Consider the following 144179-nt stretch of genomic DNA (forward strand, 5'->3'; position numbering starts at 1 on the left):
ACTGGACCTTGTTGCCTGTTACGAGTGTCGTGGCCGGTCGGGAGCAAAATACTGACCTCTGCTCCAGTATCGACGAGGAAATGCCGCCCGGACTGCTTGTCCCGAACGAATAGGAGGCTTTGTCGGTGGCCAGCCACCGTAGCTGTTAGCGGCAGCTGGAGCTGGCGTTTCCCTGACTTGCGGGGTGGGCGGCATTGATGGGCCTCCACGCCCCACCTCTGATGGTAGAAACACGGTTGGCTGGCAGTGTCGTTGTCTGTGTTTCCGGGGTGTGGTCACCCGGTTGCTAGGACTGGTTCAGGCGGGCGTTGGGCTCACGGCCTGGCGATTTGGCCGACGGACGAACCGCGCTCACGTTTGACCTTCCACAGGACATCTGCCCGGACAGCCACCTCACGAGGGTTGCTGAAATCAGCGTCGGCCAACAGCAGGTGAATGTCATTGGGTAGCCATTCGAGGAAGGCCTGTTCGAACATTAGGCAGGCCTTGTGCCCCTCGGCCAATGCCAGCATCTCATTCATTAGCGCAGATGGGGATCTGTCCCCCAGGCCATCGAGATGAAGCAGGCGGGTGGCGCGCTCATGACGGGAGAGGCCGAAGGTCCGAATCAGAAGGTCTTTGAAAGCCGGGTCCTTATGTTCCTCCTGAGGGGACTGGATGAAATCACTGACCTGGGTGGCTGTCTCCTGGTCCAGAGAGCTGACCACATGGTAGTACTTTGTGGAGTCGGAGGTGATCCGCCGAAGGTGGAATTGTGCTTCGGCCTGGTCAAACCAGACGCTGGGACGAAGCATCCAAAAGGTGGGCAGATTGAGTGCCACTGCGTTGGATGCTGCGTTGCCATCCATTGTGCAGGTCCAAAATCTGTTTGAACCGTCGGGGTCACCAATGTAGCGGCTGCTACCACGGAATGAACACAAGACGTGAGTCGCAGAGTTTCAGAACAGAACTGTTTTATTTTCCCGCCTTGCGCGGGTCTTTTAAGGGAAACTGTTCCCGCCCAACGCAACCGGCAATGCCGTATATGCTACGTCATTAAGTCTTTCCCGCGCGCGGGTTCTCCCTGTCGCCCGGGGAAGATGAAGGCCCGCCGCCATCTTGGGCCTCGCCGCTCCGACGCCGTGCGACCCGACTGCCGAGCCGGTTCGCTTACCCGGACAGTGAGTCACTACACTGTGATGTATACTTTTGGGCCATTACTTTGCTAGGATGCAAATACTAGGTAATACATGCTCACACTCTGATGTTTGGTCTTCATGAATTCTTGTAGGGAAGTGCAAATTGAAGAGATTTTCCAGAACTTACAGTGCGAATCCATTTTAACAACCTGCTGCAGAATAGATCGAGCACAGGAGTGTTCCTCCATCAGTTTCAATGGAGGAGAACAGCAGTGAGGGAATAAGTATTGGTATGTTTAGATCTTTAATTGGTTGAGGTAATCGAAATGTTTGTTATTTTTTTATATATTTGAATTCAATAATTAAAAAATTATTAGTACACACAATTAAAAAATAGCCTTAAATGTTTTTGAATGTGAAAATCATTTAAGGTTTTTGACAGCCAGCTTAGCTGGGAGCAGGGCATAGTTAGGGGGCTGGGCTTAACTAGCCATTAAAGCATTTCAGCAGTTTTGTGGTCTAGGCATGTTTCACCCCAGCCCCACCGTATCACGCACAGCCTCGCTGTTGTGGATCAGGCCAGCTTCATTCAGTGAGTTTGCACTGAGGGTGTTACACTACGTGGCTACACTTGACGTCCTCTTGTGAAATGAGGCTGGGCAAGTGGCTGAAGTGTCAATGGGGGAGCACCTTGAGATCAGTGATCATAATTGCATTAGTTTTAAAATAGTTATGAAAAAAAGGTAAGACTGGTCCACAAGTTAAAGACCTACATTATGAGGGGCATCGATGGGGTCAATGGTCACAGTCCTTTTCCCCAGGTTTGGAGAGACTAAAACTAGAGGGCATAAGTTTAAGGTGAGAGGGGAAAGATCTAAAGTGGACGAGGAGAAAGTTTTTCACACTGGGTGGCGGGGGGGTGGTATATCGAAGGAGCTGCCAGAGAAAGTGGTAGATTTGGGCACAATTGCAAATTTTAAAAATCATTTGGACAGGTTCATGATTAGGTAAGGTTTAGAGGGATGTGGGCCAAGCACAGGCAAATAGACACCTTGGTCAACGAGATGGGCCTGTTTCTATGCTGCCTAACTCTGTGTTGCTATGACTATATCTTTTCTCATACATTAATGGTGAGCACGGATGTCTAACTGGTGATCACAATTTCTGGGTGATCACATTCATTTCCAGAGCTTGTGGATTCAGCCAAATCCTTTTGCTTAGCCCAAATGCTGTGCAAAATTCTTTCAGCCTACAGCCTAATGTATTAAGAATTTGTTCAGCGTTTGCTCTGACTTACATTTTCCAGTGGATGCCAGATTCTGCAAACTATGAATTTTCTGATTTCAGGTAACCCAAACCCCTAATGTTCCTTTCCCACTTCTACTGGTCCCACCAAGGTCCTTTCTTCCTTTGTTCACTGTTTCCATTCCCTTTGTCCCCAACACCCTTGTTGTTACCTAGAGTTGTTAACCTCCTCCATCTGCCAACACCCACACACCTATCCACCTGGGTTCCTACTCTCTTTCCCTACCTTTCCTATACTCTCCACCATTTGCCCATCATCCCTCCCTCGTCTGGTTACACTGATCACCCTCCAGCATCTGTCTCTCCCCACCCCACCCCTATCCATCTGCCCATTTTCTTTCCTTATTTGTTTCCATCAATCATCTACCAGCTTCTGTCTCAAAATTTCCCCCTCCCCCTCCTAGCTTCACCTGCCCAATATCCCCCACCTCACCTGGTTCCACCTTTCACCTGCCAGCTCCCATCTCATCCCTGCCTCTCACCTCTTTATACTGCCTATCTCCCTCTAAGTCCTGATGCAGAGTCTTGACTTGAAATGTCTACTATCCCTTTGCCTCCACAGATACTGCTTGGCCTGGTGATTTCCTCCAGCAGTTTGCTTTTTGCTCCTGATTCCAGTATCTGCAGTCTCTTCTGTCTCTATAAACTAACCACTTTACTATTGCTATGTGATAGAGACCCAATGAATGGCTCAGAATCAGAATCAGGTTTATTATCATTAACACATGTCATGAAATTTGTTTTGTGGCAGCAGTACAGTACAAAGACATAAAAATTACTATAAGTTACAAAAATAAATAAGTAGTGCAAAAGAGGAATAACAAAGTAGTGTTCATGGACCGTTCAGAAATCTGATGGCAGAGGGGAAGAAGCTGTTCCCGAAACATTGAGTGTGAGTCTTCAGGCTCCTGTGCCTCCTCCCCAATGGTAGTAACGGGAAGAGGGCATGTCCCAAATGGTGAGGGTCCTTAATGCTGGACTCTGCCATCTTGAGGCACCCTCTCTTGAAGATGTCCTCGATGGAGAGGAGGGTCGTGCCCGTGATGGAGCTGGCTGAACCTACGACCCTCTGCAGCCTCTTTCAATCCTGCACATCGGAGGCTCCACATCAGGCGGTGATGCAACCAGTAAGAATGCTCTCCACTGTACATATGTAGAAATTTGCAAGAGCCTTTGGTGACATACCAAATCTCCTCAAACTCCTAATGAAGTAGAACTGTTGGCGTGCCTTCTTCATGATTGCATCAATGTGTTGGGCCCAGGATAGATCCTGACGACCAGGAACTTGAAGCTGCTTACCCTTTCCACCGCTGACCCCTCAATGAGGACTTGTGCGTGTTCTCCCGACTTCTCCTTCCTGAAGTCCACAATCGATTCCTTGGTCTTGCTAATGTTGAGTTTGAGGTTGTTGTTAGGACACCACTCAACCAGCTGATCTATCTCACTCCTGTACACCACCTCATTGCCATCTGAGGTTCTGCCAACAACAGATTCACATGACCTGCTGTCTCTCTGCCCTACTTGGCAATTCTGGGGGCATTTAACTTTTGCAATGGTCTTGATCCGTGTGCTTTTTCCTGTAATGTCACAGATGCTCTGAAGAACCAAATAAGTTTTGGAGCTGCATGCATTGTGAGAAACTGTAGGTCCTGCAAGGCCACATAGAGAAGAATCGAGTATGTTCTCTTGTATGTACAGTGCTGTCTGCTTAAATAGCACAATTTTATTTTCATTTGGCAGCATAAAAGTAAGCCTAGTCTTTCATGTGTGCCAACTGCTACACTGCACTAAAGGACTGGTGCCAAAAGGTGATATTTATCTCCGAGTGAATTCCCACTGCATTGAAAGGCTAACACAAGAACAACAGCCCTGAATATTCTTTGTTTATTATATAACAAAGGCTCTCTAACAATGTAGCTGTGACCCAGAATACACGCATTGTCCTCCTCCATGTTAGGTTGACAAATGAATATATTGAAGAGTTTTGAATCTGTTCACCTGCTGATGGTGAAAACCGTTATTTAAACAGTCAGTGTCCTTTAAAATAAAATGGAGAACAAACTTAGATAATGCATTTAAAATAAATTTTAATATTTTTCAATCCAGTCTACTGTCTTGTGGGATTATTTTTGTTTGAACTGAAAGTGAATTCAAGTGTCATCACAGGCAAGGTCAAGGAGCTGATTCCCACTCCCCAACCCCTGCCATTTTCAAATATTTTCTCTGTACCTTTGCAGAACGCCTTGACTCTGGTTGCAAGTGTACAGGTATCTCACCCAAGGGACAATTGCAGAAGTGTAAATTTGTACAATGAATGTTTGCATGATTTTCAGTGGGAGAAGTGGCATAATCCAAGTCCCATTCTCACCTGACTTTCACCCACATCAATTTTCCACAGAGTCACTGAAAAGTCATCAGAAACAAATACCTTGAGCTCAATTACCTTTTCTTCAGCCAGGGGCATTGTCAACAGCTATAGTACCATTATTGCTTCTTGCTTTGGAGCAGCTAACTCAAAGATCAGGTTTTTTTTGTTTAAAGTTACTTTATCTCCCTTTGTCAATCAGATTTATGCATTATCATATGTGGGAAGGACAAACGGAATAACAAATATTCAACACCTCGTCCAGAGCCAGTCTAAAACTAATTGCATGGGCTGTTAAACTGAAACTAAAGAGAAGCAAGGATTTACTCTCTTTCAAGCAGCAATAGATTTTCCTTTCATCTAAATTGGATATATCACTGAACTCTGGTTTCCTCCCACATTCTAAAGATGTACGGGTTAGGAGTTGTGGGCATACCATGTTGGTGCCAGAGAGTGGTGACATTTGTGGGCTGCCCCCAGCTCATTCTCAGTAATGCAAAAAAGACGCATTTCACAGTGTGTTTTGATGTACATGTGACTAATAAATATCTTATCTTTTCAGCTCTGGATCACCTTGACAATAAGAATACATATGTCAAGATGCTATTCATTGATTTCAGCTCAGCCTTCAACACCATAACACCTAATAAGCTCATCTGTAAACTCTTGGACTTTGACCTTGGGGCCTCCATCTGCAACTGGCTTCTAGACTTCTTGACCAGCAAACCTGAGTTAGTTAGAATTGGTCATAACATTTCATCAACCCTGACCCTCAACAGTGGTGCTCCTGGGGCTGCATGCTCAATCCTCTGCTCTACTCCCTGTATACCCATGACTGTGTATCCTGATACAGCACCAACTCGATCTTTAAGTTTGCTGATGACACCACTGTTACAATGAGAACGGAGTACAGGAAAGAGATTGCGAGCCTTGTATCATGGTGTTAGAACAACAACTTAGCCCGTTACATCAGCAAGACGAAAGAGTTGGTTGTTGACCTAAGGAAGCAGGGAGTGGATGAGCACAGGAACACAGCCCTATCCTCATCAATGAAGCTGGTATAGAGATGGTTGACCACTTCAAGTTTCTAGGCAACCATATCTACAGCAACCTCTCCTGGTCCCTCCATACCAACACAATGATCAAGAAAGTGCATCAGCATATGTACTTCCTTAGGCCCCTGAGAAGATTCAGCTTGCCCATGAGGATTCTCTCACACTTGTACAGATGCATGATAGAAAGTATCCTGATGGATTGTATCTCAGCTTGGTATGGCAACTACTCTGCTCTGGACTGATGGAACCTGCAGAGAGTGGTAAACACTGCCTAATCCATCACAGGTTCATCAATTGCTTCCATCCAGTCCATCCTGACAGCACGTTTCTTCAGGAAGGTTAATAGTATCGTCAAGGATGCCTGTCACCCTGGCCATTCCCTTTTCTTTCTTCTATCTTCTGGGAGAACGAGCTTGAAAGCGCAGATGACCAGAGTCAAGAACAGCTTCTTCCCCACTGCTATTAGACTTCTGAACCAATCACTTTTCACAACCCCTTCCTGGTGGTGCCACCATGTTCTCAGACTCTTGATTCTGCCTCTCTCTGTTATTGTCACCTTAGCATTTCAGATTGCACTACTATCTTTGCATCATTCTGTTGATTTGTGCTTGATGTATTTATTGTTATAACCATGTATACTGTGTTACTCTGTGAGCTTCATGGGAGCAAGGAATATCATTGCACCCTGGTATAGATGACAATAAATTAATCTGAATCTCAGAGCCCCTACCCAGAGTTGAGTATCAGCCAGTGAATTATATTTTTGACTTGAATATAAAAAATGACTGAAACGTTTTGAGAGTTGAGAGGCAAGGCATAAAGTATTGAGGCTCTGTGCTGTTCTTGTTGGGAATGGACCAATGTAGCTGGACCAATATATCCTCTGGTTGAAGGTCATCTACCTGCCCCTCCCCAAATCCATCACGGCAAAGATTTGGGTAAGGTAGCTGTATATTTTCTTGAGATAGTCATTTCCTGGAATTTAAGTGATGTCAATTTTACCTGTAACATGTCACTCTGTCCTTTCTGAATCATGGTGGGGGTACTTCAGATTGCCTGCTGCAAATTCAACAGATCTACCATGCTAAACCAAAAAGTGAGTTTGTGCCTGCACACTGTTGCTAAATTACATGAAGTGAATGTTAATAAACTGTCCAATGGATATATCACAATAAGCCTCAACCAACCTCAGCATTTTTTCCACTTTAACAATAAAAATTTGCATTTATATAACACCGTTACAAACTAAAGCTTCCCAAGATCTTTCACAGGAGCAATGCTCAAACATAATCTCACAGCAGCTCAGATAAAGAAACAATAAGCAGTACCTTAAGTGAAGCACTTAAGTAGTGAATCAGATAGTTTTTGGGAGGGACTTGCAGAGCAGGGATATACAAGAAGCCAGAATTACATAAACTCAAAAATCTTGGACACAGTTAGGCAGACATGAACAGAAGTGGCAAAGGTCTTGAATGGAATTTAAAGAATGAGAATTTTAAGAAAGAATGCCTTGCATATTTGCAGTGCTCCACCAAATCTTCCTGAAGATTTCAACTGCTCTACTTTTCTTTCCTCCTTAAAAGCTACCTCATTGGCCAACCTTTTGGTCAGCTCCACTTTATATGTTATGTCAAATTTTGTTTAATAAAACACAAGGTGTACCCTGAGGCTTTTTTGCATGTTCAAGCCTCCTCATAAATGCAAGTTGTTATTATTGAGAAATTGGTAAACAGGACATAAATACACAACATAAAACTTTGGGCACAAACAAGTTATAGAGGTAATAACAATATGCCAAGATGTCCTCAGTTCTTTATATCCCTCTATCAATTCCTCCCCCCAAGCACATCTTGGTTTGTTTATAAAGATTCTCTCCTGCCAACTAAACCAGGCTAAGGAGCATTTACTCAAATTACTGCGATGCCCCTGTGTCCTAAGTTAAACCATTTTCCATTGTTTCAACAATGACTTTCCTTCCATGAGATCAGAAATGGGAACATTTGCTGATGATCGTACAATGTTTAAATCCATCCAGAACTCCTCAGGAGAAATAAGATGCTCGTACCTCCATATGGCAAGATCTATACAACATTCAGGCTGATAAATGACAAGAAACATTCATGCTACATAAATGTCAGGCAATGACCATCTTCAACAAGAAGAAATCTAACTATTTACCCTTGATATTCAATCATGTTACCATTGCCAATTCTCCCATCATTATGATCCCAGAGGACATCATTGACCAGAGCTAAATGCAGCAACTGACTCATGTCCTGACAGTCCAAAACCTTTCAGCCATCTACAAGTTGGAGTATGATGTAAGATTCTCCACTTCTGGAGATTCGTTCAGATCCAACCTCACACAGGAAGCTTGACAACATCCAGAACAAGGCAGTCCTCTTGATTAGCCCACCATCTACCATCCTTAACACATTGTCTCTCCACCATCAGCACTCATGCACGGTGTACAGGCGACTACTGCGTAATGGCCATTCAGGTAACGGAAATTTGCCCTAACAGAGTTCACAAATCACTATCCAAAACCTTGTGATACAGAATAAAATTTGCTCTCACAGAATTTGTGAAAAAATAGTAAATAAATAAATGCTAAGTTTATTTTTTTCAACTCATGTTTCTTGGCACATGTGCAGATGATGCAGCTTCGTGTTACAAAAGATCACAATACAGACTGTTTCCTAGGAATGAGAATGCCCAGAATGTGAGGGTCGCCTGTACTATCTACAAAATGAACTGCAGCATCTCACCAAAGCTTCTCCAACTCTCCCCATACCTGGAACCTACTACAAAGAAGGACAAGAACAACAGATGCAAGAGAACATCACAACTGCAGGTTCGCCTTCAAATCCACACCTGACTTGGAAATACATTGCTGTTACCTTATCATCTCCCTGTACCCATAGCCCTGCACTTCTCATTTCTTCACAAGTCCTCATCCAGTTCCCTTCTCAATGCCACAATTAAATCTGCTTCCACTACTCTCCAGCAGGACATTCAAGATCCTAACCACTCACCGCAGAGAAGTTTTTCCTCGTGTCACTTTTTGGTTCCTCTGGCAATCACCTTCCATCTAAGTCCCCTGGTTGTGAACCAATTGAGAAGAGGTTCTTTCCTTTTACTCTGTCTCGCCCCTTCAGGATTTTAAGAGCCTCCGTCAGATCCCATCTCAACCTTCTCTGTTCTCTCTACACCAGAATTAATTCCAGAATCTTCTGCACCCTCCCAAAGTCTTTCACATGTTTCCTAGTATGGTGCCCACAATTGGACACAATACTCCTGTTTCAGTCAAACTAGTGTCTTGGAGAGTCTTCATGATTTCTTTACTCCTGTACTGTCCATCTCCATCTATAAAGACCAGAATCCTATATACTTTTTTTTAAAACATCTTCTCAGCCTGCACTGTCACTTTCAATGATTTGTGCAGATATACCCCTGGATCATATACCCTGTATACAGGCACATTCTCCTCCTCTCCCCCCCCCCCCCCCCCCCCCCCCATAACCATCAGTGGTATCTACAGGAGGAGCAGCCTCAAGAAGATCCCCACCATCCGTGCCACGCCATCTTTTTGCAGCTACCATCGGGTAGGAGATACAGAAGCCTGAAGTCCCACACCACCAGGTTCAAGAACAGCTACTTCTCTTCAACCATTTGGTTCTTGAACCAACCGGCAAAACCCTTCACCACTACAATTTAGCAACACTATGACCACTCTGATCACTTTGCATTAAATGGACTTTTTGTTCTAATTGTGTTTTTTTCTTGTAAAAATTGTGTATAATTTATGTTTTTCTAGTGAATGCAGCTTATATGATGCTATGTGCCCATGATGCTGCTGCAAGTGTTTTTCATTGCACCTGTGCACACATGTACTTGTGCATATGACAATAAACTTGACTTTGACCTCTGTATTCATGTATTTATTTTAAAATTGTGGCCTTTGTTATTTCTTGCCTCTCCACGTTCTGCCCACTGAAATGTCACTTCACAGTTTTCTGCATTAAATTAAATTTGCCATGTGTCTGCCGATTTCCCCAAGCCTGTCTATATCTGCCTGAATTCTATTTACTATCTTCTTCACAGTTCACTATGTTTCACACTTGTTTTACAAACAATCTTTGAAAATGTATTTTCAGAGGTTTGAATGATCTTATTTATTTGAAAGTTTCATATGGTATCAGTTTAGCAAAATGAATAATTGAAAAGAGCCTCCACAATCGTAATTTTGCTCTGAGTTGGGCTGAATTTGTACAAGAGGGATAGGTAGCTTCCATTTCTCAAACCTACAGAAGAAATAGAAGTTCCACATTACCTTCGGGCTTTGAACTTTGGCATGGTTTTCAGTTACAGATTTTTACATTGCTGATACGCTAATTAGTTTGGCAAGAAATATCTATGTATACTGCTGTTGGCAAAATGCGTGTTAAGAACAGAAATAGATTATGGTAGGGGAAAATCCTGTACTTACAATCTGAAATGAGAGAGAGCCACAGCCACTTGTATGGCGTTGGTAATTGATGGCGGTCTGGTTTGTTTGCTGGAAACATTGCCTCCTAATTTCAGCTGAGGAATACCTGCAATAAAACAAGTGTTGCCATGTCATAATTTAGGAGTAGAGTACCATACCATAAACACTGTTATTTGTTATGACAGATACTGTGGAATTTATATTGAACTAAGAATCTCTCCTCAACCAGTTCAGAAAACAACTCTTATTCATCCATAAATTATTTGCTAGTGTGGTGACTGGCAAAGAAACCCAACTATTTTCATTTTCATTATTCACAGCCAACTCATACTGGTCTGCAAAGGTTTTGATTTTGGCTTCACTATCACTCAGCTAATTGGAGTGTTAAATGACTCCTGATTTTAACTCCATGGGGAAACGAGTTACAAATTCACCAGTTGCTCCAGAAATGAGGCTATTGTAACCCAGAAGCCTCATTTTAAAAAACTGCTACGTGACATCCCACCCATTTCAACTGGAAGGGATGGAAGGCTAGAATATAAACACAGGAAATTTTCATTAGGAACAGAGGCCAGAAGACACTAAACAAGTGTCATCTTCATTAAAATTGTGAATATTGCAGTAGAGAAAAGAGGAATTGAGATACTAGATAAAAATGCAGACAATGCTGGTCTTATCTTTAAATAGGTTGGGGGCCACTCAAAGTTAATGAATCACCTGGTCCAAATTGGATGCATCATGCATTACAGAAGAGGATGGAGAAAGGGAAACACTGACAACAATCTTAGAATTCTTATCATTGAAGGACTGCAGATATTATACCCCTATTTCAAAAGGGGAGAGATAAAACAGGTGACCACAAGCCAATCAGTCCAATATCAGTGGTTGGAAAACCACAAGATACCATTGTAAAGGCAAAATTAATTATCACTTGAAGAAGTATAAATTACAACCAACACAAAATTGCTTTGGGCTAAGATTGATATAGCAATGGAGAGGGTTGATGAAGGATGCATACATGGAATTTTCAAAGACATCTGACAAAAATACAGGCGACCCTGCATTATGGCCACTCTAGTTATGGAAATGTGCTCTTACAGAATTCAAAAATCATGTTGCACAAATCAGTTTTTTTTAAATTGGGGAAAATTATGGAATGGGGTCCACTAGATTATTCAGATCATTTTTGTTATATTTTAATAATCTCCATTTAGGTCCAGGGAATTGAGTTTTGGAAACTGTCCAAATGGTACAATTTTAGATTATACGTTAAGGGTGGTAAAGGTGCAGAGTTACAAATTGTTGAATGTGGCAGAAGAAATTGGTAAGATGGTTAAAGTATAATGGGATACATAGCTTTGTACAGAGGACCATTGAATAGAGTAAATATAAAGTACTTCACACTTAACCTCTATAAAAATCATGGATTGTACCTCAGCTGAAGTATCATGTATGATTTGGGCAGATGTCCTGTGGAGGGCCAAGCACGAGAGCGGCTCGTCCGTCAGTCAAATCACCAGGCCGCTGGCAACCCTTGGCATTTTTCAGCAAGCACCTTAGACCGCCCGAACTGAAGTACAGCGCTTTTGATCGGGAACTTCTAGCGCTGTATCTGGCGGTCCGGCATTTCCGATACTTTCTAGAAGGCAGGCCTTTCACCGCTTTCACCGATCATAAGCCTCTGTCCTTTGCCTTCTCCAAAGTCTCCGATCCCTGGTCAGCTTGACAGCAGAGACATTTATCCTACATTTCCGAGTTCACAACTGACATCCAACATGTCTCCGGAAAGGATAATGTCATTGCTGATGCACTTTCCAGACCAACCATCCACAACCTATCCTTGGGTGTCGACTACACGGCCCTAGCTGACGCACAGCAGGCCGATGACGAACTGCCCAGCTACAGAACCGCAATCTCAGGTCTGCAGCTCCGAGATTTCTTGGTTGGTCCAGGTCAGCGGACCCTACTTTGCGATGTTGCGGCTGGTCAGCCCCGCCCTATAGTCCCTGCAGCCTGGTGGAGACGCATTTTTGACTCGGTACATGGGTTGGCGCACCCGTCCATCAGATCTACTGTCCGACTGGTCGCCAGCAAGTTTGTCTGGCATGGCCTGCGCAAACAGGTCAGTGAGTGGGCCAGGACTTGTCCGCACTGCCAGACGTCAAAAATCCAGCGACACATCAAGGTCCCACCACAGCAGTTCGAGCCTACCCGTAGGAGGTTCGACCACATACACGTCGACCTCGTGGGCCCTCTGCCGGTTTCAAGAGGAGCCCAGTACCTCCTTACCATCGTGGACCGGTTCACGAGGTGGCCTGAGGCAACCCCCCTGACTGACATCACCACTGATTCCTGCGCCCAGGCGCTGCTCACAACTTGGGTCTCACGTTTTGGCGTTCCGGCCCACATCACTTCAGACAGAGGCACCCAATTCACTTCCAATCTCTGGGCTGCATTAGCGAACCTGCTAGGGACGCAGCTGCACACCACCACGGCCTACCATCCTCAATCAAACGGGTTGGTGGAACGTTTTCACTGCCAGCTGAAATCGGCCTTGATGGCCCGCCTGAAGGGTCCTAACTGGGTTGACGAGCTGCCTTGAGTCCTGCTCGGCATACGCACTGCCCCCAAAGAAGACCTCCGCACTTCGTCAGCTGAGCTTGTATACGGGGCACCACTAGTTGTCCCCGGGGATTTCATACCTGCCCTTCGGGACCAAGGGGAACAACCCCCAGCAGTCCTACAAAGACTGCGCGAGAAGCTTGGCGACTTGGCCCCGATTCCCACCTCACGGCACGGTCAAGCCCCATCCTGCCAGCCCAAGGAACTACGGGACTGTAAGTTTGTTTTCGTTCGCAGGGGCACACCTCCGGCGCCATTGCAACGACCATATGAGGGACCGTTCCAAGTCATACGCAATAACGGATCCACTTTTATTTTGGACATTGGAGGCAGGGAACAGGTTTACACGGCGGACCGCCTCAAACCGGCCTATTTGGATCTGCAACAGCCTGTCGAGGTTGCCACGCCGCGACACAGAGGCCGCCCCCCTAAGCGGCAGCTGGCACAGCCCACGGACCTTGGGGACTGTATCGCCGGTTCTGGGGGGGGTTGTGTGGCGACTCACCGTCTAGTCAGGCGAACCGGCTCGGCAGTCGGGTCGCGCAGCGTCGGAGTGACGAGGCCCAAGATGGTGGCGGGCCTCGTCTTTCCGAGCGACGGGGAGGACCCGCGCGTGGGAAAGTCCTGACGACGTAGGATGACGTCATTACCGGTTGTTTTGGGCGGGAACATTCTCCCTTAAAGGGCCCGTGCAAGGCGGGAAAATAAACCAGCTCTGTTTGGCAATCCTCCGAGTAGAGTCTTGTTTTATTCCGCGGTAGCAACCGCTAAAAGAGAATTATTTTAGTACTTGTGGCTCACATTGAAGTCAGTGCACTTTCAACATTTTATTTTCATAAAATTATTAGCCAGTATAGACGCTGAAATACTGTGCACTATAACAATCTGTCCAAATAAACACCCTCATGGGAAATGCAAATGTAGTAAGAAGATCAAATTATTCGTTCAGAATTATTTCATCAAGTCACTCTATGATCAGAAAAGACATTGACATTAAGTGATCTAAACATAATTTGCACTTAAATCGTGCCTTAACATAGAACATTACAGCACATTATAGGCCCTACAGCCCACGATGTTGTGCCGACATTTTCTCCTGCTCCAATATCTATCTAACCCTTCCCTCCCATTTCTCTATCATTCATGTGCGTAGTAAAATATCTTCAGGTATCACACAGGACCATTAATGAAAAATATTTGACAGTCACATGAGGAAATATTAGGGCAGATTAAAGATCTCGGTCAGAAATTTAAGAAATTCAGAGGCAAAATACAAATGGGGAGGGGAAGGAAAAAAATTCAAGAGCAGATTAGTGATTGGAAGCTTCTCCTACTGGCAAATAAGATCAAGTCTGTTTGGTTTAGTGTCAGGCTATCTTCAAAGAAAATGATGGATCCCATGGCTGCGGGACAGCATTTGTGAAGCACTTCTGACTCCCCAATATTTTGCTTTAAGAATATTACCAATTTCTTCTGCCACATTCAAAAGTTTGTAACTCCGCACCTCCAGTACCCTCAACATATAATCTCAAATTGTACCATTTGGACAGTTTCCAAAACTCAATTCCCTGGACCTAAATGGAGATGATTAAAAAAAATAATATTCAGTATTAGATTGTCACCTGGGAGTGTGACAAATTATAGGGTTGTTGATAAGGCAGGTCTGGATATTGCTACCGTTAAGAGGGAACATGATGTTCTTTTACACAATTCACTGAAGAGAGATGGGATTGGGTGGGGGAAGATAGCAGATGTAATGATGAGGGAATAGGAATAAAGGTAAACTCGTTTTGGAGGGAAGGTATGTCAGAAGCTCATCTCAGGGGAATACCAAGGCTCTGGTCTTCCTATTATTTAATTGGAGGAAATTTCTAATCATACATAACAGAATGTGGAACAATGCAATGACCTACACAGTGAGAGACAAACAGAGGGGAAGTTACCACGTCAGGTGGATTTACCCAACAAACATTTTAAGAATCATAACTGATCAGGATTTTTTTTAAACAAGCCCAGAGAGGGGAAAAAAAACACTAAAAAAGCCAATTGCTGTTGGTTTATGAGCTCTGCTTTGCAGACTGCTTTATATTTGGCAAAGCTGTTCTGCAGAGCTGTGTAGTTCTGCACCTGTGGGTTGATTGTTGGTTAATTAAGTATTGTAACATTTCATTGTAATGTTCCAGTGCCGACTATGAAATAAAATATTTCACTTGATCCATCTGATACAAGACATATACCACAAAAAGGTACAAGGTCCTATTTACAGCCAAGCCCCACTGTTCTAATCCCTGCATGCAAGACGCCTGCTGAATATGATGAAACAGTAATTGGTTTTTGTTTTGTTAACAAAAAACAATTTTGCATAAATACCATTACAAATTTTCTAAAGGTAATTATGACATGCAAAGTTAATCGTTCACAGATCATGACAAGCACAGGTCTAGGCCAGTATCACATTAGACATTATAAAAAATAGATGACATAACATTGTACAAACTGGATTATACTCCCAGGCCTTGTTTAGCTTTTCACTTTACACCCTCTCACTCTCCTGATCTGCTTAACCATCATTCATTGAATATTAACCTCAGTGCTTTTTCTTCCAATGTGAAATCTTTCACTTACTCTGCACTGAATCTCACTGTTGTTGCTGCTATGTGTAAATATCAACTTTCCCACCTTCAGGGATTTTCTTTTGCTCCTATTTAAAAATTACATGCTAGTTTGATACATTTCAGTTTGCTAAATCTAAATGACAAATATCTTAAAATAATTTTTACACTTGTCACAGCGACAAGGAAACAATCAGTCCATCACTCAAATCAGTTTGTACAGATTTAAAAGATGCTGCTCAAGGGGCTGAAGCTCCTGAGTATTTTCTGCCCTCAGCATACATCGAAGATTGATCCCTAGAACAGTAGCTTCAGGGGAAGAGCCACAGTTTAGCTATTGCACACCAATGAGTTGAAATCTGTGCCAAAACTCCATTAACAATTTTCTCAAGGATTATATATAAACGATAGCATTAATAGGAATAAAATGGCACAATGAAAATGTTGATTTGAATGCTCTGTATTACATATACCTTATTCACAAAAATTTTAATCGATGTTGAAATTTTCTTTAACAGCAGCTGTAGCTGAGCAAGGACTCAGTACTGTTCTGGTTTCTGTCCATAAGTAAGGCACTGGGTAAAAGTACGACTTCGGTGAAACCAGAGTGTACAGTATAGAATCAGCTGCCCAGAGAGTACCCAGCCTGATTCTGCTTTCTATTGAGCACATGGAGGTGATTGCAAACATGTCTGGAGAGCACAAATAGCTCCCTCCAGACAAGCAGGAAATTTATTCCCATTCCCAATCTGTGGGACTCAGACCAAATAACTGGACCAGCGACTATTAGAGAGGATGGTACCCTCTCCTTATGCAACATTGTTGCACCCTTCAGAATAGATCGTCACACTTTTTGCAGCTGAGAGAAGAGTGAAGGTGCAGGTCCTTCTCAGGTTACGAACACCCAATTTATGGACAGCCTGTATGTAGGAATGAGCGCTTGGGAGACCAGTGGGATGGATTTGCCGGCTGATGTGAGTCTACAGGCATCTTCTGCCATGTGGGAACTTAGTTTGCGGCAATATCATTGGATCTTGCAGAGAAATCTGAATGATTGAGTTAAATGCCCTGGTTTAACTACACGTTGTCCTCATTTTGTCTGTGTTATATATTGCCAGGTTGCTGCATTTCCAACTTGTGAACAGTTCGGGTTACAAACACTTCTCAGGAACAGAACCCTGTCGTAAACTGGGCAGACATCTGCAACTAACAGTGTTGTCAAAGTTGTTGGGAATGACAGTGTCAGGGCATTAGAGCTTCCATCATTTAAAATTGCTTGTGTCTTAAGCAGTTTGACCTTTTTTTAAAAAAACGTACAATTATATATCTTAATGAATTGACTACGTAAATTTTTGTCTCCCTCCAAGAATTTTGTTGTAGACCAGTCTTGGAGTGAGCTTATCAAAGAAAAATTTCTAATAGTAGAGTCAATCATACCTGAACTTTAATTTATGATGTCATTTTTTTGAGATTTTTGTGAGTCATGTAGGAGCTAACAAGATCAACACATCCCTTGTCTATAGATAAGAGACAAAAGAGGACCATTTTGACTTTGGCCCACCTTAATTTGCTCTGAAAATTTGTTCTTTTAATTATAGCCCTAGTCAAGCACTATGAGTACCATATTTTCATTCCTTAAAATTCTTTTAATACATTGAAGGTTAACAGAATTTGTTACCAGATCCAATACCATCTTCTGTGCGTGCATTAGAGGCCTGAGCATGGACTCAAGAATAAATATCAGAGAAGATAGAAACTAAATTGGAGGTGAGGATTGAGGAGATGTATGTGGGAGGAGAAGCATGGACAAGTTGGGATGAAGGGCCTGTTTCCATGCTGTATAACGTTATGACTCTATGACCTGTAGTTTCAGTGGAGAGGTTGATATGGAGAAGGCAGAGGAGGAGAAACTAAGAAAGAGAGATAAGTAACTCAGCAGGAGGCTTTTTGCCATTGACAAGGGCATTAGTGTTGAGATGTCGCAAGTAGTGTGTGGTGGAGGCACAGGAAGAATGGAGGAGACAAGAGGACTTGAAATTTAGGTCAATGCACTAAGCAGTATGACAAAAGAGTTATTTTAGAGAGCTCTTGTTATTCAAACTGATGTAGCATTGAATTGATACAGTTCAGTACCAATCAGTCCGGAACTCCAAACAATGCATTTCATTGTTCTTTCACACCTTCCACAATAAATTGAAGGGGCATAACCAGTGAATTACAAACAGTTTAGCTGCCTGTGAACAGCGATTTACACAGTAAATCTCAATTTATGCTTTATTTACACATTAAATAACCTGAATATGTGGTCATTTGGCCAATGACAAGTGATCCTGCAGCTTTGTGTACTGTTGAATAACTTAGCTCTTTGCTTGCTGCAACTTTGAAAAGTGTAGGCAGAGTAAAATTTAAAATTCCTGGTGGTGTACTAAAGGGGCAGAAAATTTAATTCTCATTTAACCTTATGCACAAAATGAGTTGTCAAAACGAGGTATTTGCTTAATTTACTTAATTTACTAGAATTACAAACTTATTTTTCTATGATCAATAAAATAATCATAAATCCATCAAGGATTTAAAGTCTGCTTTACCATTCAATGAGTTCATGGCTGAGCCATTCTTAGCTGCAACTCCATTTTCCTATCTGATCCTCAATTCCCTTATAATCCAGCCTTGAATATATTTAATGACTGTCTCACCAGCTCTCTGGGGTAAAGAAATCCAAAGGTCCACAAACTTGAGAAGAAATTCCTTCTCGATAAGGAGGAATTCCTTAAGTAGGCAATCCCCCATCCTGAGTCAATTCCCCTCGTTCTGGATTCCTCCACAAGAGAAAACATTCTTTCAGCATCAACTCTATCAAGCCCCCTCAGAAACGATGTTCATTGGGAACAAGAAACTTGTTTAGCTTTTTACATATTTAATGCTAACGAGTAATAACTGAAAACTGTAAAAGTTTTAAATAATCAGAGCTCATAGTTTTCTAATCTTAAAGGACGGTATGGAGGAGTGGGTACAAAGTTGGGCTCATTTTGAGAAATTAGGCACAATGACTTTTGGTCTGACAGTCCAGCTCTGTTGCGTTGATAGCCTACTGGGCAGGCTCATCATCCCTTTGTTCCCCTAAAGGTGCTACAACATTCATTTCAACTGACCCCTCTCCAGTGATCAAGACCAGATCATGACCCAGAGCAAAAAAAAACCGCACAGGACATGTTATACTAAGTTTTGCATTAGCCCAGCATCTGCGTACAGAATACAGTGTTGGGCCTTCTTCCTCATATGTTAGCCATCAGGCCAATCACATCCCCTGAAATATGAGCGAATGTTGCAGTTCCTCACCATGAGGGGGCAGCAAGTTAACCCAGTCTGCATGATTTTCATTTGCATACTTCCCAGGTAGGTATCTCACACTACCTCAACATTAAGGAAATGGAAATTTGGTGCAGCAACCGCAAAGTCTCTGTGGGGAAGGACTGCAGCCTAGAGTCTTGCACCACTGGACGCTGAAAGGTTGGGTCCTGTGCAACAACTCTCAAATGCTTCATGGATACATTGATGAGGAAACATGAATGGCATTAACATATTGTAAGAGAATGTATTGAATTGATGTCACAATGAATATAGAAAATGGGTCCAATTATATTTAATGTATAATGAATATTTATATTGTTTGGGGGGGAAAAAAGTAGAATCCCTTCCTCCCAGTTGTTGCGCTAGCCTTTATTGTAGACTTGCAACGCCAAACAAGTGCTTGTGGAAGTCAGCTATGTTGCAAATCTTAAATGAGTTGTGCTTATGCTCTGCGTGTATCAATTTCAATTCACTGAAGTTATTCACCCTGCAAAACAGGGAGCTATCACTTTGGCCTACATTACCTCACATTGGATCTGGCAGAGTTACTCAGTTTACACTAGGAACAAGCAAAAACACGACAAATTTAAAGGAGTTACATTCATTGTAATGCCATGCTGAATGAAGATAGAGGCATAAGAGTATGAAATGCTGGAAACACTCAACAGGACAGGCAGCATCTGTGGGAAGAGCAACAGTGTTAACATTGCAAGCTGAAGACCTTTCCCTTTCCACAGATGCTGCCTGACATGCCAAGTGTTTCCAGCATCTTCTGGGTTTATTTCATGCCAAATGTTTCCAGCACCTGCATTCTTTTGATTTTCAATTATTACAGATTGAGACTTCAGCTCTTTCCTCACTAAGTCACAGAGCTGGCTACTGACAGCCTTGGTGAAGCACGTATAGTGCACAACCCATTCCACTGACAGGATAACCCACACAAGGCCTGTATAATCAAATTGAGTGAATGCTCCTCCTCTGTACTCTCACTCATTGACCCTCAAGAACTAGTCTCTCTCCTGTACTCTTCCTTCTCCTCCTACGTTACAAAACAGAGTGGGATAACCAGTTAGAGATAAAGAATTAACGTAAAACTCTGTTTTAACTCAAAAAAATGTTCGAAGAACAAATACCGAGCATCGCAATGGATTTATGCAATCACATCTCCAATATAGCTGCACCATTTCCAGACATGTACCTTGTTGAAATGATCCTTGGGCACTGCAACAAGCCGGGGATCACATTCTCTCCATGCCTGTACCCCATAAATACTTGAACAGTTCTGACCTGAGGCATGGCCAGCTTCAGGCACAGTGATTTCTCAAATCCTTGTAAAAAGTCAACAGAAAATGAAGAATTTAGGGGCATTACTCACATAATCTTTTTCACTGGTTTGGCAATTGCGTGATAAAGCTTGGAGAAACCCCGGGCCATCTTATTTTTATACAAGGAAATGCCCTCAAAGAAATAAGTAACACTTTTTCTTACTATTTCAGGGAAATACTGAAACATGACAAGTTTGGAAAGTCCCACCCACAAACACTTACTCAGATGTGCCCCTAAGTTTATTTTTTTTTAAAACGGCACAGGCCTGATTTATTGTATTGAAAAGGTGCTCATGTCATTTCAGATGATTTTCTTTTCTATGATTAGGCCACTAACACCACGGAAGACATACTTCACCTTTAAAAATGTTACTTTTAGCACAACGCTGAAGAAATATTGGATTAGCTGCCAGATTTTCAGTCCCTTGAAATGTGTTGGTATGCAAATTTGGAAGCTGATCTGTCACTCCCTAGTGGTAAAATGGAGAGTTCAACCATTCCAAACAAAAATTGCAACCACTTTTCTTAAAAAAGTAAAGCTGAGCACCTCACTAATGCCCTAAAAAAATTAGGTACATTGAAATGGCAGTACAGACGAGAATCAATTCCGCACAGTCCTCTGCCTGCGTTTCAACTGAACAAAAATGGAAAAATCAGCAGCAATGTTGACCTGTAGCAGTTTCCTGCAGATTTCACTGACCAGAATGATAAATTAGCAATTTACGAGCATCAACTGAAAGGAGAAAACAAAAATCACCATTAACTAGTAAGCACAATAAAAACCATAGACCAGCTTTAAATTTCAACACAGCTATGCATGGAAGTTTGGATAATTTGTTTCATCTCATGCCAGTATGAGTCAGCTTTCAAGTTATTTACCAGTAAGGGATTTCTGTCAAGTTATTCCTCAGGCCATTTGCATGACCCTCATGGATACTCATCTGGATGAATGTTTGCACTGTGTGTCACTTCAAGTTCAGACAAGATTTATCTCACTGTTGTGATATTTGATAGATAAATAAATATCAACCATGACAACTTAAGAAGAAATTCAGAAAAGGCCATAAAATGAGTCATTTGTCTTGAACCAAGAACATTTAAAAACTATGCAAAACTCAGCACATTTCTGTGTTTAGGTTATGTAAAAAACAGCTGAAAAGATGACATTTCTTTTTGTGAAATGAGTAACCTAAATCTAAATTTAACATTCCAGTCACCAGTGGTTCACTGATAAATGAGAGAAGGTATGAAATCATGTTTCCTGTCCAAACATTGAACTATTTTTGTATCCTTAGAAAAAGTATGCTTTTGAAATAAAATGTTGGTCTCGTACAAGAATCATTTTTGTAACTTCACACGTCAAACATGAACATTTTATTCTGCAAATTGAAACTGAGCATTTTGGTCCTTCAGTTATTAATCCTATTTCCAGTTCTGATTTATTTAATATCATTCTGATCAAAACCTACTTTCACAAAATGTTGGAATATTTATTTTTAAATACCAATCCTGTGTGCTAATATAGTTGTTTGAATATTTATAATCTATTCAAAATTTCAAGCTGGATAGAGATGTAGTTTGATCAACCCACCAACCTCCTCCACCACCATAAATGGATACCCTAGGAAGTTCAGTGGCTGAATTAACACATGGCACCCACTTCTTTTCTTATCTGCTGGAGCTATTGAAACTGTTCTTTGCAGGAACTTATCTGTGCCTTTCCCATGCACAAAGAGACTGTAGCATTTGCATGAATTAGAAAATATGCAATGCAGTGACAAGGATGGAAATATAATAAATCCACGTCTGGATGCATGTTTTCTGAATCTATGTTTTAAATGAGAGAATACCCTACCATTTTCCCTCCATCTTCTGAAATTATATTTTTCTTAAATAGTAGTGTACTTGCCCAGCTCTTACAGCTTGCCTTCAGAGAAACAAAACTCCAAACTGTTATTGTGAAAAGGTAATTGCAACAGAGGTCTGCTTGGGTATAAAAATAAAACTCAAAGCAAACCTGACCTGACCTGACCTGACCACAGCGAATCTGAACTGAGCTAGTGCACTTATCATTCTTTTCATTTTTGGCCAGTGCTGTAAAGTTAACAAATCTCAAACATGCATTTGATCTATTTGATGATGAAACACCAATTACTAATCAACATATGCAGTAATGTTAAGCAAATCACCCTGACCCAGATAAAGTACTGCCAGACATTCGACCCAAGTCAAACCTGAATGTTTTAATCAAAATATACATCCAATCTGAACTACTAACTTTCAGTACTAATTTCAGCCACCATTTCCTTCTGCTGCTTTGACTACAAGAGCAATTCTGAACATTTTCTGGCTCATTAATCTTCTCAGCAACCTGCAAGGCACAGATATTGATTTTCACATTTTCCCCATAGAAACAGCTGCTTACAGCATACAAGCAAAAAAGCCTTCTGAATGCAAACTAAAGGCTCTTCACAGGAAGTCAAATAAAGTATTATGGTATCCCTTAAAGCCACCTACATTTTTAACCCCATTTGTTTAGAGTTTGTGTGCATACTGCAAGAAGAAAAAAAGTTGCAAAAAGTAAAGTACATGCCAATAGGTAAAAGTTTATGAAGCCATTTTTCAGGTAATGATTCTCCATTTTCAGTGGTGAGGAGGGAGCAAGTGCTTTATGGAGCCAAAGAATATTTCATTTAGTAATATCAAGCTCAAACAGAAAATAGTTTAAAATTATGAATGAGTGCTTATCAAATACAAATAGAATTGGATGCACCACAAGCACAAGTCATCTAAAATAAATTAAGTGGAATTTTATTTAGTTTGATACTGCAATGATTCATACCTTGCATAAAACTGTTTGTGCTATTTAAAACCATTAATGTGTGTAGATTAAGTGGATTGTTTAGTAATTGCTTTAAACATTGGATAAAGCAACAAGCACATTCAAACTTGATATCCTGGTAGAAATTAAGGTTCTCTAGAGTAAGTGGGTGACTTAACAAAACAGAAATGCTGCATCATTCAATTAGCAGGACAAATTATTTAAATCATGGAAAAGAATCATTAGGCAATTTTAGAATATGATAGAACAATTTTTTGCTTTTTCTATATCAAAAGATCACCTAAAACTGTTCATCAGAGAAAAAAACTTAAGCTTTGAAGCAAACAGCTGGATTGTTTACAGGAAACAACTTAAAGGAAAATATCCCCATCAACCCACACATTCTAAAGTCATTGAGATAACTAATTGCTTCCGTCATTGCAAGTCCCTGAACAAATATTGCATCCTTGCCTTTTGAACTATGGTCACATCGTGCATTTTGTTTTTATTGTTGATACAAACAGTATGTGTTTTCTGCATAGCCAACATTGTTTCATTTTGGATAGAGAATTATTTTGAAATTAGCTTGTAAATTACATGAAATGCACTTTTTGGCCAGTCATATTCAGGTAAACCTAAGATGATATGAACACTGTACTTCTGCCTGACCAGAATTCCTACATAACAATTTATTTCTAATGCTCAAGGTCAAGACTGAAATGTCAAGCCATTTTCCAGGCTGGAATTTTGTTCCGACAGGAGCAAAAATTAGCACTTGGAGACTTAATTCAAATTCAAGTCCTCTTGGCAGAATTATCTTCCAGTTGAAGAATGCAACATGGCATCATCATCGACTACCTTTCTCATGTCAGGCAAGCTGAATCTCTTAGAGACACAAGAGACTGCAAATGCAGGCAATAGGAGGATCCAGGTGAGGGGGGTGATAGGCAGAAGGAGAGGGGAGAGTGGGACTGGCATGAGAAGCTGGGAGGTGATAGGTGGAAGTGACAAAGGGCTGAAAATGGTGGAATCTGATTGGAGAGGAGGGTGGAGCATGGAATAGAGGGAGGGAAGTGGGGAGGGGAACCAGTGGGAAGGGTATGTGGGTGATGGGCAGATGCAGAGTGTGGGGGAGGGGAAGAGACATTGTGATGGGGGCCAGGTGTATCAGGAGGAAAGAGGAGAGAGAAAAGGGACAGACGCAGAGCAGTTACCAGCAGTTGGAGAATTCAATGTTCATGCTGCCAGACTGCAGACTACCTAGACAGAATACGAGCTGCTGTTCCTCTGATTTACATTTAGCCTCAACATGGCAGTAGAGGAGATCGTGGACAGAGATGTTGGCGTGGGAATGGGGAGGAGAATTAAAATGGCTGGCCACCAGGAGATCCGGACAACCACAGTGGATGGAGCGAATGTGCTCGGCAAGGTGGTCAACCAATCTGCATCTAATCTCTTCTGAAAATCTGTGGGTATCAAGCTCCTGTTTGAATGGGATATATACTCTAGGACTGACCAGTGTGGTGCAAGGGAGCGCAGCATTGTCAGAAAAATGAAGCCAAAATTTGGCCAAAATTATGCCAAATATGAACTAAGTGGGAAGTAAGTGCACCCATGCCTTACCTTAAACCATGCTTTAAATTCTTGATGGTTATTTGCATCCTTTGATGGGCTTCCATTGCCTGTAAGGCCCTGTTGATAGTGTTTACGCTACTGGTGTGCTTTAAAAGTGTAACAGCACCTTGCTTCTCCTAAATAAATCCCCCCGGAATCCTAATCATTTGACTTAAAAGGGTTCAAAAAGATCAATTATCTTTCACAGTGTAAAAGAAGGCAAGCTCAAGATAGTTTCTGTGGAACCCATAACTTGACTGGTGGTGTACTGTGTGAAATTCCCAAGATAGCCTGGGAACTTCCCCAGACAAATTCTGTTCACATGGAGTTAGATAAGTGGAAAATCCACCTTCAGACCCACAATCCCATTCCACCACGCCCCCCCCCACAGGACAGAATCCAGAAGGAACAGAGCATTGCTCCATTTTCTGGCTGTTCATGTGCATGAAGTTACATTTTAGATTTATAGAGCCTAAGGGAAATTTAATGAGTTTTGCCTATTTGCCTATGGAAAAAAGGTGTTAGAACAAGTTTCCATCTATCTTCTTAGATTGAAATTTTAAAAAATCCCATGGTATTATTTGAAATAAAGCAGGGAATTCCTTGGGTGTCTTGGTCAAATTCCACTTTCAGATAACACCATTGAAACAGAAGGATTGTGTGGTTAATTATCCATTTTAATTCTGAATTTCCTCAGGGTCAGTCAGGGCTGCAGTAAAGGAAAAGCGATTGGCCAACACCAGAGAGAAAAAAAATATCAGAACTCAAATATGTGTTAAAAACAAAACAAAACTCTGCAATGTTGGAAATCTGAAAAAAAAACACATAAGACATTGGCAATTCACAGCAGATCAAGCAGCTTCTGTGGAGAGAGAATGTCAATTCCTGTTTCTCCTTCCACAGATGCCACCTGATCTGCTGAGTACTTGCAGTATTTTCGGTTCTTATTACCTGGGAGATTAAATTTGATAGTGCCTGAAAACAGACACAGGATTGCAATGGACAATAAACCCTCATCCGTTTAGTACAATGTAAGCAACATACCAACTCCAGTGCTGCCTGCTTGTTTGACTAATTGCATCATCCAGCAAGCACTACCATACTGACCCTTGGCCGGATACAAGGCCAGTGTACGACTAGTGATTAGTGCCCATCAAAACATAGACTGTACCTCTTAAAGAAGTGGGTATGCTCGCTGCTGCCATCATGACAAAGCAGTCTAAAGCCTGGCCTTATGGGCTTGGGAATAATGTCCTCCAGGGCCATCTGTAGATCACCACCCCAATAAAAATGAATTCCAAATCAAAATATGGATTCATAAATGTATCCCTGTTTGCTGTTTGTTCAGGAGGTCAAAGCATGCAAATTTAATAGCTGAAGGTAAACTCCGTGTAGCTGAAAAGAAGACTGGTCCTTTATTTTTGTGTTAAATGTGAGGAACTTTGGTGCAGGAAGAGAATTTGCTCACCTTGGCCAGTGCCAACACTAAAAACTCTCAGGTCATGTTCACTATGGGAGGTCACACTAACCTGTCCAATCAGGAACAATATTCTGTTTCATCAGTCATGGTGCACTTGCGGGGGAAGCGCTGACTGGAGCAATACCACCCAGAAAACAGCACAAAAATATGTGGTTGACAACATGACATGGTTATTTTATCAATTTGGTTTGTAAATCTTTATTTTGTGGCAGCTCTTACTTCTGCACTATGACCAAGTGGATGATGATGCTCAGTGGCAGAACGAGCAAGGTGCAAAATTGTTCCTGAATGGAAATTGGGCTTGTTACTGGAATCACAGAAGGATGGTTTCATCACAGCACCCTGGCTGTCTTAGTTGCCTCCTTTCCCTTGCTCCAGCTGTTCGGCATGCAGCTGGTTACAAGGGCCGTGCCCACATTGTTGTGGGATTCAGGTCACATAGTTTGCAGCAGATGAACATAGATCTGTCACCAGCTCTGTTGATTACTGCTGGGATCTACCAGAGTAATTCCAGCAGCAGAAGCAATGCTTCAGCATGCCAACGGTCAGTGCTATCACACTTCACATAGAAGTTGGCATTCACTGTATGCATATTGCTGCCTTTGATGACACATTGCATACAGTTTAGGAACTGGGATTCCTTGTGGCACTGTTATGGGATAGGGTTAACATGTGGCATCCATGAAACTACGTGCATGTAGTCGACGGCACCTGAACCAAAAGGAAGTCTGTAATCATTGCAAAAATCACTTGCTTGCTCCATATATTGAACTCTGGCAAATTCAGTCAAGCCACTAGGTGAACTCCATGTCTTTTTTTTTACATAATGCTAAGGGATCATTTATATCAATCTAACAGACAGATGAAATGGCTTGCTTTAAACAAAAAGAGTAAACTACCATTATTCGGCAAGTTACAAGATATTGCAAATAACTCCAGCTCCAGCCTTAGAGGAGAAAAGGTTTGTAGAATTGCAATAATACCAAGTAGTAAATAAATTGTCCATAATCCACTTAAGTGGAGGTGGGGGCAGGGAAGGTAGGGCCTTTGTGCTGTTCAGTGTGTTCAAGAACAAGACACAAATTTGGCTATTAAGATCCAAAGTGGGAGTGCCAGAGTCCAATCACAGTTGCATAATCATGGCATGATCTGCCCTCTTTGCATACATCAAGTTGGTTTTCAAAGCACGATATCCAGTTCCTTCATCAGCATGACATTTGATGAATATTCCTCAGATGCCATATAGGACAACTTAAGGGTATCAATAGCACCCAAAAAGCAAGCATAATAAATGATAATTTTAACTCCTGGTCTCAATCAGAGAAAACAAAAGGGATAATTGATAATATAGTCCCATAATGGATGCACTCCAACTGCACTATAGAGAGTGGAAGGCATCGCAAGAAGTAAGGCTGGCCTCTATCATCTTTGCCCCATTGATCTGAATATTGGAAAGAGTGGAATTCATGTCCTTGCATGGGTGAAAGTGAAGCCCAGCAGGATGTCTAGACCTTGCCCTTGGCTTCTATTTGCCAGAAATCTGCCAGAATATCGTGGGAAGATAACTCTCCTGTAATGAGAGCAAATTTTCAAAGGTAATAAAAACATGGAGCTGATGGCTTAGCTTGCCTCTTGAGCAGTTGTGAGGCACCACATCTTTCTCCTTCCATTTGGAGCAGATTCACAACTTGTTGCTGTCCTGTTACAAGAAGAGAACAATGCACATCCCTTTTATACTCTTAACCAATAATGTTTGATATTAGCATTAAAGTGAAAGAGTTCTCTCCCAATGCCAAAATTCCTTGCCTTTAACACACAAAAAGGTCCCCTTTTCAGCCATGTTGTTGCCTTTTATTAATTTTTCAGTATTTGATCATCAGTAGATATGCTGGCATTAATTCTGATTCCTGATTGCTCCTGAACAGAATAGCTTTAAAAGATATTTAAGTGTCAACTATACTTCTATGGCTCTGGAGTCACGCATCAGCCAGACCAGTTGAGTATGGAAAATTTCCTTCTCTGAACTACATCATTGAATCAGACGTGTTTTCATAACAATCCAATAGTTTTTTTTTTGTTTTTATATTTCTGAGACTAATTCCAGATTACAAACTGGTTTTAAATTCCATAGCTGGATTTGAACTTGGGGATCTAAATTGTTAATCCTGGCCTCAGGGTACTAGTCCAGTAACAATCACTGCAACATTACCTTAAGAGGGGCAATTCTATGAAGGTCTGCTATAAACTTCATCTTAATAGGCTCCTGTTTAGAACCTTGATGCAGGTGCCACACTATTTCTATCAATTACTTTGATCACGAGTTGGACAGGAAGGCTATGCTGTTAAATGAATTCCAAATCAAATTATGGATTCATAAATGTATCCCTGTTTGCTGTTGGGTCAGGAGGTCAAGCCATGCAAATTTAGTAGGCGAAAGTAAGCTTCATGTAGCTAAATAGAAGACTGGTCCTTTACTTGTGTGTTAAAGGCAGGATGAAAACTTGCTCACTCTGACACCCAGTGCCAACATCAAAAACTCTCAGGTTACATCCAGTAGAGGACGTCACACTAACCTGTCGAACCAGGAACAATCTTGTTTCACACAGCCTGATACGACTCACACAGTCATCCCTACTGTTTGACACCCAGATGCTGAACAAAGTCAAAGTAACAGTTGGACAACAGAGCTGGGGAAAACATTAAAACACAGAAACATTCTTTCCTCTTCAGCAGGTTAAGGCTTTCTGTGCCATTTTTTATTAAAGGCCAATTGATGTAAATAATTATGATGCAATGAAACACTGATATAAAACAAAACTTGTTTAAATAAATCAAAGTCCCAGTTAGATGGGGTGCAGAGTACCCATGAAGTAGGAAAACCATTGCTTCAGTAAAATGGTTGTTAAGGATGACTTAAGATTGTAAAAAGAGCATGCAAATTGTGAATTCACAGCAACTGACAGTGCAAAACCACTGGAGACTTGATTACTAGAGAGGTGCCAATGGACTAAAGGAACAAAAACAAACTTAGGTCAATCAAAGACTAAATTTATTTCACTTCCATCTGAAAAGTAATGGTATTGGCGATCAGGTATAAACTTGATTAGCTGCACAACATCAGGCTAGAAAACAACACTACACATAGATTTGAATGGGAAAGATCCAACCCTACCAACCATTGAATTCTTGAAGGAAATAACACCCAATTTAGAGTTGCAGCTCTAAAACCCTGGCTAGACCACACTTGGAGTATTGTGTTCAGTACTGGTTGCCCCATTATAGGAAGGATGTAGAAGCTTTAGAGGGGATGCAGAGGAGATTTACCAGGATGCTGCCTGGATTAGTGAACATGCCTTTTGAGGAAAGATTGAGCAAGCTAGGGCTTTTCTCTTTGGAGCGACGCAGGACGAGCAGTGACTTGATACAAGTGTACAAGATTATGAGAGGCATAGATAGAGTGGACAGCCAGCACCTTTTTCCCAGGGCGGCAATGGACAATACCAGAGGACATCCATTTAAGGTGAGTGGAGGAAAGTTTAGGGGAGATGTCAGAGGCAGTTTTTTTTATATATATATATATATATATACACACACACACAGATTGGTGGGTGCCTGGAATGCACTGCCGGAGGTGGTAGCAGAGACTGATACAATAGGAACCATTGAAAGACTCTTAGATAGGAACATGGATGCAAGAAAAATGGAGGGTTATGGGCAGTATAAGAGGGAAGGGTTAGGTTGATCATGAAGTAGGTATTTATATAGGTCAGCACAACATCGTGGGCTGAAGGGCCCACACTGTGCTGTAGTGTTCTATGTTAACTCTTGAAAATATGTCCCAAGGGTATTTGACATGAAAGACTCATAGTTAAATACTTCATGTCAAAAAAAAGCTCATCTCCAGTAGACTATTTTCCTCACTTCACCCATCCTGTTGGGAGCTCCTCAAGGCATGTTTTTGGCCCATTTATCTACATCCCACCCCTTGGAGACATCATTCAAGACACCCCTTGGAGGGATCAGTTTCTACTGTCAAGAAGGAGATGGCTGGATTTCGTGATCCTTCACATCCATTGCGCTTGCCTGACACCGGGTCTTGGGAGTGCCGGTTTCCTCCAGTTAAAGTTTTATCATGATAGGAGACAATCTCCATCCGCTACATTTCCACACTTTCACCCACTTACTCAATCGCCTCCCCCCAGCCCCTGTCCTTTTCAGACTGAACCACATTGCTTAAACCTCATCATCCTACTCAGCTCCTAGTTTGGCATCCAACTCCACAATCTGTCAATATACACCTAATTCCATCTATGCAAAAGCACAAGCCTCTGCTTTTAACCACCTGCTACTGAATCATCCCTCATTCGTGGCTTGGCTATCTGTACACCTGACTATTTTGATCAAAGTCAAAAGACTGCCGATGGTGGCGATCTGAAATAAACAGAAAATACTGTAAGTACTCAGCAGGTCAGGCAGCGTCCGTGGAAAGAGAAGCAGAGGTAAATTTCAGCTCAAACACCTTTTATCATAACAGGGAAAAAGAGAAGGTGGGGTGGGATGAATAGGACTAAGGGGACATCTCTGACAGGATGAGGCCAGGGTTATTGTGGTGAGAAGACGTTGATGAAGCCAACTGGTTGATAGGTTAATCAGTGTAGCCAGAGAAAAAAAAAATGAAGAAAGGAACAGATAATAGAGAGACAAAGGACTGCAGATGCTGGAATGTAGATGAAAAACACTAATGATGCAGGAGGAACTCAGCAGGCCAGGCAGCATCTGTGGAGAAACACAGGTGGTCAATGTTTCAGGTCAGGACCCTTCTTCAGGACTGAAACAGATAATAGCTGTGAATTGACGGTCTGACCAGCAGGAAATGCCCAGCAGATCAGGCAGCATCAGTGCAGAGAAAAAAAATGGAGTCAATGTTACAGATAGATAACCTACAGCAGAACTGGCCAGTTCTGATACAAACAGAGAAAGTGAATTACCTGCAATTGTTGTATTCAACATAGAGTCCAAAAGGCTGCAATATACCCAGATGAAAGATGAGGTGCCATTCCTCAAACTTATGATGGGCTTCTTTAGAACAGTGTAGGAGGCCACGGAGAGATATGTCAAAGTGGGAGTGGGATGAAGAATTAAAGTGACAGGTAACTGGAAGCTCAAGAGTTCTTGCTGACTGAACTTGAGCCCTCTTCAAAGTGGTCACCCAACCTATGTTTGGCTTCTCTAACGTAGGGGAGACCACATTGTGAGCACCAGATGAAGGACATTAGATGAAAGTGCAAGTGAATCTCTGCTTCACCTGGAAGGATTGTTTGGGTCCCTGGATGGCAGCATGCAGCCATGGCCCTATGCAGCCACAGGAGTTGCAGCACCTAACCTTTTACCTCTTTCCTTCCCACCATCGAGGAATTACCCAATTCATTGCTTCCCATCTCCTATTCCATACTGTCCTGCTCATTAAATACTACCATCCCCAACAGTTTACATTTAAAATTTTTATCCTAAATATTTAAATTTCTTCGTGGTCTTTTAACGCTACACCCAATTCCTTCCAAAATCTCTCCCTCATCCTTCATTTCTTAGGAAGCCTTCCACAGACACAGTCTTTTCGAACAGACTTTTGGTCAGCCTATCAAATGTGTCCTAAGCTGACTAGGCGATGAATCTATTCTATTTTACTGAAGTATTTGGGACATTTTCTAAAACAGAATCATAACAAGCAAAAAAGAGCCAGTTTACCATACTTATGCCGGCTCTCTGAAAAGATTGTTACTGAGTTAGGGTGAAATGAATGATTGCTATTGTTAGAGGTCTTGAACTTACCTGGTACCCACATAATAAAAAATAAAAACTTAACTTCAGAAAAGAATTTTCTTGCAGAGAAAAGCAAAGACCAAGTTCCAAAGCACATTTGTCTCTTACATGTACATACTTCAGAGTTAACACATCTGTTAATGAAAAGCAATAAAATGCAAACATATTCTTATGATCCAGTCAGCAGAAGATTGAGATAAAATGGTTGAAAGAGGGGGGAACAGAAATTCAGAAAATTAAAATGTTATTCACCAAACACTTGGGCAATCTAAATATAGATTTAGCAAAGCCAAGGGCGTGTAAAAAGTTCAGCATGTTAACTTACTTAAAATTTGAAGGTTCCAATTTATTTCATAAAGTTGCAGGTTTAAAGGAGAGTGAGGTGGGCTTAAAAGAAGATAACAATGCATTACATGCTGCCCAACACAGAAATTTCTTCAGGGTAGATATAAAATATTTGAAATCAGACAAAGAACTCTACCTTGCTCTCTGCATTAAGGAATAAGTGCAATTTCTAATATATGATAGTTACTTCTTGTCTTAAATTAATGTATTGGCCAGTCCACGCTTGGAATATTGTATGCATTCTGGTCATCACACCATAAAAAGGATGTGGTAGGTCTAGAAAGACTGCAGGAAAGATTCACCACAATGTTGCCTGAAATGGAAGGCTATATTTACAAGGATAGGTTGGGATTGTTCTCACTGGAACACAGGAGGCTGAAGTGTGGCCTTATAGAGGTTTATAAAATTATGGGGGGCATAATTTTATAGATAGTCACAGTCTTTTTTGATAGGTAGGAAGTCTAAAACAGGAGGACAAAGGTTAATTGTGAGAGGAGAAGTATTTAAAGGGGACTTGAGGGGCAAGTATTTCACTAAGAGGGCAGTGGGTATATGGAACAAGCTGCCAGAGGAGGTGGCAGATTCAGGTATAACCATAGTGTTCAAAAGGTATTTGGACAGGTACATGGATAAGAAGGGAATAGAGGGATATCGGTCAAACGCCAGAAAATGGAACATTCATAGATAGGCATCTTGGCTGGCATGGTCGAGTCAGGTCGAAGAGTCTGTTTTCGTGCTGTATGACTCTATGACTTAAAGCTCATATGACATTTAAATGTCTTCCATGTGATTTTCATCATTTTAAAAATAAACATCTGCTCGAGAAAAAAAAGTGTGGTAGAGGTGCAGGAAGCAACTTCGTGCTGGTCAGTTCTTCCTTTTTGGTGCCATTTCCTTTAATGGCACAGCCACAAAGGATGTTGTGCATCATATGTATTTTTTGAATACGGTACAGTGTAACTCATTTTAGTGAAGGATTAGTCCCTTCAAAATGAATGTTGTTTCAACCTCAAAGTCTTGATAATTAGTTAAAAGAAACACATCAAGAGAAATACAGCCATTTAAGCCTGTGTTCCACCATTCAATTAAATCCTGCCTGATATACATCTCAATTTCATTTGTTTATTATATCCAATCCTCATAAAACATTGGATAATATATTAATACAATCAAATGCTTTGCTTCTATTTTCTTTAAATATTTCTGAATAATAATATTTAGAATGTGATCATGGATTGTAAAACACATGCAGTGCCCATTGATGCCTTGATTAAATTTACACTTGTTGGCTGCTGAACTGTTTTTCTTCTTGCATACTTGAAACATTCATTCTTTGAAGATCTTTATGTAACTGTAGAGTTCAGTAGTAGAAGCCTTCAATCAGCATTAATATGTGTCTATGTTCTGTGCCACCAATGATGTGGTTGGAGAAAAAAAAACTGCAGTTCTGAGATTTCTTTTAATAAGCATTTTCTATTGTCATCAAATGGAAACATCAATGAGGCAAGAATGTTGATATTTACTCAGATCATATTGAATAATATGTTATGGTGCAGTAAACATTCTTTTAAAAGGAGGCTAGACAAGCACAGGAGGGAGAAAGGAATGAAAGGTTGTGCTGATAGATTTAGACGAGACAGGGAAAAGCTCAAATGGCACATAAACCCTAGCATGTTCTGGTTAGACTGATTGCCCTGCTACTATACTGTAAATTCAATGTATCCCAAGAAATACTTTTAATATTTAGATTCAATATCATTTGATATGAAATGGTACACAACTCACATTGGTCTCCGAGCTCTCAAATGTCCTCCCTAACTTGTGAGATAACAAAACTATATTTTGCAATCGATCCTAAAACTAAATTAAATTTATTGACAGAGTACTCACTACTCTTCTTGTGGCCATACTTATCACTGAGGCCAGTATGGTTCCTGGCATTTTACTGTTTGTCCCCATTTGCTATCTGAATTAATTACCTCCTTGTCCTTACATTTGTAACAAATAAATCAAAATGCATGAAAATTGACAGCAACCTTGACCTAATTTGTAAATGTTCCTCCATCCCTTATCCAAAGATTGAAGCTCAGCTTAGTGCAAGACAAAATCTTGCACATTTTTTCCTGTGGATTGTAGTGAACTTCAGTTTGTAAAGTACAATTACAAGGCACGATATAAAGACATGTTATTGTTGCAGGTTTATTACAAAAAAAATTGGCATTAAGCCAATTTATTCCATCAGGTGAGCAAATACTTGGTCAAAGAGGCAGATTTTAAATGGCATCTTATAGGAGCAGTAGAGAAGCAATAACGTACAAACCACACCACAAAACAACAAGTTGCATACAGAATCATAGACTCATGCAGCAAAGCCACAAAGGGCAGGCAGCCTGTCAACTATGTGCCGGTTATTTGAAAGAGCTATACAATTTAGTATTGCAACTTAGGCTTTTCTTACACTCTGCAATTAGTCATCGCCAAGTACACTTATAATTACCTTCTTAATTTTCTAATGGAATCTGATTTCAGCAATTTGCCACTTACCCATTATTAACAATTCTATGTGAAAAAAAAATCTCAGTTCTCCTCCACTTCTTTGGCCAATTATTTAAAATGTATGACCTCTAGTTAGTCACCTACATGCTAAACAAAATTCCCTGGTTGTTCCCTCAAAATGCTTCAGTTTTTGATACCTCTATTATGCCTTTTTTGTTCTAAACAGGACAACTCCTGCTTCTCAAAACAATCCACTCACCTCAGACATCTCTCATCACAGGCATCATCCTGGTAAAAATCCTTTGCACCCTCTCCAAGCCATGAAATCTTTCCTCAAAATGTGCATTGCCCAGAATTTGACTCAGCTGACAAAAAAGGGTCTTTGATCCAAATGCTAACTCTATTTCCCTTTCCACAGGTGATGCTTAGCCCACAGTGTTTCCAGTATCTTGTGTTTTCATTCTTATTCCAGCTGAGGCAATAATTAACGCTTTGTCCATGTTTATGCGTTCAATGCCCCTAATTACGAAGCCGAGATTCCTTTAGGAAAAAACAAATTGCTGGAGGAACTCAGCGGGTCAAGCAGTACAAGTGGAGATAACAGGATGGTCGATGTTTCAGATCAAGACCATGCATTAGGACTGGTGCAGAGTCTCGACCCAAAACGTTGATCATCCCTTTGCCTCCATAGATGCTGCTTGACATTGTGTTCCTCCAGCAGTTTGTTTTTGCTCCAGCTTTCAGCATCTGTAGTCTCTTTTGTCTACATGATTCCTCTAACTGGTTTATGTATTTAAATTACAATGCCTCTTCTTTCCCACACATCTAACAACATTGAATTACATCTGCTGAGTATCTATTTCCCCATTTTGTTTAATGTCTTCTTGAAGCTTGATGTAACCTTGTTCCTTGTTTATCATGTTGCCAAGTTTTATATCATATCCATATTTTGCAATTATATTCTCTCCATTCAAGATCAGTTTAGTTACATTTGGCAAGTAGCAGAATGGATAGAAAACGGAGCTGAACTCAGATTCAGTGTACATTTTCAAATTTTCCAGTCAAAAGCAAAATTGGTGGGTAGGGTTAATACAGAAAAGGAATAACAAACTATATATTTATTGTAATAACCTTACAGATAAACATGTAGTTGGCAAATGTATTTCAATATTAGAAAGTATGAGGAAATGCCTTTTGGTAGGAACAATAAGGAGGCCATATGGTCCTCAGAAAGCAAGGAGGATCAAATACACAATCATGGAAGGCTATAAAATGCAAACATAGCATTGGAGTTAACTTCTAACGAATGGATTTGAAAACCAGAAGAAGTTAGCTTATATCATAAAGAGTACTGTGAACAGTTCTGGTCTCCATCTTATGAAAAGGATATGAAGGCACAGTTGATGGTGGAAGATAGATTTACTCAGGTCGTACTAGAACCGAGAGTTTATACCTCAGGAAAAAATTGGCAGCCTGGGCAAGTCGCCAAGGTAAGGGGTGAACTGATTGAGTTGTGCAAGATTATGTAAGGGTGTGATAGGGTAGATAAGAGTGTTTCCACTTGATTACAAGATCAGAACAACAAACCAGAACCATAGAACAAGATATTAACAAAGCCAAGGGAAACCTTTTTACAGAGAGTATTAGAATATGGAAATCACTACTACAAGGAATAATTTAGGAAACTAAAACAAACGAAGCCAAAGAGAAACAAAAAGGCAATGGAGCTTAATTTACAATTGTTACTATTTTATTGTATTCAACAATATGTTACTATGTAGTGATGTTTTCTTAAGGCTTTTCTCCATAGTGCTGATTCTATTCCTAAACCATATTAGTGTCTCAGCATCTTATTAGATTTTCCTTGAGTTCTGATACTGGAGAAAATTTTGTGATATAAATTACTCAAAGGGCTGCATAGCCTTCTGTGTTTAATGATCAATAGTGCAATGCTATTTCGGAACCTTGTTTACATTTTGGTAAGAACAGTTGGCTTTTCCAGGTTCTTACTATAGTCTGATCACTAATATTCACAGTAATGATCCACAGAGGCAAATTACACCATTACTGACATGCAAGTGAGGAAGTAGTGTGGATTTATAATTAAATCCACAGGATCCCCAAATTAATTGATTTCCTTGTAAGCAAGGACAGCCACCTTCCTACTCATAAAAGGAATTATATAACCACACAATTTGTTTTTGATGGTATCAAAGAGAAGAAAAATTTTGACATATGAATATATAAATTAGGAGCAAGAGTAGGCCACGCCTGCTCTGCCATTCTGTAAGATTGTGTATGGTCTGATTGTAATCCCAATTCTGCATCCCACTTTACCTGCGATTACATTTCACTCCTTGTTATGAATCTCTGCTTTAAAGCATTTACAGACCTTGCTTCCGTCAGCCTTAGAGGGAGAGAATTTGCAAAGACTCAACTCCCAGAGCGAAAAAAATTCACTTCATCTCCAACTCACATGGGTGACTCTATTTTTTTTAAAACAGCGACCCCCTAGATCTAGATTCTCCCACAAGAAGAAACATGTCCTCCACATTCATCCGCCTTGATGTGAAATCAGCCAGAACAGGTTGTGGTTTAACGTATAATAAAAAGAGGGAAGCGGTAAACATTAGATCAACAAGCACCTATGGAAAAGGAAAACAGTTAATTCTTCAAGTCAACATAGATGCATTTTCTTGTTTTTATTTCAGATTCCCAGCATCCGCAGGTTTTTGATGTTCGTTTACCCCTGGTTTAATTAGTTCTCCAATACAGGAACGACGCCAGCAATACAGCAATCCCTAACACCGCACCAAATCTCAGACTGATCTGCTGAGGCTGGGGTTGGGATTTGAATGTGAGACCTTCAGAGTGAAAAGTAAGAGCAAACTACGAATGCTCTTAATTGCATGCACACTAAAACCTATCAAATGCCATTTATCTCCCTATTAAATCGTGACCTTCGTGGATGCATTTCCATTTCACAATTACAACTCCATACTTTGTAACCCTATCGCTCGTTGCATCTGCACGCCCTGACGTTGAAGGCTGGAGAGGAATCAATGGTCTGTGCTTTCCCGTGAAGTTAAGTTTTACAGGTTTAGTGCAATCAAACCAATCGGTAGAAACACTTGGCTTTAATCTGGCTCACATAGTTCTCGAAAATATAACATCAGCAGAACAAAGATTGATATTGGAAACAGCCCTGGTTTTAAAAAGTGAAACCCTTTAAAGCCGAGACATATTTAACCGGGGAAATACATATCGAAAATAAAGCATCGAGTGGTGTAAATGAAACGGCAGCATGAAATTCCTTGCTGTTCGCAGGTATTATCCTGCCTTCTGTTTTTCCAGTGGTACGTCAGCCTTCATCACAGAAAAAAATTCAATACACCGCCCTAATCAGGAGGAATTCACATGAACCGTATCTTACCTGTTGATCTTCTGAACGAAAGCTCTCCGCTCGGAATTTAAAGTAGCCATCGATACTGTGTTTGTGCCCCGGAAATCCAGTTGAAGACCAAAGTTGAGGCGATGATCTAATTATGAAAGTACCCAGTCGGGGTGGAAACTTCCGCATTTTCACCTTTCTTTTCCAGCCCGGAGCCAATTGTACACGAGGGGCCTGGTTTATGTGCTAGCCAAATCAGCTGGTCGGGATTAAAGAGACCAGCCATTTCACAGAGAATATATGTAATTTACATTCTGCTGTGTGAAATTCAGATCTGCTTTTCAGCACTTTCAGAGTATTTGTCTCTCTAACACACACAGAGAATCAGGCTGACATTAACAGCGTGAGTGCTTAACCGAGGTAAACCCAACCTCAGTCACCAAACCGCAGTATGCAGACAACACTTGCACATATACGCATTCAGAGGCTTGCGCTCCATCCAGGTTATCGTCAACTTGCTAACTGAAGCATAGGGGAGAATGGGCCTGACGCATCACCTCCGCAAAGCAAACGTCCTCGACCGGGCTACTTCGGCTGCGTAACACTACTCTACGTCAATGAAGGTCCACGGTAAGACCTCGAACCACAACCCATTTTTCAACAGAAAATTCTCAATGCCGAAATTCCCCATCCCCATCAGTGTTTCAGCAAAGTTATTGGCCCGCTGAGATAAAGTGTGCAGATCAAGACTTCAAATCCTCCACAAAGCTCACGGTCCATCGGGCAGGAGTGATCCTTGCCCTCCCGTGTGCTTCTGGGTCAGGGGTTACCTACAGCAGGTACATCTCAGCACTCGAGGGACACCACCAACACAGTCCTCATAAGATCCTCCAAATCCACTGGTAGGATAAACAAACCAGCTAACACAGCTAATAATTTTAATATATAATAAATCATTTGTGCTTTAGTTTATTATTAGCATAAATCCTGGGTTTTGGTTCCACAGTCACGAGCTATTATTGCAATATTTGGGCACTTTAGGATGCATCCGAGACTTATTAAACCATGCTCAAAGATCACTGCCCAGACCCCATTACTGAATTATGTGTTGTTTACATGCATGCACTTCTTGGCAGGGATCACTGGATGGTAATACTAAGTTGATAAATGTGCAGACTCCCTTTAATAACTTTACTAAAAATTTGATTCCCCTGTATACTTACGGGTAACACAATTGAGCTGGTATTCTACGTTGCCGGTTGGTTCGTTTTCTTCACAGCTTTAATCTCTCGAAGAAACTGGTTAAATATTTATCTGAAAATAATTAAAATGCACCAAGAAAAGACAGACTTATTTAAATTATTACTTTGAAATACTTATTGAAAATTAATGTTAAATGTGGTTCAGATTAAACCATATGCTGTGATTTAACAAACTAATGCTTTCTATTTTTATATGTTTGTCATCATGTATGGTTATCAACAGATGGCGCTAGAACCTTACTACCAGAATGTCTTAATAATTTTCATCGTTGCAGCTCTACAGTTCATTGGTACACGTAACTTCTCAGGAAATTTGCAAGTAATTTATATGATTTGATACTGGAATTTTAAAATGAGTAAATGTCCTTTATCGTTTACATCACACCCACTTTTTATACAGTGAAATTCTCTAAGCATAGAACAGATCAGATAACATCAGTTCCTGCTTATCCCACCCAAATACGTGTCTATCTTTCCTTGCTGTCAGTTGTTAAATCCCTCCAATCATGTTTTCAGTCTGCCCCAGTTCCTAAACATTTGTAAACAGTCATTAGAAGTATAAGTGTGAACATGGACTGAAAAGTCGCTATTTTTAATTCTCTGTCTTTGCTCGGATAGATAAGTGTGGAACCAGTTGAGGATAATCCCAGGCAGTGTGCAACACTGGAGAGGCCCAAAGGATGCTGTTGTGGTAAACCACATCAAAGGTTGAAATCAGTTCATGGAGGACAAAATTACTTCTAGTGTCTGCCCCACAACCATCCTTGAACTGCTCCTATTTCTTTTGCCGCTGTAGTTAACGTTATCCAAAACACAGAGTCAAATTGCGCATATATGCTGAACACAGTCCTTTCTATCTTACCACCACCTCTCTTTGCCCTTGATTTTGTCTCAACTATCTGAATCTGATCCCAAGTTGTTTACACCTTTGATGTCAGGTGAATCCAAGAGGAGCTTTGAAGGACACATCTGTGGAATCAGTAAGACTGCCCAGTTCCACCTCCATAGGATGGCTTGATGCCACCTCTATTTCAGTTCCTCTGCTGCTGGAACCTCATCCATGCATTTATTATCTTCAGATGACTACTCCAAAAATATCCCTCATTCATTGCTCTATAAACTTGAGATTACTCAAAACTTGTCCATACCGCTATTTGCATTGTCTTGGGGTTTAAGAACAGGGGGGACGTAGAATAAAATTATTGGCAAAAGAACCAAATGTGATGACAAAATTATCTTTGCACAATGAGTGGTTATGTCTGAGATGCACCAGCAGAGGTAGTAGTGGAGCCAAATACAATTGTGTGTTCAGCAATGGAGCTGGATATGTATATGAAAGGTAAGAATTTGTAGGACTATGGGGAGAGGACAGGTTGTGGGACCAGCTCGATTATTCTGACATAACCCCCCCGCCCCCCTTCAGACTTGATTGGCTGAATGGATTCCTTCAGTGCTGTAACCAGACTGCGGAACATTAGTTTCAATTATGCAGCACCTCGGTTTTAAAACGTCCTCGCTTGGCTGGCGGTGAGAGGGGCCCTCCCGGTCAGATCCTTCCTGTATGGTTGGAACCTCACTCCCAGCACGCACTGCCCCCGGGAGGACTGCGCTGGGGACGAGACGGTCGCCCACCTCTTTGCGGGCTGTAGGTTTGCGAGGAGGGTGTGGCAAAAGGTGCAAGGGTCCTTGTCACGGTTCATCCCCAGCAGCAGTGTAACAGAGGATTCTTTGATCTACGGGCTGTTCCCGGGGACACACACACAGACGGACATCAACTGCTGCTGGAACGTCGTCAGCTCGGTGAAAGACGCTCTTTGGTCTGCCCTAAACTTGTTGGTCTTCCAGCACTGCGAGATGTCCGTAGGGGAATGCTGCTGGCTGGCACATTCCAGGCTGCAGGATTACGTGCTGAGGGATGCACTGAAGCTGGGCGCAGCCAACACAAAGGCTCGGTGGGGAAGGACTACAGTTTAGGGTTCTTCTGCCACTGGAGAGGGAGGGACGGGGACAGGCGAGAAAGCCCCTAAATATTGTAAATATGGGACCGGGTAGCTTCCAGGGAGCCACACATGTGGCATCGGTGCTGTTTTCTATATAAAAAAGTAAACACTAATGAATGATCTGTACAAGAATGTAAAGGTTTGCACTGTTTTGTAATTGTATATAGTTTGTCTTTTATTATGAATAAAGTTTATTTTGTATTAAAGAAGTCCATCCTTGCTATCAAATGCCTCAAAGACTTTGCCCCTCTCATTCTTTGTGATCTTTATCTAGCCTGACAAGATATTTGTGTTTTTACATTTCTGGCTTCTTACATATCCCCAAGTAAGACTACTCCACCACTGGCTGCTGTGCCTTCAGAAGTTAAGGTTCCAAGCTCTGGAATTCCCTCTGCAAATATCTCGAGTCCTCTACCTATCTTTCTTCCTTTTAAGACATTACCTAAAGCCTACATCTTTAAGAAAGGTTATAGATATATTTTGCCCTCCTATACCGCCCCCCTCCCCGCGGCTTGGTGTTTGATTTTTGAAACGTTGTTTAATATTGCAATTACCAGATTAAAGGTGCAAGATAAATGGAGGTTGGAGACATTGCCCTATTTCTGAATGGGTGTACAATTAAATCTAAGTATTTACGGACAGCACCATATCATTTAAGAGCATAACGCGTGACGTAGACCAGTTTGGTCAGGAGTTACAATTTCTTCAACTGAAGGCTTTTCGTCTGAGAGCAGGTATCCGAATTTTATTTTGCTGGAAATTATCAATTTTTTAAAGAAATATGAAAAATAAAAGCAAATAGATTGCAGGTTGACTGGAAGAATTGAAATCATTGGCACACTTTTGAGATTAAAGGCAAAAAAAACTGATGGAATTGCTTGAGCAACACACAAAATACTGGGGGAATTCAGCTGGTCAGGCAGCACCTATGGAGGGAAACGGACAGTTGACGTTTCGGGCCGATACCCTTCATCAGGGCTCCGATGGAGATGCTTAACTTGGGAGGTGAAGAAAAATTAACATTTCAGGACCTTTCATTAGAACTTGGGAAGCGTTACGGAGATGCAAGAGGTTGAGGGAAAGGATAAAAGGAAGTGTGTGCGATAAAACAAATGCAGGAGAGAAAAATGGGAAAAAAGATTAAAGCAACTTGCAATGGCTTGATTCGGAAATAAACTTTTGACAGTGCTGCAACTATGAGGCACATGGAACATATATCGGGGGCGGTCTCGGGCAGTAGCAAGTAAGCGGAATGGAACGCTGAAGTGAGTGAGTTAGTGTACGGCCGACACAACTTTCTACGTATGGAACGTTCGGCGCAGCTCGTTGAGTGCACGGTCGACACAACGTTCTATGTATGGAACGTTCGGCGCAGCTCGTTGAGTGCACGGTCGACACAACGTTCTATGTATGGAACGTTCGGCGCAGCTCGTTGAGTGCACGGCCGACACAATGTTCTATGTATGGAATGTTCGGCACAGCTCGTTGAGTGCACGGCCGACACAACGTTCTATGTATGGAACGTTCGGCACAGCTCGTTGAGTGTACGAGCTCAATCCATGTGACACCGGAAGCGGCTGCAGGGAGAGGCGAGTTCCACTCAGTGTGCTGAGACGGTGAGGAACTAGCACTGCCTCCTTCGTGTCTTTAATTCTTTCTTGAAGAGACAAATGAATAGACCTTTTATTTCTGTTTACAGGTAGTATGATGGCTGAGGCTTTTGTGAGAAGGAACAATGCCAGAAGCCGATGGCATTGCACATTCGTTCTTTACAATTAATTCTTTGTTAATGTAAACTTTTACCAAGCTGAGGTTCTTAATATCGGTGTAGTTCAAAATCAGTGTTCATGCAGTGAAGATCCAGTGTGCTTCTCAGTATACTATTGTTAGACGTTCAAGCATTCCTGAAACGGTTATACAGTTTGAAGAATGCTAAGCAGTAGGTATTTATGGGGTAGAGTAGTTTTAGCTGTGTAAGCAGCAGACGTCAACAGTTTTTTTTCTGATATCGTGCCTCGTCCATAACACTGGATTTGCATGTGCTACATTGTCTGACTAGAAGTCACTATTGTTATGACAACAGTTTGCATTTATACAGTGTTTTCAATGTAAGCATTTCACTGGAGTGTTATCAAACACAATCTGGGCTTCATAGAGAGATCTTCAGGGTGATGTCAAAAACTGGGATTGAAAGATAGTTTTATGCAAAGTTTTAAAGAAAAGTGGGGAGATTTAGGGAAGGAATTCAAAGACTGGAGCCCTTATCAGTCAAAGACTTAGCTATCAATAGTAGGATGATTAAAATCGTATATGGTCAACAGGCTGGAAATGAAGGGCAAATTGTACTGGATGAGGTTAGACTCAGTGATAAGACTGCAGAGACATTTGAAAGCAGGAATAAGAAATTTAAAAATTAGGAGCCAGGAGTGGTTACAGGAGTAATTGCTGAAAGGATTGGGGAATTTCTGTGAAGTGAGAGTAGTGGACACAGAGAGCATGATGAATTGAAACATGATTGAAATTGTCAAGGATGATAAGTCACTTGGTGCAGAGGGTGATGATCCTGTTTACAGAAAAACGTTATGGTATGTGGGGAGCTAATAGAGAACAAGGATTTTAATTGGGAAATAAGTGGGGTGGAACAAGTGGAATGCTCAGTGGAGGAAGAGATGGTCCACAGGAACAGGGGAACAGATAAAGGGGTAATTAAAGAGCCTCACAGTCATAATGGCCATCTGGGAGGGGTAAGCAGTGGCCGATATAGTGAGGCACAATTTAAAAGAAAGGTGTCATCACCTGTCAACCAGGTTTCCAACAAGGCTACAACATTGATGCAATCATCAACATTCAATGAGTAGATGCCAAAGGCCTTGTTAGTTGAGAGGCAGAAAGGGGCAGAGATAGCTGATTCACTGGTAGGATTAACAAGATCAGCATTAGAGTGAAGTGAATTGGATAGGAAAGAGCAAGATTAATACCCCACAGGTGCCTAAAAGAGTTTAGTGACAGAGCAGGATGGATCATTTACTGTTCATGAAGAGTCAACAGGATGCATTGCCCTAGACCTTTTTGGAGGATGCCCAGAGAGAAACAGATTCATCTAGGAGGGAGTCAAGCCTTGGACAGTGGCAGGAGTGTGGGAAGGCTGAGGAACACTGAATGGTGGGAGGCATTTATGGTGTAGTTGGATTGTGGCAGTCATTTATGAGGGCAGGGTACACAAAGAAGCAAAGAAGACAAGCATAGCAAAAGGAGAGATGTGCCCAAGAATGGTAAAAGGAGAGGTAGCAAAAAGAGAAAGTAGATATAGAAGGAAGAAGGAGCGGCACACAAAGTGCTGGAGGAACTCAGCAGGTCAGGCAGCATCTATGGAGGGAAATGGACAGTCAACGTTTCAGGTTGAGACCCTTCATCTGGACTCCATAGATGCTGCCTGACCCGTTGAGTTCCTCCAGCGCTTTGCGTGTTGCTCCAGATTCCAGCCTCTGCAGATTCTTGTGTCTCCATAGAAGGAAGAAGCTTGGATCTGGAGTGCCAGCAAATGCACATGTGGGTGGATACAGGGGGTAAGCAACTAAATATGCCAAGTTGTGTAGGGAATTTTAGGAGACATATCCTAGAAGTGAACAGAAAGGGAGAGAAGACAACAGGACAGAGAGTGGAGTTAAAGTCAGAGCTTCTGAGATGGGTTGAGTAAAATATAGCTAGGTAGTACTCGTGTGGAGCATTGACGACTCTTGTCCCATTTAATTGCAAAACGAGGAATTGGTGTCAATGTATGTTAAGTCTCGAAGTGGTGGAGGTATGTACTTCAACCCAGAGGTATGCGACTCTTGCCAAAAACTAGACTAGTGGGAGGTGAGCATTCAGCTAAGTCAATTCAGGTAATGCAGAGGGGGGGATAAGGGCTGTAGGCTAATAAAAATTACCTTAAAAGTTAAGAAGCCAAACAGGAGAATGGAGGCGCAGTGTGCCCAATATATACTACACTGTAGAATGCTGTTGTATAGTTCTGAGGTCGCTGGAATCCACAATGTAAATTTTGAACATTTGGCTATTATTTGTGCTAACAGCTGTTATTCTAGTGGTCATCTGTTGTGGCCAGCCCATTATTATGTGCACACCAGCACATCTACATCATGTATTATCTTGCACTATGATGCACTTCAGCACTATCTGCATACAGTCATATTACTATAACACTGGTAAAATTCAATGAGTATGTCATCAACATAGTGCAAGATTCATAGCCAGCATTGCCATTTAATTTCCTCAATTCATTTAGGCTGAAATCTTTCTATTAATTAAATCTTTTCAATATTTTATGAGGTTTCTTATGAGGATGTTCATCCTTTACCTTTTTATAATGAGTGAATTTTTCTTATAATCATTTGAAGAACCTGGATTAAAACTGCATCAACTCTTGTGTCCCATTTTTACATATATCTGGCATGCATGAACTCTACACATAAAAATTTCTTTTACTTGTTTTTTAAGGTGATTAGCTTTATCAAATTTCTTGCCAGATCTTTTGTGTGCCAATCACAGCATTGACAACTTGTTTTCCAGACATAACCCAGGTTCCATTTGCGAGGTGAAATTGAAAAGGCTATATCCTGCTTCAAAATTGTCCTTTTGTTTTTCTGTGAACACAAATACAGGCAGATATAATTGTAAATCGTGCACTTTTTGGTCTAAATGTGATATTGCAAGTGGAACTAGGATGGAGCATGGATGACTGTTGTCCTACCGGAATGTCAAAAAAAGGTTGGTGATGAAGTTGGAGGTGTCAACTGCTGTGAAGACCTTTGATAGATGGTGAACATGTACCCCAGCTTTTAATATTCAAAAGTCTTCAAAATACATGAGGAAAAAATATACAATTTTAATTACAATTTTAAACATTAAAAATTAAAACATTTCTCCATAATTAATAACATCCCATGATTTACAAATAATTAAAATGTAACTTGCCTTCTTGCTTTTCATCCTCAGATGTAAAATTTCTATTACAATAAATGGGTTTGCAGATTGCATCAGTAAACAGGTTCCACAGCTTGTATACTGGGCTGCTTCAGAAAGCTTGTGCTTTAAATGCAGATTCTATGGGGAGTCCAGCTGCAGAAGGTAGTGACAGATTTGCCTGCAATTTATGTGAAGAAAATAACTGCACTACAAAATTCAGAAGAAGATGAGATTAAAATTAGTTCTTGCTTTCAAGTTTTTTTTTAGCATTCAGTAAATCAAATCCACTATCTAAAAATGATTGGTGCTGATTGGCCAGGAATTTGGACATTTTCCACTGTCTTTTGCATTGTAATTAACTGGATCATTTCTGTTAAACTATGTACCTTTCTTATAACAATTTTTTTTTTAATGCAGTAGTTTGAGATGCCAATTGGCTTGGCCAAATTGGACAATAGATTTGGGCCCTGGCTTGGTGGTATGGGTGACATGCTTGAATGTTCTTTGGCTGAAAAAGGGAAAACAGCAGACTGCTGGCTGGCTTACTGATATTAAGCTGGAATGTGCAGCTTTCTAGTTTGTGTTATTTATGTACACACTCCTTTGCCAGATTAAGGTTAATTTCTAACTGTACATTGATAACATGCCACTGTGCCTTTTTGCCACCACCTTGATTTGCTGTTTGAGTATGTGATGCCACATTCATATTAAACTCTGTTGAAGTGACTCAGTAACTTTTAATTGATTCTTAACAGACATGGCAGATGTCCTTCTGGAAGAAGATGAAGAAGAATGTCCCAAGCTGGTTCCAATTGAAATAGGTCCAAATGTAGGAAGTGCACGGATCCCAGTAACAATCATAACTGGATATTTAGGTAAGTATTATTAAGGTAGATCAACAGATTAGGTTAATTGTAAAACTATTCCAATAACAAAATGTATCAACATATGAGGAACTAAAAATATTAGAAGTATAAAATAACAGGAACAAAACTGAAATGCTAATCATGGAGGTGGATATTATATCACTATCTTACTTTGCTGGGGTTTAGGGAGTACTCAGTAGAACTGAAAGGAAAGCCAAAAAAAAAGCAACAGTTTAGAATAATCTGTTAATATTATTGGGGAAAGTATTTTTGTAATAATGTAGACCAGACCTGGAGCGCTCTTTGTGTGCCCATGATCAGTTTGAAACATGGAGCCACGCCTTTGAAGGTTTATTTGGAAAAAAATAAAGATCTGTATTTAACTAGTATCTTTCAGTCCCTTGAAATATCCCAAATTGCTTTATAGCCAATAAAATACAAATGAAATATGATCACTGTAGTAATTTAGGAGACCAGGTAGCAAATTTGTGCGTGGTCATCTCTCACAAATGACACATAATGACCAAACAATCTGCTTTTGGCCTTGGTTTGAGAGAGAGTTTCCAATTTCAAGTTTTTAGCTGTGGAACTAAAATAAAATTGAATAGATTGTGTTTGATTCTTTTCATGTAAAATATACTCCTTTACTTTTCAATCAGTCTTAGTCTAATGCTATACCAAAATTGTTATTCTTTATGTCATTATGACAAACTGGGTTCTTTGTCCTGAATTTTCCAGAGCATCCACATAATATAACTAGCAATAGGAATAAAAGTCATGATCCATAGGATATAGGTAAGGCTAACAATCAACTATTATGCAGTTTGAGTCTTTAAAATTCATAATTTATTTGTTAATATATTTAACAGTTGTACATTGAGCACTGCAGTGACATAGCTAGTAAACCTGCTGCCTCACGGATCCAGTGATTTGGGTTTAACCCTGACCTCCAGTGTTGTCTGTGTGAAGTATGCATGTTCTCCGTGAGACTGCATAGATTTCTTCCAGGTTCTCTGGTTTCCTACCTCTCCTCAAAGACTCGCAAGTTGGTAGGTTAATTAGTTACTGTAAATTGCCCCTAATGTGTAGGTGAGAGGGAGAATCTGGGAGGAGCTGATGGCAATGAGGGGGGAAAAATGGGATTAGTGTAAGTGGGTGCTGGATTTCCCTGTTTCCTTCCTATATAACTCTGTGACTCTGATCGCTAAATATAATATATGTATATGGAAAAGAGAGATGTGGTTGTGGGATAAACTTCCTAATTGAAGCATGTCTGTTCTTCTAAGAACAACATCTTTACTATTGTATTTCGACAGGTGCTGGTAAAACAACACTTCTGAATTACATTCTAACGGAACAACACAATAAGAGGATTGCTGTAATCCTTAACGAGTTTGGTGAAGGTAAGCAATCTTCTGAATAAATGAATAAGATCTCACCTGAGCCAACTTGTGTATGAATTCAGACAAGAGTAAAGATGAAAAGGACATTTACACCATAGCTTATTGTTATCCTACATTTCACTTGACCGTCATGAGGAATAATGGTAAGCTCTTAGTAGGTGATGAATAATCTTTGGTAGGAAGTAGACAAATAGAGTTTGGTGCAATTAGACAAATAATCAATGACTTTGCAACTTGATTAATCATAGTGCAGTTTTTAATATTGTATCTACCGAAAATTTCAAATCTTGTGTTGTAGGGAGTGCTCTAGAGAAATCATTGGCTGTTAGCCATGCAGGAGAACTTTATGAGGAATGGTTGGAGCTACGGAATGGATGCCTTTGCTGTTCTGTGAAGTAGGTTCATGTTTTACTTTCTTTGACAAGTTTAATCTTCATAGAAAAAGGCTGATTTTTATAATGCTGTGAATAGTTAGGTAGAATAAGATGCAGTAAGCAAATAGACAGCAAAAAGGATGAATATATTTCAAATTTATATTCAACAGGACTGATTACTTTAAAGTAGCAGATCTATTGAATTTCTGCTTTTACATGGGCCATTTCTCCCAGATGTGTATATTTTTGTATTGAAGGTAAAAGGAATAAATGTCTGGTACTGTTCTGGTCTGAGTGTTGACTAATTAATTGCTGCAACAAAAAAAGCCCTGCTAAATATCAAAGAAGAAGAAGAAAGAACTTGCATTTATGTGGCATTTTTTCACAGCTTCACAACTTCCCAAAATGCTGCTTAGCCATTTTCTTCAAGTGATTATTGATTTCAAGGCTCTGTAAACCACTCTATATCCAATGAACTACTTTTGAAATGTCGTGTTACAGGAAAGCTACATCTAATACCCCCACAGCAAGCTCTTACAGATAGCAAGATTAGAATGACTAGATTTTGATTTAGCAATTTGATTATTTTGAGAAATTTAATGAAGAAGAAAAAAAACATAGTATGCAAACCATATTTTCAACACACTTGTATAGTTCCTAAATATAGGAATAGAATTTACCTAATGACATTTAAAACTAATTTTCAAGTTAGTGTGGCATTACTTTAGAAATAGTATTTTTAAAAGCTTTTAGATGAAAAATATTTGGATTAATGTGAAAAGTAATAGGGAAAACAATGGGGTAATCTAAAATATAAACAGATATCCAAATAAGAAATTCGTATCTACAAACTTGATGTGAATTTGACGGTTTTAATGTGCATCATGAAACCTTACTCTTACATTTGATTGTCCTTTATGCAGATTAAATGGGGTGCATGTTATTTGGCTTCTGGTAAATTCTAGCAATGTCTTGATATGTGTAAATTGCTAACAAATCTTATCTTTACTCATTCAGGTTAAATTTATTAAAATAAAACCTCAGCACATCGAGAATAGCTGCAATTAGCAAAACGTCACTTTTTGTCTTTCGAATGTGCTTAAAAAGCTTTCAAAGCAGTATTGATGTTCCTGAGATCTTGTATATGCAGTATTTTGTTGTATATCCTTCCCCCAACAAAAAATAACTTTATTGGAGCAGACTGTCACTCAAATATTGACACCAAAAAAAAAAGAAGTGGGCAAGAAGAGATGGTATATCTTTTGACCAAGGATATTTGCTGGATTACTCCTATAAGAGCATTGATTGCAAACAGACTAGGTGTGGAAAAAAATTGTAATGAGCTGCAGAAGTGGAATAGAGAATGTCATGCAGAAAGATAGATTAATATATATGAAGATGAGATTAAATAGGAAGAAGGTAATATTTGTTATCATGCTCTGCCTCAACTATGCCTGTGATCTCAAAGACTATCTGGGTATCTGCTGCATTGATGAGTTAGCATTTAGAACATCTTGCGTTTCAATGTTGTTTACCAATTCACCTTCAAATTTTCAAGGCATTTTTTGAACTATGGCACATGTTAGCAGTCTGTGTTGTCCAAGTTGAGCTATGTAAACTGTAGAGTGTGTTAGCTGCATATATTGGCTGAATTGTGAAGGACTATTACACAAAAAGTGCTGGAGGAACTCAGCAGGTCAGGCAGCATCCATGGAGGGAAATAAACAGTTGCTGTTTCGGGCCAAGACCCTTCATCAGGACTGGAAAGGAAGAGGGCAGAATCCAGAATAAGAAGGTGGGGGGGGAGGGGGAGGAGCACACGCAGGCAGGGGATAGGTGAGTCCAGGTGAGGGGGGGAAGGTAGGTAGGTGGGTGAGGGGGAGAAGATGTAATAAGCTGAGAAGTGATAGGTAGAAGAGGCAAAGGGCTGAAGAAGAAGGAATCTGGTAGGAGAGGGCAGTGGACCATGGAATAAAGGATGGGGGAGGAGAGGAGATGAGCAAGTCATCAAGGCAGGGTAAGGGAGCCACAGGAATAAGGGAAGACAAAGGAGTGGGGGGGGGTAGAAAAAGAAGGGGTAGAGTTACTGTTAAGTTAGAGAAATCGATGTTGAGGCCACACTTGGTTTCAACATTGATTTGTCTAGCTTCTGGTAACTCCACCCCTTCTTTGTCTTCCCTTATTCCTATGGCTCCCTTCCCGCACCGTGATGACCTGCCGATCTCCTCTCCTCCCCTTCCCCATCCTTTAGTCCACAGTCCACTGCCCTCTCCTACTGGACTCCTCCTCCTTCAGCCCTTTGCCTCTTCTACCTATCCCCTCTCAGTTTATTACATCTTCTCCCCTTCCCCCATCCACCTACCTTCCCCCTTTCACCTGAACTCGCCTATCGCCTGCCTGCGCGTGCTCCTTCCCCTCTCCCCACCACCTTATTCTGGCTTCTGCCCTCTTCCTTTCCAGCCCTGATGAAGGGTCTCGGCCTGAAACGTCGACTGTTTATTTCCCTCCATAGATGCTGCCTGACTTACTGAGTTCCTCCAGCACTTTTTGTGTATTACTCCAGATTCAAGCATCTGCAGAATGTTTTGTGTCTCTGTGAAGGATTATGCCAGCAGTGCCACTATACACTTGTATTGTTGAGCAGCATTTGGAGCTACACCGTTGATCTCACACATCGATTGCCACTGACTGAGTCAAATTACATATTCCTGATAGAATATTGAGTAACTGGCTTCAAATTATACCTTCCACTTTATGCATTGTCTGTACACTGCATTGCCTATAGGTGGGAACAGAAAATGCTGGACATACTCAGCAGTTCAGACCACGTTAACGGGAAGAGAAATGGAATTAGTGTTTCAGGTGGAAGACCCTTCATCAGAACTGGAAAGAAGATAAAAGAAGCTTGTTAAACTGCAGGGTAAAATTGGGGTGATGTTGGTTACCTGGTTGATGAGTGAATGGGAGCAGTTAGTAAGTGAGAACATGGGCAAAAGAATGTAGGAGTTGCAAACAGCACAGCAGACAGGCATGTCCAGCAGGTTAGGCTGGCCACGTTCTCCACTCTCAGAGGAAAAAAACATGATAAAAAAGGGGGAAAAAAAAACAAAACAAGCTGAGCCAATATCACAGATAGATCACCAATACAGACAGAGAAATAAAGTTACCTGAAGTTGTAGAACTCATTATTGAGCCCAGAAGGCTGCAGCATGCCCAGACAGAAGATGAGGTGCTGTTCCTCAAGCTTGCATTGGGCCTTAATGTAACAGTGCAAGAGGCCACAGGCTGATTGGTTAGAGTGGGATGGAGAATTAAAGCGTCAGGCAACAGGAAGCTCAGGGTCACCCCTTAGGACTGAACGCAGGCGCTCCACAAAGCCAATCTGTGTTTGATTTCTCCAAATTAGAAGAGACAACATTGTGAACACTTCCCAGTTCTGACAAAGGGTCCTTGATGTGAAATGTTAACTCTGTTTCTCTTCCCACAGATGCGGTGAGTACTTGCAGCATTTTCTATTTTTATTTTAGATTTCCAGCATGTGCAGTTTTCTTTTATGTCCATAGGTGGGGCCTACTTTATGTGGTGTATATGACTATTTCTTCAGTTTTAGCCAGCAGTGGATATTCAACCATCTGAAATTGTTCATATAGTACCGTTTACAGTATCATATTAAAGATATGGGCCTTGGTATTTTAATGTACTTTAATAAACAACGTGGAAACACCAGCCACAGTTTCAAAGTTTACAAGTGACATATAACTTGGAATTGCAGTAAGCATTGAGAAGGGTAGAAATAAACTTCAGAGAAGTACAAAATGGTTTATTTTGATTTTAGTAATAAGGTGAAGTAATATAAGCTAAACATTACAGTTTTAAAGAGAGTACATTTGAGTGACGTGGTGTTGTATTTACGCAAATCTTTGAAGGAGGGAGGGTAAGTTTGAGTGGTCTTAGAAGAAAAAAGGGTCCATATGATCTTTGGGTTTAATAATAATGGTACATTAAATACAGAGGCAAGGAAGCCTTACTAAAGCTTTATAAAACTCTGGTTCAGCTTCTGATTTATCATTGTATATGACAATGGTGTCGAGGCTTTGGAGAGAATGCAGAAAAGAATTAGAATGACACATTGGTTGTAATGTGAGGATCTGGATTTGATATCAGAGCAAGGTTAAGAGGATAGATGGATACAAACTCATTACAATTTCTGATGGAGGAAATGGAAACAGTTTTCAGTGGCGGAAGGGTAATTTACCACTGGAAACTGAATGGGGAAAAAAAGAGCTGATACGAATTTATTTCTAAACTGTGATATGTGCTCTGGAGTGCATGAGTTGAAAGGGTGGTGGAAGCTGACTTATTAATATTTTTTGGTGCAACTTGGTTAAATGTTGAAGGGAATAAATTTAGTGGTTGGGTGGCAAGTGGGGTCTGGTGGAAGAAAGCAGGAGTTGGATAACTTATGAAAGAGCGTCTGGCACAGGTATGATGGGCCAAAGCACCATCATCGTTGTTGCATCATTTTATGATTATGATATTAATGGGGCTGTGGATAGTATGCAGAAGTATGTTTTGTCAGGCTGGGAATATGGAGGACAGGAAAGGCTCATTAGAATATTATTGGTTTGCCTCCTGCTTGGGTACCTCTGCCTACTTCAAGGCAGTGCTACAATTCCTTCCTGCTTATGTTCTATTTAACTGCTCAAAAGGCTAGGTTAGGATTCAGACTTACTGGGATACATGCAGGATCAGTGACCCCTGAAATGTTAACAGGGCATCTGCTTTGTTTCCTTGAAGGCAGTTAAGATTATAACCTAAGGACATAAGCAGTAGGCTATATGGCCTCTTGAGCCAGCTCTGGCATTCATTGAAATCATGGCCGATCTGGTCTTTTCATTTTCATGTGCAATTCCCGTAACCTATGACTTTGCTGCAGTTCAGAATTCTATTACTCTCAGCCTTGAGTATACTTTATGGCATTTCAACTCTTTTGAGTAGGAAATTCCAAAGATTTACATAACTCTGAGAGGAGAAATTCCTTTTATTCTCTATAGCTGTCCCCTTATCCTGAAACTATAACACTAGTTCTACAACCCCTCAGCTAGGAAACACATTCTCAGGATCCATCCTGTCAAGCCCTCTCAGCACTTGCCTCTTTCAGTAAGAATCACTCCAGAATGTAGAGCCTCATTCTGCTCACTCTCTTTATAAGTCTCCCTCATTCTGGGAATATAAGCAGTGAGCTTTTGCTGCACTGCCTCAAGGGCAAGTGTATCTCTCCTCAACAAGAGACATTAACTGTACATGGTACTCACCCCATGTGTGGTCTGACCAAGGAATCACCTGGGAAGTGATATGCCTTGTTCAATTGGAGCAAGATATCCATAGTCCTGTATTCTATCCCTCTCACAATAAATACCAGTATTGCACTTGCCTTCCTAGATATTTGTTATAGGTCCATGCTTGCTGTACATCTTAGGATGATCATATTTGAACACTAACATTCAATAACCTTGCACCATTTAAGTAAAGATGCATTTCACTGTGTGTTTTGATGTACATGTGACTAATACACATATCTTATTCTGTTTTTCCATTTTTCCTACCAAAATGGATAATCTTATGTTTCTCTTTATCACACTCCACCCCCCCACCCCCCCCCCCCCCCCATCTTTTTGCTCACTTAACCTGTTTCTATGCTTTGCAGACTTTCTCACAGTTTTCCCACATACCTTTTATCAGTAAATTTGGATAAGTCTCTGCTGGTTCTTAGCATAATCCCATCAGTGCCATTCCTTCACTTATTTCCCTGTGACCTATTCTCTTTCACACGTCCATCAACTTCCCCTGTGTAACTTAAAGTAATAATTAATCTACCATGTCTTTGTGATTTTGGAAAAAACAGTACTCTAGGGGAAACCCACATGATCAGAGGGAGAATGGGTAAACTCCACACAGATAGCACCCAGTATTAGTATTGAATGTGGGTCAATGGAGCTGTTAGGTTGCAACACAACGTATTGCCCCATGTATTCAAGGCCAAGGATTCAGTAAGATCTGTCCGGTGGCAAACCAACTCCCCACAATCCAATAAGGAGGCAAAGGACAGTGGAACAGTTCAGCCTATTAGTATTAGCTGTGGGTTTTTTTTGTGTGGCTTTATTAGAAAACATTGCAAATAGTAAGTTTTCCCTATTTCCATTGCATGCAAGAGTTTGAAGATACTGCATCAAACAAACAATACTGTATGAAAGTTTGTAATTAAATCTGCTGTGCTAAAAACATGTACATTTATTTTAAAGAGCCCTGGGATGCTAAGATCTTTTAAATATAATTATTCCATACAGGGACAATGGCTTGAAGGCCATCGAAAACCTCATGCAGAAAAAGGGAAAGTTTGACTACATTCTGCTGGAAACCACTGGTTTGGCTGATCCAGGTAATGGCATGTGAAAGCATGAATATGAAAGACAATAGCTGATGTAGTCTCACATTTTTTTGTTGGACCTATGATTACGGAGATTTATTTCCGAATTTGCTGACCATCAAAATCAGACATAGGAAGATTACTGTCAAGAGTCCTCTGGTGCATTGCTTGTCTGAGAGACGGCAGCTGAAGGTTCAAGGAGCCAGAGATCACATATTCAATGAGCCTTGGATCTGTAGCACCATTACATCAGTCGGTGACCATGAGCTAGAAACCATAATCTGTATCACCCCTCAATCTACACTTCCTAATGGATACTCTGTTTGGCATGGCTCTAATTAGGGATTGAGAGAGTCAGACTTGTAGTTTCAAAATCCATCCTGCATTATGTTGCAGAATGCCATCCTGAGTAATAGCTTGCAATGTATCCTTTCTTGTATCCTTTCTCTACTGAAAGGAATAGAGAATAACCATTCCTTCAGCCTCTTCTATAAGACAATGAAATTGCTGGAGAAGAATTCTTTTGACTTTTTGGTTCATAAAATCGTAAAGAGCTACTATCTTTTGAAACAAAAAGTAAGTTGAGACATTTTATTCCCATCCAAGTTATTCCTCATGTATAACCCAGCAAGCGGAAATTCAGTGAGTAATTGTCATGCTGTAGTGAGTTCCTTTAAAATAAAGCACATTGATTTTGAACTCATACCTTGCAAATCCCATTTCACAATATAGGGAAACTATTAAGCTTTTGGGGAAAAAAATCAATACAGATCAGGCAGTCATTAGAGCCTTTGGGCTGAGTTCTATCTCGGATGAGCAAGCATTGTAACGAACTGACAGATCTTTTGTTGTTGATGGGAATGACGTGCCAGGTCAGTATCTTGTCAGTTCAGGTAGAAAGGTTTAGACATTAACAAAATGAGTTCAGTTATCATTGTTTTATTTCCCCTAAGTATTTCATTCTGTCAGGTGGACATGTCATAATTCTTCTCAAAATAAAAATACTTTTCATTTATTATTTGCTCTTTATCAACAGCTGTCACCTTGGGACATGTCAAAAATTCATTTCTAATCATCAGTGCTTTTTTTTAAAAGAAAGCTCCGTACCTCCTCTGGTCTGCATTTTGTTGATTTGATTTTATATCCAAAATTTGAAACATTGTTCATTCTTGATCCTTCTGTTACATCTTGTACCACTTATCGATTTCATTTGAGAAAACAATGTTATTATCTTTTTGTTTTTATATGTGTCTATTTGTCCTTGAATTATTTGGAGTATCATCTAAATGTGGAAAAAATAGAAATGGTCCAAACTGAAGTTTAATCCATAAAGTTGCCTAACCAGTTTCTATACCAACATGAAAGTTAACTATTTCATATAGAAGCAGTCAAGCCAGAATGAAGAACATTATCAGTGAACTTAAAGAAGACTTTTGTAAATGATGAAATTTCTATTTTTATCTCACAGAAGACTTATTTTTCAGAAATTCTCACTGTATACAGAATTTATTTAGAATCCCCTCTTTTTAAGAGAGAGCCTTTTGCTTTAATTAGAGTTAATATGATCAGTTTGACTGTTGTTTTCCAGTCTGAAAGGTATCTGACACTTCAAAGTATGTTAAGTCAAATGCTGAGCAGTTCCATTGGTTCTCAACTGGATTGCTCGATGAAGCAGCCATCCTGTGGGAGTTATATTTAGGATAGCATTTAGTGTCAAAGGGATCCTTTTGAATGCAGTGTTGAACAGATGTCTCAGCAGAAACTGTGCAAGCTAAAACAAAAACGTGGGTTGAATTTGGAATAGTTTTTAATAAACTATGTTAAAATTTAAATAATTCCTTGGCTTGTTTTGCTTTTAATCTCTGGGAATTTTATGTTAGATTTGGGGAGGAACCTGTTTTTAATAATTTGTAATGGATACAATTCTGTTCATTTTGTCAATCACTTTAAGCATATGTCAGAAGGACCTATAAGTTACATATTGTCATTCCTAATGTCTGGGCTGGCATGGTTGTTGGATTAGTTTGTTTACAAAAACTAGCCATTATAGTGTTATCCAGTTATCTACCAACCCTCCTAACAAGATTCTTGGAAGCTCCTGGAGGTAGGGGATTAATAATTAACCCTGTGATCAGGCAAGAAAATACATTTAGCACCTTGCTCTCAGAATATCACTGTATGTGAAAACAGCAGTGGAAGTTCACTGAGTACAGAATAAACATTGCAAGTTAGAATCAAAAACACAATTTCTAAATTTATGGATGACAACAAATGAGAGGTATGGTGATATTGAGGTGTAATGAGGTACAAGGAGACCTTAATAAACTTAGACGCATGTTTGTAATAATTGGCAAATATGTCTGAGGAACACATTTTTGTAGAAGATATAAGGAAGTCACATTACTTGGAAGACAAAAATCTAAATTGTCAAGAGATACTCTTAGGCAGTTCCAAGGGATTAGGATGATCTGCTTCCACTCTGACTTTTTGGGTTCTGAGGTTGATTAATAAAACTAGTGATGTAACCACAATCTCAACAAATGGAGCAGGAGGTACCCAACTGAGTGGGTGGGTAGGTTGTGAGGTGATGTGCTCCTTCTGTTACTTATGCAGGGGTTTTGTAAGCTCCTGATCCATGAGTTCAAGATTCTCAATGCCATCCGAATCCATCTCATCCACATTGCCTGGTCATAGGCCAGGGATTCCCAGGAGATATTGCTTGAAGTTCAAAGAGATGTGGATACACAAATACATCATTAAAATTTGTATTATCCATTGATAAAACATTTAAAGAAAATAACTAAGTTTTATTTCTAAGGGATCAATGTAAGATATAATAAGTTATCTTGAATTTTTTGGTTAAACCATTTTTGGAATACTGCGTGCGTTATAAGTGGAATGCTGAGGCACTAGAAAGATGATATCAGGATGACAGTGTTATTTCTATCAGATGGAAGATGAACAGTCTGGATTTCTTTTTCTCTTGCAAAAAGAAGGTTGAGGGTGACATAACAGAAGGCTTTAAAATATTGAATGCATTTGAAAATGTAGAGCGAAGGGAGTCTATTTTCACATGGTGAAGGGCAAAACTGGAGAGTTTCAATGCAATATAACCACCAAAATATCAAATAGGGAATTCAGAAGAAAATACTTCAATTCATAGACAACTCATCACCACAGTAGTACAGGTGTCCAATATATGTGTTACAAGGGAGAAAAGACTTGGTTATTTTGATATCATAAATTGAAAGGAGGCTTGAGCGGAGTACACCTGTAAGCATCCACGTGGACTGATTAGACCAAATGACTTCTGTGTTTCATATTCAATGTGAATTTACTTACAGACATTTTTGGGTCAAGGATGTTGGTTCAGCAGTATTACAAGGGCTTGAAAGCATTGTGTTCAAGAAGATGTGCTTTAAATGATTGTAAAAGCAGCTGTATTAATATATTTTTAGCAACCTCATTTCTCAGGCAGTTCTTAATTTATACAGTCTGCCTTTAGTTTTTCCATAGGCTGAGAGAATGTATTAAGACTTGATTCACTTACATAAACAATTATGACAAGTGTGGCCTGTTTGATCTTGGATTTTGTCACATTACCAGATTTTGTGCATCAGTAGGTCATATTTTGACTTGCTTGGAACGGGGATTTAAGACTTATCTTTTGGTTCTGAAATGAGCACAAATGTTAAACATTTTCTGGATTAAGTCCAATAAAAATTCAAGCATTATATAACAATCTTGTGAAAAGTATTGTGTTCTCAATCACTTCAACTTAGCAATGATTATTAAATGATTATGCAGATGTAGTTGGACAACTTGGAATCCAGCAAATGACTTGAGCCATTGAAGCCTTTGAGCCATTGAAGCTCGAGGATAATTTTGTATTATGTTTTGAAGCATATTTAGTTGAATTATAGTTTGGTAGCAAATAATGCTTAAGTGAAACAATATTATTAATACTGTGTAATGTTGGAGTTGGAAGTGGGCAGGGTGTCTGTCTCCCAGAAGTGATAATGTAAAGTAAATCAAATTGATTCATTCAGTAAACAGTCTATTTAAAGAGCAGAGGAAACAAATTCGTACAATTTCTCCAAGTAAAATCAGGATATTTCTTCAGAAAAATGAAGTGCCTTATTTCAATCTCAATCACTAAGCTTGATTGAGAGGGGAATTATCCAATCATCCCTGGCAGGCTATAGGCTTGGCGACACTTGTGGGCTGCCCCCAGAACATTCTACGCAAAGATGCATTTCACAGTGTGTTTCAATGTATATGTGACTAATAAAGAAATGAAAGCTTATGTGCAGCTATAAAAGTTGTCCAAGTTGCCGATGAAACTTTTTGCACGTTTGTTTTTGAATACTTCAGCATTGGTAGATAACCATTGCTACAGTTCACTTTCTTAAAATGCTTAAACTTTTCTCTCTAATTAATACATTTTTCACATGCTTGGTTGCACATATGACCGTAGTTCTGCATATTGTAATGTAGAGGTTAGCCAACTATGAGCCAACAATGTTGAGCAGACCGCACTGTTCACCTTGCTGGATACTAAACTCCTGAAACAGACACCTTACTCTAAGCTCATTGGTAGGAGAAGATTACCAATTGTTTAGAGAAAATGAGCACATTCTTGAATCAAAGCCTCATTGAAGTACAACACTTCACTGGTTCTTGGGAACCTGTGGACCGTAACCACTCAAAGTGGAGAAGGAGCACTCGGGAAGGTATTTAGAATCTAGATGCTATGCATCAGGAGCACACAGAAGCCCTGCTAGGAGCAGACAACTTCACAAACTAGACACCCATCCACCTGGTCTGTCACTTCTTGCTCCATCTGTGGAAAAGTCTGCAGTTCTCACAGTCACCTCAACCCTTTTTCAATCCTGACCTCTGGTACTTTCTGTGTGGAGTTTGCACGTTCTCCCTGTGACCATATGCATTTCTTCTGGGTGCTTCGGTTTCCACTCATATCCCAAGGACCTGGAGGTTGGTAGATTAATTGGCCAATAAAAATTGCCCCTAGAGTGTAGGTGTGTGATAAAATCTGGGAGGAGTGGATTAGTGTAAATGGGTGTATCGGCACAAACTCAGTGAGTCAATGGGCCTGTTTCCTTGGTGTATGAAGTTATCCTCTGTTTGGAGGGACTTCCTGTTAGATGTCTGGAGTACCCTTTGGGAACTGGTACCTGCAGTTTAATTTATTTTACCAACCCTTGCCAAGACTGATACATTTGTGTTATGTGTGAAGCTTTTACTGCCAAGGTAAGTTTCTGAAAAGTAAATCACTGTTATCACAGGTTTTGAAAGCAACTTAAGCATTCAGAACATTTGTCAACATGTGATGCATGCAGAATTAATAACAGACTCCATGAATTTCATGCAAAATAAACTACTCTGGTGAGATTAATGCAGATTGCACAACTTTGCATTCTTCTAATTTGTAGATTGTGCAAGCTCCATCATTTGGTGGTAAAGCACTGTCACTTCTTCATTCATGTGACTATTTGGTTTTCACTTTTTCTCCCAGAGGTAAAGTATAAAGAGATTAGCCATTTAAGGGTCATTTTACAAGGACATTTTTGGTTATGGAAATGTGAAATATTGAATTGCTCGATAATTTTGGAGCCTTTGCTGCCAGTGTCGACTCTCACTTTGAACAAGCAGGGTGTGGAGGATCTGGGCTTTTCTGTTGGTGTCCCTGTTGGCAAGCCATGTTTAAATTGATCAAAAGCTTGTGTTGACAGCAGAGACTTGTGAGAGAATCTCTAATGTGTAAAGATTGGATGATGTATTTATGACCAAGAAAAAAAAAACTCAGAGCTGGGTAAATAATGCCATAAGTAGAAAAAAATAATGTTCCAAATGTGATGTAAACATTTGAAATAATTAGTTAAACTTAAACAGTTTCATTGCAACAAAATATGTAATTTTAACAACTGTTCTGTTATAGCTAACTTCTGTCTTCTTCCCATAGGTGCTGTTTCCACCATGTTTTGGGTTGATGAAGAATTAGGAAGTGATGTTTACCTTGATGGTAGGATTTTAAATGAGTTTTGTCAGTGAAACTGAAATACCATTAACTTTTAGCCAAAATAATGAAAGGTGCAAAAATTCCTTAATAACTTGATAATTGAGGGAGAAATCAACCTTTCACAAATATAGCCAATTATCATCAACCCATCAACTGGGGTGGGGTGGGTGCTGGTAATGCAATATGGTCAAGATCGCTGATGTCAGTTGGTGCTTATCTGATGCTACAAGAAGGCTGATACTTAGGGAATCAAGAACATTATCTGCCCTTAAAATTTGTGAGGGAACCTTCTGCTGAAGACCAAAGGAAACCCAATACATCGGTGACTCAAAAATTGGAAGTAAAATTTGAAGTGCATTGCTGCATAAATCTGGTATTTCAGTTAAAAGTGGACAACGAGTTTGGAATTCTGACCAGATCACTGAGGAAGCTAAGAAGACAGAGGTTCCTCAGTGAAATAATTATCATATTTTCTATTATCGACTTTACAGTTGTGTTGCACATAATGTATGAAGGAAATCTTGTTGCTTGTTTATTTGTGGAAGTAATCTTGAAAAACAGGAATAAGTGAAGTTTAATTGAATCAAGAATTATTGCAAACCTGTTGTCAAGTGTCAGTACTGCAAAGCGCAGGAGCCAACTCGGCACTTCAAAGCCCAGAACAAACTTTGGAATTTTTAACTGCCAGATGAGTAGTTTTCAGTAGCCAGTATCAGATGAATAGGGTAAAGGGACAAAGGTTAGACTTGCCAGTATTACTAGATAAATTATGTCCTAAAAGGTCTCGTTAAACATAAACTCATTTTCAACAGTGAGAATGTGTATTACTGTTGATGTGGGGAAAAAAAGAAAAATGGAGGGCAGAAAATAATATTATTTTCTAAGTTCAAAATTTATGTTAGTAATTCTTCTGCATTGAAGTATTTGTGATTTGAAATAGAATGTGTAAGTCGTTATATAAATGGATCATCAAGAATTGACAAACTATTCTTTCCTTCAGGTATTATCTCTGTTGTTGATGCAAAGTATGGAATGCAGGTAGCATCTCTTCTTTTAAAATTGTTTGAATCCTTAAACTTTCGGAATCATGGGGAATTCAAAAACATACACCCATCTTGCTCCCAAGCATGATCTTTTTTTAATTGCTGGTTTACAAGTGTGGAACTTGGAACTTCCAAAGTATCATTATGATGGTAAAATTGGTGAGTGATTGAGATCAGGAAGGTCCAATATTTGATCACCACCAATATTTGATAACCAAGCTGGGTTAGTTCTCCTTGGCAGTACTAAGATGTGCAATGCCCTGGATTAATCAAGGTCCCCAGAACCATTCCATATTGAGCATCCATTTCAATAACCTTTTTGTATGCTTGTTCAAACTGAACTGGATGATCTGACGATCTGGACCCAAAAATTGAGCTTTAAACATCACCTGCAATGAATGTTAAATATAACTTCCTTGCATGTTTATAGCATGGCCCACCCATGTCAGTATCTTCCTCCTATTGTCAGAGACCCATGTACATGTCATCTTCATCTCGAGGATTTACTTTTCCAGTTCATTCCTGTGGCTTCCTGGCTCCATCAGACAAAACTTACAAACTCATTCTATACTGCTTTGGCCTTAAATGTTCAAAACTATATGCAATTTTTTTGCAAACTTTTTACTACACCTGTGTGTATAGTTATCTCCAGTTTACTGTCTTCAGCTTGTATTCCTGCCCTTCACTCTTCCCTTTTTCCCCCTCTTTTCGTTTGCTTTCTTTCTTGTTATTCCCTGATTCCCCACCAACAGTCTCTTACTGCCCCAACCACCACTGCCTCTTTCACCAACCTGCCTTCTCCCCCTTGCCGTTCTGCCTCTCTCCTCATACTTTGATTCCTATTACATATTTTTTCACATCAACCTCTCCCAGAACACTTCCCTTCATTGCCTCCAGTCTTATCTTGGGCCCTCTTTCCATCCCTTCTCTCCCAAAAAGAAATCAAAATAATCAAAATTGTCAATTTAAATAGAAAAAAATGGGGAAACGCTCAACAGATTAGGTAGCGTCTGTGGATAGAGAAACAGTTAACTTTTCAGATTGAAGATCCTGTATCGGTGTGTTGCTCACCGCCCTCGGTACACTCCTTTCCTTCCCTTCCTCTTATCAGCTGCATCTTGCTTCCCCCTCTACTAGTTCTCTATTGTTCCACCTCCCACCCACACCACTGTTCTCCTGGGACTCCCTCAACTCTTTCATTCTTCAACCATTGCACATGGTAGTTTCCTCATTGGTTTCGTTCATCCCCTATTTGCTGATCTTATTTGGCAGATAGAGAGGGTTGAGAAAATAGCCGAGGTTTGCATTTCTGATTTCTGTTTGGGAAGTTAAGTCTTTCTGTGCAGCAAGTTATTTGAGCATTAAATGTAACCAATTGGCCAAGGTGAAGCTGACAATACTTGTGGAATTGTAAGAGTGAATGCTTTGAGAAAGATAAGAATTGATTGGGAATGAGAAGAGAAAGAAATGAAAATATCAGACAAAGTGCTTATCTGTTACTGTACAACTTTCAATTACTGTTCCATTAGAAACCTGTCTTGTTGGGCTGTTGATTAAATGTTGCATTGTGAAAGGCAGAGTTCCTACTTACTAAAGCATGTGCAGGATTGTTTCTTTGTTCGAAAGCAATACAGATGTGGTCTTTTTGTAAAAGAAATATTTTCAAAGTGCGGTGGCAGTTCCTTTGTTTGAAAAGCAATTGTAAAATACATATGTAGATCAGATGAAGTTATTTCATGGAATTCACAGATCAGGTTGAAAGAATGACAGATTGACAGATTTACAAAAAATCTGCTGAATTTCAATTATGGCCTGAAATATCAAAGCTTTTGTTTTTCTTCTCATTTGGGGATGAAAATTTGGCAACCTGTCCACCTTGGCAAGTCCTAATGCTTGACCTCTGCCAGTTATCTAGCTTTTAAATAGTTTTGATGTCACTACAAGTGATGACACATTGGTAATAGGCAGCAATTGGAATGTGTCATGCTTCACGGACTGGGCCCATCACAGCTGAAGCTGGGAGAGCTGCTGTGTGGTCAGCCAGTTAAATTGAAACTGAAGTGGTAATTGAAATCAGGACCGATCACGATAATAGGATTGTCATCTTGTGATCTAAAATATTAATTTCTTAATCATGGGCAAATGATTGGACATGTGCAAATGGTAACTTTTGACACAAAGGGCCTGGCATTTCGACCAGAGCCATAGTTCTTTTATGATTTGACTTTAAAACGTTGGCAACATTCAATTGAACTAAGTTAATGAACAGAGAATTATAAAAAGGTCAGGGAAAGGTGTTTTTATTTTATTTTCTGTGTTGATATAGCACGTTGCTTTTGATTATTTACAATGGAGAATGGCATGACTCGAATTACCACTTGAATTGCCACATAATAGAAAGTCAGTGAGGTTATATTTGAGGGTCAAATAGCAGGGGAAAGTTTCTGTCATATCATTTGCTAACCTACAAGCAAAAATTCAACATAAATGTGTTAAGCTAATGTGATAAACATACATTTTTCTTAATTTCTGGGTAGGTGATTTAAAAACAAAATGAGAACTTGCTTGTAATCATTGTTGCTGCATTATGAAAGTCCTTGATTATAGAAGTTTTTTTTTGTCTTGTTATCAAATTAAGTGTCTCCATCCTGCCACAACACTGATCCTGTGCAGGATCTTTGAATTGGCTGCTGGATCACAATTCTCTGAGTGCTTGTTGCACTGTTTGTTTGCAGAATTGTTTTCATTGTAGTGTTTATGTTCATTATATCATTACCAAGTTTTAAAAAAGAGGCACTTTTCCTTTTGGCTTTTAGTCACTAATACCCTTGTTATTTTCAAGGATCATTGTTAGATGGTGCTCATTGCACCTCATTGAATGTGAATTCTTCAGCTGATCAAATCATTACACATTGGCAAAGGATAAAGTAGCAGTATATTTTATTTAGCAATCACATCAGTAATGAAGTTGTGGCTGAGTTACATTTGTCGTCCTCAATATTCTGTACTGTGTGCACCCTTTTATATAAGCGCCTAATTTTATTGTAACTGGAAAGAAAGATTCATATTTGTGGAAATTTTACCCTTGTTTAGTCTTTCTTTGATGACCTTTTGTTAAAAGCACCACATTTGGTCAGGAGTTGAAAGGTTGTATTTCAATGCATTTGTAGGTATGTCTTTGAAATTAATTCTGAAATCAAGGTGAGGAATATTTGACCTTAGGAACACAATTTCCTGTTGTTTTGCTTTGTAATTGACAGTTAAGGATCCCAACATGGTGGTGTTGTTGTGAATGTTAACTTGAGGTTCAGAGCAGTCTTGGCCCCCCTCTGTAGAGAAATGTGGAACTATTTCAGAAGTAATAGGCAGTAATTAGAATGTGTAATGTGTTTGATCTTTACTTGAATGGGAATCATGAGAAAGACTAAGACAGGTTTTATGTTCCATAATGATTTACAGTTTGCATGTTTCTCTCCTTGGAAGTCCTCCAAGTGGGGGTTGAATATTTTTTTGTGCCCTTGTATATTTACCCCATTTCATAATGTCATTTTAAATGAAAGTTGTTATAGACTTATGCTCGCCCTATAACTTGCAGTGAGCAATTTATATAAGTATTCTACTTTGTTGTGCACCATCCCTCTTTAGAAAACACCAAAAACATAAAATCCCTGCCTGGTTCTCCCTGTAGCTGTATGTTTGGAATTGAAACTTGAGATTTAAAAACAGAAAAAGAAAATTGAAGTGGGAAAGAAACAGGTGATGGTTGAATAGACAACAGTTAATCCAATGCCTTAAAGAGAGAGACCATTAATGTTTTTAAAGAAGACCCTTCATCAGAGTTCTAATAGAGGCTCTTGCTCTGATCTTTCAAGTTAATATGAAGGATCTCATTCAAGGCCTTTACTAGTTTCTTTCTCTTTTCAGTTTGACACAGTATATACTTCAGTTTGTGAAGAAATGAGAGTGCTTATCTGCTTTCTATCATTCCTGACCCCTCCATTATATTTTACATGTTTCCTTGCACTACTGCCCAGCTGAGAATGCAGCTAGATAGCCTGATTCTGGGTATCAGTAAATGCACAGTTAGAAGTGAAGTGGGCCGGAGTGACACATCCTTCCATTTTATATGAAAGCTTAATGAAATACATGGTTTCTGGTGGAAAAGAAAATTGGCTTTTATTGAATATAACCGCTGACACGACCTTTAATGCAAAACTAGTTATTGCTGTTCTATGCATTGAGCTGATAAATTGCATTGTATTTTCTATAGCATCTGACAGAAGAGAAACCCGGAGGCCTGGTTAATGAAGCAGCCAGGTATTCTATTCACTTCTAAGGAAAAATACTTCTACCAAATGTATTGCAAAGTAGCTTTAAATGGCCAATCATTGTAAAGTGGGATCACATTTGATCCTAATTTTGTTTTAAAGAGAGTTTACTTTTGTTTAGTGTTTAATATGGCATACATACAGCTTCATTTCACAATGTAGCTTCTTGTTATTCCACCTTCTCCAAATATTAAATTCATCAATGAAATATCTTGAACTGTTAGGGTTTTCACAGGTAATGGTTTCCTAGCAGCTTTGTATTTGATTAATCCTACTGTTTTTTTTTCTGTGTTTAGGCAGATTGCCCTTGGTGACCTCATTATCATTAATAAAACTGACCTGGTTCAACATGAGGAGCTGGTTAACCTGAAAACAGCTGTAAGGTAAGGAGGCTGATACGTAATACGTAGAGCAACATGCCTTGAAATTTAATATTGGACTGAATGGTGCTATCCTGTAAGCAAGTGTTTCTGAAAGGAACATTTGGCTATTAGCTGTTTGTGCTTCAGAACCTCTTGGACTGCTGCATGTACGTAGAAGTGGAAGTCCAAGACATGCTGATAGTCAGATGGCATCTGACCTGCTCCATCCCTGGGCTCTCCACTTAATTCAGTGGCAAGACAGCAATTAACTGGGAAAGGGACCAGATGCTTTTTGCATTGCTACATTGGATGCCGGTTCGGCTTGTCCAGTCCACCGCATCTGGAAAAAGTAACCGTGTGTGGAAGGGAACACTGGATGGGTGAGTCCTGGTGGCGGGCCAAAGCTAGAACAATCCGAAAGTCTGTTTTTGACCATTTAGAAAAATGAGAGAGAGAGAGATTCTGCCCTGAAGAAAATGGAAGTTTGATCTCAACAAATATTGTTTTGCAACCAAATTTGTTCAAAAATGTGAAGATAAAATGTGCAGCACATCATTTTCATTCCTACCACTTGATATTTCACTTTTGTTCGGTTGATGAACTGCATTTTGAATCAGGATAATGAGAGCGAAATGTAAAGTTCTGACTCATCATGGATAAATGCTTGCCACACATTGGTCAATAAATTCAGATGCATTGCATATAATTTTCATGTTACACAATTGAATAATAGTGTAGCATTGTTAGATGTACTTTCATGATATGAAATCTTGTAATTTAGCAACTCCCGCTATGACGGGAAAAAATATGTTCAATTATTTCCTTGGGTAATGTATGGGAGTTTGCTAATACTGGAGACCACCAGAGCTGTTACAACAGTCCCACTGCTGGCCTCACCTCTTGCCTCTTGACATGAATTTGATTTGTTCTTTCATGTAAAAAAAATCTTCAGGTCAATAATTTAGAGACTGCCCTTGTGTACTTAACATCTGGTTTGATTGCCTTTTTGTTTCTGGAATCAGTGCAACTTGGGACTAAGTGTAACAGATGCTGACAGTTTCTTTAACTTGGATTATTAGTCTATTTAGCTTTATAGAACAAAGATTGCTCAGAGGAGACTTTCAGGATTTGGGTAAAACTAATGCTGATTTCAGTAAACTTTTAAAGTATCAGTCAAAATTAAGCATCAAAAACAAAGTAATTTTAATTCACTAAAGTGCCATTGGATTGGTAGCTAATTATTGATCATGTCCAAGTCAAGTATCAAAATCAAAAATTTCTGAATAATTATTACTTAACTTAAATTGCTTAATTTGTCTGCTTGGTGATTATCAGTTCTTTGAAGAGATTTGTAGGACACTCCAATGCTTACACCAATAGCATAATGATTCATTGTTTGCTAGTTCTTTAACAAACTGCAGGTTCCTGCAGCCCTAGTACAACTGCAGTATCACATTCACATTAAGGCAACATGTATTTATAAGAATGTAGCCAGGACTAGAAATTTTTAACTGTGAAGAAAGATTAGAAAATCTAGGGTTCTTTACAGTTGAACAGTGGACTTAACTGAGGTATATAAAATTATGAACGGCTTAGACGGAATAAATAGGAATGGTGTATTCCCCTTGGCAGAGGGGTCAAGAACCGGGAGGCATAACTTTGTAGCAATTGGTGGAAGGATTAGGGGGGAAAATAGTTAAAACTCTTTATCCATATGATAGAAGCAGAAACCCTTATCACTTTCAAAAGTACTTGGAGTGTGCTTGTAAAGCTGTTGACCTTTGGAGCTACAGACCTAATATTAGAAGATGTGATTAGGGCGGGTAGCTCTTTTTTGAGCAACACAGTGATAGTGAATAAACTCTGGGATTATCAGCAGCGACTCTCAAGGGGGAGCAGTTGAACTGACACACACTGGGAACATTTATCTCATCAGTCTGGTAAACACTGACAGCGGTCTGGATGTGCTTGCAGTGGGAGTGATCCTAGAGCAAAGGAATGACTGTACTACAATGGCCTAACCGCATGAGAAAACAAGTAGTTGGAAAGCAGAGTAAGAGCACTTGGGAAGTCGGGGGAATTGGGTGAATGGGAGAGCATGGCCTGAAGGAATGTGGAGTAAGGGAGGGGAATGTGGAAGAAGATGTGGGCAGGGCAATGTGTACTCTCCAGCTGTGCAGTCGTACCTGGTGTGAGTAAAGTAGAACTAGGTACCTGTATTTGTCCATAAATGTACGTTAAGTCTGTGTAGCAGAGCCAGGTCTCCATCCATCTTGGATTTCTTGTCATTGGGTCAAGTCCTTGTACTTGGCAAGACTGTATGGGTAGCTGATATGCAATGGACACCCTGCATTAAAGAAATCATATGCAGGCATCTTCCATTCTATGGAAGCAAGTCATCCTGAAATGAAGGACTACCCAAGAAGAACAGACTGCATGTACACTGCTTGGGAAGTATGGGGTTTCCCTGGGGAAACCAGATTCAAGTGCCGAATATGGTGGGCCAGAAGGCCTGTTTTGTGCTGTATGGGTTTTGTGCTGTATGGTGCAAACAATTGTGGAGAAGCAAGGAATGTAATTGAGATTACAGCCAAATTGGAATTAATTTCAGTGGCTGTTTCTACAGGTTTAAAACCAAATATTTTCCACAGTGGATCTGAAATTTTTAATTCATTAATAGTGGCAGTGGATTGGCAGCTAATTACTGATCTTTCCAAATTTTTCTTTGTGTGTTGTTTCAAGGTTTCAAAGTGTTTTGTACTTTTACATTTAGATCCTTGTGCTAACAATCCAGAATTTAATGACATTATAGGGCTGTTCGCAATGTTGGAAAGCAAACTTGTATTAATAAAATACCTTTAATAGTTTCACAATTTCAAGTCATTTAAAAAGTGCTGTGCAGCCAGTGAAATGCTTTTAAAGTGTAATCTCTGCATAATGTAGGAAAAGATAAGCATGTAATATGAAATTAAAGGCAGCATAGAATCATGGCTTTAAATTCACGTGTTTTTCTGTTTAATAGATTCAGGTACATTTGTCAGAATGTAATAATCTGAGTATGTACATTTCAGGTCAATTAACGGATTTGCTAAATTAATTGAAACACAAAGATCAAGGTGAGTAAGTTTTTTCGCTAAATTTGAATTGAAATTTTTTTTTACCATTTCCCCTGCGAGCTTGACAAAATGAAGTTTAATCTTAATTTGATTTTGTTGCACTTTCAATTAAAATCCATTTTGTGCAGGTTTCAGGATTTTTTAATATCCTATGAAATAATTTTGGCATTTCTATTTAAATGTTACTTCAGTTAAGTTTTCCCCTCAAGGATTAATTCTCCAAAAAGCAATGTTGTGAAATATATTAGAATTATGATACAGTGTGTATCCAGAGTAATCCTATTTGCATTCCACAGAGATTGGAGACAGAGGCACTGGTGGCATAATATTCCTACAATCATATATTTGGGATTGGAATGATCTCTGCTATTGATGGGTTTCATTGAATCCACTTCTATCAGAATGATAACCAGCTTTTTTAGCTCCCTTTCTGTCCATCCAGAAACAAGTAAGCATTGCAATACGTGGCACGTAGAAATGATTTTTTGTGAAAGATACATAATGGGCAGTTCATATTAAATTAAGGTTGGTGAGATCCAGAAAAAATTTTAATACCAAAAGTTGCACAATTCCTAATCTTCCACATTTGAGGTGGTTTGCTGTCTTATATTAAAGGTGTGACTCATTAGAAATGTGCATCTAAATTTGTAAAATAAATACATTTATTACTTAATATTGGATAAATACAGCATAATTCCAGATATGTGAGAAACACATAGGGTTGTTCACTTAAGAGGTGCAGGAAAGTAGAGGACACTGGCAGTTTCAGTCCATAAACTCATTACAAAAACATAGGAGAGGCAAAAGGAGCATAAGGATGTGGAGCTCAGCTGAAGCCAGTAATGTGATGAATATCATGGTATGTCTGCATTGAGCATGAAAGAAGATCCCATTGGTAATATCTGAAGAAGTGCTGTGAGGTATAGTGCCCTGGCTAACAGAAGTTTCTCAACCAATTTCACCAAATTTGATTAGGTAATTACTCAGCCTTTGGTGTGTCTCAATCTACCTCATTATGGCCTTGCATCTTATTGTCTAACTGCACTGCACTTTAGCTGTAACACTTTATTCTGAATTCTGTTATTGCTTTCCCTTGTACTACCTCAATGCACTGTTGTAATGAAATGATCTATATGGATGGCATGCAAAACAAAGTTTTTCACTGTACCTTAGCACATGTGACAATAATAAACCAATTTACCAATAGTGAGGTCCTGCCATGCAGAAGTTGGCAGCATGTTTGCTAAAGAAACCAAAAACGACCACACTTCAATAGTAACTAACACTGCAACACCTTGAGCCAAATTATTCTTCATTTGGCTGGTGGTTCTGTAAAAAACCATCAGTTAACTTCTGAATCCAGCAAAGAAGGACTGACATTCTGAAGAGAGGGATGGGATACTCTTCACATCCAACCTTTCAGGGTTGTGCCAGCCATGAGTAGCGTGATCCCATTTGTTAGAATTAAGTCACTGACCTCGACTGATGAAGTCAAGGTTCAGCTTTTACTTTATCTTGAGGTGTTTAATTTCTCGGACATGAGGAATTTTTCTTTCCATATAATTTTAATTTAAAACTGAACTATTTTTAAATCAGACTTTTAAATATAATACAAAGACCTTTAGTGGCCCAGCCCACATTGTGGGATGACTCACGAGTTAGAGGGTTGGCTCAGCTGGCCCAACATTTCAGATCAGATTATTGTGGGAAGCATTACACTCTGGCTGGCAAATCCAGATAATGGGCTGGAAGTAGGATAGTCTGGCACTTGTCCAGTAATCACAAAATCCTCATAATTGAGGGTTCATTATTCCTTTTAAAGTACTCTTTATTTTGCTTAGTGAACCCTCTCGTCTTCATTCCTTCATTTTTTTAAAATTTCTTTTTCTTCATATTTCAGTGTGATGTAGAAGGAGTCCGTCAAGTCTCTGCCAGCTCTCAGAGCATTTCCATTCATCCCATTCCCTCACATTTCCCTGTTCTCTCAAGTGTCCATCAACTCCCCTCTATTTCTCCTGCCACTCACCTACCCTAAGGCAATTTGCAGCAGCCAGTTAGCTCATCAACATGTCTTTGGGATGTGGAGGGAAACTGGAGCACCCAGAGGAAATTCACACAGCCATGGACAACACCTGAAGTAGGATCAAACCCAGATTGCTGGAACTGTGCAAGGCTAGGGATGTATGCGGCAATGTACCAATATCTAGGTGTTGATGCTAACAAAGGGTGCACTTAAGGCTGTCACTGTGTTTTGAGGAATTAAAGATCATTCTCCTTAATAGTATTATCCTTTAATACATTAACTGCTTGAACAAGGAGATTACTGGGTCTTAAGTTCTGCATGGGGCTCCATCTAGAGGGATTAAATAGAAATAATAAAAAATGTTACAGGTGAATGATAAGAATCTCTGAAATTGTGACCTACTCCAGTCTTGTTGGGGACAAAAGCCTCATCATTTATGTTACTGATTATACTTTTTGTTGAAGAGAAGAGGTCAGCAGTTGCAATATCTTTACTCCAGACTGTCTGTAAGATAATGAAACGCAGGTGAATCCAGTTGTGAAAATCAATAGTTTCCTTTCCCTAGACTGAGACAAATACCTCCAGCAATGCACCAAAATACCAGTGACAGTTGCAATAAAAGATAATTTTTGACATCTTTGAATTCCTGTAGAATACACTGTACACTTTACATGTAAGAGGTTTCGTACAGAAGCGGCTTATGAATCACTAAGTGTTTGTGAACCCTTGTGTTTGGATATTTACAGGCTACATGTTTGCCTCATAACAGTATTAGGTGAAGTATTGAGATACATTGGTCCAGTGTTCACCACTTCAATATATGTTTTTGCAAGTTGTTTTGTAGTACTTGTTCTGTATTCTTTATGCTGGCATACCATTCTACTTCATCATTTATTGCAGTGTTCAATCATTCATAACTTGAAACAAGTGAAAGTTGCATGCTCTGAACATGTGTGGCTTTATCTTTACAAACCATAGAATTTTCAAGCACATAACTGCATAATATTAAGAAAACTGGTGGGAGAGTAATGACCCTGAAAATGGGAGAAGTCAATAATGTTTACAAAACTTTTTATCTGATTCTTCAAAAAAAAATTATGTTAATATTGTGAACGATTGACTGGTTTAGTTATTTGAAATCCCTCAACGCTTGCTGGAAGTTTCCAGTTCCTTGAAGTGAAAAAACGCCTCAATCAAAACCCTCCCGTGTGGTTCTGTTATATAAGCATTTATGGATTACTGTAATGTTTATTTTCTTTAATCATGTGGGAGAGTCAAATGTGCTTTATAGGTTTAAGAACATGATGAAAATCTTCAATATTTTAAAATCAAGCTCTTAGTGTGTAATTTGATGAAAAGGTACTGCTTTTTCTAAAAACAGATGTTGACAACATATAGTAAATATCAGACAGAGGAGATTTACCAGGATGCTGCCTGGATTGGAGAGTATGGATTATGGCGAGAGATTAAAGGAGCTAGGGCTGTTCTCATTGGAGAGAAGGAGGATGAGGGGAGACGTGATAGAGGTATATAAGATATTGAGAGGAATAGATAGAGTGGACAGCCAGCGCCTCTTTCCTAGGGCGCCAATGCTCAAAACAAGAGGATATGGCTTTAAGGTATTGGGTGGGAAGTTCAATGGTGATGTCAGAGGGAGGTTTTTCACCCAGAGAGTGGTTGGTGCATGGAATGCGTTGCCTGGGGTGGTGGTGGAGGCTGATACATTGGACAAATTCAAGAGATTGTTAGATAAGCATATGGAGGAATTTAAGTTAGAGGGATATGTGGGAGGAAGGGGTTAGATAGTCATAGGTGTGGTTTGAAGGGCGGCACAACATGGCGGGCTGAAGGGCCTGTATTGTGCTGTATTGTTCTATGGATATTGTAACTGACAAATAAACCATTTTTATCCCAGTTGACAATGTTCTTGACCACACTGTGATGTGCAGATTGTGTGGTACATATTCTGTTGATCACAGTATCATCGGGTTGCTGCTCTTATCTTTTCTGAAGCTTCCTTACCAACTTTTAGGTTTTCTCATTATCTGACTTGAGGTTCCTAAGATCTTAGAAACCTTCCTGGGTGGACTTTATGATGGTGATTGACCATCCTACAATCCATTGCCAAAACCCAAAGTCTGCACATCTGTAGTTTGGAGCAAAAGTGATTGGGAAGCAGTTGGGATTGATGGTTGAACATTTTTCATGGTTAAGATATACTTTTCCCTTTCCTGCCATTGGCCTGGGTGCTAAACAGCTAACACTGTACACACCAGGGATTCCTCCACTCCTATGGTCATTTATTATTTAACACCCAAAGCTATCTTCTCATTTATCTGCGTGGCGCTTTTGGATAATTGTTATGCTAATTGCTCTACAATAAGTGTTTTTTAAATTCTGAAGTAGTGCTTTGAGGCCTTTTTAATCAGAAGTGCAGAAGAACGAAATTTTAGGCTTCATATTTTTTTCACCTTATCAACAGGAAACAGAGGGAAAAGAATGGCAGCTTTCATGGAGGAGCGGGAACTCTTTCTCATTTTCAGTTTTAGCAATCAATTTTTTAAAAAGTCGTTTTATATGTTTGGAAAGTGAGGAACTAAAAGAACTGAAATCTTGAATACGTGCTCTAAAAAATGTTTGAAAAACCGTGATAGACAGCTGCTGCTGTCCAGATTGCCTGAGCAGGTAACTGCAGTCTATTTTGTAGATGATGCACACTGCAGCAGTTGTATGCTGATGACGTTTTTAATTCATTCAAAGAATATGAGCTGAGCCAGCATTTAATTACCCATCCTGAATTGCCCTTTGTGCAGGTGGTGGTGAGCTACCTTCTTGAACCGCTGCAGTCCTTGAGGTGTGGGTATATGCACAATGCTGTTAGGGAGGGAGTTCCAGGATTTTGACCCGTGACGGTGAAGGAATGGCAAAATATTTCCCAGTCAGGTGGTGGTGTTCCCATGCTTTTGCTGCCCTTGTCCTAGCTGGTAGAGGTCATGGGTTTAGAAGGTGCTGTCTAAGGACTCTTGGTGAGTTGCTGCAGTGCCTTCTGTAGATGGTACAAACTGCTGCTGCTGTGAGTCAGTGGTGGAGTGAGTGAATGGTTGTGGATGGAGTGTCTATCAAGCGAGTTGCTATGTCCTGTACGGTGTCGAACTTCCTGAGTGTTGAAGCTGCACTCATCCAGACAAGTGGAGAGTATTCCATCGCAGTCCTAACTTGGGCCTTGTAGATGGTGGGCAGACTTTGGGGAGTTAGGAGATGAGCTAGCTGCTGCAGAATTCCTAGTTTATGACCTCTTATAGCCATATTGTGTATATGGCTACTCTAGTTCAGTTTCTGGTCAATGGTAACCACCCCACCCCCCAGGATATTCAATGTGGCAAGGGAATTAATTTTTAGGTAATTGATGAGGTGCCAATCCAGCAAGATGCTTTGACCTTGATGTTGTTGAGCTACTTGAGTTGTTGCTGAATCAGGCTGATAAATAGGATTAGAGTAGATAGGTATTTATCAGCATTAACATGGTGGCCAAAGGGTTTGTTTCTGTGTTGTATGACTTTAAGGTGAATCATTTCCCGTAATATACTCTGATACCACTCTTGTATCCACAGTATTAATGTGGTTGGTCCAGTTGTGCTTCTGGTCAATGGTGACCCGCAGAATGCTGGTGATAGGGTCTCGGGAATAATATCAGAATCAGGTTTATTATCACAGACATATGTCATGAAATCTGTTGTTTTGCAGCAGCAGGACAGTGCAAGATATAAAGACACAAGAATTACTACAAGTCACAAAAATAAATAATGCAGAAGAGGAATAATGAGGTAGTGTTCATGGACCATTCAGAAATCTGATGGCGGAGGGGAAGAAGCTGTTCCGAAATGTTGAATGTGGGTCTTCAGGCTCCTGCACCACCACCTCGATGGTAGTAACGTGAAGAGGGCATGTCCTGGGTGGTAAGTGTCCTTAATGATGGATGCTGCCTTCTTGAGGCACCGCCTCTTGAAGATGTCCTCAATGGCCGGGAGAGTTGTGCCCATGATGGAGCTAGCTGAGTCTACAACCCTCTTCAGCCTCTTTCAATCCTGCACATTGGAGCCTCCATACCAGGCGGTTATGCAACCAGTCAGAATGCTCTCCACTGTACATCTGTCGAAATTTTCAAGAGTCTTTGGTGACATACCAAATTTCCTCAAACTCCTAATGAAGTAGAGCCGATGGGGTGCCTTCTTCGTGATTGCATCAATGTATTGGGCCCAGGATAGATCCTCTGAGATGTTGACACCCAGGAACTTGAAGCTGCTCACCCTTTCCAGCGCTGACCCCTGTATGAAGACTGAATGTCAAGGGCGGGTGGTTAAGTTGTTAGTTTCTTTTGTTTTAGAGATTCTCTTTGTCTAGCATTCTTGGGGAAAGAATGTTATTTGCTACTTGCTTGCCCATGTCTGAACGTTGTCTAGGTGTCTCTGCGTGTAGGCTGCTTCAATAGCTAAGTAGTTGTGAAAGGAGCTGAACATTATATAATCATCAGCAAATCTACCCACATGATCTTATGATGGAAGAAAGATCAATAATGAAGCAGTTGAACTTCTCAAAGATGTCCTGGGTCTGGTATGATTGACCTCCAACTGTCACAACCATCGTCCTTTGTGTGTGTGTGTGGTATGACTCCAACCCTTGGAGTGTTTTCTCCTTGATGCCCATTGACTTCAGTTTTACCAAGGATCCGTAATGTTACAGTCAGTCAAATGCTGCCTTGACGTCAAGGACAGTCACTCTCACCCGGCCTTTGAAATTCAGCTCTTTGGTCCATGTTCAGCAAAATGATGGAAGGTGTCATTTGTCATGCCTCTTAATGGAATTGTCGATGGCTCCTTTTATCATTTTGCTAATATTTGAGAGTATATTGATTGAGCTACTCTCAACTTGGATGTCATTTGGCTCCATAGGCTTTGCTTTACCCAATGGTCTCAGCTCTTGCTTGATATCACATAAAGTAAATCAAGTTGGCTAGAGTATGACTTCAGTGTTTACAGGCGCCCTAGGAGGAAGTTTCAATAGATCATCTATTCAGCACCTCTGGCTGAACCGGATTGTGAGTATTTCAGCCTTGTCTCTAGGACTTGCATGATGGTTCCGACCATCATTGAAGCTGAAGATGTTCTTCAGCTCCTCCTCCCAATGGGTATTTATTTGTTCACCTAGATGTGATAGATCTGCAGAGTTTTGATCAGATCCATTGGTTATGAGATTGCTTAGTTCTCTCTGTTGCTTGCTGTTTATTATGTATGTGTTGCAGCTTCATTAGGCTAGAGTCATAGAGTAATACAGTATAGAAATGGGCCCTTCAGTCCAATTCGTCCATGCTGACCATGGTGCCCATATCCCACTAATCACCTCCTATACATGTACTTAACCAAGTGTCTTTTAAATGTTATTATTATACCTGCCTCAACCAATTCCTCTGACAGCTCATTCCATATACACACCACCCTCTGTGTGAAAACATTGCCCCTCGTGTTCTTTTAAATCTTTCACCTGTCACCTTAAACCTATGCCCACTAGTTTTTAGTTCCCCTTCCCTAGGAAAAAGATTATGTTCACCCTATCTATACCCCTCATGATTTTATACCCCTGTGTAAGGTCACCCCTCAATCTCCTAGGTTCCAAGGAATAAACTCCTATCCTGCTGAGTCTCCACTTATGACCCTGGCCCTCAAGTCCTGGCAGTCTCCTTGTAAATTTTCACTGCACTGTTTCCAGTTTAATTATGTCTTTCCTATAACAGGGCAACCAGAACTGTAGACAATACTCCAAGTGTGGTCTCGCCAACATCTTGTACAGCTGCAACATAACATCCCAACTCCGAAACTCCATGCCCTGATTGATGAAGGCCAGTGTTCCAAACGCCTTTTTCTCCACCCTATCTACCTGTGATGCCGCTTACAGTGAACTATGTGCTTGTACTCGTAGGTCCCTTGATTCCACAACACTCCCCAGGGTCTGACCATTTACTGTATAAGTCCTACCCTGGTTTGACCTCCCAAAATGCAACACTTCACGCATCTGGATTGAAAACTCTTTTGCCAAACATCAGCGCACTTACCTAGCTGATCAAGATCCCCCTATAATTTTTGATAACCTTCTTCACTGTCTATGATACCACCTATTTTAGTATCATCCGCTAGCAGCTCCTTTTTAGGTTCCTGCAAGCCCTTCAATATTGTTCATTGAATCAAGGTTGATCCCCTGACTTGATTGTATTGATTGTGCTGGTATGCATTTCTGCTGCAGCTGATGGTCCATGGATGCCCAGTTTTGAGCTGATTTACTTGTGAGTCTGTCCTACTTAAATTGATTGCTGTGCCACACCATACAATGGAGGATGTCCTCTGTGAGGATGGAATTTTATCTCTGTATGCTGGTCATTTCTACCCAAGCTATCATGGACAGATGCACGGTAATTTGATGAGGATGAGCTCTACTGGATTTGTGCCTCGTGTTAAGTCACTCAGTACCTGTTGCAAACCTAGTTTGGCAGCTATGTCCTTCAATGGTGGTGCTCTTGCTGAAAATCCCCCATCCAGAGTACATTCTGTGCCCTTTCTATTTTTAATGTTTTTGCTGATGTGTTGGTTGGACTCATTTATTTTGCTTTGTGACTATAATTTAACATCAAAAAATCCTTCAGTCTATCTTCTATCGCTGGTGCAGTTGGCAGCCACATGAGTCTTCAAGTATAAAACAATAAGTGTAACAACAACCGTTTTCTTTTATGAATGGAATCACAGTCTTTACTCATTTTCTGTTTTTTTTCCTCTTTAAATTGTTGTCAGATTAATAGGGATGGTACTCAAAAATCTGATAACACCACTAATGGCTTAGATAAGTAAATATGATTTAAATAATCTCTAATGATGTACATCTTATTTAATGTTACATGATAACCAATGGGTCCATGGTAAATTCCCATTTATTTTTATTGCATGTTAATGTTGGTCATTTTTTTTCATTTATGTACTGAGCATGTTCATACTTCCTGTATTGAATTACATTCCATGTGCATTAACATTTCACTGAATTCTGTGTTATTGATGTGTAACAACCATTTTTTCTCATCTATGAGATGCACAAACAGCACAGATAAGAAAGACGAAAAAGAGTTGTTTTGTAATAGTAAAAAGCACAGGGTAGACCCCTGGTATTAACCTTTAAGTATGGATGTGCTTTTCCATTTATACCCAATAAATAATGTCTTGGACTTGTTTTTAAGCAATGCAGTTAGACTGTCAGTAAGCAAAGTCCCGAGAGTTTAAGCATGTTGTTGAATTCGAACCTTGACTGATTAAAGTATCAGCAATATAGCTGTTTAAATGCTTAAAAAGATATGACCTACTTTACAGCATTCTCAGTTCTTATTTCAGACTTCCAGCATCAGTAGTTTTTTGCTTTAAAGTTCACTTTCTCTAGCACATTTGTGTTGTTTTTATAAATTCAGAATTAGAAAGGCAAAACTCACTCTGCCTAAGCTGATTTAGTTAACACAATAGAGGAAACATGAGGTTATGTTTTTAGAGTCAGGAAAACATGCACACAAAACTACATTTTCAAGCCATACTGTATTTGTTGTTTGAGAATGTTTTACACAGTTTTCAAGTGACTTTGCCAAAAATTGAATATTTTGCTCTTTAAAGCCAGAAAATGGCAATTTATATTGTCATCTGGGCATAGGTGTGGCCATTTGCATGAAAATTTGCATACCTGTAATTTCTAATCTGTGATATCAGGAAGCAGGTGTTGGAAAGTACATACTGGAGAGGGGCTTAAAGGTCCACCATGATTGTCTTTCTGGGAAAAATAATCATTGCTTTGACGTAAGCATATCATCATGAGAAAATGTTAGATGGAACCTGTGGTTTCATATCCACACAAAGAATCAATATGTTAAAAGGGAGGCTGAAAATTTGGGGCAAACAGTAAATAATGTAAGTTTTTAAAAATAATTCATATTTTAGGCTATACATGTTTATGAAAATTCATTGCAAAATTGACAAACATTGTAACTAAATTGCAAAAGGAACATAATTATTGGTATTTATTGATAGCAATTATGATTCAATTTCTTTGTATCTACTATTAAGGCAAATAGGCACCTTTTCTGGGTATAGCATTTAATTTTTAAATATAATAAATTTCATATACATGACCTCTTGAAGAAATGAACTTCATTTATCTCTATAGTTATATTAAATGATTAAAATAACACTTCAGATAAAACTGCATGATCTGTTGATTGCATGAGCCCAAACCAAAGAAGTGTGATGTTGCCTCAAAAACTCATTTGCAAGAAGCTGACTAATTGTAAAAATTGAAGTCCTGTAAGTGACATGTAGTCCAAAATATTATTACTTAACATATTATAACCTGTATATTATTCTATAGTTAGGAATCACAACTTTTAATTTTCTTCATTGACTTTCAGAGTTGAACTTGCAGAGGTTCTTGACTTGCATGCTTTTGACAACCAAGCCAGTGAAAAGTAAGTTTGCTGCAGTTAGCACATTGAGGCTTACACTCGCCATCTTTTCCTTTTGTAGCTAATTTACATAATGAAAATCAAAATACTGCTGATGGTGGATATCAGAAATAAAACAGGAAATGGTAGAAATACTCAGCATGTCAGCTAGCATTTGTGGAGAAAGTGAGAGAGAGTTAACAATTGACCTGAACTGTTAGCTCTTTCTTTCACTACAGATGCGCTCTGACCTGCAGAGTACTTCTAGCATTTTCTGTTTTTATTTCTGACTTTCAGAATCTGCAGTATTTTTTTGGGTGGTACTTATGACTTGTCCCTTCAAACATGCTTAAAATATGATTAACTAAAGTCAGCAATTGTTTGATTGTAATCTAGCTGAATTGGGGAATGGGGAAAATTGTCGATGAATAAGGTTAATGCTTATTTAAAAAATGAAGGCCATGCTATTTTTGAGTATTAGACAGAAAGAACTGTGGCAATTACAAGGATAATTTAACAAAGTTATTTTTAGATGGGCATTTATATGTTTAAAATATAAAATCTGTGCCCATAGTTGTTAATGAACAGGAAGCAAATCTGGAAGTGTCTGCAAGAAATAAATTTAGGAATCCCTGTTATAGAAAGAATGGTCACTTCCTGCCTTTTCCATGTCCCGTCTTAATAGTCCAGCAGTAATGTAACCTTGTCTGCTTTCTTTTTTTAATTTCTTGAATGGATCTGTGTTTTTATCATAGGCAGAATTAAATGCGTACTTGAAAGGAAGAATTAAATAAGTGTGCATTATCTCTTTTGTTTAGTTTGCAAGAAAGATTATGCCTTGTACAGACAGCTGGACCTCACCTTGATAAGGTACCCTGTTTTTCTGAAGGCCATATTTCAATTTTACTGTTATATAAGGTTAATGTTTTGATTTTTTTTATTTTAACATTAAACAAAATCTATAGTTGCGGTGTTGAAAGTGTAGTTTAAATTTGAACAACATAATTGTTCAATGTATTTCAAGAAGGTCTCAATTTTTCAGAAAGTATAGTGTTTTGATCATTGGGAGTACCAGTACAATACCAGTAAAGTAGATCTCTAATCTCCATGCTCTTGGCACAGCTGGGCATTTGTGTTAATGTCATATCTGTGTAAATTGTTTATGGTATCAAATATTGCAACATGAATATGTACTAATTGCTCTTTAGCAATAATGATTTGAATTTGTTTTAAAAAAAGGTGTCTCAAGTTTTAAGACTAGATGGCCTCGAGGAATTAACTAAGCCTTTGAAGCTCCCAACTCTGAAATGCTGCCATTGCACTTTCTGTGTCAGTTCCACAATGGCTGCTGTTACTGCTCAGCAGGTGATCATTAATATCGATGACTGATAGCCTTGCAGTAGTGCTTTCTTAAAACTACCTAGGGGTGCCCCAGTGCTTCCATGTGGACAAGTTCATCCTTCAATCATTAAACATATGTGCCATCTGTGAGATGTCCTGTACTTCCAAAATTCAATTCTATTGACTTAAAATGGATCAAATTTTGGTGTTCAGTGTACAGCTCACAGGATGATTTTCTTGGGAATTAGGAGCAGAAGTAGGCCACTTGGCCCTTAAGCCTGCTTGGCCATTTATATGATCATGGCTGCTCTGATTGTAATGTCACCTCTGCAATCTAGTCTACTCACGATAACATTTTAACCCCTTGCTTATCAAATATCTATTTTTGACTTAAAAATATTCAGAGATTCTGCTTTCACTGCCCTTTGAGGACAGGTATTACAAAGACTCATGACTGGGAGCAATGATTTTGCCTTCTCTGTTTCAAATGGGTATCTCATTTTTTAAACAGTGACCACTGGTTCCAAGTTCTCACAAGTGGAAATATCCTCTCCACATCACCCTGCCAAGACCCCTTGGAATCTTATATGTTTAAATCAAATCTTCCCTCGCTGTGCTAAATTTTGAACTGTTCTAATGCATTAACATCCTGCCTTATAAAAGGAGACCAACGCTGTATGCAGTACCTCAGATGTGGTGTCACCTATTTCCCAATGTAATTGAATCATAACCTCCCTATTTTTACATTCATTTCTCTTAGTAATAAACAATAAAGTTCTGTTAGCTACCCTAATTCTTTGCTCCACCTGCATACAAGCTCTCTGTGAATCATGCATTAGGACACCTAGATCCCTCTACCTCTCAACTCTGCAATCGCTCAGCATTTCGTTAAATGCTTTTTAATTTTTCCTCCTAAAATGAACAATTTCATATTTTCCTGCATTATGCACTTATCAGTTCTTTGCCCACTTAGTACAGTAGTGTCGTGGTTAGCGTAATGCTATTACAATGCCAGCGACCCGGATTCAATTCCAGCCATTGTCCGTAAGGAGTTTGTATGTTCTCTCCTGTATCTACATGGGTTTCCTCCGGGTGCTCTGGTTTCCTCCCACATTCCAAAGACATATGGGTTAGGAAGTTGTGGGCCATGCTATGTTGGCACCAGAAGCATGGTGACACTTGCGGGCTGCCCCCAGAACACTCTACGCAAAAGGATGTATTTCACTGTGTGTTTCGATGTACATGTGACTAATAAAGATATCTAAATCTAACCTATCTATATTCTTTTGTAGCTGCCTTATGTCCTCTTCACAAATCATACCTTCAGGGCCTTCGTCCAACTTATTTGTATAAGTTGTAGAACGTTGAGGTGTTGGCACCAATCCCTGCGACACAACACTCATTACATTTTGCCAGCCAGGGAAAGATCCTTTTATGCCTTCTCTTTGCTTCCTATTAGCCAGCCAATCCTCTATGCACACCAACATGTTACCCTCTATTCCATATGTTTTATTTTCCACAATAACATTTGATGTAGCATCTTATAAAATGCTTTCTGGAAATATTAATGCACTCACCAGTTCTTTTTTATCCACAGCACATATGACTTCTTCAAAGAACTCTCATAAACTAATGAAACAAGATTTTCCTTTCACAAAATCATGCTGACTCTGCCTGATTTCCTTAAATTTTTCCAAGTGCACTGCTACAACGTCTTTAACAATGTCTAACATTCTCCCAGTGACAGATGCTGTTAACTGACGTGTAGTTTCCTGCTTTCTGTCTTCTTCCCTTTTTTCAATAAAGGAGTTACATTTGCTATTTTTCCAATCTAATGGACCCTCACTGAATCTAGGGATCTTTTGGAAAATTAAAAGCAAATATTTATCTGGCATTGTTACGTTATGAACAAACAATCCTATCCTACATTAATATGGAGATAAAACTATTCCCAAGAATATTCCATTTAACATGATAATAATTTGCTGAAGAGAATTATAAAAAGATCAGAATTCAGATATTTACCAGACTTGAACACCTCATGTTAACTATACTATGAAGCCCTATGGATTTGTTTTATTATAGAGTATCATTACAGTTACATTTGAAATTCCTGGCACCATTTTTGAAGAGGACTTAAACATATACCTTCAGGTATGATTTTAAATATTTTGTATTTGTATATGTTTTTCTTTTAAAGTTGCCATTGTTTCCCATACAGAATGTGTGTGGATCACTTGTAAATCTAACTGAAAATCACATTATTAATACATGTATTTTTAATGCTGTTTTTTGTGTTTTCTTCATATGACTGGGATTGTAAGCATTTTGAAAGTGAGTTTTAAAGTCAAAAAGGTAATAGATTGAAAATTCTGTTTAATCAATGAGAGTGCACGTCATTCCTAATGATTGATTGGGACCAGGTTTGGATATGTTGGTGCCGCTGACCTTTTTGTGGTCTGTTGGATGTGATAATACATTGTGTGATTTGGTTTGAATTGATATTGCATCATTCTGTGGCATAACAAGTTGATAGAGTAATGCATCTCATGTTTTTCTCAATGACCTTTGAATTTTCATTTTAGTACAATTAAAACAACTTACTGCAGTAAGTGTGAACTTCAGCATAAAGAAACATTTAGGACTGTTACAAATAGCTTTGGTTGTGAAATGTACCCAAACTTTCTCAGGATCTGTGCCATTTTCCCTGACCTGAATTATTAGGAGATAACATTGTGGTTAGAACTTAGTCCTTCTGTGGAGGAGGAGGTGTAACAGTGGGATTGTCTGATTGACTCTTGCATTACAAATTCACCATTTTCTGTGGTGCACCTACAGGGAGAAGCTCATCCTCTAGTCATTGACACTAAACTTCGTCAATGTGATAATTGTCAATATTTCTGTTAAAACAAAAATTTGAAACATGCAAGAGTGATCTGGAAATGAGAGTTCTGAATTTCTTCATGAGAAATCATTTGCCTTTTCTTCTGTGACGGTGGAGAAAGTGGGCAGATAATTAACCTGGTTGAATTATTGGCTGAATTAAGATGCTGCAGTTTCAAGTTTCCTTTCATTGTCTTGGAATAAAGATGAAGCCAAAAGCTGTCTGCAGTCTCATCTTGGAGATGTCAACTTCCAGATAAGGTGATAAATTGTGGCCCTGTGTATCTGGTTCAATGATCTGAATTGGCATTGGAGATTCCATTCAATGAAGAATAAGGTGTCTCTAATATCTTCATCTCTTAACCAATACCATGGGGAACAGATAAGATGATTATTCATCCTTAACTTTTTCATGGGATTTTGTGTGAGAAGCAGTTACTATGTTCATCTATATAACTATCTAAATAATAGATTTTATTTGCAGCACTTTCAAATCTTATTTCATTTCTTTTAGAATCTGTTATGGGAAAAACATTTGAAGAATAAATCAGGCTATACAATGGAAATAATACGATTAAAGGTAAATATTCATTTAACATTTGGTTAGTGTCGAAACTGAGGATTAACCAATTTCAGCAATGATACCTTTTGTATGATTTAATCATGTTTCATTCAATGCTGATCTTATTTGGGGACTCTGGGTACCTGTACTTCATTTAAAAATGATATAGCAGTTGCTTTTAAGGTAAAGGTACAGAGAAGCACAAATGACAGAAGAAATGGAAGGTCATTTTTAAAGATTTACTGAAAATAAGCTTTTGTGGACTTTCATGATTAACTTTACAAGTGATTTGCTCCAGACCTATATGCACCAGGAAGGTTGCAGATTTTATCCTGGGTCTGAGCTGGACTGGTTGATTGTAGCCGGGTAGTTCAGTTAGCTTTGGGTTGCCTGATCTACAGTGCAGAAAAGTTATTTAGGATTCCTGGTCTCCAGCTCTTACCATCAAGTGACTCCTGTTAGAAAGGAAATACAAGGAAATAGTGCAGGCTCGAGTTTAGTTGTGATGCCCCCTTGGTTGAGCATGTTCCTTCTGCTAACTCTTTAAACTTCCACACAAACTATGCTTTCTTGGAGAAATATCAGAGGATCCTGATGCTAAGTACTGTATAGTCAAGGACTGTGACTTGTCTGTGACTTTGACTTCCACTGTTGATGCCAGTAGGGAATCCAGGATCAGGGCTAGATTAACTCATCCCACATAAGAATAGATGTGACTTGACAACATACTTAGAGATTGGGGCAATATATGGTGTTATAAGAAGTCTGAAAAGCCTGGCTCTGTTGGTAGTTTTCTGGGATGTTTTATTCCACTAGCCTCCTCCTCCTCTTACCCCCACCCCACCCCACATACAGATCTTTATACTGCTGGATTTGTTTCTTTCTAGCATCGAGATTTCAGGCTACCGAAGTAAACATGGAATGGGTGGGAAATCTCTGATGCTCCATGCCTCCATTTGATATGTTCAGATCACACCTAACTTTCTTTTTTCTTCACTCCTTTGACCTGCTTCAGCTCCCCAGAAAATTCGGGATCAATATTTTTTCATTACTCTCTGTAATAGAATTTTAGAGTAGGAATCTGATTGTAAAGCATCAGTTCTGGAGCTGAAAGGTAACTAATAATTCCCTATTTAACCCCTGCTTTTTTTGTTGTTCTAACCACTTGAATTATTTGCTGATTTGGTATGCAACATTTTTTTGTCCATCACAAAGAGTTGCTCAAAGAATTTTGTTTTGGATTTTGTCCTCTGGTAAGCAAACTTATTGTTGTCAAATGTATTGTTTGGCAGGGTATTGTGTCAATAAATGAAAAGCCACGGCAGATGATTGTCCAAGGTGTTCATGAGCTTTACGAGATAGAAGAAACTTCCGTTAACTGGAGTTCAGAAAGTGAAAGAATCAACAGATTTGTGTTTATAGGTAACCAAGTAAAATGGCATTTTTTTTTCTTGTTTTGGCTAGATTTAACTTCGGATGGATGTGACAAAGTATTCAAGTTACAGAGATGACTCTGATTTTTCAATTTGAGAAAACCTAGTTCTTCCGTTTGGTATTAAATCACGGAATCATGGAAATTTATGGCACAGAAGGAGGAGGCCGTTTGGCCCATCATATCTATGCTGGCCTAAAGTGTGTTTCTCAGACTAATTCCACTTCAGGCTTCTCTATCTGTAGCCATTTAGGTTACAGCATATTGAGTGCTCATTCAAGTACTTTTTTAAAACCTGAACAGTGAAGAACATATTTAGTAATTAAAATTAAATCATCATCCTTCTTAATTGAGCAGTGTGTTTAAATGAAACTCTTAGGCTTTCCCTCTACCCCACACCAAAGCCCCCTTGCCCATCATTTCCATCCTTCCAGATATGCATAGTTGATTTCTGATCTCTTAATAACTCGCATTTTGATTTTTTATATTAATTTTTAAACCTCCATACATCCTTCATTGGTATCATGCAGCCATCCAGAACTCTTTACTCCTTTTATGATGGACGTGAAGTAAATGCGTCTAGTTTCCTAACCAGAAATATTTGCCCTCTGAGGGGAAGGTATGTACCATTGGCTTTTTAGCAAAAACATCACTTAGCTTTTATGTATTTTTTGAATGTCATGGACAAAGTAAAATGTTTTGAGTGAGTGGCCGGAGCCCCAAACCAGGCTGACAACCCCTCCCATCCAGAGCCCCACACCAAGCTTACACACCCTCCTATCTGAAGCCAAAGACCAGGCCAACACCCCCTCCCATCCAGAGCCCCACACCAGGCTGCTGCTCTGTGTATTCCTGCAATTTTTAATTTTGTTAGTGCTGTGAATTAATGAAATATTGTGTGGACCTTGTTTATAAATTTGTGCTTTTTCAACAGTGCTTCATCTTGGTGAACTTCCTTTTTGCATTAATTAGTATATTAATTCCTACAACTTAACCACATCATTTTGATTTACTTACATTCTGGATTTCATTCTTCCCTGCAGGAAGAAACTTGGATAAAGAAATTCTTGAGAAAGTGTTTGTTGCAACGGTATTGAAGCAAGGAGAATCCAGCTGAAATTTTAATGGAAAGTTGAAAGGCTGATGTAATTTAACTGAAGATTAATGTTTTCTTAGTGGAGATTAAATTTAATTTCCTTTCTCTCCTTGTACTTGGTTTATTAGTGCCAGTCCTCCAGCTCTTGAGAGGAAAGATCTGTGTTCAGAGTTAATATACGCTCCAGCTAGAGGGATGCGGTACCCACTGCTAACCCATTTCCACAGCATCTCTCTCAGAAAAGAGAAAACATGTACTGTATTATTGTACTCTCCTTGGAAAGTGATGGAGTTACCATAGAAATGAGCAAATGCCAGTGCTATGAAAACCTTTGATGCAGACCTTTCCCAATCTGATTGAGTTATGAGCATTCATTCTCATGACATTCATTCTTAGACTGTTTGATGACTTTCTTGTGAATTTTGTTCTTGTCTGAATGAGAGACGTTAGTAATGGGGATTGGAACACACTTGCATTAAACACTCACGCCTAGGTCAGGTGTAGCACATGTAGAGTATGGCACAATGACTGATTAGTTTTTCACTAATGAACCTGGGGATGCTGGGCCCAATCATAACACACAAAGAGGAGCCAAATGAGCTAGATTCCAGCCTTCTGTTCCAAATCCCCAGCCGTGTGCACCAATCCTCTGTCTTGCACCTTGTACTGCACTATTGAGGGATCTTTCCATTTGTATCGTCGGCTGTCCTGCAGGCATTGAAATTGCAAGTATAATGTTTAATCTGTGTATTGGTACCACTCCCACCACTAATCACATTGTGACTATTTGAATTTAGGTTACATAAGCCTATTTCAGACTGCAGCCAGAAGAAATCTTTGTCCTCATTTTGCCATCTCGTGCCATCTTTTTCACCTCCCAGATCACTGGAAGATATTTACTTAATTGCTGAAGTATAGTCTGGGGCTGCTGTTGATTTTCATTCCTTCTGATAGGTGGTCATTTTATAAACCATAGTGCCCTTTTATTCGACTATTTTTCTAGCACACTGCACAAAGTCATAAAAATAGTTAAAAAGATAAACATTTTTCATTATTTTATCAGGATCCTTGACGAAGTTCAACAGTTAATTACATGATATGTGCTTAATCTGCTGAAGTGTTGAGATTTCAATTGCTTTTGCTGCAAAGCTCAAGCACTAAACATTAAAAAAAAATTGAATGCAAGTTGCTTCACTCAATGTTTATGTCGTGCTTCATGTGCACAACTGAATTACTGTATTGATAAGCAAATATTGTGCAAAATTCTGTAAGACTGGATGGAATTTGCCTTTCTAATCAAGTGACGGATTTTGCTCCTAGTGTCTATCACAAGAACACTGCCTGTCATGTACATTTCTTTCTCTTGCAAAACCATAATTTCTGAACAAATTTGCTAGTTGAGGACTGTATAAAAGGATACTTTGTGAGGACACGAGAATGGATGTGTTTAAGATTATTTATTTTCTGAGTACTATTTTCCAACAGATAGTGTGTGGTCAGTGCTCTCTCAGTATGTCCTTATAATCTGTTCTTGCACACAAGTAGGCAGTAATTATAGTCTGTGATTCTCTTTGGGAAGGTGTAACTTGTACTGCTGATGCATCAATAAATTGCAAACTTGTTGTTTGTGATATTTGCTTTTGGAAGCCAGTTATAAGAAAACTTTGGTTTATCTTGGCCTTGTAATAAAAGGAAAATCCCATCTGGATCTTGATTTGAATAAAAGATAAAGAATGGAGACAAATAATGAAAATTAAACTGAAGGATTGCTCAGTGTTAATTGTAGTAACTACTGTTATTTATACCCTTGTGTCAGTCTTCTCAAAATGACTATTACAATCAGAATTGGAATTTACTGAATTTAATGTAATTCAAGCAGCATTTGACCATTCTATTCCATACGTAATTATCAAAGTGACTAAAAATGAGCTAGTAATCGAACTGCATCCACTTTGTGATGGTGTATAAACAATCTATGGTACAACTTATAAAACACAGGCCAATCTCATCAACTCAATCTGAACACACTCTGGAATGCGCAATAAAAAATTGCTTGCAACTTTGCCCACAATGAATTTTCTACAAACTTTTATTTTCAGTTTCCCATTGGTCTCTTCCTTGTAAAATTGGCAGAGTGAAAGGGAAAGAATTAGCACCATTGATGTTTCTAGTTGGGCGTATCTTTGCTAGTTACAGGGGACCAATATCATTACTGGTAAATACACTGTGTGGTGCAAAACTGCTATCTCCTAGAAGGTACGAATTGTCGCTTTAAAAAAAAACATTCTGTGCTGTCTTTGTTGAGTTGTTTAATTCTTACTCTCAACACTGTCAAATCCTTGCTCCGTACAGTTTCTTTTTACCTGCTACAAAATGAAAATAAATGACGTTAAAAGCCAGAAGAATTCAGTCTTGAACCGTAAACCCGAATTGCTGTTCCTTTTCTCCATTGCAGGAAGTGCATCAATCAGAATGTTGCCTTTGGTTAGGGAGGTTAGAAAGAATTGCATGCGAATATTATATGCAATAAAAAACAACTCAACTCTGTTTCGACATCGCTTCAAAAACGAGTATCAATTCTCGCATCTATTCATTACTGGAACTGGAGTACTGTACACGTATCAAATTGTTGATAACAAAACCAAAGAACCGACGTTCACTGTTTGGTTGTGAGACCAAGATAATGGGAAGTAGAGGTGTATTAAAATTGTCTTCGTTCCCTGGGAAAAGCTGAGAATTTTGAAGTCAACTACGTTAATGTATTCTGTTGTCCAATCGGCCATGGTATCGCCTCTCGAATACTAAGCTTGGAGCCAGGTTTAAAGGTGAATTGCGTTATTTTATGGTGTAAAACTGATATTACACTTACTGAAAAATCAGTCAAATTGGTTCCTAAGATGGCTGTTGGTAGACTAGCCTCATACGACATTGTTGAGAGCAAACAAGCACAACCGAATCGATCATTTAAGAATATATTGTTAATCTTCGGGGCACAGGCTTAATTCATTCTCATTAATACTGTGCTATTACTCAGAATTAAGATAAACTTACATTAGCAATTCCCATTAAAGCAATCACTTGGGGTTTATTGTGGCTCATAGGTTTCAATCCAGTTTCAGTGGAATTTTGATGGGTTTTAGAAGTTAAGGATGTCAGGGATAGGTGCTAGCTAATTTTATTTCCTTTCCATCCTCTCGTTAATGTGTATAATAAATACAGTCATCGAATAATTAATGGCCAAATTTATCAAATTAACGATGTGAATACGTTCGTGTGATACTGATCTTTAATGAAAAGACATCAACTGGAATATCTTCAGCTTGATAGTGAGCTACTGTCAATTACTCAGGAAACAGCATCTCGTAATATGGTGCAGAAAGACACTCCATAAATGCTCCATATATATAAACTTATATGTGCTTTCATTACAACCAGAAAAGTATTTAACTCGTATTGCTTCCCACGCCATTTTGGAGACCAATTTTACTGATATTTCAGTAAGTGTGATTTCAGTTTTATACCACCACATCACGCAATTCATCTGTAAATTTAGCTCTAGGTTCGTCATTCAAGTGCCTTTTGGATGACAAAATATATTAACACAATTTCATTCAGAATACTCGGTTATTTTCAAGAGAAGAAAGAAATAATACATCGGTATTTCTCCTAAATTTAGTTTCGCAACCAAACAATGACATTCAACAACACTCAAGATCACTAATGTACTAATGTAATTTACCTACGAGTTTCCAACCCCAGATTCTCTCCAAAAATACTAATTAATTCCATTTGAATAATTACATTTACCCTCTATTCCAAATTCCCACTTTGCTCCAAGTACTGTAACCCCGCGTTCAGATTCTAAATGACAACTTTTGGAATTGCATGTCTAGCTTTTAAGAACTTCAGAATGTAGCTCTTAATTTCTGTGGGCTAATCCCTTAATGATTGCGTTTATTACCTCGCGGTGGGGATTTCTGAAGTGCTTGCTATATTGATGTTATATTTAAATTCAAATCGAGTTCGTGGCTGATGTTTTATTTACCGTGCCCGGCCTGTGTTGGTCACAACTTGAAGATCACTGGCCGTAGAGCTACCAGGTATACAAATGGGACAACACGATCCCATAAACATGTATGGAGTCTAGAGCTCAAGGTTGTTTTACACCGTTGTAAAAAAAAGAAAACTATCAATTATATTCAGCTACAAATGAAGAAGCTTACAGATTACCTGTTTAGTGGAAAGTGTATTAATCGTATCACTGTAGGGTAAAACATATCACATTTCTTCACTCTGATGGTAGTTCCATTAAATAATATTAACAGTAGGACGTTTTCGATAAATACTTACTGACAACGCTAACGTGTGTAATTTCCTTTAATGTAATATGTTGTAAAACGATTTCGCATCACAGACATGGTTTTCGTTCTCTGCACACATACTTCCGCAGTTATTCATCTTTATATTTCAATGGTCAATTGAGGGTTTCTGTGATGCATACTCACTCGCGGGGTGTCGCGGAGGATGCCTCCAAAATTTTAAAAAAGCGTAAACAGGAAAACTGTCATTCTAAAATGCAAAAGTGCTGGTGTTCTCCGAATAATGTATAAATCTGTCCGTTGAGAAGTAATTGAACCTTGAAGCTGGAGTTAGTTATAAGACGTTCTCACTTCACCTTTCTGTCAATCACGCATAAACCTCGATCAAGAAACAAGGATACAAATTGCGTTTTCCTTCTGAAACGAGGCAGCTTGAATAAGCATATCCACAAGACTGCGTATTTTGTTTCGTTTTTTTTGTTCAAACTCAATTATTTGAGAAGTGCCACCTGTTTATTTGTGGCTTAATGTATTAGCTTAAGGAAATGTTATGAGGCTAATTGTGGTAAACAGATTGGCGATGTGTATCTTAGTGGGTACAGAACCTTAAACGTTCTATGTAACTGTGTATCCTTTGTATGTACCATGTTATTATGTAATTGCTGTTATAGTAATTATTGTTATTCATCGTTATTTTCAATATACATCCCAATGTTCGACAATTCTTCCTCAATGAATAATTCCCAAACTCCAAGAATTCGATGTGTTACATTGTGCATTCATTATGCTTTGAATAATATTATCGATGCAACATTTGATTAAAACCTGGCACCTGTGCAGAAATAATTGTGTTATCACCCAGTTATATTTATAACAGGCCTCGCTGTGCGCTGTATAAAGCCAGTGAATTGCTTTAACAATTTTAATGCAGGAAAAATCGACAGCTACCTTTCGCATAGAATGTTGAAATCCCACACTAGCGATCCGATAGTAACACGGCCACCTGTTGTTAGTCATGTCAAGGGCGGCATCTTTATGCGCAGCAGTATTTCGCTAAAGTGCCACCTGATTTTTGTGCTCGGGTCTTCAGACCAGGATTTGAACCCACCAACTTCTAACTCACCAGCAAAAAATTTTATAGAATAATCCGCAGCTGACACCGTCATGCTGAAATGGTGTTTCCTTTATTTACTTAAGCACATGAGAAGTAAGAATACAACGTGGAAGGAACGTATGAACTATTATTTTAATTAAAATGCTACCACGGTAGAATTAACTGATACTGTAATATCAGACATTTGCTTTTACATTCAAAGGTGCGCTAAAAACAAGCGATTTCATAAAAGATGTCAAAACTACCAAACTGGAGACCATGAGTTGAAACGGCAACAAAATTATTTTAACTTTACGTTCAGAAAGGTTGTTGCTTCGGAGTCGATTGATAACTACCAGATGTTTGGCAAACACAAGAGTCACGAGCTTTTCAAGTTTTTCTGCTCATAAACATGCATGAATTCACAATGTTCTAACTCACGCATTCCCCCCTCCGTACCCTTTCCTACCGAAGAACGTTCCACCACCTCGACGAATAGGTCGGCGAAGTGACCCAAAATGTGATCTGTCTAGTAGGCCATAGCTTCAGATAAAAAACGATGGAGTCTATTTTCAGCACTCACGTACACAGTCCCGAGAAGCTGCCACTGTGAAGTTGTGGATTACTGGGGTATTGTTTCACATTTAAAATACTTGTCAATTTCTATGTTAAATACAGCGATAATTTACTTCAAACCGAATTCTTGCTCCCTACCCCACTTTCAAACAACAAATTGTGAAATAAAAACAGAAAATACTGGAAGTACCCAATATTCATCTGCCAAGAGAGAAACGAAGTAAAAGGTTTTAACGAAATATGGTTTTGTTTTTGCCCGATCTGCCAATCTTTCCAGCAATATTCAGTTATATATTTCAGATGTCCAGCATTACCGTATTTTGCTATTGGATTGTGAATTGTCTCAAGCCCGGTGTAGCATCTCGGCAACTTTCTCTCCCCTCCGCCAACGTGTACGGTTTTCAGCACAAATACAAAACCACCAACCCAGGAGCCGAGAAAAGTGATAACTTTGAACATCACAGGTTGTTTCCTTAAGCGAGTGACATCCTGATCTTGCCAGGGAGTTTCAAGTTAACACTTTAAAGTCCTACACTCGGGGAAAGAGCAGACCGAGGGGGAACGGGAAAATGACGCCAGGGCAATGCACTTTCAGAGCGGGAGCTGTTGTCTGGTGGAGAGAGTCGCGACCAGAGGTCTGTTCACGGGGCCACAGGCAGTTCTTGTGGACATGTTTAAAACCGTAGACAGCAGACAAGGGACGGACTGAAGCAGGTTGCAATAGTCAGACTGAGTCTGGGAGTTTGAGCAGGGAGGCAGTGTACGCGGCTGAACATTTGAACTTCCAATGATGTCCTCAATGCTGAAGGATGCTCGGCTGGAGCCGGCAGAGACGGGCTTCGAACCCACGGCCTGAAGGTGTACCTGCTGGGTGTGCTGAAGTTTCCTGCCGAGGCGCGGGTCGGGTAGGTTCTGGGCTGGGCTGGAGAGCGATGCAGGGTCGGGCATGAAGCCGAAGGGCGAGTGGTGAATGACTGCCTGCGGCTGCAGAAGGTAGGGACGGCCGTAACATGTGAAGTTGTGGTAGAGGAGGAGGGCGCCGCGCTCCTTCGCCAGCTCGGCCTCCCGGTGCTGGTGCCTCTTGAACCGCTTTCTCCTGCGGAGGAAGCTGCCGTTGTCAAACATGTCCTCGGACGCCGGATCCAAAGTCCAGTAGTTGCCCTTTCCCGGGTTGCCCGGTTCCCGGGGAATTTTGATGAAACAGTCATTGAGGGACAGGTTGTGCCTGATGGAATTTTGCCAGGCGGGGAATTTCTCCCTGTAGTAAGGGAAGCGGCTGCTGATGAACTCGCAGATGCCGCTGAGGGTCAGCTTCTTTTGGGGGCTTTGCAGGATGGCCATGGTGATGAGAGCGATGTAGGAATAGGGGGGTTTAGCCAGGTTCGTCTTCGGCTTTGCGCCAATGCTGGGACACGTCTCGCAGCTCTCTGAGTCCACCGAGCAGTCCGTCTCGGATTGTTCCGCTTCTCCCGTGGTCGGTGTTTCTCTGTCCCTTCTCCCACCGAGAAAGTACAGACCCCGCCTTTGGGCAGCGACCTCTTCTTCCCCTTCGTCTTCATCCCCAATGATGTCGATCTCCGCTTCCTCCGGCCCCACCATCTTCGGGTGGCCACCGACGCTGAGATCTCCACGCAGTGTCAGGGGAACAACCCCTTCAGGCTGCAGAGGGTAGTTTCCCTCCAAAGCCTGGCTGGAAGGGGCAGGAGAGTCGGGTGAATTTACTCCCGAGGTGTGAATTTCAGGTGGATCTATTCCCGAGGTTTGCCTGCGATCACCTGCCACTCTCTGCTTCAGACCAAGGCACCCCGGTGGTTCTGCAGGCACTTGGCTTTCTCTCTCTCTCTCTCTGGCGGAGAGAGAGTGAGAGTTTGGCAAAGATATATAGGGTGGGACTTAGCGCAGGCGCGTGAGGACTGTGTACCTCTCCAGTTATCTGGGAAGTGGGAACACGGCACAAGGCACTTAGCCGGAGAATGGGTGTGTTTATCGAAGAAGTCTAAACAACGCATGAATAATAATGGAAGGCAAACTTTGCGACCAGGTGCAATTAGTGTTCACAGAAACTTTAATGTTGTTCGGCTCACGCTGTACAAAAATGAACCTAAGGTTCACCCCACTTTCATATTTCACATTTTTACATTTTCTCACGACGTTGGAAGAGGTCAGTCAGCCCCACCAAGTCTATGCTCTTATAACGATCCCATTCCTCCACTCATTGCAAGGTATCCTAATCTCTCTCACTTGCCCACCCTCTTCCCCTGTCATTCTCCTGCCACTCACCCACACTCGGGGCAATATACAGTTATTCACCTACCAGCGCATCTTTGGAACTTCACAGCTCTCCGTCTACAGACCTGCCCGATTCGACTTTGCATGTTCAGAGCAATGCAGTCATCTGTACCGGTGATTACTGGCTGCCGTTAGCAGAGATCATTTGAAAAGATTTATGTTTAACAGGATGTCGGACTGACAGACCAAGGCAGACATCAGTCCCAGGATTTGCTCCCGTTCAGTGTCGCTTTCTGGCAGGATACACCTTCGGTCTGTGATTGAGATGACAATTAAAATTGGCACCCTAATTGTGCCGGCAGAACCGAAACGGTGGCACCACGAAATCTGTGAACCCCGGGGAAACCGAACTCCCCAAACCAAGAGGAAACAAAACTCAGGACAAATGTGTTCTCTTAAACAAAAACAGGGGTTATTTTCAAATTATTGGCACACTGAAATGGAGAACATATGGCTGGAAAGGGCTCGAAAAAATACAATTATAAAATGCATTCGGTGTGGTATGTCTGCGCAATATATTCTAACTCTGGGATAACATTGTGTAGCCAGTGCGGGGTGAGTGTGAGTTGACCTTGCATATATAACGGACATAATTTGTGACAAAGACTATCGACAGATCCGTCATTAACTTCAACAAACGTACGTGAGTGAATGTAAGTGACTGGAATGAACCCAGCTTCAATTCTTTGGAAGATCTGCCTTGGCTGAAATGTGAGATACGTCTGTGTTAAGCAAAAAGACAACCTGGTACTGGTGTGTTATAACATGAGACTCATAAACTAAAGGAGATAGGGTCATGGCTTGAAACTTATTGTTGGCGCACTGTGAAAGGTCTCAGCATGGCACGCTTAGCCGAGACTAAACCTGTAGATATATGCACGCATATTTGGGGGGGGGGGGGGGGAACTTCGTTGATTCGATGTTAAAATCATTGTTAAGGTTTTGTTTCCCTACAACAGCCCGGGGCTGTCTGTAGCAGCTTCTCCGCGACTCCCCGCCTAGTTGAGCTGAAGTGTTAAAACTGAGCTAATCCCACCGTTCCGCATATGAATCGCATGTAGGAAATGACACTATTGCAAAGCACCTCAAAGGATGAGGTGCAATCATTTAGAAAATAGATAAAGAAAGTCCTTAAATTGCTGGGGCGGCTTTATTTAAACACCGCCATGCTTGAGTCTGCAAGAGAAACGAGCCTTTAGTGATGGGAGTCCATGTATGTCAAACACTTAGAATGAAAACATCCAAACACGGGTCACTAAATCTTTCGTTGTGTCTTAATTATCTGTCTTCATTTATTCGAGTAAGCGTTATGTAAAAATGTATATCTTTATCGGTACATATAAATGCAGTAAGATTTCCGAATAAAGCAATTGCACGCCACATTTTACAGGCCAGTTATTCAGATATATCGGAAATAAATATTGTTGGATTATCCGAGGCTGCTAACGGTGGGTTATCTATAAATGGCGTTTTTGGATCCTTTGGCTTGGTCGTACTTAAGCGGAAAATGAACAAGGGTGAATGCTGAACATGTTGAACACCAAGTGCCGAACACCTTACAATTGCAAAACAATTTGTGAGTCACAGCCATCCTGCGACTTCCCGCGCAGGTGAAACTCTGGACGTTTGTAATAAGACAAAACGAGATTTGTTCTGTCTTTACAGAATTGAAAACAAGTTCAATTTAAAACGATTTTTTTCGAAGTACGTACAGTGAAATGCAATCGGATATTTCACAATTATTCGAGGCAATTAAATTTAATGCAAAGTGTGTTTTCACATATTCTTGTGATTCGTTGATCTTTAGTTATAAAAAAGCAACAAAGCACGTTGAGAGTGATTAAACTTGCGTGGTTTTTGAGTAAACCGATCAGAAGATAAGTGCGCTAGAACGAAGCGGTGGCAATTTGATGTTTGTAGTGGGGGCTTTTTTATTTATTTTAGGTCAGTTAACCCCTTTCGCTAAACGAATAGAAAAATATTTGGGAAACATAATGAACGATACTGACAATAATTGCAACAGTGTGTTTTCTTTTAAGTGCGGTCGCGGAATGTTATTTAAAGCCAAACATTTAAAAGGACCCCATCTTTTGATGGGACGATAAGCGACATAACCAATCGAGCTCGACGTATGCTTGACCAACACCAACATTTTGCTCTTCGATTTCAAACACATCCCGTGTCATCATTTGTCTTCTGGTGTGCGTGTCTGGACTCTCACACGGACACACACCCACACACACATTCCGCATAAGCGTGTGTCGTGCTTTTCTCTCCATTTCTTTATTCTGGTCCTTATAAAAATGTCTTTGCTTCTAAAGAAAAGTCAGATCGGTTGATCTCTTTACAGGTGCCATCTGACTTTCTGAGTGTCTGTAGCATTCCCGATTTCACTTTCCGTAACCCGTAGAATCGGGGTTTTAAAGTGTTTAACTCAAATGGTTGGGGGATCGATTTAACAGTGAACAAATAAATTGACCTCTTCAGTGCCCATCTTGCCTTTATTTTCCCCCCATAACAAAGTTAATGCCATCATGCCTTTCCCAATACGTAAGATGCCAAAATTACACAGTTGAAATATTTCCCTTTATATTTGATATTTTATTTCATGGACGAGGAACATCAGATGATTCACTCACAACGTGCCCTTCCTGCCCTACTGTCGAATCAGCAGATGAGACGATTCCCGCTTGTGCTGATCTTGGGTGGAGATACCAAACTGGTCCCATTCACATGCACTTCCTCTAAAGTCATGCAAATATTTCCCCTTCAAATATTTATCTAATTCGCTTTTTGAAAGTTTCTTCGACATTCTTTCAGACAGTGCATCCCTGATCACATCAGCCCGCTGTGTATAAATAAAACTTCATCATGGCGAAACTTGTCCCTCTGCCAAGCACCTTAAATCTGTGACCTCTGATTTCTGATCTCTTTATCACCGAGCGCAGTTTTCCTTATTTCTTCTTTCGATACGATTCATGATTCCCACCAATTTAAGTGTGTCCGCTCCAAGGACCAACCCCAGTTTCTCCAATCTCTCTAACATATCTGAAAGCATCTGCCTTTGGTGACAATCTAACAAATCTTTTTGGCTGCCTCCCTCCTGAGTTTTTGGCGTTTGAAAGTGCAATGTCAGATTTGAATACAGTGTTGCAGCTGAGGGGCCGAACCTGTTTCATAAAGATTTACCATTATTTCTTTTTGTTTCATTTTAACTGCCTTTATTAAAACAATAAAGCTAAGGATTTAGTACGTTTTTCTAAAACCACCGTTTTTACCTGCAACGTTCATGTGTTTACCTACGAGCACCAGGTCTCTTTGTTTCCGCAGCCACTTGAAGAATATGCCATGGGGAGCTTCTAGTTAGTACCTCACTCATTTTCTTTCTAAATGCGTCAGTGCTCTGCCTGTCCAATTCAACAGTCTGTCCACCCCTCCCGAGGTCCGTTGCTAGCATCCTCATTATTTACAATATTTTCAACTTTTCTCTCATTTGCCAAATTTTAAATTATGTCCTGTTGTCTCAATAACATGAAAAACACAGCGGGGTTCCCGGTCCCCGTAGAAAAACACCGTGTCACCTGCATGGAAAACTTTACTTTTGTCCCAAGATGAGCTTACACCCAAATTTTCATCCCATGAGCTTTAATGCTGTTTTAAGCAGCAATTTAGCAAATGCTTGTGATGGAAGTTCCAATTTCGCATCTTCTATTTGCTCTCACAACATCTTTTATGACAATATTTTAACATGCGCCATCGAAGAAGACAAGATCACCCAACGCCTAATTATGAACTTTGAACTATCATCTTTTCAACTGTACCCAGCCCAGACCAGCCCCTACAAACAATCCCCCACTCTTCCGCTCCCTTATGCTCCCACCTCACCGCCAACTTTAACGTGCATCTCCGAAATATACAAGCATTGCAATATTTATTAAAAGCATCAGGAAGACGCTGTGCTCAGCTGAGCCACCTGGTGGAAAAAAATCATGCGATCTCATTGTCAAATAATTGAATAGGACCAGAGAGTGAAAGGTACTGTAAATTGCTGTTAATGGTGGTATTAAAACTTAAATTCTTGGCGCCGGTATTCCTATTAACAATGTTGTTATTTCCATTATATAATAAATGTCCTACTTTGTTCAAATCATTGTGAGCTCCCTGCGTTTCTGAATTAAGATAGTCTGAATAAATTTTCTTTGAAATTTGCCACTGCATTGCAATGCGTAAACGCGTTAATGCCACAAACATGATGCGTTCTAAATGACATCGTTGCTAATGTGATTCAAGTGATTCTGGTGAATGATTCCAATTACAAAATTAACAAAAAAAAACTTTAAAAAAACACACAATAAATTGTCTGAAATAACGAAAGGAAAATGTTTTACATTTAGAAATTTGAGTTATGACAATTCTGAACATCCAGATCACAAATATTTACTCGTCGTGGTTATCCATGCAAAACTATTTGCTGTAAAATGTAACTTCCTTACAGTTTTTTCTAAGAATAATGACTTTCCTTCAAACAAAAGTGGTTTGCATAACCATTCATGTTTCTTCATTTGAGTTTAAACGTGTTATCAACCCGTCCGGGGCATCTATTAACATGACCATTAGCAATGCAAAACTCCCAATTCAAGCACTTCCGGGACTTCCTGAATAAGAATGCAAACTTATTCAAATCCATCTGCTTATGTTTACCGTCAACAGGACAGTAGCATGTTGCATTTTAATGCCTGATGCCATACCGGAGTAAATTTGTAGCTACTTGTCTGGAGTAACCGGACAAAACACAGTTAAAGATATTAAAGCTATTAAGAAGGATAAGCCCAACGAGATAAATACACGGACCCAAATTCAGTCTTTTTAAGCTAGTTATAATTTATCTGAAAGTAACAAGATAAGATAAGATTTCTTTATTAGTCACACGTACATTCAAACACTCAGTAAAATGCATCATTTTACATAGAGTGTTCTGTGGGTAGCCCGCAAGTGTCGCCACGCTTCCTGCACCAACATAGCATGCCCACAACTTTCTAACCTGTAAGTCTTTGGAATGCGGGAGGAAACCGGAGCATCCGGAGGAAACCCACGCAGACACAGGGAGAACGTACAGACTCCTTACAGACAGTGGCGGGAATTGAACTGTATAATAAACTTGAATAATAAACTGTTTTAGGATTAATAACTAAGCATCAGGATATACATTATTCTACCCTAAGTTTATATGTTTTATCTTTTTGAACTAATTAAACCAACTTCATTTCAACGTATTCAAAGGCTGCAGGAGTTTCTTTTTCCAACATCAGGTTTGAAGGAATTGAGCAGACAAACTTCTGTGGGCTAGATGTGTTGTGTTGTGTGCAGCACCCATCTGCCCTCTGCTGTTCAGCACATCTACACATTGCCAAGTGCAAGTACAAAATGCTCTGGAGGTCTGATCTGTGGTCTGATGCAGTCCTCCTGGATTGAGGATGACTTGCTTCCTCTCGGGTTATGTGGATCCTGAGGTGACCAATGAGGCCAGTGTGGGAACCAGAGAGTCTTCCATGGATGGGGCAGATGGTGGGAGAGCGGACAATCAACGAGACAGTGTGCTCCTTCTGCCATTTCCATTAGCCTTCTGTCTGCCTTTGATATGTGGACTATATAACACCCAGAGTGCTTCTTCTCTGCTTTGAGCATTCATGGGCAAAAGATTCCTGTGAGTCAGTGTGGATATTGCATTCTTTTGAAGAAGCTTTGAAAACATCCGTGACAGGGTTCACCAGGATATTGGCTAGGATGGAGTAGTTCAGTTATGAGGAGAGACTAAATACGATGGGTTTGTTTTCCTAGGCTGAAAGGTTGGAGGATCTGTTAGAGATACATAATTATGAGAGGCATAGATAGGGTAGGCAGTAAGTAAATTTTCCCAAATGGCAGAGGTGTCTGTTGGTTTATTATTATTGTCACTTGTACCGAGGTACAGTGAAAAACTTGTCTTGCATACTGTTCATATAGATCAATTCATTACACAGTGCATTGAGGTAGTACAAGGTAAAATAACAGGGTGCAGAATAAAGTGACACAGCTACAGAGAAAGTGCAGTGCAGGTAGACAATAAGATGCAAGGTCATAACGAGGTAGATTGTGAGGTCAAGAGTCCATTTTATAGTCTTACAACCGCGGGATAGAAGCTGTCCTTGAGCCTAGTGGTACATGCTTTCAGGCTTCTGTATCTTCTGCCTGATGGGAATGGGGAGAAGAGAAAATGTTGAGGGTGGGAGAGGTCTTTGATTATGATGTCTGGGGTGGGTGGGGTCTAAGACCCAGAGGGCATAGGTTTTAAGTTGAGGAATAAGAGGTTTAGAGTGGATCTGTGGATGATTTTTTTTACCCAAAAGATGGTTGCAATCTGGAATGGACTGCCTGATATGGTGCCTTCCATAGCAGCCTGGGATACATCTCATCAGGCCTTGGGGAATTATTCACCTTTATGTATGCTAAGATACCTAATACCTCCTCCTTCTTAATGATAACATGCTGTTATCCCCATTCCCCTTCCTAAAATCTTTCTCCTCAGTGAATACAGATGAGAAGCATTCATTTAAGACCTCACCCACATCCTCTGGCTCCATGCACAGATTGCCCCTTTGGTTCTTAACAGGCTCTACTCTTTCTCTGGTTACCCTCTTGCTCCTAATGCACATAAAAAAGCTTGGGATTTCCCTTAATCTTGTTGGCCAGTGTTATCTTGTTATTCCTCTTTGCCCCCTTAGTTTCTTTTTTAAGTACCTCCCTACATTCTCTGGACTCCTGAAGGGCCTCACTGGTTTTCAGTACTTTACATCTGCCATATGCTTCTTTTTTTTCTTTATCAAACCCTTGATACCTCTTGACACCCCTGGACCTGCCTTCCTCACCTTTCACCTTTTACAGGAACAGGTTAGCCCTGAACTCTCATTATTTCACTTTTAAAGGACTCCCACTTGTTGGATGTACAAGTTGCTGCTCCCAGTCTATGTTTGCCGAAGTCCTCTTGAATGATGCCTACCCCCAATTCCAGCCTTTGATTTCCAGAGCATCCTTATCTCATTCCATAACTACGTTGAAACTAACAGTTATAGTCACTACCCTGAAAATGCTCACCCACAGACACTTCAACTATTTGTTCAGCTTCATTCCCCAAGATTAGGTCCAGTACTATCCCCTCTCTTCTCAGACTATCTACATTCTGGTTCAAAATGCTCTCCTAAGTGCACTTTAATAATTCCGCCCTCTCTAGGCCTCTCACACCAAGGCAGTCTCAGTTAATAATGGGGAAGGAAGTACAGAAGTCTGAAGTTCCACACCACCAGGTTCAAGAACAGCTACTTCCCTTCAACCACTTGGTTCTTGAACAACCTGCACAACCCTAATCACTACCTCGGTATATCAACACTATGACCACTTTGTGCTACAATGGACTTTGTTGTCTCTTGTTCTAATCGTGTTCTTCCTTGAATAATTTTGTACAATTTATGTTTAATTTATCTTTTTCTTGTGAATGTTTTGTCTCAAATGCTATGTGCCTGTGATGCTGCTGTAAGTAAGTTTTTCATTGCACCTGTGCATACATGTACTTGTGCATATGACAATAAACTCGACTTTGACTTTGAAGTTGAAATCCTTTAGTACTATAACTCTATTGTTCTTACAACCTCTCTGTCATTTGCCTATTTATTAGCTCCTCTGTCTCCTGCTGACTGTTGGGAGGCCTGCAGTGCACTCCCAGCAAAATGATTAATATTGGTATTTGGTTTATTATTGTCATGTGTACCAAGATACAGAACCATAGAACCATAGCACAATATAGCACAATACAGGCCCTTTGGCCCATCGTGTTGTGCCGACCTTTAAACCATGCCTAAGACTATCTAACCCCTTCCTCCCACATATCCCTTTATTTTAAATTCCTTCATATGCTTATCCAACAATCTCTTGAACTTGCCCAACGTATCAGTCTCCACCACCACCCCAGGCAGCACATTTCATGCACCAACCACTCTCTGGGTGAAAAACCTCCATCTGATATCTCCCTTGAACTTCCCACCCATTACCTTAAAGCCATGCCCTCTTGTATTGAGCATTGGTGCCCTGGGAAAGAGGCACTGGCTGTCCACTCTATCTATTCCTCTTAATATTTTGTATACCTCTATCATGTCTCCCCTCATCCTCCTTCTCTCCAATGAGTAAAGCCCTAGCTCCTTTACTCTCTCCTCATAATTCATACTCTCTAATCCAGGCAGCATCCTGGTAAATCTCCTCTGCACCCTTTCCAATGCCTCCACATCCTTCCTATAATGAGGCAACCAGAACTGGACACAGTACTCTAAGTGTGGTCTAACCAGAGTTTTGTAAAGCTGCATCATTACTTCGTGGCTCTTAAACTCAGTCCCACGACTTATAAAAGCTAACATCCCATAAGCTTTCTTAACTACCCTATCCACCTGTGTGGCAACTTTCAGTGATCTGTGGATATGAACCCCAGGTCCCTCTGCTCCTCTACACTGCCCAGAATCCTGCCATTTACCCTTGTACTTCCGCCTTGGAGTTTGTCCTTCCAAAGTGTACCACCTCACACTTATCTGGATTGAACTCCATCTGCCACTTGTCAGCCCAGCTCTGCATCCTATCAATATCCCTCTGTAAGCTTCAGCAGCCCTCCACACTATCCACAACATCACCGATCTTTGTGTCATCTGCAAACTTGCCAACCCACCCATCTACCCCTCATCCAAGTCATTCATAAATATCACAAAAAGTAGAGGTCCTAGAACTGATCCTTGTGGGACACCGCTAGTCACAGCCCTCCAATCCTAATGCACTCCCTCCACCACAACCCTCTGCTTTCTACAGGGAAACCAAACCTGAATCCACACGGCCAAGCCTTCCTGGATCCCTTGGCCTCTGACCTTCTGAAGAAGCCTACCACGCGGAACCTTGTCAAACACCTCACTAAAATCCACGTAGACCACATCTACTGCACTACCCTCATCAATCTTCCTGGTTACCTCCTCAAAGAACCCTATCAAGCTAGTGAGGCAAGATCTTCCCTTCACAAATCCATGCTGGCTGTCCTAATCAGTCCATGATTCTCTATATGATCATAGATCCTATCTCTTAGAATCCTTTCTAGCGGTTTACCCCCCCCCCCCACAGACATAAGGCTCACTGGTCTGTAATTCCCTGGACTATCTCTACTACCTTTTTTGAATAAGGGGACAACATTCGCCACCCTCCAATCCTCCGGTACCATTCCCATGGACAACGAGGACTCAAAGATCCTAGCCAACGGTTCAGCAATCTCCTCCCTCGCCTCCTGAAGCAGCCTGGGGAGTATTTCGGCAGGCCCTGGGGACTTATCTGTCCTAATATCTTCTAACAGCTCCAACACATCCTCTTTCTTGATATCTACATATGCCAGAACTTTACCCTTACCAACACTGTCCTCAGCATCATCAAGACCCCTCTCCTTGGTGAATACTGGCACATCTTCCCACTTTTGTCTTTAATCGGACCTACCTTTACTCTAGCCATCCTTCTGCTCTTCACGTATGAGTAAAAAGCCTTGGGATTCTCCTTAACCCTACTCGCCAAAGCCTTTCATGTCCCCTTCTTGCTCTCCTCAGCCCCTTCTTAAGTTCCTTCCTTGCTATTCTATATTCCTCACCAGCCCTATCTGATCCTTGCTGCTTACACCTTATGTGTGCTGCCTTCTTCTTCCTAACTAGTTGTTCCTCCTCTCTTGTCACCCATAGTTCCTTCACCCTGCCATTCCTCCTCTGCCTCACTGGGACAAATTTATCCCTAACATCCTGCAAGAGATCCCTGAACAACGACCACATCTCCACAGTACATTTCCCTTCAAAAATGTTATCCCAATTTACACTCTCAGTTCTCTCCTTATAGCCTAATAATTTGCCTTTCCCCAATTAAATATCTCCCCGTCCTCTTTGCTCCTATCCCTGTCCATGACAATGCTAAAGGTTATGGAGCAGTGGTCACTGTCCCCCAGATGCTCACCCACAGATAGATCTGTCACCTGACCCAGTTCATTACCTAAAACTAGATCTAATATGTCATCCCCTCTAGTCGGCTGTCAACATACTGTGACAGGAATCTGTCCTGGACACACTTAACAAACTCCACCCCATCTCAACCTTTGGCACTAAGCAGGTGCCAATCAATATTTGGGAAGTTGAAGTCTCCCATGATAATAACCCTGTTATTTTTGCATCTTTCCAAAATCTGCCTCCCAATCCGCTCATCTGTATCCCTACTGCTACCTGAGGGCCTATAGAATACTCCCAGTAGAGTAACCGCTCCTTTCTTGTTCCTAACTGCCACCCATATTGACTCTAGAGAGGATCCTTCTACATTAAACACCCTTTCTGCAGCTGTAATAGTGTCCCTGACCAGTATCGCCGCCCCTCCTCCTCTTCTCCTTCCCCCCCCCCCCCATCCCTTTTAAAACACTGAAAACCAGGAATATTCAATATCCTTTCCTGCCCTGGCGTCAGTCATATCTCTGTAATAGCCGCAATATCATAGTCCTATGTACTTATCCAAGCTCTCAGTTCATCTCCTTTACTCCTGATGCTTCTTGCATTTAAGTAAATGCACTTTACTACCTTTATAGCCTGTACTCTGCTTCTCCTTTCTCAAAGCCTCTCTAACTGTTAGATCTGACTTTTCCCCATCCCCTCCTTCCTCTGACCTACTCTTCCGGTTCCCATCCCCCTTGCAAACCCTCCCGAACCACCCGAGCAAACCTGGCTGAAGGATATTGGCCCTCAGGTTCGGGTGTAACCCATCCTCTCTGTACAGGTCCCACCTTCCCCAGAAGAGATCCCAATGATCCAAAAATCTAAAACCTTCCCTCCTGCACCAACTCCTCAGCCACGCATTTATTTGCCATCTCTTCCTATTCCTACCTTCACTATCGTGTGGCACTGGCAGCAATCCCGAGATTGCTACCCTTGAGGTCCTGTTCTTCAGCCTTCTGCCTAGCTCCCTAAACTCACTTTTCAGGACCTCATCCCTCTTCCTACCTATGTCGTTGGTAACAACATGAACCACAACTTCTGGCTGTTCTCCAGTGAAAAACTTTCGTTTTGTGTGCCATCCAGGCAGATCATGCCATACATAAGTACATCAAGGTAGTAAAACAAAACAGAATGCAGAATATAGTGTAGCAGCTATGGAGAAAGTGTGGTGCAGGTAAACAAATAAATGCAAGGGCTACGACAAGGTAGATTGGGAGATCAAGAATTCATCTTCAGCATATAAGAGGTTCCTTCAAGAGCGGGACAAAAGTTGTCCTTAAGTCTGGTGATTTGTGTTTTCAAGCTTTCGTATCTTCTGTCTGACAGGAGAGGGAAGAATAATGTCTAAGGTGGGAGGGGTCCTTGATTATGTTGGCTGCTTTCCCGAGGCAGAGGGATATGTAGACAGAGTCAATGGAGGGGATGCTTGTTTACATGATGGACTGGGCTATGTTCACAATTCTCTGCAATTTCTTGCAGTCTTGGGCAGAGCAATTGCCATACCAGGCTGTGGTGCATCTGGATAGGATGCTTTCTATGGCACATCTGTAAAAATTGGAAATAATCATTGGGGACATGCTGAATTTCTTTAGCCTTCTGAGGAAGTAGAGGTGCTGGTGTGCTTTCTTGGCTGTAGGGTCAACATGACTGGACCAGGACAAATTGTTGGTGATATTTACACCTAAGAACTTGAAGCTCTCAACCATCTCCACCCCAGCACCATTGATACAGACAGGGGTGTGTACTCTGCCCTGCTTCCTGAAGTCAATGACCAGTTTCTTTATTTTGCTGACATTGAGGGAGAGGCTGTTGTCTTGCCACTATGACACTAGGTTCTCCATCTCCTTCCTGTACATTGTCTTGTTGTTGTTTGAGATCTGGTCCACTACGGTGGTGTCATCTGCAAACTTGTGAATGGAGTTAGAACAGAATTTGGCCACACAGTCATGAGTATATTGGGAATTTAGTAAGGGGCTGAGAATGCAGTTTTGCGGGGCTCTGGTTTTGAGAATGATCATGGAGGAAAGGGTTGTCGCCTGTCCTTACTCTATTGGTCAGGAAGTCAAGGATCTAGTTGCATAGAGAGATCACCCCTTTTTTATTTCTAGTTCTAACCATACGGTCTCATTTGAAGAGCACTCAAGGACACCCTCCCTCATTATGGCAGTAATGGTCTCCTTAATCAATGTTGCAATGCTCCTGGCTCTTTTACTTTCTCTCCTGCTATGCCTATAGCTTCTCTACTTTGGAACATTGAGTCATGGAGTCACAGATACAGTAGGGAAAGAGGTCCACACTGATCATCAACCACCCGTATACACCAATTCTACATTAATCCCATTTTTAAAATTCTCCCCACAGTCTCTGCAAATCCACCTACCACTCACCTACACACTAAGAGCAACTCACAGTGGCCAATTACCCTACCAACCTGCACGTCTTTGAGATGTGGGAGGAAACTGGAGCACCCAGAGGAAATCCACACAGTTACAGAGAGAATGTACAACCTCCACACAGGCAGCACCCAAGGTCAGGATTGAGCCCAGGTCTCTGGTTCACCAATAGTTGCACCACTGTGCCACAGAATTGCCTGTCCTGCCATTCTGTCAACCACACTTTTGTGCTTTCCACAATATCATATTTTCTTGTATAAAGCCACTTGAGTGTTCATGGAAACCAGTCACTGAAAGCAGGTGCAGGCAAGTAGAAAATGTTACGTTGGCCTTAAAAGCAAGAGGATTTAAGTAGAGGAGGCAACAAATACAATTGCACAAGGTCTTGGTGAGATCACACTTGGACTACTGAGTGTGGGTTTGGTCTCCTTACCAACAAAAGTCTATCGTTGTCTTTGAGGGAGTGTAGTACAGGATCATTGGACTGATCCCTGGGGTGGTGGGACTGCCGTATGAGGTACGTGGAGAGATTAAGCTGACTAGGTTTGTATTCATTAGCACTTCAAAGAATGAGAGGAGACCTAATTGAAACTTACAAAGTTCTGACAGGGCCAGACGAACTGGATGAGGGGAGGATGCTTCCCCTAGCTGGGGTGTCTAGAATGAAGTGTCTACAGGGCAAGAGATTCAGGACTGAAGTGAACAATTTAATCGCTTGGAGGTAGTGAATCTTGGAATTCACTATAACAGTCGGCTATGAAGTTCAAGCTGCTGAATCTTTTTAAGAAGAGAAAGAAATTTCTACATGCAAAATACATGAAGGAGTATAGGGTGAGAGCGAGAAGATGGTGTGGAAATAGAGAACCATCGTACTGAATGGTGGAGGGAGCTCAAAGGTCAGATTGACCTGATCCTACTCCTAGTTTCTATGTTTCTGTGTTTTCGTTTAATGTTTTCCATCAAGGAATAAACCTGTTTCCCAATTATAAGACCGTGTGTTACATGTTATATAAACCATGTTAAGATAATGGGGCATCCAGGGGTGGCTTACTGGTGCAGCAGGTAGTACTGTTGCTTCCCAGCTCCAGTGACCTGGGTTTGCTGCTGATCCCCAGCACTGTCTGTGTGGAGTTTGCATGTTCTCTCCATGACCGTGAGGGTTTCCCTCAGGTGCTCTCATTTCCTCCCACCTCTCAAAAGCACGTTGGTTGGTAGGTTTATTGGCTACAGTAAATTATCCCTTTATGGGTGGGTAAAGTGAGAGAATTAGGATGGAGTTGATGGGCCTGTGTGAGGGTACAGGTTACAGGGAAATAAATGGGGGAATGAGATTGACTGGATACTCTTGGAGCTGACATAAACTCAATAGGCTAAATGGCCTCCTTCTAGGTCATAGGAAATATTAGAAATATATTATGAAATATGAAAAAGTATTACAATACACAGAGTATGCATCAGTAATGATTCTTTTATTTGAGAGAATTCCCTTTCAATCTTGTGGAATTCCAAGAAATGAAAAGTATTTGATGAATAAATAGAAGCTTATTAACTTTAGTGTATGTTTTGATGAAAGATTGGCCTCAAGAACTTTACACCCATCTTCCATTTGTCTAGGTCAGTACAAAGGATTTTTTTTCTGGTTTCATGTATATAACTTCATGTGAATATTGGACATTTAATCATGTAATAAATTAATTCAAAAATGTGCTATATTATTACATTGCTTTCAGAGTTCAGTTCAGAGAATGAGAATTGGCTAGCACTTAGCTGATGAAGGGCAAGAAAGTTTTGTGTTACACAAGCACCAGCAATAAAAATCCCCTACAATGCATCTCCTCTTGACGTTCCACAGTGATAGTACAGGCCATCATTGGGTTACGGATGCTCAGCTTATGGACATCCACCCCTATGGACGAGCTCCCACAGTATTATTAAATTCAGAAGTCCGACGTATGTACATACGTTCGTTCTTATGAATGGCAGAAGTAGTTTCTCCCTCCCCCCCCCCCACTTTTAGTAAATGTTCTTTCTAATCAGTCTTTATGTACTTCTGATTCATTACAATAATGTGGAGGTATGGTTACCATAGCAAGTGATTTTTGTGTACATTCCAGCTTATGGACAAAATCGATTTATGGATGTCTGTAAAAATGGAACCCATTCATTACCCAGGGAGGGCCCGTTTTGTCAAATTATTAACATTCTTCTGGGTATGACCATTGGCCAGAAATTTAACTGGACAAACCACCTTTATAAGGGTTAAGTGCAGTACTCATTTCCTGGCACACCAAAGCCTTTTCACCATCTACAAACAGATAAGGAGTGTGATGGAATATTTTCTATTTACCTGGATGAGTGGAGCTCCAGTAACCCATAGGAAGCTTGACACCATACAGGTTAAAGCAGCTTATTTGATTAACACTACATCCACCATCACCACCATAACTTCCACTTCCTAGAACAACCAGAACCTCATGGCCTTATGCTCCATTAACTTGACAACTATATTCCAATAACATTTCACGACTTCTTCAACAACACAACTGTTGGAATGACCTCTTCAATACAGAAGGTCAAGGACAGAAGGTAAGGAGGAAATCATTATCTGCTGGTTCCCCTCCAAGTTACGCATGATCCTGACTTGGAAGTACATCATCATTCTTTCAACGTTGCTGCATCTACAACTTGGAACTGCCAGTTTGAAAGAACTGTGGGAGGACCTTCTTCACACACTGCAGAAGCTAAACATGGTGGTTCATCGTCACCTTCACAAGGGATATTAGGGATGGCTAATAAATGCTGGCTTTATAGCCACATCTTAATGTGAATGAGGGAAGATAAATAGAAATTACCATCCATGCAAATACTTCAGAAATTTGTTGAAATAATAACCCTAGCGCTTTAAAGATTATTGCAAAACCTATTGTGGTATCTAGGTATATATGTTAAAGAAATTCCCTATGTTTAAAGGCTCAGTAGCACTGAGATAGATCATTGTCTGTCCTAACGGGGGGTTGCAAAATTCTGAAAGTCACTTTCACTCCAATTTATACCTTCTCAGAGAGGTCAATAGGGAGAAAATTCTGTTTTTTTCTGTGCTCAGTGTTATGTTTGTTCTTCATCAAGAGACAAACTTTGTGTGGGTTTAACATCTGAACATTTTATTAACCAACAACAGACTGGCTTGCTTTCCCTCTCTTTTTACAGCCACTTCCTGTTCCCCCATGTGACCACTTGCATTGCCTACTGGGAACTGTAGTTCTTGATTATAACCACATAATAACACATAATAACACACTCAGGAACTTAACCATGGCCAGTTTTTATCTATTCTGGATTTTTGTGCCAAAGGAGGGTTTTTTAAAATGCCTTTTAAAAAATGATTTCTAAAATCAACTCTTTTATGTTTCGCGTGCTAAATCAGTAAGAAGAATCCGCTTTCCAAATTATCAACTCCTAGACTCCTCAGTTAAAAGTGTTGTTTCCACCAATTGTGGCAAAGTATGTGAATTACCTCAGAGGACCACCAGGTGGCAGATTTTGACAGTTTTTATCCCATTGCATCCATGAAATGTAAATTCAAAGAGCAATTAATCAGCAACCAATTATATCACCGTTACTCGTATGTGATCCCCATAGTTAAAATCAAAGTAGCTTCTTCAGGTTAGATTTTAATTTCTTCATTTTAATAGTACCCTTCTCATTGTTAGCCGAATTTGTGATGAATTTTGTCAGTTTTAACATTTAAGATCAGAGTGAACATTCCTGAAAGCCGTATTTGCCCGACTCTGTGACAGAACTAAATGGCAAACATACAGCATTTACACTTCCATTCACTTTCACTCAGAGGACAGCACAGAGAGGCATTGACGACAAAGCATCTTGGCTCCAACACCAGTGAGCGTTTGCAATGCAGATTCTCTAATTAGCTAGAAAAAGACACACTGTAGCTGAATGTGGTGCGTTGCTGAAAGGAAAACTCAGAGACGTGGAGGCTGAACCAGAGAACACTTTATTGAGACAAGCAAAACGCGTGCGAGCGCAAAAGTACCCGAGAGCCTCTCCGGCAGATGTGATGTAAGGTTCCTGCCGGAAGGCCCGCCCCGCGGTTAGTCTACGATGTGCTCCAGCACGTCCGCCCACGGCCGCTGATGGCTGTTCGAGTCCAGTGAGTACAGGCCGCTACACCCCCCCCCAAGAAACATCCATCGGGGGCGTGGGACCCCCAGTCTGTGTGTCCCTCTTGGGTGGCCTGCCCCACTGGCGCGGTGAGGGTACCTTCACCGGCTGCTCAATGTCCAAATGTGCCAGTTTGAGGTGGTCCACTGTGAAAGTCTCCTCACGGCCACCCACCTCCACGACACACGTGGATCCGTTGTGCCGGATCACCTTGAAGGGTCCTTCGTACGGCCTCTGTAGAGGTGACTCATGCATGCCCCTGTGAATGAACACGTACTCACAGTCCTGGAGGTCCTTAGGGATAAAGGACGGTGTAGTGCCACGTCTGGAAGTCGGAACCGGTGCCAGGGTCTCTACCTTGTCCCGCAGCCTCGTCAGCACTTCTGCCGGCGTCCCTGCTGGACCTTGGGCCTCTGGCACGAACTCTCCCGGGACTGTCAGGGGAGTGCCATAGACCAACTCCGCCGAGGAGGTGCCCAGGTCCTCCTTGGGGGCCGTGCAGATGCCCAGTAAAACCCAGGGGAGCTCAACTGTCCAGTTGGGCCCTCTGAGGCGCGCCATCAGGGCTGACTTGAGGTGCCTGTGGAACCGCTCGACCAAACCGTTGGACTGTGGGTGGTACGCCATGGTGTGATGTAACCGGGTGCCCAGGAGCTGTGCCAGTGCTGTCCACAAACCTGACGTGAACTGTGCCCCTCTGTCGGATGTGATGTCCGCTGAGAGTCCGAACCTGGCAATCCAGTTTGCGATGAGGGTCCTGGCGCAGGACTCGGTGGAAGTGTCCACTAGCGGCACGGCCTCTGGCCATCTGGTGAACCTGTCGACCATGGTAAAGATATACCTGGCGCCCCGGGAGACAGGCAAGGGGCCGACGATGTCCACGTGGATGTGCTGAAACCTCCCGAGCATCGACTGTAACTGCTGGAGGGGGGCCTTCACGTGCCGCTGGACTGTGGCGGTTTGGCAGCATATGCAGGTCCTGGCCCAGTGTCTGACCTGCTTGCACAAACCGCGCCAAACGAATTTGTCCGCTACCAATTTGATAGATGCCCGGATGGATGGGTGGGCCAGGCCGTGTAGCGTGTCGAACACTCGTCACCTCCATGCTGCTGGTACCACAGGCCGAGGTCTGCCAGTAGATGTGTCACACAGGATCCGAACCGTTATTGGGACGACGAGGACGTCCTCCAACTGGAGTCCCGAAACAGTGGTGTAGTAGGCCGGGATCTCGGTGTCCGCCTGTTGCGCCTGCGCCAGCGCTATGTAGTCGATCCCTGGGGCTGAGGTGGTCACTGAGTGGATGCGGGGGTGGCACAGCGTGTTGGCGACCACGTTGTTCTTCCCTGCGATGTGGCGGACATCTGTGGTGAACTCCGAAATAAAGGAGAGGTGCCTCTGCTGCCGAGCTGACCATGGGTCCGATACCTTTGCAAGGGTGAAGGTGAGGGGCTTGTGATCTGTATACACGGTGAAATCCCTTCCTTTGAGGAAATACTGGAATTGCCGGATAGCCAGATAGAGCGCTAACGCTGTCGAAAGTGCTGTACTTAACCTCCGGCGGTCGCAGGTGTCGGCTGAAAAAGGCGAGCGGTCGCCTCTGGCCCTTGACGAGCTGCTCCAGGACTCCGCCGACTGCTGTGTCGGGTGTGTCAACTGTGAGCGCCGTAGGTACATCGACTCTTGGGTGTACTAGGAGGGCTGCCTTCGCCAACGCCTCTCTGGCCCACTCGAAAGCCTCTGTGGACTCTGCGTCCCATGCCACCTCTTTGGCCTTGCTGGCCATCAGACCGAACAAGGGTCTCATGATGCGCGCCGCCTTTGGCACGAACCGGTGGTAGAAATTTACCATCCCCACAAACTCTTGCAGGCCCTTGACTGTGCTGGGTTTGGGAAACTGGCGGATGTCCTGGACCTTGTCTGGTAGGGGGGCGGCTCCATGCTAGTTGACCCTGTGGACCAAGAAGTCGATCTCTGGCAGCCCGACCTGGCACTTCACCGGGTTGATTGCCAGTCCGTGGTTGCTCAGGCACTGGCAGAGTTGGCGCAAATGTGCTATGTGCTCTTTGAGTGACTTGCTGGCCACCAGGATATCGTCTAGGTAGATGAAGACGAAATCCGGGCCTCGCCCCACTGAGTCCATAAGCCTCTGGAAAGTCTGGGTGGCGTTCTTGAGGCCGAAAGGCATCTTTAGGAATTTGAACAACCCGAAGGGGGTGATGAGGGCTGTCTTGGGCACATCGTCGGGGTACACGGGGATCTGATGGTACCCCCAGACCAGATCGATTTTTGAAAAGGTGGTTGCTCTGTGGAGGTTCGCCGTGAAATCCTGGATGTGGGGCACCAGGTATCGGTCGGCGGTTGTGGTGTCATTGGGTCTCCTGTAGTTCCCACAGGGCCTCCAAACTCCTGTGGACTTGGGAACCATGTGCAGCGGAGATGCCCAAGGACTGTCCGAGTGGCAGATGATCCCCATCTCCTCCATCTTCCGGAACTCATCCTTGGCGAGGTGGAGCTTGTCGGGTGGGAGCCTATGGGCACAGGCGTGTAGCGGTGGTCTTTGTGTGGGGATGTGGTGCTACACATTATGCTTGGGACCGGTAGTGGAGAACTGTGGGGTGATGATGGAGGGGAAAACCACCAGCACCCTGGCGAACTCATCACCTGAGAGTGTGACGGAGTCTAGGTGGAGGGCCGGGAACTGGGCTTCTCTGAGATGGAAGGTCTGGAACGTCTCGGCATGGACCAAACGCCGGCCCTTCAGGTCGACCAGAAGACGGTTGGCCGGTAGGAAATCCGCCCCTACTAACGGCTGTGATACCGCTGCTACCTTGAAGGTCCAGGTAAAACAGCTGGGCCCGAAACGCAGCGGGATGGTACGCAAGCCGTACGTCTGGATGGTGGTGCCGTTCGCAGTGGTGAGGTCGGGGCCTGGGGCCACGTTATGGGTGTCCATGTTCAAGGGGGGAAGGACGCTGATTTCGGCCCCGGTGTCCACCAGGAAATGTCTCCTGGAGCGTTGGTCCCAAAGGAACAGGAGGCTGTCGTGATGGACAGCCGTCGAAGCCACTAGCAACGGCTGGCCCCGGCGTTTCCCGGAAAGGCACACGGTGGGTGGCAGCAGCGCGCATTTGACCCCCATCTCTGATGGTTAAAGCACCACTGGTCTGAACCCTCATCCTTGTCCCCCATGGGTCTCAGTGGCTTCGGTTGTGGGGTCTTGGCCTTAGACTGCACGGTCATGGTTAGGCAGATGGAAGCTGCTCCTCGCTGCTTACTCTGCCACAAAATGTCCGCCCTGGCTGTGAGGCTGTGCGGGTCGCTGAAATCTTCACCCGCGAGGAGGAGGCGAATGTCCTCTGGCAGTTGCTCAAGGAACAACTGCTTGAATAAAAGGCAGGGCTTATGACCATCCATGAGCGCCAGCATGTCGTCCATCAGCTCGGATGGCTTGCGGTCGCCCAGGCCGTCCATGTGCAGAAGCTGCGCTGCTCGTTCGCGGCGGGAGAGTCCGGAAGTGCAGATGAAGAGCGCCTTGATCTTAGCGTACCTGTCCTCCGTTGGTGGATGGTGCAGGAAGTCGATGATCCGGCCTGCCGTGTCCTGGTCGAGCGTGCTGACCACGTAGTAGTACCGCGTGGCGTTGGCTGTAATGCCTCTGATACTGAACTGGGCCTCAGCCTGCTCGAAACAAATGTGGGGCTGAGCGGCCCAGAAGTCAGGAGCTTGAGCGAGACTGTGTTGTGTGAGTCGTTGGAATTCATGTCGCAGGTTCCAGATGCCGTCTGGAAGCTTTGGGGTCACCAAATGTAGCTGAACGCAGCATGTTGCTGAAAGGAAAACTCAGAGACGTGGAGGCTGAACCGGAGCACACTTTACTGAGACAAGCAAAACGTGTGCGCGCGCAAAGGTACCTGAAAGCTTCTCCGGCGGATGTGACGTAAGTTTCCTGCCAGAAGGCCTGCCCCACAGTTAGTCTACGATGCGCTCCTGCGCGTCCGCCCGCGGCCACCGACGGCGGTTCGAGTTCCGTGAGTACGGGCCGCTACAACACACTCAAATCTTTCACAGTCCTAATACAAACAAGACACTCCACCGGCAGAGTGAAATCAGAAAATTGTTCTGAAAATCCAAACTCACATAAGGAAACAGATAACGTCCCAAAATACTGGAAAGCAACATTCCTTAATTTCTAAAACATTTCAGAAATTCTGATGAGGAAAAGTATTGAATCAATTTTTGAACATTGTAGAGCAAGAAACCTCAACATATAAAACATTTAAATTTCCAAAATATTTGTTGGAGAATGGAAGCACAGATTAATTATCTAAATGTTTAAAACACACGCATATACAGTATTTCTAAAACACATATATTTGACTTCTTGTGTGATCAAGATTTACACAATTATACACCAGGCTTGATATGAATATAGGTAATATAACCTGTGATATCCTTGTTGGTTTCTTGGTCATTCCTACATACCTTTCCAATGGTACGTCTGAGCATGATTTTGCAGCATCCATTCTGCACACTTGTTTCTATATTAGTATAATTGGCCATGACCATTGGTATTTCTGGTTGCTGACCATTAAGACTTCTTAAACATATAATTTGGGTTGAAGTCTCCAACAGCCGAGGTGAAGGGACTCAGTTAAAAACATTCTTCATTAGTGATTCTTGGCTGAACAGACCGAGATATGTATCCTCACCCATAATCAAGCAAACTGCCATGATAATGGTTTTGTGGATGCAGTGAGTGCTTTTATTTTGTGGTCACTCTGCTTTCTAATATTCCTGCTCCAGCATAAGTGGTATATGAGCCCAGTTTTTTACTGTACTCACTGTGGTCTCTGTGGATTTCACTGTAAAAACTTTCCTTTTGTGAAGAAATCATGCAACTGGATTTGCTTTGGCTAAATGTCATGACCTTAACTCAATTGGGACCTCATCTCCTGACTTGGCACACTGCGTCCTCAGGATAGAATTCAATGACTTCAGATAACCTGCCATTTCAGTTGGTGTCAGAACTGGCTAGTTCTGATGATAGGTCATCAACCCTGAAACAAGTGCTCTGTTCTTGTATCTGCAAGGGTGCTGCCCTTCATCCTTCTCTTCTCCACTGATACCATCCGTGTCAATACAGAAGGCACTACAGCAATCATATAGGGCCATGCTAGATCACACCAGAAATTGTGCACAGGTCTGGTCTGCCTACCCAAGGAAGGCTCTACTTTGGATAGGGAAGTGCTGTGAAGATGTGGTTCATCACATGAAGAGAGATTAAACTCATTTATGACAGACTGCTGAGAATTTAGAAGAATGAAGAGTGGTCTCATTAAAACATTTGAAATTCTTGGAGAGCTTAAAAGGATAGATGCTGGATGGTGATTCCTTTGGCTGGGTATCTCGAAGCAGGGGCCACATTCTCAAACTAAGGTGTCAGCCATTCAGTACAGAGATAAGAAGAAATTTCTTCACCCAAAAGATTTTGAATCTTTGGAATTCTCTACCTGAAAGAGCTATGGAAGCTCAATTGCTGAATATATTCAAAATAGATTTTTGTATAATCAGAGAATCAAAGAAGATGGGGTTAATGGAGGAAAGTACATTGTTAAAAGATCAACCAGGACCTTATTGAATGGCAGTTGTGTGAAGGGCTGAATGGCCTATTTCTTTCTTTATTTCTTATATTCTTATCACATCAGAATGCTGACGTTTAATGCTTTTCTGTGCCCACTTAGAGTAATGGCAGTAGTAACTCCAAAGACTCTTTGTGATATTTGTTTTTTAGACCTGTTGAAACTTTATAATCCCAATGCACACTCACACCTGAGGTCCCTCCACTGGCTGCATCTTTCTAGGCAGCTATGCTCATCACCGCAAGATCTGTGCCCTACTTGCAAAGAAGCCACTCAAGCTACATTGTTCCTACTTCTTGAATAAGACTTGGCCAGCCTTCTGTCCTGAGCCCACACTTGCGCATCCTCATATAGGGTTAGCCCCCACCATGCTCAGCAATGCTGCTAATGTCTTAAAGTGCCACTGTGGTCACCAACATCATTGGATCACAGGGAAGTCTTCTGGCTAGACTTGAATTCTTTATTTTTTTCCTTTGATGTGAGGCCCATTCTTTTAACTTCATGCAAGGACCGTTTTTTATATCCAAGTCGCTAACTTGTAACATAAGCGTGAGTTCTGATCCTCACTCATGCGGTGTCAGAACTGCAAATGTTACTTGGAAACATGAAGAGAACTGAAAATGCGTGTAACTTGTATCTTCCACACTTTCTAGTGACACTATCTATGTGTGCATACCGCATAATGCACCACAATCTTAGCTTTACTTTAGGACCTGGCCTATAGTAAAGACAAGAGTGTAGTGTACATCTTCTTAATGGCCCGTTCCTCCTCACAGCTTGGTGTGTCTGGTGAACTTTTTCTCCTGGGGTTAGGCAGGACTTTCTGCTGCCTAGACTTGGACCCTGGCAAATCACAGTGTCTCTAGTCAGAATTCACCTCTCTTTTAAAAAAGGCTAGCTAAACTTGAAGAACGTCAGTGAAGCCCCTTTCACACTTTTCTAAACAGTTGCATGTAGCTCTGGCTAGAACCTTGATTCATGATAGTGAGCTGTCAGCCATAATTTTGTATAGGAAAAGGCTAGCTAAACTTGAAGAACGTCAGTGAAGCCCCTTTCACACTTTTCCAAACAGTTGCATGTAGCTCTGGCTAGCACCTTGATTCATGATAGTGAGCTGTCAGCCATAATTTTGTATAGGAAAAGGCTAGCTAAACTTGAAGAACGTCAGTGAAGCCCCTTTCACACTTTTCCAAACAGTTGCATGTAGCTCTGGCTAGCACCTTGATTCATGATAGTGAGCTGTCAGCCATAATTTTGTATAGGAAAAGGCTAGCTAAACTTGAAGAACGTCAGTGAAGCCCCTTTCACACTTCTCCAAACAGTTGCATGTAGCTCTGGCTAGCACCTTGATTCATGATAGTGAGCTGTCAGCCATAATTTTGTATGGACCTTGTTACCACTTGAATGGATGAGCGGAGTACGGCCCCTTCCTCATGATGGAATTCCTAGCTGGCATTGTTCTGTTTTGTTAGCCTCCCTCTTGCATAATATAACATGTTCTTCCTTTCTCATTCTTTCACTAGTGTTAGGCACCAGTTGTATTTTTCCAGGAACAGGTATATGAGAGCTGTGTGATTCCAGGCCCGACATTGAGATCAAGACTGTCTTGTTTAATGTCTGTAGCCAAATATTCAAAGTTTTGCCCGTGCATCATGCTAAAATATAGATGGGACAGTTCCTCCATCACTGATACAACTCCCAGATTCTGTGTCTTGCCTTCATAGTCAGTAGATTCCGCCACATTCCGAGGAATGTTGGGAAGGATTGAATCAAAAGGCAGGCTGAGATTTGTTATAAATCCTGCAATATTATCTGGCTTGCCTTAAAACACAGAGCACTCCTTGAGCTGTCATGTCCAGGAGGGGAATTATTCTAAGTGCCAGGGGCAATGAATCACATTAGATTGCTTCAACAGATTTCATCAACTTTTAGCTTTCCTCTGAAGACATTATTTGAGTAAGAGAGGACAGAGAATGCTTACCAGAACTGCCCATCAGCACTAGGACTCTATTGAAAATGACAGAGAATGCACAGAATCAGCTGTTTAATGGCTCAAAAGACTTGAATTAATTCCTAAATTTGTTCCTTTGCTTTAATGATATGCCTAATATGTGCATCCCCAATGTGACACTGAACCTGTAGACAAGAACTCAGACCTTAATTCCTGACTTTGGTTGAGTTAACAGGTATCAGACAGTACAGCACCTTTGATTCAGGGATGATTAAAGAATGGATAAGGGTTTTACTCCCATTTGTTATCTTGCTTGTAGGTGGAAATACATTTTGGAGAAGGTTTGCATTCCCCTCTAGACATTCAGTCTCCTGGTACACTGTTGTCATTGGTGAAAGAGCTCTTTGGCCAGGTAAAGGAAAATTATTCTTTGAAAAGCATCCCAATGCCTCAGGAGAAATTGTATATGTTCAAGACAGTACATTAGGAAAGAATCTGGCAACTTCTATGGCTAATATTTATATTTATTGCAAGTACAGGTGTGCAAAATTTTTTAAAATTCAGTTCCTATTTTCATAAGTTACAATGCCAATAACATCATGAGTTCCAGGTTCAGACTTTTTTTTTACAAAGAATTGGGACGAGAATGCAGAGCAAGAAATTGCAAACTTCGGTCCCTGATTTCCTACTCTTCAAACCAAATGATCATGATTTGGAATTACAGAATTTCCATATGTGCACACTCTGAAATATTGACAAGGAAAATGATGGCTAAATCCCCTTTGCAAAGCGAGCAGTGGTTTTTTTACTGGGATACCAGCCAGTTCTAGACCACTGATCCAGAGACATGAATTTCATTCACACCATGGTACCGGGGGGATTTAAATTCAAGCCACTAAATAAATTTGGAATTTTTAAAAAGCTGGTGCCAATAACAGTGAGCACAAATGTACTGGCTTGTCATTAAAATCCATTGGGTTCATTAATTTCTTTAATGGAAGGTAATCTGCTATCCTTTCCCATCTAGCCTAAATATAATTACAGACCCATCACTGCAGTTGACTCCTAATTACTTCCTCAGGGACAATTTAGGATGGGTAATAAACACTAGATTGTTATTCCATAACTGGGTGTGACATCAGGTTATCCTGTGTGTCACATCAGGATTTATAGAAACTGGATCACTCAGGTCTCCGTGATCTGTTTTCAAGACTTGTTCTAGTCTCACAGCTTCCCATTTCATGTTCTATATTTTATCCTCATTTTTATACTTTCATTATTTAACCAGATACTTACTTTTGTTATCAGTGACATAAAGTTTATGTGGAATAGCCCGGAAAAAAAACAAATGCCACTGTATTTGAACTTAAGTAGAAAGAACCTGAAATTGTTTTTTACAGAAAATGTGTATGTAGTATCCTTTTGATGAAATTAGTTCACTATTTTATGCATTGTTGATGATTAGCAATATTTGTTGGCTCTTAAAAGGTCTTGGAGTGTTTTAAGAACCAACAGCAATAATTAGATGAATTAAACAGCTGCTTTGTCACTTTAGTTTGCACCTTACTAAATAACTCAGTCTCATTAATTAATGAATCTTTCCATTCAGATAATTTTAACAGCTATTCTGTCCATAGCTGGATCCAGAAAACAGGAAAAAATGATTCACCACTTGATCTGTTTTTAATAATGTTGATTGTGGGTGAAAAAACTGACCAAGACACAAGTGGAAAGGCATCACAAGCACTTCCATGGTACATTACATGATTAGCATAGATACAAAGCTACCAGATTGACAGAAGATAAAGACAAGCGAATGGATCTTGCTGGAAATATTGTTTTTTCCCCACCAAGGTAAGAATATCCACATGAATGTAAAAATCTTAAACTCACTGGTTGTGCTTCCTCATGGAATCTAAATATAGGCGGCAAATTTGCAGCAATTCCATTGCACTTATTCTGGGGAATCTGCTGGCTGAATGTGTGCCTGTTTAAATATTGCATAGGAACTGGGAATGCATTTATTTTAATGGAGAATAATGGCTGCGAGGGCCAAAGGTATGGTAATGTTAATTTACATTTCTTATTTTAATTGTATTTACTTAAACGCTTTTTAATTGGATTTACATATTTTTACTTTTATTATTTTAAATGCCTAGTAACTATTAAAACTCAAATTGTTTCATGAATCTTTAATAGCATTTCAATCTTTCTGAATGTCAGGGAATCCTTCTGAATGTGCACTGAACTTTTTCTTGTCCCCATCAATGCAATGGCATTTCATCATTCAAGGACTTGCTCTTGTGTGTGCAGGACCTTGCCATGTAAGACTGGAGTGTCTTCAGAGAACAAGTTCCTGCTGACGGATTCACAAAAGGTAAGTTTGCACTTACCATAGGTGTCTGCGACTGATAGCAAGTTCTGAATATATTAAAATGATTGTACAATCAAACATAAAACACACATTTTCCTAACAAATAATCTAATAACAACATATTTTCCATAAATCTATTGAGCATTTTCAGCTAATTTAGATACTTTTAAGTTTTATAAAGTTTAACAATCACAAAACTTTTCAAAATAAACTGAAATCACACTTTTCTAGCTTGAATTTACCCAGACAAATTCTCTCATATTCATTAAAAGGTGAATCTTGTCTTTGAATTCCACATACACAGTATCTATGGACATAAAAATACTATTAAACTATTCCCACAAAATTGTATCATGTAGTGGGATTATATTTCTTCTGTGTTACACATTGCATCAAAATAATGTGCAAATTTAACTTAACAGAATTATGTTAACCAATGCACTACCGGGGTACATTATATGCCGATTACATTTCATTCTGCACACTCCCAACTTGAGGTAAGAATGAAAATAAGGTAAAATACTACTCTTAATCCCATTCCTTTCAGACCAGAGAAACCACTTTTAGAACCTTGCCTTTGCCTCCTTTCCTTGAGTTAGTTCACATTGGTTTGCCAACTCTTCTCAATTGCTATTACTATTAACCAGCCTTAAGCTCCTACTTACAGTGGTTCAAATACTTGCTTTCTATACCTTATTCAAATTCCTCCCTCTGCACTTTAATGTTCTGTAAGTATATTAATGTTAATATGGTTCAGATCAAGCCTATCAGTTAAGGTGCCCTCTGTCCCAGAACTAATTTCCATTTCCCAAAGCCTAATACCTTCCACCCATTCTATAGGCTGGATTTTAATGGGGAGGGCACGATTGCTGCTCAAGCATGTACATCCGTTTTTAGCTCACTAAATAATTGCACATGCAGGGCAGATTAGGAGCAATCCTGTTTCTGTGATAAAAGCAGATGGACTGGATCTACAGCACTGAAAACACCTAATGATATTTTGCAGAGTGGGAGAAAATGGAAAGAATGCCTCGAGGAGCAGAAGCCTCGGGAGGAGTCAGTAATTGAAAGGGCGCTAATACTTCCAAACATTTCCATGGAGGTTTCACTGGCTGAATTAAAGACAGAAAGAAGTGTCCACTGTGAATTAAGGGGAACTGGTGTGATCAAAATTTACTAAGACAGTCAGAGCAAATTCCACCATCCCCACAGTGGCTACCCAGAGTACTATTCTCATTGCATGCTCTGTCCTGTTAATAGGGAATTTATTCAGCTTCTATATTATGATTTATCTAAGTTATCATTTGGGTATTAGGGAAAGTGGATGTTCAAAATGGAACTTTTGGAAATGCCAGAGTACACATTGCCTGCCACATTACGTTCTGCTAATCTTGACAAAAAGCGCATTTAACAAGATCATCATCCCCTGACTCGAAGCATCATTGGATGCATGCACTCATATGGGAATATCAAGGATCCCTGACACTCATAGTCCACCACAATTCTGCTCTTTCCCTGTAAAAGAAAAGTTTGCATATAAGACCAAAGAACAGCAACTGGGATATGAGCACTTCTTGTTCCAGATTTCCAGCATCTGCACTTTTTTGAGTTACACTCTCAATTCCAATGGATTCTTACAAAGAAGTTGGCAGGATGTTGGGATGGCAAGCTGGAATTCACGAGGACTGGTGAAGGCTCATCTTCTGTAGTGTCAGCTTCATGCTCTGCATTACAACACAGTTATACTCAACTGAATTGTACTGTAGTTTTTCTATGTTCTATTAGTAATTTCTAGGGTAGGGACATGTTTGGCACAACTTTGTGGGCCGAAGGGCCTGAATTGTGCTGTAGTTTTTCTATGTTCTATGTTCTACTATACCTTCAACCAAAATGTCACTCTCCCCACGGCATATCTGTGGTGTCTAGAAGGGAAGAACAACTACTCCACAAATGTTATTACATCAGCCTCTAGAACATCTGCCATGTCACAAATAGCTATTGCCTTGTCTTCTCTGTGATCAACTCCCTTATAAGTTCTCACCCACCAGAGGCATCTAATAAGTAATCAGTGAGCAAGTAGGCCTTTACTGGGTGAAGCCATGAGTGCTCCAGAGAACCTTGGAGAGTACAGTTTCTCAATGAAGCTTGTATCATGAATTAATCTCAACTGTGAAGTCCCTGATTCCATATCTCTGTTCTTTCTCGAGAACCTTTAGTGCGTTTACGAGGAGTTCAGGTTGTCCTTGAGAACAGGCAAAATCATTTGCAACTATTATGGTACTTTGTACATCAAAGAAACATGTAGTCTTTAAGTTTTAGATATCAGCTTGAGCTTCATTTTCCTTGTTTTACATTTTGACTGGGGCATGGGGATGTGTGAGGGAGCTCAGTGACTGGGGCATGGGGATGTGTGAGGGAGCTCAGCGGCTGAGGCATGGGAACATGTGAGGGAGCTCAGTGGCTGAGGCATGGGAACATGTGAGGGAGCTCAGCGGCTGAGGCATGGGAACATGTGAGGGAGCTCAGCAGCTGAGGCATGGGAACACGTCAGCGAGCTCAGCAGCTGAGGCATGCCATGTTTGCACTTGGAATACCCTCCCTTCTATTTTGAGGAGAATGGTTGGTTGGTTCCCACCTGCTCTTCACTCTGAACATCATCAGCTGGTTCATCTCAAAATCCTTCTGTTTGTGAGTGAGATGTTGGCTGGTGGGATTTAAATGAAGCCTGGGTGTTGGAATAGCTCAGGTTTCATTTCAGAAGCAGCTTGCAAACTTCCAGTTTACCTCACCACCCACACACTCAGAACCTGCTCTGAGTTAAAATCAGGACTATTTGTTATTTCAAATTAAATTCAAAATAAAACAAAGTCAATAATGAAAAATAGCTTTACAATTTTGCCTGAAGTGGGGTGTAGGCAGCAATAAAAAAAAGAAGAATGTCTATGTTGAAGCTTACCTTTGCTTGGTTGTCTGCTCTGAATCTCTCAGACCCCTCCCTGAAAGGAGGGGTCTGAGAAATGCACCGTGAATGTCTCTCTATGGAAACAGCAGTCAAACTGCTGTTTCCATATAGAGACATTCATAGTGCAGGCCAGCAGTCACAGGGAGAGCGGTTTGATTTTCTGTCCTTAATCACTTGCAAGCTGCACTTGTCAGTTGAACTTGAGAAGGAATTCAACTGCAGCCTTCTTAAATATTTGTTCTCGTTGTAGGATCCCATGGTATCTTTAAGTACCAATGATGCTGCGTCAGCTAGGGCAGCTCAGTGACGCTGCAGGTAAGTCCTGCTACTTCACAGCTCCAGCAGCCCGAGTTCAATCCCAACCTTCAGTTACCATGTAGGCTTCCCTCGGGTGCTCCAGTTTTCTCCCACATCCCAGTAATGTGCTGGCTGGTAGGTTAATTGCCCGTTATAAGTTGCCCTTAGTGAAGGTGGGTGGGAATTTTAAGGGTGATCAATAAGTTACAGGGAAGTAAGTGGGGGAATGGAATTGCTCTATGACTCAGCTGAAATGCCTCCTTTTATGTCTTAAGGAAATATGAGCTTTATTCATTTCATTAGGTGGTCAGAAGCATCACTACTGGTTTTGAAGGGATAGGCGAATGGCCACTCCTTGATTGTCTGCTCCCTTCTCGTGTTCTGACTTTTGTCTCTGGTCCATAGAGGGGCCTTCACATATCCTGCCCCCTCCCCTTCCAGGCCCTGCCCCCAGGAATGTATTGCATATCTGCAAAATCCATGGAGAAGGCCAGATTGTGAAAATGATTCGGTCATCTCTCTGGAGCAGAAACTCATTGTACTTGGTGACTCGCACATGACAAGCGAGTGGGAGTAGATAGTAAGGTGGGGATAAGCAGTGATGAGTCAATGAGCATGGAACTGCCTTAAGCCCTTGCACCACGTGCAGATGCTTCACTGTGGGGGCTATACTTCTGAGAAAGCATGAGCTGCCAGCAGGCATCTCAAACATGCTGTTCACAAACACTGCCCACCTCGTTGATGCCCTGTTTTCAGCTGATATATCTGTCGTATCCCATTTAGCCTGATGGTAATGTCTCACCTCACACAATGGGCTAAGTCGAGGTGGATCTGGCCAAATGGGATGGATGTGGAGAGCCAAATAGGCAGTTGGTTCATGAGGCTTAGTTAAGGCTCTGTGGCAAGAGGGCCTCACATGAAGGATGTACTACTGGAGCCCAGCCTCGGGATTGTTCTGATAGGAGGTGAGGGTGAGGGCAGGTCAGTAAAAGCTGTCAAGGGTTGTAACAGTGTTTAAATGTCACTGATATATGGAGATAGAGAAACATCAGTAAAATTGCTTTAAATAATTAAAAATAAAATTTATTTCTAAAAAGTAAAAAAAAAGTTGAAGCTCAAAGAACTAATTAAAATGGTACAGTAAGTATAAAAATGGTTAACTGCTATTATCTTACTTACCTTTCCTCATCTATTTTGCAGGACCAGAAATCCCCATTCGAACGAGGGAGATCTTTGTTCTTATTCCAAGTCCGGCTGGTGTGGGAAGGAAGAGGTGAGTTCACCAGTGTCTGGCTCAAACCAGCTTCACATGGAGTCCAGTGAAGGAAAGTTGTGCTGGCGTCCAAATCTCAGCAAGTCCAGGACATCTGAAGGGTGTGTGTGTTTGGGGGGGTGGGGGGTGGGTGTCCCTGTAGATCTGAGGCTTATCTTTGAGCAGTCAAATATTAGCTGCTTCCTTCATTCTATTGATCTCCACAAGGACTGTGCAATGGTCACTCTGACCAAGACTACCTTGGACAGATTCATCTGCATTGGGAAGATTGGTGAGGATGAGGTCAAATAGGTTGACCTCTCAGATGGATTGTTTCACAATCCAACCCAGAATCATACTCTTCTGGTTACATTTTGCCTTTGTGGTTCTTCATCAGCTGAGGCAGAGCAGGAGGTAGCCATTAGCAGAAAACTTCCTTGCTACTGTTTAAGTGGATGTTGTGAGAGTTCAGGGGCTGCAGAGTCAGAGTTGTGGATTCCCCGGGCTACTCTTTCCTCTCTCTGTACTCTGCTATGCTACCTTCTCCTATAGGTCTGTCCTACCAGTGGGCTAGGAGATACCCAGCGAAAGTAAAAGTGGAGCCAGCCATGTTGGTACTAAGGCATGATTCAGGCTGCAAAGGGTCCATAGGGCAGTTCCCAAATTTTGCAACAGGGGGAGTTAGTGAGAAGGACTTTGCTGGATTGACTACACTGGCTTTACGTTTGCTTTGTCAAGCTTGGTGCCAAAGTTGATGCTGTATTGTCCATTCATCTTTGATCTTACTGTATTTGGTACTGGTGGTTTCATATGAGTGAATGAATTGCTGGGTCATTTCAGCTGACATCTCCAGATCTTTAGTCCGGGCCTCTTGATTACTAGTCCAATAACGTACCCACTTCTCTTCCACAATGCTCTCATCAATAACATCTTCTGTGTGGACTGAAGCTAATTTCAGTGGATAGCTAAGTGACTCAGCTAATTTTCTACCTACACCCCATCAACGAGCTGCTTTCATTTAAATAGGGCCTGTGTCTGAAAATCGATTGAGCGTCCTGGTGTTTGCTCTGGGTAGGAGCTGAAATCTTGTCATTGATGTTGTTTTATCCCTTTTGGCCAGATTCTAAAACACAAATCTCCTCCTATGTCCAAGAGAGTGATTAAAAATTAAATATAACTTTTATCTTCACTCCTGCCAAGAGCTGTTTGCATTGATGAGAAAAGAAGGCCATAATATAAGATCACAATGGCAGATTTATAGGAAATACCTAGTGTCTGATTGAAATAGAAGTTAAGTGATGGTCTCTGTATCAGCCTCTTTCTTTTATAAACTTCAGGTTTAGCATTAATTTGTAGATTTTCACATTCTTCTATGAAATAAAGCTTAAGAACATCTTTTAAATTTTTTTTATGAGGAGGAAGTTTACTAACTTGGGAGCCCAAGCAAGTCCACTGGTGGAATGAAAAGTTGTCTGTAGTGTAATCCCCAAACCATGGATAAAGAATGAGATGAAATTAGGCATCACAAAATAATAGCCAGTATCATCTAAAAGGAACAAGGAACTCTTAAAGGGGAGATGTACTCTGGCAAGCAACAAATTTAAAGATACATATGGCTGCAAAACTCACTGATCTTTAATGCCAGGTATGTGATACAGGTTCAGATGGTGGGTAGGGACAGGGGTGGGGGAGGATATTTGGTTCCTCCTGTAGGAATGAATACGATCACCTTTGAACCGCTTGTATCCTACTTGCTAAATTTTCCACGTGAATCATTAAGAAAACTCAAAAGTCCAATGGTCTGCTAGGGTACTTGAAACTTAAGTGCATAACACTATTTTTTCTCAGTGATCTGCAATTAGAGTCATAGAGAGATACAGCATGGACACAGGCCCTTTGGCTCACTGAGTCCATGCCAACCTTCAGCCACCCATTTACTCTAATTATACATTAATCCCATTCTCCCTACAGTCTATCAACTCTCCCCAGATTTTACCATTCACCTGCACATTAGGGGCAATTTGTAGTGGCTAAATAACTTACTGACTTGCACATCTTCCATCGGGTGGAGGATGCAGGGGCCTGGGGGCACGTGCCACCGGGCTTGGGGATGGCTTCTGTCCCACTATGGTGGGATTGTTGAGCGGTTCTCTCGTGTGATGGGATGGACTCTGACCTCACGATCTGCCTTGTTGTGGCCTTGCACCTTATTGCACTGCACTTTCTCTGTAGCTGTGACACTTTACTCTGTATTTTTATTGTTTTTACCTGTACTACCTCAATGCACTCTGTACTAACTCAATGTAACTGCACTGTGTAATGAATTGACCTGTATGATCGGTATGCAAGACAAGTTTTTCACTGTACCTCGGTACAAGTGACAATAATAAACCAATACCAATATCAATCTTTGGGATGTGGGAGGAAACCGGAGCACCCAGAGGAAACCTGTGCGGTCACAGTGAGAATGTGCAAATTCCATACAGACAATTCCCAAGGTCAGGATTGAACCTGGGTCTCTGGCATCGTGAGACTGTGGCAGCTGCACCACTCTACCACCCTACTATTTTTTTCCGGAGGGAAACACAATGGGGACCATTTCTGTTCTGTTCAGTTTTTGATTGTCAAGGGAACACCAGATGATATCATATCCTGTTCAACTCTCTGCTTTTAACATTCGAGGAGAACTTGGAGCATGTTGTCCCAGGAACACGGCAATGGACTGAGAACCTAGCCACATTCCTTGATTTGTCACCACCCTGATTACAGCAGCTCATCTCCACCTCCCCTCCAATGTTGCCCTCCAAATCACCCCACAATCAATCAGTGATGGCACCCTGATCTTTTGTTTTCCCTTTACCATTACTTGTCAACATTGAGTTCCAATGCCCCTCCTGATCAAAGTGTTCCTTCACCGTCACTGGGTCGAAATCCTGAAACACCCTCCCTAACAGTATTGTGGGTATACCCCACCTCATGGACTGCAGCGGTTTGAGAAGGCAGCTCACCACCACCTTCACAAAGGGCAATTAGGGATGGGCAATTAAATGCTGGCTCACCCTGAGAAGCCCTCATCCATTGAATGAATAAAAAAAAAGTTGATTGGGCAATTTTTGACGCTAATGGTGTAATTGAGAGAATATGACCCTTCTAAGATATATTCACTAATCTGGATCACGTTGTGGAGAGTGAGGTGCCCAATCTCCTTGCAGAACTGCATCCAGATCCTTGAGCTTTCCTCCTGACATTGACTTCCAGATATATCTGCTCCCAATGACTTTTGAGTGCTTGCCTTGAGGGATATCTGTCCTCTTGCAGGTCTGGAGCATCTCTCCTACCGCTTGCCCCCTTCACCAAGGCCCTCTGATGTCGAGTACAAAATCCCTGGAGACTGCTGCTCCCTATGTTGTGCTATTCTTCAAGGATTTCCATGTCTGATTTACTTTCTGCACCTGAACAGCAATGGACCTTCCCTTTAAATGGTGCGGGCCAGCTTCAAGAGGCTGGGACATCCATGTTCTGGAAATCCAAAACAGAAACAGAGAATATTGGAAGCACTCAGCAGGTCAGGCAGTAACACTGGGGAGAGAAGCAGACTTAATGTTTCATGTTACGGATTCTATATCAGAACTGAAAAGTGAGAAGAGAGGAGGGTTTGACGTTGCATAACGAGAGAATGGTGGAGAGAGCAGAGGAAATATCTGTGATAGAGTGCACCAAAATTGTCAAGGTAATAATTTCTTTAAAAACTGGCTGTTGGAGACAGAAAAGAAACATGTAACAAAATGAACCAGAAAGTTAGAGTCACATCAGTGGAATGAGTGAAATACTATCCCCACCACTCCCCTTCTCAGGGAACTTTCTCATATAACTGCAGAAGATGTAACAACTGCCCTTTTGCCTCTTTCTTTCCCAACATCCACTGACCAAAAAAGTCCTTCCAGGTGAAGCAGCAATTCACCTGTGTTTTTTCCAATAGAGTATTACATTTAGTGCTTATGATGTGGTCTCCTCTACACTGGATTGGATGACTGCTTTGAAGAATACCTCTGTTCAATCTGAAAAGGCAATCCTAAGTCTGCAATCTTCTGCCACATTAACTGTCTGACCCATTCCACCCTGACCCTCTCTGCCTTTGGCCTCCTAATTTGCTCCAATGATGCCCAATGTAAGTTTGAGGAGCAGCAACTCATTGTTTGTTGGGGGTATGTTACAGTTATCAGGACTCAATATAGAATTTAACAAGTTCAAGCAAACCCTCTATTTTTTCTCTCTCTCCACGGATGTGGCTGCACAAATCTGATTCAATTTGTTTCATTTTCCTTTTCTGTCAACTGCCGGTTTTAAAAGTAAATGTTACCTTGACAATTTTGGTCTTCTCTCTGTCACAGACACTCCTTCTGTTCTCTCCACCCCGCCCTCCTTTGCAACTTAAAGCATGCTTGTTTTCTCACTTTTCCAGTTCTGATGAAGAACTCTTGATTCAAGACGTCAGCTCTCTTTCTCTCCCCACGGATGCTGCCTTACCTGCTGAGTGCTTCCAGCATTCTCTGCTTTTGTCTTAGCTGTAAGTGATAGTGGATTGTTTTAACTGGAGTTAGCTAGTCCAAGCTAATGTATCCAGGCAACAAAGAAAGCAGTTAGTGCTAGCTGAACACTGAAATTATTTTAAAAGAGTAGGATGCACAAAGTCGTTGTGCTGCCTGCATTGCAAACAGTGGATGTGAGTTAATCATGTATCTTGACCTATGCTTTTGTCTTCAGAGATTAAATAACACAATCCTCAAAATAGTCACACAAATACATTTTCAGAAACAAGAGAGAATTCTTTGCCAATTTGATTTTTGGAAAGTGATAAAAGAATTTACCTTGTATTAGAATTCGTTGCTAATTTTGGAAATGTATTGCTATTTCCCAACCATTGAAAGAAACCGCTGAAATTTATTTTTCATTTCCAAACTGATAGGTACAGTACTGAAGTTTAAGATAAAAACAGTAATTCACAAAATACTTCTAATTGCACAGAGCAGAAAAGTGATTAAGGAGTCAAATGAAGAGACTGGAACTGCGGTTTTGTCCTTCAAACTGACCTGTCTGCTTTCAGTTTCATGTTGTCACACAGGCAGAAATCCATTATTGGTTAAATATTTTATATGTATAGTCATGCGCCCTTTGATTTAAAAAAATCAGATGTTTGTGAAGAACTCAGGATAATGAAAAGAATAATTCTCTCAGAGTAGAGAGACATCAACGTGACTTGACAAAGAAATTGTCACAGGCAACATCTTGGAGCTGTCTGTCACTTAAATCCCAAAAGGCACTTAGATCATTTTTCTGCCATTTCAAAAACAGAGCTCAGGGAAGGCTGTATGTTCCACCTGGGCAGGAACTAATGGAGGGAAAGAGATGATATTGGCTATTTCACACAGCTGCAAGTAGAAACTGTACCATTAGTCTATCAATTATTTGCATCATCCTGTCAATTACATCAGCAATAGTGGAGAGATTTCATGACCTGTGCTGTGTCCATACCATAGTTCATACCATTGTTCTTCACTGGACTGTTAGAAAGTTGATGCAGTGATATTAGGGCAGATGATTAAAATCTTGAACAAGTAGGTAGATTTTAAAGAGTGTCTTATGGAAGGAAAGAGAGGCAAAGAGGCAGAGAGGCAGAAGATTTTAGGAAGGAAATTCCAGAACTGCAAATAACTGAATAATTAAACCCAGAGATGATCAAGAGGCCTGAGTTAGAAGCTTATGTAGGCTGCGAGGTGGTGGTGGATGGGCTTACAGATACAGGGAGAGCCGAAGCAAATGAAACCAAGGGTGAGGATTTTAAAATCATGGTGTTTCTTAGTTAGAAGCCACTATAAGGCAGCTAACAAAGGCATCTTATGAATCAGATTTATGGAAATATACAACCCTAAGAGTGGGGCTACTTTTCATCGGCAGCAATGGATGAGATGCCAGCTTAAAGACATCAGTGAGATGACCAGTGAGAAGATTTGGCAGAGTCCATGGAGGACAGGTTGGTTTCTGTGATGTGCTGAGCTGTGTCCACAACTCTCTGCAGTTCCTCGTGGTCTCAGGCAGAGCAGTTGCCATCCCAAGCTGTGATGCATCCAGATAGGATGCTTTCTATGGTGCATCTATAAAAATTGGTGAGTATCAATGGGGACATGTCAGATTTCCCTAGCCTTCTGAGGAAGTAGAGGCACTGGTGATCTTTCTTGGCCATGGTACCTATGTGGTTTGACCAGGACAGGTATTGGTGATGTTTACGCCTAGGAACTCAAAGGTCTCAACTATCTCCACCTCAGTACCATTGATACATACAGGGGAGTGTGTTCTGTCCAACTTCCTAAAGTCAATGACCAGCTCTTTTGTTTTGGTGACATTGAGGGAAAGGTTGCTTTCATAACACCATGCCACTAGGCTTTCTATTTCCTTCCTGTACTCCGTCTTATCGTTTCTTGAGATCCAGCCCACTATGGTGGTGTCATCTGTGAACTTGCAGATGGAACATAGAACATAGGACTTAGTACAGCACAGGACAGGCCCTTTGGCCCATGATGTTGTCCCAAACTAATTAAACTAATCACTTCTAATTAATCAAATCCCTCTTCCCCACACATTGACCATATCCCTCCCTTCTCTGCATATTCATGTGCCTATCTAAGAGTCTCTTAAACACTTCTATGCCATCTGCCTCTACCACCACCCCTGGAAGTGCATTCAGGCCTCTACCACTCTCTGTATAACAAACTTTCACCTCTCCTTTGTACTTCCCTCCTCTCACCTTAAATACATGCCCTCTAGTACTAGACATTTCAATTCTGGGAAAAAGATACTGGCTGTCTACTCTATCCATGCCTTGCATGATTTTATAAACTTCTATCGAATCTCCCCTCAGCCTCCACTGCTCTAGTGAAAACAGCCCCAGCCTGTCCCACCTCTCCTTTTAGCACATGCTCTCCAAACCAGGCAGCATCCTGGTAAACCTCCTCCGCACCCTCTCCAAAGCCTCCACATCCTTCCTATAATGAGGCGACCAGAATTGAATGCAAGACTTCAAATGTGGTTTTATAAAGCTGTAACATAACTTCCTGGCTCTTGAACTCAATGCTTTGACTAATGAAGGCAAGTGTGCCTTCTTCACCACCATATCAACCTGTGTGGCCACTTTGAGGGAGCCATGTACTTGGAACCCAAGATCCCTCTGTTCATCAATGCTGTTAAGGATCCTGCTATTAACAGTGTACTCTCCCTTTATTCTGGATCTCCCAAAGTGCAGTGTCTCACACTTGCCTAGATTAAACTCCATCTGCCACTTCTCCGCCCATATCTGCAACTGATCTGTATCCCGCTGTATTCATTGGCAATTTCCTATGCAATCCACAATGCCACCAATCTTTGTGTCGTCTGCAAAATTACTCATCCCCCCACCACATTTTTATCCACACCATTTATATATATGACAAACAGAGGTCCCAGTACAGATCCCTGTGGAACAGCACAAGGAGTTAGAGCTACATGGTTGTGAATGTATAGGGAGTAAAGTTGAGGGTTGAGGATGAAGCCTTGTGGGGCAGCACAGTTGAAGGTAATTGTGGAGGAGGTATTGCTGCCTATCCTTACTGATTGTGGTCTGTTGGTCAGGAAGTCAAGGATCCATTTGCATAGGGAGGTGCTGAGTCTTAGGTCTAGAAATTTGGAGATGAATTTGAAATTGTGGTATTGAAGATGGAGCTGTAATCAATAAATAGAAGTCTATCGTAGGTGTCTTTGTAATCCCGATGCTCCAGAGATGAGTGTAGATGGCATCTGCTGTGGCTCTGTTTTGGTAGTAGGTGAATTGCAGTGGGTCAAGTTTGTCTGGGAGTCTGGAGTTGATGTCTGCCATGACCATCCTCTTGAAGTACTTCATGATGATTGAAACTTGAAATATTCTAAAAATATTGAAGAAGCTTTAATTGGGCCTAGCAGCTAATCTCTGTTGGACCAGAGAATTTGGTATAATGTTCAGGTACTGAAATCATTATTACACATGTGAGACCAGTTCTGGAGATGTAATGGTTCATTATACAAATTGAAAACTGTGCTCACTGTCCCTTTTGTTATGCTTTTGGGCTTGATTTCATTTAAAATGATACACAATGGAGACTAAGGAATAATTCTTTAACTCAGTGTAGCAATTTTCAGCAGCTGGTATTTCAGATTCAGTACTCCTTGTTGAAATGCCTCAGGAACAATTTAAGCAAGTGTTTTGAGAAGACAGAAAACAATTGTTTCTGTCATTTATCAAAATCTATAGCTTTCTGGGACTTTTCAGCAGGAAATCAGTTTAGATAATCACGAGTACTGTTTCAACCCAAGGGTGTATTAAACTGAAGCATTGTTTTTCTTTTGGTATAATCGGTATTTCATTTTTATTTGCATTCCTCGTTTGGTATTAAATGAACAATTCTTTCTATTTATGTTACTATGTTGCTCAAGAATGTGAAATGCATTAGTGTGAGCTTTCTCCAAATTTATTCACTTACATATAACAAGCATTCTTACAAATTAGAGGGTTAAAGTTTAACCCCACTCCCTATCACAACAGTTACTTTGTATGTCATTTAATAATGTGGACTCCGTGAGAAAGTTTCCTAGTTTAATATTGAACTTTTGCAATTTTATCCATTTACTTTCTGCAAGGTGGTGCAGATTGACCAAATTTAGACATCTGAAACCTAAAAGCTATCACTTTATCTGTTCTGGAATTGAACCCAAGTCCTGCGCTTACATACAATGTGATAACCTATTGAACTACTTAATCCTCTCCCAATTCAGTTTGTGGAATAACAATGCTGTTATTCCACAAACTGAATTCCTTTTACTTTGTAGATTGTTGCCAATGTTACATTCTCCATGTCAGTGTTTTATTTAAAAAGTCACCAGCATGCACAATGGAGAGAATGTAAAATAATTTCTCATTTAGTTTCCATTTGCAAGAAATGTTAGTGCGATCTGTCCTCTCAAACCACAAATCAAATCTTCAAAATACAAGATTAAGCAAGAAATTTCAAATTATCCCATCCTTTAAGACAGTTAAGTAATGTTTCACAGGTACAGCATGCATTTTTGTTGAAAACAAGGATGGAAAGCAGTCGGAGATTAGAGAAATATCACCATTCTTGAACACACCAAAAGCACTGTAAAGTCATATTTTGCTATTGTACAAATTTTCTGTAATTATCATGGAAGTGCCGAGTTATACAACTAATATGGATCACCCCACTAATGACTTTTACTTGACAATGTCAAGGGGGCATAATTTTAAAGTGATTGGAGGAATATATAAGGGGGATGTCAGAGGTAAATTTTTTACACAGAGTGGTGGGTGCGTGGAATGCACTGCTGGCAGAGGTTGTAGGGGCAGATTCATTAAGGACATTTAAGAGACTCTTAGGTAGCCACATGAATGATAGAGAAATGGAGAGCTATGTGGGAGGGAAGGGTTAGATAGATATTAGAGCACGATAAAATGTCGGCACAACATCATGGGCTGAAGGGCCTGTACTCTGCTGTAATGTTCTATGTTCTATGTTCTATGTCCATCATCCCTTCAAGAATGAGATAAAAGCAAACTAAAATAGAGTTTCACTTTGGATACCAGGCTGCTAGTTCTTTTTTAAAAAGTGAAATACACTGTGAAAATGGATACATCACAAGAAATAATAAGGCAAATCTTGCTGAATGTGATTGGTGGTTGTGAAAAGGAACTGTTGGCTTTCAGCTAGCTGAAAGATGCCCAGGATTTTCATGCACACACTTTGAGTCCAAGACTTACTGACAGATTTTGGGGGCCGAATCTGTGACTATCTTCCATCCATTGTTGGTCTCCGCGTGGACTCCTACAGAGGCCTAGACTTGCTAGGAATCCCAAACTTTACAGCGGGCAATTGCTTCTCAGATCCTGCATCAGTCAGACCTGTAGAGGGTCAATGATCCCAATGGGGATTCCAGGCCTGCAGATAGAGGGGCAAAGGGGAAAGTATTTTTAAAATTTTTTTTGCTTTAGTTAGTTAAATATTTTTAATTATGAGTTTAAATAACTTTATTATTCCTTTATTTTAAACATTTAAAAAATACTTTATCTTTTAAATTATTGACCTCAGTGTTATGGCTTTTAAATTATTCTGCATGTCAGAAGGTGAAGCTCTGCCTGCAGCTTGAGGCTGCAACACCTTAACTCTACTGTAATGGCTTTTCCAGCCTTTCCATTATTTCTTAAAGTCCACTGTTCTCCATTCACCATAAAGTCACACTGAAACAAAATGAAAGAATTGGAATTTTCAGACAATAAGTGATCAATGTTAATTTGTTCTGATCCCACTATTCCCATGGTCAGATTTATTGCCATTGAGGCAATGTTTTAACATTAGCAGCACATGTATATGTTTAGACTGTATGTGAACTGAATTAAAATACATATCCCCCTCCATGTTAGCATAATTATCTATTGAGTTGCAGGCAGATTTTATCCACAAACCTGCTCAAGGAAATTAAAATCCATCCAATAGTAGACTTGTTCCATATCCCTTTCTGAACCACATTCACTGATATGTTTACTTGTGAGGGAGCCTTGGACTTCCTGCTATTTCCAAGAGTAAATGCCCTCTGTTCTGTGCAGGTGCATGTGTTTTTCAGGAAATTGGGGGTTAACATTTACCGTCTGCCGGCATTTACAAATAGCCCAATATGGGAATATACAAGGCAGTTTTTGTGGTAGCTCTAACATTAAATGTGGATGGCTGTGAGTCACTTGTCCATATTACATACCTTTCTCTGACTTCAATGGACAGCAAACTGGGGCTGAGCTGTGTCCACAAAGAGGGTTGTTGACACAGCTCAGCACATCATGAAAACCAGCTTCCCCTCCATAGACTCTGTCTACACTTCTCACTGGCACGGCAAAGCATCCAACATAATCAAAGGCACCAGCCACCCTGGACATTCTCTCTTCTCCCCCCTCGTATCGGGCAGAAGATACAAAAGCCTGAAAGCATGTACCACTAGGCTCAAGGACAGCTTCTATCCTGCACTTTCTTTTTAACTGTAACATGTTATTCTGCATTCTGTTATTGTTTCTTCCTTGTACTACCTCAATGTACAGATGCGATGAAATGATCTGTATGGAGGGCACGCAAAACAAAGTTTTTCACTGTACCTCGGTACATATGACAATAATAAACCAATTTACCAATTTAGCAACTGGGGTATAAAATGAACAACCAATCCCCCATCATCTGTTTGACACCACTGATGAAAGTCAAAATTAATCTCTATGAAAAACACCATGATGCTGGAGGAACTCAGCAGGCCAGGCAGCATCTGTGGAGAAAAGCAGGCGGTCAACGTTTCAGGTCAGAACCCTTCTTCAGGACTGAAGATAGGAAAAGGGGAAGCCCAATATGAAGGAGGGAAAAGCAGAGCAGTGATGGGTGAACAAAAGAGGGAAGGCGGGGTGGGCATAATGTGGTGATAGGTAGATGCAGGTAAGAGACAGTGATAGGCGGGGGGGGGAAGAGCATCTGGACAGTAAAGACACCTACGTCAGACTATTGTTTATTGACTACAGCTCTGCCTTCAATACAATAATCCCAAGTAAGCTTGTCACCAAACTCCGAGACCTAGGACTCAACACCTCCCTCTGTAACTGGATCCTTGACTTTCTAACAAACAGACGGCAATCAGTAAGAAAGGCAGCAATACCTCTGGCATGATTATTCTCAACACTGGTGCCCCACAAGGCTGCATCCTCAGCCCTCTACTCTACTCCCTATACACTCACGACTGTGTGGCCAGATTCTGCTCTAACTCCATCTACAAGTTTGCAGATGATACCACTGTTGTAGGCCGTATCTCAAACAGCGATGAGTCGGAGTACAGGAAAGAGATAGAGAGCTTAGTGGAATGGTGTCATGACAACAACCTTACCCTCAATGTCAACAAAACAAAAGAGCTGGTCATTAACTTCGGAAGGGGGGCGGTGTACATGCACCTGTCTACATCAATGGTGCTGAGGTCGAGAGGGTTGACAGCTTCAAGTTCCTGGAAGTGAACATCACCAACAACCTGTCCTGGCCAAATCATGTAGATGCCATGGCCAAGAAAACTCACCAACGCCTTTACTTCCTCAGGAGGCTAAAGAAATTTGGTTTGTCCCCTTTGACTCTCACCAACTTTTACAGATGCACCATAGAAAGCATCCTAAGTGGATGTATCACGGCTTGGTACAGCAACTGCTCTGCCCAGGACCGCAAGAAACTGCAAAGAGTTGTGGACACAGCCCAGCATATCATGGACACCAGCCTCCCCTCCTTGGACTCTGTCTTTACCTCTCGTTGTCTTGGTGAAGCAGCCAGCATAATCAAAGACCTCACCCACCTGGGCCATTCCGTCTTCTCTCCTCTTCCATCGGGTAGAAGATACAAGAGCCTGAGGGCACGTACCACCAGACTTAAGGACAGCTTCTACCCCACTGTGATAAGACTATTGAACAGTTCCCTTATACAATGAGATGGACTATGACTTCACGATCTGCCTTGTTGTGACCTTGCACCTTATTGCACTGCACTTTCTCTGTAGCTGTGACACTTTACTCTGGACTGTTATTGTTTTTACATGTACTACATCAATGCACTCTGTACTAACCCAATGTAGCTGCACTGTGTAATGAATTGACCTGTACAATCGGTTTGTAAGACAAGCTTTTCACTGTACCTCGGTACAAGTGACAATAATAAACCAATACCAATACCAATTGCAAGACAGGAGAGCAGATCCACCAGGGGATGGGTCAAAGATAAGGAGGAAAAAAGGGGGTAGAAAAAAGAGAGGTAGGCTAGGAAAGTGAAGAAAAGAAGAGGCATGGTTGGGTGAGGGTGTGGGGACGGGGTTGTGGGGATTACTTAAAATGGGACAATTCAATATTCATGCCATTAGGCTGCAAGCTTCCAAGACGGAAAATGAGGTGCTGTTTCTCCAGTTTGCACTTGAAATTCTCCTGGCAGTGGAGAAGGCCAAGGACTGACATGTCAGTGATAGTGTGGGAGGGGGGTTGAAGTGACTGGCAATGGGGACATAAAGATCGTGGTTACGGACAGAGCGCAGGGAGGTGCAGGTAAGTTAAGGGAGGTGCAGGTAAATCTCTGCCTCACATGAAAGGATAGTATGGGTCTTTGGATGCAGGTGATGGAGGTGGTGTAGCAGCAGGTGTTGCACCTATGGTGGGGGCTGTGGAAAGTCCCCGCGGTGGGAGTGGGATGCGTGGGGAGGGAGGACTGAGCAACGGAGTCCCTGAGAAAAGCAGAAAGAGGTGGGGAGAGGAAGATATGCTTGGTGGCGGTGTCCCTTTGGAGATGGTGGAAGTGACAGGCAATGATGTGTTGGATATGTAGGCTGGTGGGATGAAATGTGAGGACAAGGGGGAACCTATCCCTGTTGGGTCTGGGGGTGGTGGGAGTGAGAGCAGAGGTGGGGGAAATGGCAGCGATATGGGTCTGAGATCTCTCGACCACAGTAGGGGGGAAACCACTGTTATTGAAGAAGTTGCACATCTTGGATGTCCTGGAGTGGAAAGCCTCATCATGGGAGAAGATGCCGCGGAGGCAGAGAAATTGAGAAAAAGGGATAGTATTCTTGCAAGAGACGGGGTAGGAGGAGCTGTAATTGAGGTAGCTGTGGGCGTCAGTGGGCTTGTAGAAGATGTTGGTGGATAAGAGATCTCCTGAGATGGAGATGGAAAGATTGAGGAATGAGAGAGAGGTGTCAGAGATAGTCTAAGTGAACTGGACAGCAGGGTGAAAATTTGTGGCGAAATTTATGAAACTGTCGAGTTCTGCACAGGTGAAAGAAGTGACACCAATGCAGTCAGTGATATAGTGGAGAAAGAGTTGAGGAATGGGGCCGGAGTAGGCTTGGAACAGAGACTGTTCAATATAGCCAATGAAGAGGCAGGCATAGCTGGGCCCATGCAAGTGCCCATAGCTATGCCCTTGGTTTGTAGAAAGTGATAGGAATTGAAAGTGATGTTGTTTAAAGTGAGGACAGGTTCAGCCAGGCGGAGAAGAGTGTTAGTGGAAGGGGACTGGTTCTGTCTCTGGTCAAGAGAGAACCAGAGGGCGATGAGACCGTCATGATGAGGAATGGAGGTATATAGGGACTGGATGACCATGGTGTAGGTGAGGTTGTGCGTGTAGAAGATGTCGGTGGATAAGGAATGTCCTGAGATGGAGATGGAAAGATCGAGGAAGGTGTAGAAGATGTCTCCAGAAATTAATCCCAAGGTGGCATCGAACATGACGTGCTGAGTGTTGGCTGAAACCATGTTCCAGCAATAGCTCTTAACAGAGGGAAAAAAAATCAAAATGATTTAGCCCTAACCAGATATTTTCCACCATTGACTATCTCATTGTTGAAGCAGTGTGGATTCAAAATTCTGTAGCCTCTTCAATCACTAATGCCAACAAATTTACCATTGAAAATAAAGGAATAAACATCACTTGGGATATCATCTGGAATCATTAATTTTATTCGCTGGATTTCTGATATGTGCCCTCACTTTATATAGACCCTAGCATCCAAATTTAAACAGTTTGTTTCACCGTTGTTTTATCATTGTGCTTTTAAATGACATAAAAGGCACAACAGCTAACTGTTTCGATGTAAGTGTCTTTTCTGTTCAGAAACTATTCTTTGTGGAACCACTCAGAAATTCATATTAATATTAATATTGCTATTTAGCTTGATGTGTCGACAAAGTGTAATGTGGGCATTAAAATATTTGTAATTTCATATGAATTCTTAAGTCATGGGGTGACTTTGAACAACAAGTTTTAATCTATGTTCATCTGATTTATACAATCCCAGGAACAGGATGAGAGAATACCACCCACAGACTCATACAGCTTTCAATCATTGTTCAAAGGGCTTTTTCATGTAACTTTAAGGCCATTTAACTGTTAGTTGTTTCACTTCTTTTGAAATGAATCTGTCTGTCTAAATGCAGCTTCTCTGATGTAATTATAAATAAACAGACCTTTCACTTTTCTGTCTTCATTGACTTTGAAAACCAGGGATTTAAAAGGCACAAGGAAGTCTGGACAAATTTCTAAATTTACTTGGAAGGAATCAGACGAATAAAGGGGGCTTCTCACATGTTGATGTGACCAGATTAATTTTAGCTTTAAACCCTTTGCTAAAGCACTATGAAGAGGTAAGTTTAATCATTTTGTATACAAGGCAGAAGGACTATATAGGGGCATGGCTCCCCAAAACACCCACCACTAGAAATGTATAATATGGGCATATAGATTTGTGTACATATGTTCACCCCATTACATTAAGTATGTTGTTATTTATACCTGAAAGTCTTCAGGATTAATATCATATGCATGACCCTGATTCTAAGGATTATATACCTGCAAGATGCAAGTGCATATTCATTGTAAAATATTGATCAGAGTTAATGAGAGATGCTTCATCTTCTCAGCTAGTTAAATTACTTATTTTTTGTCTGATTTACTCACTACAAAGATTCAGTTCCTTCTGGCAAATTATTCTTTTTATTTTGGCCTTTATTTTTTTCTTAAATTAATGGAAAGAGAAATGTCTGCCAGGACAAATGCAGAAATGTGGAAGCATCTCCTTAAAATGAGCTTTGTTAAATACTGCATTTTATGCATTTTCATTACCCTCTGAAGCTCTACCTACTTAAATAATGCAATGCATCTGTTCATCAGTGAACATGAAAGAGTATTTTGACACCTACTTTAACACCAGCCTCAGAAAACTGGTTGATAACTGACAACTCATTACATTTACTGACAAACTAGGTTATGTATTGAGATCCCCTAGGAGCTAAAACCATGGCCATAGTACTGAAATGCAAAGAACATTTATGATTCAGGAGTTTTAGAAAGGAAAGCTATGATTTAAAGAAAACATTTTGTTCTCTTGATTGTTTCTATCTCTTCAAAATTTGAGCACAGATGCTCCAGAAAGTATCCTGGGGCTGGAAAATAAACTTTGGTAGATATTCAATGGAATATCTTTACTTATGTTCGTGTGGGGACAGATGTCATAAGTGATGCCTCAGGAGTGCTGACTCAGACGTCCTTGTCACAGTCTGTCTGAAAGCATTGAGTGGCAGTCAGCTGTGGCATCCTGCTGGGGAGTAGAAAATTGATTTTATTCATATTGAGAGTTCTTAGGCAGTTTAATTTTCAAAAGAAAGAGGTACCAGTTATTGCTCGTAAAATGTATTTGAAACCTTCTTGACTTTCAGCTACAGATACTGTGGTTATAACAGGAGAGGTGTTTCTATTCCCTTTTTGAACTACCTTGGCCAGTTGGGTTATGCCTCCTTCTACTATTTTAATTCACCTTCATTTAAATTACACATTTTTTCATCCTTCTTACTCAGCACATTAACTGTTTGCATAACTTAATGTCTTCAGACCTGGCAAATTGATAGCTACAATTAT

The 144179-nt window shown here is 40.9% G+C and overlaps 1 protein-coding gene and 1 long non-coding RNA gene across 7 annotated transcripts; one reads left to right on the top strand and one right to left on the bottom strand.

Moving 5' to 3' along the window:
• Positions 1-10002: 10002 nt before the first annotated feature.
• Positions 10003-38804, bottom strand: LOC127572763 (uncharacterized). The gene is made up of 3 exons (XR_007956680.1): positions 38252-38804; positions 10333-10438; positions 10003-10147 (listed from the first exon to the last, which is right to left on the bottom strand). It is a non-coding gene; the product is annotated as an uncharacterized LOC127572763 (long non-coding RNA).
• Positions 38805-43008: 4204 nt separating this feature from the next.
• Positions 43009-90256, top strand: cbwd (COBW domain containing). Of its 6 annotated transcripts, XM_052019969.1 has the most exons (17): positions 43096-43170; positions 46133-46238; positions 47192-47311; positions 48619-48705; positions 49004-49100; positions 55427-55518; positions 61490-61549; positions 62547-62584; positions 66860-66906; positions 67214-67300; positions 70351-70395; positions 80901-80957; positions 81752-81803; positions 84360-84428; positions 85672-85737; positions 87012-87141; positions 88195-90256. In XM_052019969.1, exons 2-17 carry the CDS (start codon positions 46202-46204, stop codon positions 88266-88268), a joined length of 1158 nt encoding a protein of 385 aa, XP_051875929.1. In that variant the 5' UTR covers positions 43096-43170; positions 46133-46201; the 3' UTR covers positions 88269-90256. The 6 variants fall into 6 exon arrangements, with proteins under 6 accessions (XP_051875932.1, XP_051875931.1, XP_051875933.1 ...); XM_052019972.1 differs by lacking the exons at positions 43096-43170; positions 46133-46238 and adding an exon at positions 43009-43087 and having other exon boundaries at positions 88195-90095; XM_052019971.1 differs by lacking the exon at positions 46133-46238 and having other exon boundaries at positions 43074-43410; positions 88195-90095.
• The last annotated feature ends 53923 nt before the right edge of the window (positions 90257-144179 follow it).

The sequence above is a fragment of the Pristis pectinata genome, chromosome 7 (assembly GCF_009764475.1).
Source record: "Pristis pectinata isolate sPriPec2 chromosome 7, sPriPec2.1.pri, whole genome shotgun sequence".
In the NCBI taxonomy this organism is placed as follows: Eukaryota; Metazoa; Chordata; class Chondrichthyes; order Rhinopristiformes; family Pristidae; genus Pristis; species Pristis pectinata.

Excerpts from the sequence above, each read along its gene's own strand:
- cbwd (XM_052019969.1), top strand. The coding sequence starts at position 46,202 with ATGGATGACTGTTGTCCTACCGGAATGTCAAAAAAAG. Across the intron at positions 81,804-84,359 it reads CTGGACCTCACCTTGATAAG|AGTATCATTACAGTTACATT; the intron begins GTACCCTGTTTT and ends GTTTTATTATAG. Across the intron at positions 85,738-87,011 it reads TGGAAATAATACGATTAAAG|GGTATTGTGTCAATAAATGA; the intron begins GTAAATATTCAT and ends ATTGTTTGGCAG.